This window comes from Leopardus geoffroyi, chromosome E2 (genome assembly GCF_018350155.1).
Source record: "Leopardus geoffroyi isolate Oge1 chromosome E2, O.geoffroyi_Oge1_pat1.0, whole genome shotgun sequence".
Lineage (NCBI taxonomy): Eukaryota > Metazoa > Chordata > Mammalia > Carnivora > Felidae > Leopardus > Leopardus geoffroyi.
Genome location: NC_059335.1, coordinates 5,948,022 through 6,051,737, shown reverse-complemented (window position 1 = coordinate 6,051,737; position 103,716 = coordinate 5,948,022). Strand labels below are relative to the sequence as shown.

Genomic DNA, 103,716 nt, shown 5'->3' with positions numbered 1-103,716 from the left:
TGGGTTACTGGAGATGATATACGTGGTAGAGAAAATGGAGGGTGATGATGGTCTCTCCCTCTTTGAAAGGTAATAGTTATATATCATGGATGAATAAAAATTAGTCTTATTTTTGGAAACTGAAAAGTTATAGAGGACATTTTAATCAGAAGAACCAAGGTATGGGTGACTGGGTGGCTCAGTGTGTTGAGTGTCTGGCTTGATTTTGGCTCAGGGTCATGTGATCAACCTCTCTGTTGGGCTCTCTGCTGAGCGTGGAGCCTTAGGATTCTCTCTCTCTCTTTGCCCCTCTTGCCTACTTGTGCTCTCTCTAAAAACAAAACAAAACAAAAACAAACCCAAAAGTAGTATGCTTGTGAAGGATTCAAATTTGACCACTGAAATTGCATTTTGATACTATTTGATTTAGGATACCCTATTTCTCATATCTAAGTAACTAAAATGTAAGCTTTTGTGTAGCCTTAAATGAATCATGTGACTGTTATTAGCCCATGTGCATCCCACCTCCTTGGGGCATTTCATAATGAACACTAATAATACATCCTTTGGCTCTGTAGGTTGAATATCATCCATAACAATTTTTTTCCATGTTAGATTCAGATGTGCAGTTCAGGAAATATATATTCATAAGTTGAATTTGAGAGTTCAAATTCATAGTATATCTCAGTATATCTCAAAGTTCATAGTATATGTCAGATTATTTTTGTCGCCGTAATGAAAATAACCATAGTGCAATTTCAAACTCTCACCCTCTAAAACCTACCTCCCCATTCATGAATATACTCCATATGATGATATTTATACATACCTTTTATGCTAAAATGAGACTAGTGTGTTGCACCGTTACATTAAATGAAAACAAAAAGTAGGCATATGAAAAGTATTGGGAAGTAAAAGAAAATTTCAGAAGTAAGGATAAAGATACTATAAGAAGACAGAAGAAGTTAAGAAGATACTGTAAGAAGTAAGGATAAAGGTAACACAACATTTTGTGCCGGTGTGCTCAGGGAAATAATTTGAAAAGGTAAACGTTCATGAATTTACTCTCAAGAGTGAACATACACAATGGGAATCTTTTTTGATAATGAGAAGTCTCACATATTTACCCTCTAAAACATTTTTTGCTCATTTGCACTTGTGCTTACTCCACTGGAACAGGATGTTTGGATGTCAAGAATGATGACTCTATTCACTCAAGTGTTCGGAGAATATTTATTACATAAAGATGCTTTCTCGGGAGAGCAGGGTAGACTTCTCAAGTTCTGAAAATGGCTAGAGAAAGAAGCTAATGGTGGCTACTTTGTTATGATGCATACTGTGCGGGGCCGGGGTGATGGTACTCATTTACACTGTGAATTTATAACTATGGCCAAGGGAAGGGCCTCTCAGGAGTCATTATTAGCTTTTCCTGTCCAGATGGGCAGAATAGTAAGAGGTTGTAATGACGCTTCACAGGTATCATTAGTTGGGCATCAAAAGTAGAGTCAGACTCTTTAGTATAAAACTGAATGTTTCTCCTAACTGACTTCGTTGGGAAAGACCACAATCTTCCTCATGCTAACTACTGCCTTCTCTTTCCTGATGCACACATAGACCCCACCACACAATATGATTATGGAAACTGGTTGTGAACTACAGTTGAGCTAAACTACCGAAGACATTTTTAGACCATGTCATGATTCTTTTTCTAGTAAGTTATAGTCTAATATTAATATACATTCAGAAGTGATAGAACATTTCCCCACTATAAGCCTTTTGTAGATCTCTCGCTTTAAAGGAGAATGGAATGAACGGAATCTCAAAATCAGTCCTTCCAGTTTTCTACCAAGATACTAGAATCAGGGAATGCCTGGGTGGCTCAGGCAATTATGCATCCAACTCTTGATTTTGTCTCAGGTCATGATCTCATGGTTCGTGGGATTGAGCCTCAGGTTGGGCTCCACACTGAGCATGGAAAAATAAACAAACTTTAAAAAACTTTTCAAAAAGGTACTAGAATTAGAATATCTGTATTGAAACTTGGCAAATTAGTTTTAAATTCATGTAAATAAAATTAATAAATTTCAAAGGAAATCTGTAAATTAGAAGACACCAAGGATTAGTAATTTTTGACACATTTTTAACACCTCTCAGACTGCTGGTGGGTTGCACGCAACATTATACTCTCTGAACAAAGTCCACTGACAAAATCTGTTTCATTCTACAGTTATCCTTGACTACCTTGTCATTTAATATTAATAAGGGGTATATTTAAACCTGGTCTGCAAAATGTTTTCTTTACCATCTTTTTATCTTCTGTTGTTGAGGCATGAATATGACATTTGAAAATTCCCCAGTATCCTTATTGTATTTAATTAAGTAATTTATTTTTGAGAGAGTGCACACAAGTAGGGAACAGTGGGAGAGGGAGAGGGAGAGAATCAGGCTCCACGCTCGGTGCAGAGCTGACACGGGGTTCAATCCCACTACCCTGGCATCGTGGCCTGGGCCCAAATCAAGAGTCTTGACCCTCAACTAACTGACTGAGCCACCCAACCCCCCACCCATATCTTTATCAAAATTGCATTATTAAAGCATTTTCTTAATGTTTATTTTTGAGAGAGTGAGGGAGTGGGCGAGGGGCAGAGAGAAACGGAGACACAGACTCCAAAGCAAGCTCCCGGCTCTGAGCTGTCACACAGAGCCCACTGCGGGGCTTGAACCCATGAACCAAGAGATCATGACCGGGCCAAAGTCAGCTGCTTAACCAGCTGAACCACCCAGGTGCCCCAAAAATTGCATTATTAAAATATGTAGCTAATTAGGAAAAACCTCCTGGGATTATTTCTGTGTAAATAAGACAAAACCTAATAAAGAAAAGGCCTTTGCCCCTCCCCATTCATCCTTCTTGGTCCTACAGTGGCCATCCTGCTGTAAGGAGAGAGAGTGCTGGGTGCTAAGGGAGGTGGAGCAGGCAGAGAACTGCCCAGGGGACCCGTCCCATCCCAACCTGCATCTCTGGGCTTCCTGTTATGTGAGAATGATAAACCACCTAGTTGTTTCAGCCACTGATTTCCAGGAGGACTGTCACTCACAAATAAAACTGTCCTACCTAACCAATAAGATTAATATTTGTATTGAGAGTAGAATGGAACATTTGAGAGGGAATCCTGAATTTAACATTTTGTAGCTTAGAAAAGCTTTACTAAAACATTCCTTCACTGATGAGATAGAGCTGTTTCGCACATACCTACAACTCAAAATAGGAACAAAATACAGCTTGAGAGTTTATGACAGTTGTTCAGAATGTTAGGATAGAAAGTTACAAGAGTAAGGAATTTGGTGTCACAAATAGAATTACATGTTTCCTTGAGCATTTGAACTATTAGTCTCTGAGCTTATACCCTGCAGTAACTTTCTATCTTGCACAGAAAAACTGCATTCACTCATTCTCTCAGTCAGCAACTATTGTAATCACAGATATTAGCAGGAAACAAAATTCCCGGACTTCAAGTATATACCTATAAGGTAAGTCTATGAGGATAAAAAATGATAGTGGTAAAAGTACCATAAATATGTTCATGTACAATGATACACCACAGGGTTTCCTAATTTAAACAATGTTTTCAGGCAATGCCCACATGATGAGGCAATATTTGAGTAGAAACCACTGAAAATGTATCATGCAAATACAAATGCGGACGGACAAATAGGTGGAGGAAACAAGCAGAAAATTACCCGAATGGGAACATTTTACAGTGGATCCAGAATATCCACAATTGGTGTGTGGCTTGGTGAAATGTGATATTAAGATTCTACTGGAGACGTTTAAACTTTGGGACTTCTGTTCAAAATCCTCTCATGGCTTCTCATTTCCAAAAGGAAAATCAAAGTCACTTCATGGACCAACAGGCCCTGTAAAGTTTGCTGACCCCAACCCTCCTTGCATCTCTGATATCATCTACTCCTGCTCTCTCCCTCTTCCCTGTTTTATGTCTCCCTTTAGTCTTAACGCCTATTTAACATAACAAATGCCTTATTTAGTTAAACATTTTAAATACATAAAATTTGGGACTCCTTGTAGTGAACATTTTTCAAATTTTAATAATAGCTAAAATTATATGGAATAGATCCAAAACCATGACCTATTTGGAGAAGGCACAGACCTATTTCTTTATGGCAGATTTACCACTACCAAGAGAACACAGCAATGGGATGTGCTAATGAATTCATGGAAAGATAGTAAATATCATTTGTTGAAACTATCTAGGGAGCTGATCCCAGGACTTATTAAGATACATACTTTTCCTGTTGTCTACCCCTGTAGCCAGTCAGGAGTGTATTGCTTCTTCCATTTACGAATCTGTATCAAGTAATATTTGGTGGGTCTTTTATACCTCAGTTATGTCTTCAATGTCAGTATCATCAAATTTTTAACATAAGATACTTGAAAATTGAATTGTAACAAAATCACACATTTCATGTTTTCCTCATTAGTACAAGACATAATTCCCAATTATTCCTAGTCTTCCAGTTGAGACCAATATTGTCACCATTGCCTAATATTTAACTACAATATTGACTTTTCAGTATGTTTCATATACCAATTTTATACTAACTCCGGTGTGATGATAATGTGACTCTGCGCGGTCAGCAAACTTTTATGTAAGGAAAATATATAAATATTTTATTCTTTGTAGGCCATACTGTTTCTGTTACCACTCTTCCAGTATGTGCTTATTGGGTCAAAAGTACCTAAATATGAGTGTGGCTGCATTCCAGTTACACTTCACGTAAAAACAGACGGTAGGCTGTACTTGGCTCACGTTCTGTAGGTGGCAGACTCCTGATGTACACAAAGGAATTAAGAGCACTAGAAGTAGTAACTATATGAGTAAATAAAAACTGTCTTTCCTATTTTTAAACCCCTTTAAAATACAGTGGACTGTTTAAGAAACTAATAGTGTAGTATATACATGTACGGTATGTGTAAATGAAACCTATACTAATGGTAGCACAGGGCAGGAGTGGAGAAATAGAAGTCCTTGTGGAAAGGAAAGGTCGGATGCTCTGCATGAAGAAGTATAAATGCACGTGAAGGTATACTGTGGCCATCTGTGTAGGATAACCCCTAAAGCAAATACACAAAAAATAATTACAGGTAACACCACTGAACCAAAGAAAAGGATTTGAAACAAAATCATCTGTAAAAATTGAGTTACATCAAAGAAGACAGAAAGAGAGGGAATAGGGCAAAGGAGACATTATAAAAGCAATAGCAAGATAATGTAAATCTATATAATAATACCTGTAAAAGGAAATAGTCTAAAGGCTCCATTGAAAAGCAAAAATTGTCACTAATTTTTTTTTAGTTTTATTTATTTTGAGAGAGAGAGAAGGAGAGAGAGAAACTGAGCAGACTCTGTGCTGTCAGTGTAGGCCCAACATGGGGCTCCATTTCAAGAGCCATGAGGTCATGACCTGAGCTGAAACCAAGAGTCTTAGAACCTATAAACAGATGAGCCAACCAGGCGCCCCTGACAATTAAAGTTTTTAAAAACAGACAATATATTTCCTGCGGGAAATTCACTTCACAAATTAAGGGCACAAAGTAAAATCTTGGACAAAAGATAACATAAACGTTACTAAAAATAAAGTAGCTATATTAACTATATTTAAAGAGCAAATAACATGATTGGGAATAATGAAATCTATTTCATAATCATAAAGGGGTACATTTACCAGAATGACACGAGAATCCTAATTAATCCCTTGTTTTCACTACACACAAATACACAAATACTCCCCATATCCGAGTCAGACACTAGAATCATTATGGTGGACAACCTTAGTTCACAAACACACACAAATACAGAAACATTACACACAGATGCAAACGTGTGCATATGCGTAACATATACTCAAACGCACAGTCATAACCTCACAAACATGCACTCCATAGAAAACTCACACTCATGCACACACATCAAATACAGGCACACACTCACATTTACACACTCGCCTGTATTCCCACATTCCCAGTTCCATGTATGTAATTACACTCAAAGAGTCTGCATGCACATGTGTGTCTCCACACTGTGCTCACATGTTGGAAGAATACAGGAATCTCCTGACCTTGGATGCCTGAAAATGGGGGGCACTTCCCACCTTTCTTCTTCCATCCCCGCAACAACCCCCACATATGATATTTACCACGTGCAGTACCTTAAACTGCTGTGAGCATTGCCATTGCAGGAGCAGGCGAATGGAGCAGAGTTGGAAGGTTGCAGGCATGTGCAGTGCATAGGCGTAGGCATAGGCAGTGTGCAGAGAGCATGGGACCATAGTGGAACAGATGCAAAACTCTTCAAAGGCATGTGATGCCACACTACTTGGTAAATACAGATATGTACACAAAAGCAAGGGGGGAAAGGCTAAAATGAACCCTGAAGTATGGGATCAGAGTCAGGGACATCAGTATGCACACGGAGGTAGCTGTAGATAAGTAAATAAAACAACAAAGAGAAGGGGCGCCTGGGCGGCGCAGTCGGTTAAGCGTCCGACTTCAGCCAGGTCACGATCTCACGAGAGTTCGAGCCCCGTGTCAGGCTCTGGGCTGATGGCTCACAGCCTGGAGCCTGTTTCCGATTCTGTGTCTCCCTCTCTCTCTGCCCCTCCCCCGTTCATGCTCTGTCTCTCTCTGTCCCAAAAATAAATAAAAAACGTTGAAAAAAAAAATTTAAAACAACAAAGAGAAAACTATAGATCTGTGTGAGGACAGGTAATTCCAGGTCGGTCTACTCAGACTAAGAGCAAAGACATCCCAGTATCAAGGAGAACACTCAGCACCCACATCTTGGTTTCTAACACTATTCTCTAATAAAAGGCTCCTTGGAGTTGTGGCTGATTCTATGGCAGGAGCAGGTAAAATACAAGATGTGCCTGGGGGATCTTGTAGAGGCAGAATGTTAAGAGTAAGGAAGTAATAAAAAAAAAAAATGGGGACATATCAAAGGGCCATAATAGCCAAACCTGAAAGAAATCCTGCCACCTGTCGCCAAATCTCTGATACCAACTGGGTGTCCTTCAATTCAATATAATTCTGACTTTATCTGGTGTTAGTAGAGACCCCACAAGTTAAGGGCAAAGTTGTTCCCCGGACTGCCCCCACTTCAGACACCAGTCATGAGTCAGGCATTCCCAAACCTCCCACGCATCTCCAGCCAGCTAAAAATTTAAGGTTGCCTCCAAGGTTCCCTCTGCTTCAATATTTGCTGGGATGACTCACAGAACTCGGAAACTGCTATATGTATGATAATCGTTGATAATTAATTAATTTCTATATTGGGACCTAAAAAATTGTAGGCCACATTAGTGGCCTGACCCACATCACAAATCTAAACCTAAATCAGCCTGCTCTTATGTGAAACATCCAGCAAGGAAACCAAACATACACCAATCACAGTCCTCCAATGAAACTTCAGGTAGCCGATCTTACCCTGTATTCAGCACCCCCTGGTCTTCCAAGGAAATCCCTGACCTCCTAGCCAATCATGCCCTGTTTCTGCACTGCCTCTTCTAAAAGTCAATCTTGCCCCAAATCCATCAGGAAGAGCACTCCACTCCCTGCATGGGAGGCTCTGTCCTCCCCAAATCAAGGGTTGTCTTCCCTGGAATAAAAGACAGCAAACTCATTACTAAATTGTTTTAGTTTTGTCATTTCACATTTTATTGTAAAGGATAGCAGTAAAGAGCCAGATGAAGGCATCCATAGGGCAGGGTTTGGGAGGACTGCCCATACAGTAGCTTTTGTCCCCCACCACGAAGCTCCCAGGAGCTCCTCCAGGTGTTTAATCAGGGCTTCACTACCTAGACTTGGTTGATTAAATCATTGGCCACATGACTGAACTCAATCCCCAGTCAGCCTCCTTCCTCTCCCTAGGGGTTGTGCTGCTGAGCATTTCCATTCAATCACATAGTTGGTCTTTCAGAGGTGTCCAGTCCCCCATTTTGAAGTTCTGTGGGGAACCCTTGCCCAGAGTTGCCTCCTTAGTGTAATAAGGACACTCCTACCACTTAGGAATTCTTAAAGGTTTCTGAAGCTCTGAGCCAGGAACCTGAGACAAAGACCAGGTGAGTGTGTGTGTGTGTGTGTGTGTGTGTGTGTGTGTGTGTGTTCATGTTTATTTTTGGGAGAAAGAGTGCATGCACGCACACAAGAGTGGGAGGGGCAGAGAGAGAGAGGGAGACACAGAATCCGAAGGAGTCTCCAGGCTCTGATCTATCAAAACAGAGCCCAATGTGGGGCTTGGACCCACAAGCTGTGAGACCATGACCTGAGCTGAAATTGACTGCTTCCCTGATGGAGCCACCCAGGCGCCCCCTGAGTGTACTTTATACCACAGCTTCCAATGACCAAAGCTTGAACAATCTAAGCAACTAAATAATTTGCAGACCATTGAAGTATAACACAAGGTATAAAATAAGTATAAATGAGTTCATGCTGATAGGAGGAACCAACTGAATAAACACATAAATGAAGGAGAAGTGACACAGCTTCCACACAGAAGAATGGCAGATAATAAATGGGGCTACTTAGCCCTCCAGGATGTGGAGCTTAGTTCAATAGCACACCCCTACCCTCAAGTACCATCGTCCCCCACCGCCCCCTCACTTGACTGTGGGCTGTGTTTAGAGTTTCCCAAAGAATAGAGTATGGAAACGCATGCATGGTAATTTTACAGTGGAGGAGTCTGGTGAACATGACCTTAACTAACTGATCACGATTAACATCATCCAAGGTAACTCGTGTTAATTGCATGAAACCTCTCAGACTGTATGCCGTGATGAGATGTGATATTCTTCTCAAGAATCCATAAACCCAGTCTATCCAGGAGAACAACTTCAGGGGCGCTTGGGTGGCTCAGCTGATCGAGCGACTGACTCTTGATTTCAGCTCAGGTCATGATCTCACAGTTAGTGGGATCAAGCCCCAGGTCAGGCTCTGCACTGACCGCGTGGAGCCTGCTCGGGATTCTTTCTTTCCCTCTTTCTGCCCCCCCGTCCTCCTTGTCAAATAAATAAACTTAAGGAAAAGAAAAAGAAAACTTCTGAGAAATTCAACTTTAGAGGCATTCTAAAATGTGAGGGACCCGTATACCTCAAACCTGTCATGAAAAACAAGGAGAGTGTGAGAATGTGCTCCACTGAGCAGAGGACACCAGGGAGACAGGACAGCTACATATAATGTAAAATCTTGGATGGATCCTGATCAGAAAAATGACTGTGTTAAAACCATTGAAATGTAAATAAAGTCTGGAGTTATTTAACTATGACATAGCGATGTAGGTTCCCTAGTTGTGAAAATGAACTATGGTAAGGTTAAGGTGGTAGCATTGGGGGTTCTGGGTGAGAGAGATTTTGGAACTCACAGTGTTATATTTACAAATTTTCTGCAAATCTAAGTTATTCCAAACTAAAATGTTTATTTTGAAAAACTTGCAAATATTTATGATTTAATAACAGTGAATTATGTTAACCTCTTCTTTTTAAGTGTTTTAAATCTTTATTTTTGAGAGTGAGAGAGACAGAGTGTGAGTAGGGGAGGAACACAGTGAGGGTGGACACAGAATCTGAAGCAGTCTCCAGGCTGTAAGCTGTCAGCACAGAGCCTGACATGGGGCTCGAACTCATGAACTGCGAGTTCATAACCTGAGCCAAAGATGGACACCCAACTGTGTGAGCGACCTAGGCGTCCATAAAATCTTTGTTTTTTTTTTAATTTTCTATTTTTAAGTAATCTCTACACCCAATATGGAGCTCAAAGTCACCATCCGTAGATTAAGAGATGCATACTCTACTGACTGAGCCAGCCAGGTGCCTGTAAAATAGTTCTATGTTTCAGTTAATATTTTTTTTTCCTTCAATGGTGTCTATTGCCTTGGTAGTGATTTCAAAAGCGATACTATCCCTTTTTAAACAAAATATGTTCATCTACTCCAGCTTCAAACTGCTACTCATCTCCTGCACCAAGCCTGATGAAATGGTCCTCCATAACCTCAAGTTGGAAAAGCAGAAGTCCATGTTGAAATCTCTTTCTAGCCAACACATCCAACTGCCATCAAGATTTAACACAGAACAGTCTACCTTGTAAGCATCTCAAAAGTCATTCAGTCTTTTCCCACATACGCAGTCTGTTTACTGGCTGCACCTGCACCCTTTCTAAAATTCAGCTGACACCTCTTCCTATGTTCCTCTTTGTCCCCCACAGTTTACTCTTCAAACGTTGACCAGAAAATATTTTCATGCACTCATCTTGCCCCATAAGCATTAGATTTCAAACGTCCACAATTTCTCTTAGATATGAGGCATAACATTCATAGCATATCCTCCAAAGCCAGCAGTAAGTAAACCTAGTTTTCCCTCCACCCTCACCCCAGGCTATGTGCATCATAATCAGGATTTACAATTGCAATCTCAGGTATATCTTGGGAAAATTTAACATCTCAATTTGAAAATTACACATTCAGTGGTATTGCCAGTATGTTCACATTATTTCAGGACTGTTTTCTGGAATCTTAACTTCTCCACTGTTACCATTAAAAAAAATACAACTATTGGGGCGCCTGGGTGGCTCAGTCAGTTGAGCATCCAATTTCAGCTCAGGTCATGATCTCACAGCTTGTGAGTTCGAGCCCCGTATCAGGCTCTGTGCTGACAGCTTGGAGCCTGCAGCCTGCTTCAGATTCTGTGCCTCCCTCTCTCTCTGCCCCAACCCACTCGCATTCTGTCTCTCTCTCAAAAATAAACATCAAAAAAATTTTAAATCAAAAAACTATATAAATATACACATATTAAATACAGATGATTTCATGTACCATGCTCTTTAGTATTTCATATTAAGCTGATGTCAGTGTCTCACTCACCCATCTCTCTGCAATGAAACTGGCTCATTATGGTTCTTAACATTCCTTGAGGTCTCACTGCATCAGTGACTGAACAGGTGGAAGACGATTCCTATTTCCCTGATGAGATGAGGGAATTATGTATTTCTTCCACAGCAGACACAGTACAGTCTGAATATGCTGGGGTCATGATTCATGAGAACAAAAGGGCTAATACCTGGAAAACACGCAGTGATTAGTAAAGTGACATTTACCAGCCACCAACTAGAATTATCAAAGGGAGCCACGTAAACATAAATGATGGACACAACGGCATTAAACGATACAATGGTGGTCACCAAAACAAGGATGCTTTGGGTGGCTCTAGTCTCAGGGGAGGTCTGGGGGAGAGATTGTTCCTATGGATGCTTTGGACCCTCTGCTTGTGACTGTGAAAGAGAAAAACCATGGAGCTGCTGGCCAACGTCATGTGTCCCAAAAACAAAATGTATGGAAAATATCATTGCTGCATCTAATGAGCCTGTGATCTTGTCTCTACACTGTGAAGCACAACAATATCCCAAATCACTTTTTTTGGATAACAGTTTTGTTGTTCCCTTTACCAGCCATATAAATAGGAAAAAACATGTTTACCAACATGCAGAACACCCCCGCATAGGATACTGGAGGGGCCAATGTACTTTGGAGCTTTCGCTTTAAGCTCTGCCCACCTGGAGTTCCCAGGGCTGATCGTGATGGCCTGGAGGACACTCAAGGGGCAGGTGGAACAAAGGGACATACCTCTGGCCACTCCGTGAACATATAAAAGAACGTAGCATCCATAACAAATGGTGAAATGTTTCAGCCCTCGTGCTGCCATGGTCTCTGGGATTCCTCTAGAGAGAATGGGCAAGGAGTTGGCTACACTCAGGTGCCTGAGAACCAACTTTGTGGATCTCGGCTCACATCCTCTGCAGCAAAGGGACATCTAATGATAGAAGAGTGAGAAATTGATCAGGATTCCAATGACTATCTGGGATAGGAACATCACTACTATATTCAAATCCACCGAGGCCATTCTGTCATTGTCCAGAACTCACACATAGAGGATTCTGCATGAAAATAATGAGTTTTGGGCTACACTTTCATGGAAAATAAAATCTTCACTTACCTCTCCCTTTCCCTGAGAATGAACATCTAAACTCTATTGTCTTTTGTTAAGAGGTGTCTAAAGTTACATGTGTGTCTTTTTATAGCACTTACAATGTGTGGGTCACTGTTATTACTGCTTTCCCTATTGCAACTTATATAATATTCACAACCCTATGAGTTAGGAACTAACATTACTCTCATTCTATAGACGAGGAGAATTTAGCCATGGGAAGTTAAGTGACTCATGTAAATAGCAGAGGAATCACGATTTGAACCTTGGTTGCCTAGTTGCAGTGACATGAATGTTTGCTACGGTACTATACTATGCCAGGAACCTCGTTATGGATACACACACACACACACACACACACACACACACACACCTTCTCATATTTTAAATTTATTTTACTTACTAAACCTGGTTTGATCATTTCCCACTTTCATTTAAGTATTCTTTATAACCAATATAACTATGGAGTGAAGATTCAAAGGTCTTAATAAATTATACATGCACTGAGTAATTTTATTGAGCCAGTCTGATTTATTTAATGTAGACAACTGTTAGGATGGCAGCTGAACTCATTTCATTTTTTGCCTGGACCAAAAGGACAATGGCATCCGTAACAGAAATTATTGTGCAGAACTGCACTGTGTGCTAACATATGGGACATGAAACATCACATAGTGATAAAGCATATTAGGGCAGAAAATATTAATCCTCTTTAAAGCTCACATCACTGTATGTTATTTTATAAAAAAAAAAAAAAACCTGAAACTTGAATTGATATTTGATTTCAAAAAGCTATTTAAATACAGCACAAACCTGCCAAATGGAATTTGAGGGCTTGGAATCTTGGGCATTTAATAAATTGAAAAGCAAGAAAGGTGAATCATGAGATGGGAATACTACTGAAATGATTTTAAACCAGAGGAAATATAAGTTAAAAATTTTTTCCTGATGAGATTTTATTTTTAAACTAATTTATTAATTTAAATTAAAATACAAAAATAAATTCCTTAATTTTTTGCTCTTTGAAACCATCGGTTACAATGTTAACTTTTTCATAAAGGCCCTTTCCTAATTTCATGAAGAAGATTACCTCACAGATCAAGAGACTACAGAGATTTGCAGTAGAGACACATTTACTGTCTCCATTAAGCACATCACACTCAAGTTACAGAAGAACAAATCTCAGCAATTCCCATTCAGTCATGCTATTCGTGCTGTGAACCAGGTATTTTAATTAGTTCCATCACACTCATTATCACACACACATGCCTTTAGAGAAATCACATTATTGCTCCTGAAAATGTCTCTGTGACTCTTGCTCACGTTATTGAATGGCAGATTAATTTTGAAATTATAATCTTTTTGTTTAAAATTTTTTTTAATGTTTATTTATTTTAGAGACAGATAGAACACAGTTGGACCTTTCCCAACTAGACAAACTCTTTGTCTTGCTCATAGACGGACACTAGAGATATTCCACTAAGGCCAGAAAACCACACTAAAAAACGTACATGATCACCTGTTCTATTAATTTGTCATTGTATTGGGGGGTTACCCAGGGCCATTTAAAATGGCATAAGAATTAGAAACAAAGATGCAGAACTATGTTTGTATATGATTCAAGTATATGTCCCAAAACACAAAGGAACTGATAGAAAATCCAGTATTAAAAATAATTCAGTAAGCTAATAGGACATAATACTGACATACAAAAACAATAGCCTTTTTGTACATAGGCTAGCATTTTTTATTTTTTTATTAAAAACATTTTTAATGTTTATTTATTTTTGAGAGAGAGAGAGAGAGAGAGAGAGAGAGAGAGAGAGGCAGATTGAGAGGGAGACACAGAATCCGAAGCAGGCTCCAGGCTCCAAGTTTTCAACACAGAGCCCAATGCGGGGCTTGAACCTACAAACTGTGAGATCATGACCTGAGCCCAAGATGGACGCTTAACCGACTGAGCCAACCAGGCCTCCATGTACACAGGATATGTTTATACAATAGCCTAGGTGCAATAAAGACACATTTATGAGTTATTAAGAAGGCCTGCAATTACAAAAGTGTAACATAAGATGAAATAGGGGCACATGGGTGGCTCAACTGGTTAAGCATCCAACTCTTGATTTCATCTCAGGTTGTAATCCCAGGGTCATGAGATCAAGCCTCCTGTCTGGTGCTGCACTGAGCGTGGAGCTTGCTTGGGATTCTCTCCCTCTCTCTCTCTCTCTCTCTCTCTCTCTTTCTCTCTCCCTCTCTCTCTCTCCACCTGCCTCTATCCCCCACTCTCTCTCTAAAATAAACAAATAAATAAATAGCTTTAAAAAATAAATGAAATAAACTAGCCAGTAATGAAACTAACAAAAATGTGTAAAGCCTATATGGGGGAAAAAATTAAACATTCCTGAAATATATGAAAGTAGAAATAAATGAATATAAATTCATGTCATGTTCTTGGGTAGAAAAAGTCAATGTTATAAAAAGGTCAATTCTCCTTAACCTAATTCATGAATTTAATTTGATCCTGATATAGTTTTTTAAATATATTGACATAGTTTTTCGAACTAGCAATGTTACTGCAAAAATCTTACAGAATAATGAATAAATAAAAATATTCACAAAAACTTAAAAAAATCAGTATGGATATCCTTATGAGATGTTTATTTATAAACAGATTATGAGATCAGTGAAGCTAAAAATTCAGAAGTATGCCAAAGTGCATAAGAAAAGTTAATAACCAGCATAAACTAAAGTGGGGATAACATCATTAATGCTTGGTATTTGGGAAATGGGAATTCCTATCAAAATGACAATAAATGTTCTTTTTTGTTTTTTTAAATTTTTTCTTAAGTTCATTTATTTTTGAGGGAGAGGCAGAGGCAGTGTGTGAGCAGGGGAGGGTCAGAGAGAGAGGGAGACACAGAATCCAAAGCAGGATCCAGGCTCCGAGCTGTCAGCACAGATCCCAACGCAGGGCTCAAACCCAGAAACCATGAGATCATGACCTGAGCCAATGTTGGATGCTTAACCAACTGAGCCACCCAGGTGCCCCGACAATAAATGTTTTTATTCTTCACATCCTACAGCGGGATAAAGGTCAAACAAAAGAGAAGTCTATATGGTAAAAAATAATTAAAAATGATTAAATACCTTCCTAAGACCTGCTTCTCAAGCACCTGACTGTAGCCAACCTCTGGCGCATCATCATTAAAGACGTTGCTCAGCAACACTTTTGGCTTGAAAAATATCTTCGTTGAGTTTTGATGCATATTTGTTTTGTATGTTCCGAGTGGCCACTGGTGTATCCACTGGCATCACCTGCTTCTTGAGTGTCTTCCGGGACATCACGATGGCCCCAGGAACTCCAAGATGATAGAACTTAAAATAAAAGCTCTGTGCACCTCTCTAACAATCAGCTGCTGGATCCTCACTGTGGGGGTAAATACCACTTTATCTCTTCTTGTGACTGACAATGAACAGTGGAAACATCACAAAGAAATTTGACCAGGGGGTGCTGAATAACAAGATCACACAATCACCATTTGCCCTACTTTTAACCTTCCTTCCTGTGGGCCTTTGGGATTCATGACCTGGACCAGCATCTCCATAGTTTTCCACGTCTTAAGATACAAGCAGTGGGTCCAGCACATTCACAGGAACATCTCCAGAATTTCCCCAGAGGTGAGGGCTACCCAAGGCATCCTTGTCTTGATAAGCACCTTTGTATCATTTTAAGCTCTCTCTTCCACCTTTTCATTTCATTTGGCTCTTTCTGAAAATCCCAGTTGGTGGGTGCAGAACCCCTCTACCCTAATCACTCCATGGTTTTTTTTTTAACAATCAGCCCTTCTGTTCTCTGGAGCCCTGACCTTATTGTGTCCAGGGTCGTCTCTGCATGCTACAGAAGCCATACACAACTCTCTAAAATGACAAGATACCTATAAACTATTGTAAACTGTTATAGAATGTGTAGTCATGTGTTCATTCACTCCTTGCAGAGATTTAAGCACTGGAGGGGGCAGTCACTTAATAGAGAGGGTGTGAAAAACAAATCCAGCCAGCACCACCTTCAGGATTTCCACAGGAAAACAGAAGAGGAGCTATTAACTTGCATATTTCCTATTGAAGATTATTAACAGTATATATGATGCTGCTGAAAATGTGAAAACCTAGTTTTACAATTTGCTTGTATTATTGACATAAAGAACAGACATGTCTCTGGAAATATTTCAAAACCACTATTTCATCAGTACTAGGAAAAGTTAAGTATCTCTGAGAGAGTACACCTTTTACAAGCCTCCTCATCTGCACTTGTTACCAAGCATTCAGACACAGAAAACAAAAAGATCTAATTTTCCGGGTGTACCTGGATGACTCAGTGGCTGACCCTCAGACTTGCTTTTGGCTGAGGTCAGGATCTCAGGGTTTGTGAGATCCAGCCCAGAGTTGGGGGGGGGGGGGGGAGCAGGGGAGGGGACAGAGGCCTCTGCTCAGAGCCGGCTTGGGATTGCAGATCTAGCTCACTGCCCCTCCCCACTTGCTCTCCCGCCCGTGCTCTCTCTCAAAATAAATACATTTTTAAAAATCTAGTTTTCAAGGAAAAAAAAAATCCTCCCAAAATAACCGAGAACAAAGATTTAAAAAAATTAAAATTGCAATGAAATTTGGCAATTAAGGGCTTAAGCAAATACAGGTGCCATGTGGTAGGTTTCAAAGACGTTTGGATTTGTAATTCATCTCGAGAGGCGTGGATTCGAATATCAAATCTAAAGAAAAAGACATTAATGAACACTTATAGAGGCAAAAATGTTCCTTTAAAGCAACTTGCCAGCTTTTCGCTCCCACAGCCCAGGGCGGAAAGCAGTCCGGCGAGTAGAGAGAAGTGACAATTCAGTGAAAAGCTCTGATGGGGAGTTAATACCAAACTGCACATTCTCCACAAAACGGTTTTGCATTTCGCAATGTAGCGTCCATCACCGACACTGACCACCCCGGCTTTTGCTGCATTAAACAAAGAGCTGTAACTGTCCCCGTCTCAGTCGACCCACTAGGACCCCCAGCCCCAAGTCCCCGCGCTGCTCCGCCTCCCCAGCTGGAGGCGCGTCTACACTGCTTGCTACAAATGTTTCCCCCGGCATCGTGTTGAATTTGTCAAATACCGCCGCTCCCAACAGAAGCGGCCCACGCTTCCATAACATTGTGCCCAGCCTGGCTCCAAACGACACCAGCGGGATTGGGAGTAATCCAAAAGCAGAACCTGAAACCGCGGGGCAGAAAAGACAAACAGGACTGGCCGACACAAGGAAGCAGACCCTGCGCAGGGGAGGACACCGTACGCCCAGGTCCCGCCTAAACCCGCCGTGTCATAAACACGCCTCGGCCCCGCCCAGCGACTCGCGCTTGCGCACTTTCCTGCAGACCCGGAACTGGATCGCCCGGAGCAGCCAGCGCGCTCGGGTGAGTGAGTCTCCATTTTCCTGGTTTACACCAGGGGCCGTGCTCCTAAAGCCCAGCTTCCACATCCAGGTTTCGGGGTCGCCTGGAAGGTAAAATCCTTGCACTCACTCGTCCCTTTCACCTCTCGCGGCGTGGCTATAAGACGTTCTGATCTCAGTCGCTCGGGGCGGGTCCCGGGCGTCTGCATCGTTTCCGTTTAAAATCGCTCTGAGGCAGGTACGGGCCAAGCCTTTCTGTCTCTGGCCCTTGCAGACCCCGATCGCCCTGACAGTCGGTTTCCTGCTCAGAACCTTTCTCTGACTCCCGAGTCTCCCCACTGCCGTCCACCCCCAACCGCGTCGGGCACAGTCGTCACTAGGGAGGTGGATGCAGGCCCTTCGCCCCGCCGCAGGGAGGTCAGAGTGGGGACAGAGATGGCAGGGAAAGACGCAGAAATCTGCGGAGTTAGAAGGCCATCATAAAGTGTGGGGAGAAAGAACGGCGGGGATTGAAACAGAGGCCGTGATAGAGTGGTGTCAGACTGTTGGAGGAGGAATAGTGAGGCAGGGACACAGAAATGGACAAAAGGACAGAAGAGAAACAAGGACACAGAGACTTACACAGAGAAGAAAACACGTAGTGGTCTCAGACAAAGCACAGGACCCAAACCCAGGTGAGTACTGAATTGATTGGATATGGGGATATTAAGTTGTGAAGTACTGATTTGTGGCTTTATGACCTCATTAATCTAAAATTTGGTGAATTGTTCGTTATACAGAAGAGATTGAGAGTTGTGAACCCTGATGTTTGAGGCATCTGCTGTTTCTAAGCATTGCATCAGAAGATCAATTCCATTTGCAACCCTTACTCATCTAGAGGGCAGAGGACTAGCTCAGTGAGTTAACCAGGGAAGACTTTCTATAACCACATGGTGCTTTTTACAATGGCCATCATTGGGGCGCCTGGGTGGCGCAGTCGGTTAAGCGTCCGACTTCAGCCAGGTCACGATCTCCCGGTCCGTGAGTTCGAGCCCCGCGTCGGGCTCTGGGCTGATGGCTCAGAGCCTGGAGCCTCTTTCCGATTCTGTGTCTCCCTCTCTCTGCCCCTCCCCCGTTCATGCTCTGTCTCTCTCTGTCCCAAAAATAAATAAATGTTGAAAAAAAAAAAAATTACAATGGCCATCATTAACAGTACTGTTTGTCTCTCTCCCTTTTTTCTGTGGCTCATGGTATTCTTTGGTGTATCCTCACACGTGTTTTGGCTTTAATCTCAGAATCCATTGGATATCTTTTTAATTTCCAAATTATTTTCCTTCTGAATTTTATTGTTCAGATTATGAATTTTATATACTTTCTACTCTATCATATGTTGGAACCATTCTTTGATTTCTGGTAAATAACTTTATAATATTTCCTTACACATCCGTTAAGGATGTTGATAATCTTTAACACTCAAAACGTGTTCAGGCAGTTAATTTAATATTCAACAGTTCTCTTTTTCCCTTAAGTGATCTTTTACATTACTGAGTTCCAAGCTGAAGTCTCCAACTAATTAGATTATCCCCTCAAGTCCCCTTTGTCTTTTCTGTACACATGTTGAAGGGTGGTCTGGATTGATGTGGAACTTTGTTCCAGCAGAGCCCATCTCATAATACAGAGATTACTCAGAGCTCATACCCACAGGTGACCCTTTTTCATGTTTTCCAGGACTTGTAACTATTTGTAATTTCATACAGCTTTTCTGGAAAAGAGGAATTAAATGCTTGGGTTCGATCAAACCCATGAAAGAGAAGCCTCTCTTGTTCAGGAATATGAAAGGTAATCTGGAATTAGGACCAACACTTTTTTTTTTTTTTTAATTTACATCCCAGTTAGCATGTAGTGCAATAATGATTTCAGGAGCAAAATCCAGTGATTCATCCCCTACATATAAAACCCAGTGAACATCCCAAGAAGTGTCCTTCTTAACGCCCCTTACCCATTTAGCTCATCCTCCCACCCAGCAGCCTTCCAGCAACCCTCAGTTTGTTCTCTGTATTTAAGAGTCTTTATGTTTTGTCTCCCTCCCTGTTTGTACATTATTTTTGTTTCCCTTCCCCTATGTTCATCTGTTTTGTGTCATAAATTCCACATATGGGTGAAGTCGTATGTTGTATGTGTTACTCTGACTGCTAATTTCACTTAGCATGATACACTCTAGTCCATCCATATTGTTGCAAATGGCAGGATTGCATTCTTTTCGATTGCCAAGTTAATACTCCACTTATATATATACATATAATACTTGTATATACATATATATATACTTATATACATATATACTTGTGTGTGTGTGTGTGTGTGTATATATATATATGTACGTATGTATGTATATATACACATATATATGTATATACCACATCTTCTTTATCCATTATTCAGTCGATGGACATTTGGGCTGTTTTCATTCTTTGGCTATTGTCAGTAGTGCTGCTTTAAACATTGGGGTGCGTGTCCCCCTTTGAAGCAGCACATCTGTATCCCTTGGATAAATACGTAGCACTGCAAGTGCTGGGTCATTGGGTAGTTCTATTTTTAATTTTTTAAGGAACCTCCATACTTTTTCCCGAGTGGCTGCACCCATTTGCATTCCCACCAGCAGTGCAAAAGAGATCCTCTTTCTCCGCATCCTTGCCAACAAGGCAACATCTGTCGTTGCCTGAGTTGTTACTGTTAGCCATTCTGATAGGTGTGAGGTGGTATTTCATTGTGGTTTTGATTTGTATTTCCCTGATGGTGAGTGAAGTTGAGCATTTTTTCATGTGTCGGTTGGCCATTTGGATGTCTTCTTTGGAAAAGTGTCTATTCATGTCTTCATTTCTTCACTGGATTGTTTTTTGGGTGCTGAGTTTGAGAAGTTCTCTATAGATTTTGGATACTAATCCTTTATCTGATATGCCATTTGCAAATATCTTCCCTCATTCCGCTGTTTGCCTTTTAGTTTTGCTGATTGTTTCCTTCGCTGTGCAGAAGCTTTTTATTTTGATGAGGTCCCAATAGTTCATTTTTGTTTTTGTTTTTCTTGCCTCTGGAGACATGTTGAGTAAGAAGTTGCTGTGGCCAGGTCAAAGAGGTTTTGGCCTGCTTTCTCCTCGAGGATGTTGATGGCTTCCTGTCTTACATTTAGGTCTTTCATCCATTTTGAATTTATTTTTGTGTATGGTGTAAGAAAGTGGTCCAGATTTCTTCTGCATGTCACTGTCCAGTTTTCCCAGCTCCACTTGCTGAAGAGACTGTCTTTATTCCATTGGATATTCTTTCCTGCTTTGTCAAAGATTAGTTGGCCATATGTTTGTGGGTCCATTTCTGGGTTCTCTAGTTTGTTCCATTGATCTGTGGGTCTGTTTTTGTGCTAGTTCCATACTGTCTTGCTGATTACAGCTTTGTAACACAGCTTGAAGTCCAGAATTGTGATATTTGCAGCTTTGGTTTTCTTTTTCAGGATTGCTTTGGTTATTTGGGGTCTTTTGTGGTTTCATACAAATTGTAGGATTGTTTTTTCTAGCTCTGTGAAGAATGCTGGTATTATTTTGATAGGGATTGCATTGAATGTGTAGATTGCCTTGGGTAGTATTGACATTTTAACAATATTTGTTCTTCCAATCCATGAGTGTGGAATATTTTTCCTTTTTTTTTTTTTTTTTTGGGTGTCTTCAATTTCTTTCGTAAGCTTTCTATAGTTTTCAGGGTATTGATTTTTCACCTCTTGGGTTAGGTTTATTCCTAGGTATTTTATGGGTTTTGGTGCAGTTGTAAATGGGATCGATTCCTTGATTTCTCTTTCTGCTGCTTCATGATTGGTGTATAGAAATGCAATTAGGGGCACCTGGGTGGCTCAGTCCGTTAAGTGTCTGACTTCAGGTCATGATCTCACTGTTTTTGAGTTTGAGCCCTGCGTCAGGCTCTGTGCTGACAGCTCAGAGCTTGGAGCCTACTTCGGATTCTATGTCTCCCTCTCTCTCTGCCCCTCCCTTCCTCATGCTCTGCCTCTCTCTCTCTGTCTCTAAAATAAACATTAAAAAAAAAAAGAAATGCAATTGATTTCTGTGCATTAATTTTATATCCTGAGACTGCTGAATTCATGGATCAGTTCTAGCAGTTTTTTGGTGGAATCTTTGGGATTTCCATATAAAGTACAAGTCATCTGCAAAGAGTGAAAGTTTGACTTCCTCCTTGCTGATTAGGATGCCAGGACAAGCCCTTTCTGCTTAAAGCTATCCAGGCCATCATTTCAGAATTTACTTACACCCAGTTCTGCTCACTCAACTCAAACTTCTTAAGGGTAACTTGGTAAAATTACTCCCCTTCTGAGCCCCAGTGTACCTACCTGTAACATGGAGATGACAGACCAAAAATTCTGAACCTGAGCTAATAAGATCCCTGAAATGATTTTCAAAGTTGGGTGTGTTTTTGTGTTGGCAGTTTTCTGGATGAGGGTATGCAGTTATCATTAGAGTTTACAATGTGACCCATTTCCAAAAATAATAAAAACCACTTAGAAAGAGGCAGAATAGTCTTAGAGAGAGAGACATGCCTCTGTCAGCTCCACCCTCTCTGTGTGTCTTAGCTATATCTTAAAAATTTGTGTCATCTTTTGACATTAAACCTTCTCATGGCTTCCCATCACCATGAGGACAAAGATCTAAACTCACAGTGTAGTAACCAGGGAGCTTTGGAGCTCAGGTGGCAACTTGTTCCAAATTGATGGCATGGACAGGCTTCTGTGTCCTCCATCAACCATTCATTGGATGCTGGCTTCCTAGGGAGGAGCCAAGAACTTGAATGAGGGATTTCCCTTAGGCTGAGTGCCAGGTAGACAAGACAATGCAGTTTCAGTAGAGTGTGTACGTTTCAGCAGGAGGGGAGGGCTTTCTGAAGAAATGCTTCACAAATGCACTTGTTGGACTCCATATAGGAGTTTATTCTCCCTGCATCTCTTCTGTTGCGGTGGGCAGCAAAGGTCTGTCTTTTTCCATAGTAAGGTGCTCTCTGTATGCATACTCTATATGCATACTGTGGCAGAGGAAGAAGATATCTTGATTCTAAACATTAAACAACATACTTTTTGTCACACAGTATAACCTTACCTGAGAAGGAAGACCAGAAGAAGAGGGGGAAGAAAAAGGAGGAATGGCTCTTTTCCAGGTAAAAGTCATATTTTTCGATGATTGTTCTTCCTAAAATGTCACATTTCGGACTCATTAATCTTCTCCATCTCAGAGTTGTCCTGCCTACAGTGTTTACTCACACCCAGGGCCTTCTCCCAGTCTCCTCTCACCTCCATGCAGATTCCAACTCACTATGACCCAGTGACATGGAACTTGGGAAGAGGCTCCTTTTAGGTGGTTATCCTGTGAAGGAGTTTCTTCGCAGGCAAGAACTAGAGATGGGGGAAGTGGGCTGTCGTGTTCTTGAGGTTGGGCAGTAGGATTCTTCAGAGACTCCTTCTAGATGCGCATTCAGCTCATATAAATAAACCAGGATTAAAGAGATTACACACGTAAGTAATATATTAATGCTCACAAGTACTTGAGAAACCCTGGAAAATAAGACTGACGGGGAAATTTGCTTTGTCTGATTTTACAAATGCCTTTTGACGTTAAACGAGGGAATCAGTGTGCTTCTGACTCCCAAATATTAATACTTTGGAATAGAATGGGAAGTTCAAAGTATGGATAAGGAATAGAGAGTTTTGTTTTGTTAACACAATTAGTTTTAAAATGTAGAATCAACCTACTTTTCTAACAGTAAGTGTTCTTTAAATTATTTATAGCACATCCATCTCATAAAGACCATGTGTGGTGTTCTTTCAGGAACTCTTAATGCCGTAGATATTTTAAATAAAAATGTTTATAACTTAGCCTGGACCAGAACTTTCTGTCATCAGAGAGGCTGGTGCTCAACTTTCATTTTACTAATAATTGTTAAATGTTTTTTTGTATTAAACCCCTCTAGTATATATTTTTCTGGTTCAGTTCCACACAGTGGTACATCTTAGAAACTAATAAGTAAAATAACCATTCCCTCTCACATCTTTCACCATCACGGATTGTCTTCATCAGGAACTGATGTTCTCTTTAGTGCAAATCTTCTAAAAATGTATTTACATATTGTAATGTGATTTTAGAAAATATTCTTCACTACATGTTTTATCATCATGCAAATTGAAATGCAAATGAAATGCAAATTGAAATATTGACATACCATATGTCTCGAAGTTGTTCTCATGTTAGTAAACGTAGAGATAACTGCTTTTTTAGATCCTCATTGGAGCAGTCACTAAATGAAGAAACATGGGTCCTTTACAATTTCTTCCTGTTTCAAAGAATGCCACGGTGGTGGCTTCTCAGCAGGCAGACTTCACTACAGACATCTAAGGGTATCTTAAAATTGTTACGGGGTGCCTGGTTGGCTAGGTCGATAAGATGTCCGACTTGGGCTCAGGTCATGATCTCATGGTTAATGAATAAGAGGTCCACATGGGGCTCTGTGCTGACAGCTCAGAGCCTAGAGCCTACTTCAGATTCTGTGTCTCCCTCTCTCTGCCCCTCCCCTGCTTACATTCTGTCTTTCTCTCAAAAACCAATAAACATTTAAAAAAAAAAAAAGAAAAAAAAAAGATTGTACAGCTTAAGCATGATTACCAGGTTAATGATAGTCTTTCTGAGGAGGCACAGACGTTCCACTTACTAAATAAAGATTTTAAATCAACTGTCTTGAACATCCTCAGCTAAAGGAAAACATGGAAAACATCTAAGAAGTAGGAGAATAATGTTTCAACAAATAGAAAATATCAGTAAAGAGACAGATGAAATAGAAAGTGACGGAATAGTTATTCTGGAGTTAAAAAAGTATAATAGCCAAAATTCAAAATTCACTAGAGGGTGAATGGACAATAGATGGACAATAAGAATAAAGAATCAGTGAACCTAAACATAAGTTAACTGAAATTATCAAGTGTAAGCAGAAGAAAGGGAGAAAAAGAATAAAAGGGAAAAAAAGAAGAAAAATGACTGGAGACTAAGAAATCTTCAAACACTATCAAGAATACTGATATACATGTAATAGGAGTCCTAGAAGGATAAGACAAAGAAAGGGCAGAAAGAATATTTGAAGAAATAAGAGTTGAAAACCTCCCCAATATGTCAAAACAACCTACACCTCCAAAAAACTCAATTAACTTCAAGTATGACAAATGCATGGAGATCCCTGGCAAGCACATAATCAGTCAGCTTTTTATTTTTTTATTAAAAAAAATTTTTTTTAACGTTTATTTATTTTTGAGACAGAGAGAGACAGAGCATGAACAGGGGAGGGTCAGAGAGACAGGGAGGCACAGAATCTGAAACAGGCTCCAGGCTCTGAGCTGTCAGCACAGAGCCCGACCCGGGGCTCGAACTCACGGACCGTGAGATCATGACCTGAGTCGAAGTCGGACGCTTAACTGACTGAGCCACCCAGGTGCCCCAATCAGTCAGCTTTTTAAAAAAAATTTTAATGTTTACTTTATTTTTGGGAGAGAGAGACAGAGCACGAGTGGGAGAGGGGCAGAGAGAGGGGAAGACACAGAATCTGAAGTAGGCTCCAGGTTCTGAGCTGTCAGCACAGAGCCCGATGTGGGGCTCGAACCCACAAACCATGAGATCATGACCTGAGTCAAAGTTGGAAGCTTAACCAACTGAGCCACCCAGGCGCCCCAAGGCTCGCTTTAGATACACAAATAGGTTGAAAGTGGAAGGATGGAAAAAGACATTCCTTGCAGATAGTCATGAAACCTACCTGAGTAGCTGTACACATATCAGACCAAACAGACTTTAAGTTGTAAAATTGCTACTAAAGATGTTGAAGGACATTCTATATTGAAAAATGAGTCAGTCCATCATGAAGATAAAACAACTACAAATGATATGTATATAACAGCAAAGCCCCCAATTTTTTGAAGCAAAAAAAGAGTTCTACTATAACAGAGGGAGACCTCAGTGTTCCCTTTTTAATAATGGACAGAACCACCAGACATCAGTAATAGAGGACTGTGCAACACTAAACCAGCTAAACTCAGCAGACATATATAGAACACTCCACTCACCAAAAACATTGCACTCAAAATTAGGAATAGAAGGGAACCTGATCAGTCCGAAAAAGGATATTATAAAAATTCCATAGCTAACATCATACTCATTGGTGAACAACTGAAAACTTCCCCCTAATATCAAGAACAAAACAAGTATGCCCCATTGTGCCACCACATATCAACACTGTATGGGAAACTTTAATTAGAGAAAATACAGAGGATAAATAAAATGTGTCAGAATTGGAAAAGAAATCAAACGATCTCCATTCATAGTGTACATGATCTTATATTTAGAAATAAGAATCCTCAGAAAGACAGTTACCATATGTTTTCACTCATATGTGGATCCTGAGAAACTTAACAGAGAACCATGGCGGGGGGGGGGGGGAGTTAGAGAGAGGGAGGGAGGCAAACCATGAGACTTAAATACTGAGAACAAACTGAGGGTTGGTGGGGGGTGGGGGAGAGGGGAAAGTGGGTAATGGGCATTGAGGAGGGCACCTTTTGGGATGAGCACTGGGTGTTGTATGGAAACCAAACTGACAATAAATTATATTTCATATAAAAAAAAAGAAATAAGAATCCTCAAACCATTAGAATGAATTCACTGAAGGTTCAGAATACAATATCAACACTCAAAATTCAGGTTGTGTTTCTGTACGGGAGCAATCAACAAATGGACAGTAAGTAAACAGTTCCATTTAGAAGAGCAAGAAAACAAATGGGAATAAATTTAACCAAGGAAATGGAAGATTTACACACACTGAAATTTCACACAAAGTTGTTGAGGAAAATTAAAGAAAACCTAAACAAATGTCAAGATATCCTGTGCTTGTGGCTTAGAAGACCTTAAAATGGCAGTACTCCCCAGAGCAATATAAAGGGTAATGCAGTCCTTAGAACACCCCAACAGCATGTTTTGCCCAAATGGGAAACCTGGTTCTAAAACTCACATAGAATTGGTAAGGACACCAAATAACGAAAATAAATATGAGAAAGAACAATATTGGAGGACTTAGAATTCTTGACATCAAACCTGACTACAATAACTTTGAGTAATCAAAACTATAATTCCAGCAGAGGCTAGAAATACAGATCAAAGTGATAGAATTGAGCGTCCACAAGTAAACCCATACGTCTGCAATCCATTCCCTTTTACAAGTCTGCCAAAAACAGTGGAAAAAAGAATAGTCTCTTTAATGGTACTGGAACAACTGGATATCCTTGTGTCAATGAAACTGAAACTACCTCCTACCATATAAGTAAATAAATTCAGAATTAATCAAAAGACTACAGGTAAGAGCTAAAACTATAAAAGTCTTAGATGAAAACATAGAGGTAAATCTTCATGACCTTAGGGTTGGCAGTGGATTTTTATATAGGATACCAAAAGCAAAAGAGAAAATGACTAAGTAGATAAATTGGTATTCGTCACAATCATGTCTGTGCACTGAGACATTATCACGTGAGTGAAACAGTCTACCAAATGGGAGGAAATAATTTGCAAATCACAAATCTAGTAAGGGTGCAGAACCTAGAAATATATGAAGAACTTCTACAACTCAACAACCAAAATACAAAGAGCCCAATTTGTAAAATAGTCAAAGTATTTTAATAGACATTTCTCCATAGAAGATATACAAATGAAACAAGCACAAGAAGAGGTGTTCAATGAAAGTAGTCATTAGTAAGATGCAAAGTCAAAACCAAATGAGTTATCATTTCATACCCACTAGGATGACTATTGTAAAACAACAACAACAACAAAAAATAAGTGTTGGTAAAGATGTAAAGATTCTAATTAGAATCATGACACATTGCTGTTAAGCTGTTGTAGCTGCTGCAGAAAACAGTGTGGCCAATTCTCAAAATATTAAACCATGTGACCCAGTAATTCCACTCCTAGGTATATAACCAAAAGAACTGAAAACAAATACTCAAACTTACTTGTACTTGAAAGTTCACAGCAACTTATTAACATCAGGCAAAGGTGGTAACAAGCAAATGCCCGTCAGCAGTTGAGTGAATATGGTCTAGTCCTGCTATGGAATACTCTGCAGGCAGAAGAAAAGAAATGTACCACTGATACATACTATATCATGGATGAACCCCAAACATTATCCTAAGTGAAAGAAGGCAGATGCAAATGGTCACATTTTTGATGTCATTCCATTCACATGAAAAGATCCAAAATCAGTAAATCCAGAGACAAAGCATTAGTGGTTGCCAGGGACTGGGCAATAGGAAGTACCTGCTTAATGGGTAAAAGATTTCCTTTGGGGCTGATAAAAATGTTTTCTATCTAGACAGAGGTGAGGTTTATGCAACATTGTGAATGCACTGTCACTGAATGGTACTTTAAAATGGCTAATTTTATGTTAACTCTATCTCTTCAAAATTATTACACAAATCAAAGAATACTCACTCTAGCCAAGTCCATCTTTACACATCTGTGCTTCCCTAATTTTGTGTCAAATAAGAACACTTTCCCTGTCCACTTGCTGAAATGTGTTTTCCTTTCAGGGACGGTTGACATTCAGGGACGTAGCCATAGAGTTCTCTCAGGAGGAGTGGGAGTGCCTGGACCCCGCTCAGAGGGCCTTGTACAGGGACGTGATGTTGGAGAACTACAGGAACCTGGTCTCCCTGGGTGAAGATAACTTCCCTCCAGAAGTCGGTAATTACTTTTTATGTGTTTGCATTTCCTTTTGAGAGTCCCTGACTTGATCATAGGAGTTTCAAATCCCTGTTCTTTAGGGAGTGATTGCAGCCGTTTTGATGGAGAATGGAAAGGCATCATAATGTGGCAAATGGACTCTAACTTCCCTTTCCTTCAGAAGTTCTGCACTCCTGCTTGTTTAGGTGGTTGCAGAACATTAGTCAGAAAACCTTATGGGAGGGAAATGGTGATGACGAGCACTGGGTATTATATGTTATATGAATCACTAAATTCTACTGAAACCCATACTATACTGTTTGTTAACTAACTAGAATTTAAATAACCATCTAGAAGTCTGGGGAATAGGATATAAAAACCCTTAGAGTCTTAGTAAGTCCAATTTCACTGACATCATTAAAGATAAGGCTCAGAGACAATAAAGTTACGTAAAGCTGGGGAAAGAAAAGGAAACCTTATGGTGAATTTTTAAAATATCTGATTCTGTGGTTTTACCCTTGTGCTTTTGGTTCAGTATTTCTTGGAAAGAACCAGATCTCTGCATACATAAAATAATCCTTAAGCATTCAGGCACTCAGTTGACTACTTTTTGAAATATGTTTCTACACCCACATATACTGAATGTCCTTTCTTTGTTAAACAACAAGCTGGGAATGTATTCTGGAAGAGCAAAGCAGATCTGTTTTTCTTTATAAATGGAAATCTCTTCTTGAGCTGAATATCATCTCCATTTTCGAAGCAGGGAAAGAGCCCTGGATTTGGGGAAATCCAGACAGGTGGGAATGTATTGGAGATGTGAGCACAAGTCAGAGCTTAGATGGGCACAGAGTAAACGGCTCCAGTAAATACTGTTTGGGAAGGATCTGTGGGAAAATACAAGTTCATTCCTTATGAGCTTTCAAAGAAAAGCCTCCCTCACCCCCCACCCCCACACTTCTCATTCTCTTATTCAGATGTGTAAATCAAATGTGTACACGTCTAAACTCCCACTGTTAGGACCTACAACGCTGTTACCTGGCCCCTCTGACCATACTGGTGCCATGGTTTGAGAGGGACTGGGATGGCTGTCCCTAAGGAATCTTTTACCTGATCTCTCTTGGTTCTCATTCCATACAGGTCAGAGCTGAGGCCTCTATAGTGCAGACCCCAGGACCTGTTTACTTTCCATTTCTATTTTGTGTCCTAGAGAGAACTTCTCAGGAGACAAACAAAATGTAGTATCTGTCTAATAAAAGTAGAGCTAAAGTTTATCTCTTTCTTTCCTGGGCCATCCTGGCTTCTTAGGGTCGGGCCATTGTGCATTAATTAGGAGGAAGTCATGATGTGGATAATTCCAAAAAGTGAAAAGCCAAAATTAGATGTAGTTGAAATACAGCACAGCTTACTGACATCTCTAGATAGCTTTTCTGTAGGAAAAACATGTATCATTCCACAGATGTTTATTGCATTCCTGATATACGGAAAGCACCATATTAATAAATTTGGGTGGTGTTTTGTTTAGGTTGTTTTAAGAACTAAACAGGCAGCAGCAAGTTTTGATGTTAAGTAATCTCTGCACCCATTGTGGGGTTTGAACTCCCCACCACAAGGTCAAGGGTTGCATGCTCTACCAAGTGAGCCAGCTAGGCATCCCTTTTTTTTTTCTTAACCTTTTGATCCCTTCACCCGTTTCTGCCACTGTCCCCTCAACTTCCTGCCTGTAGTAACCACCAATCTTCTCTGTATCTACTAAGAGAGGTTGTTTTGTTAAGATTCCACATATGAGAGAAATCATACTGTATTCGTCTTTGACTCATTCCTCTTAGCATAATGTTCTCAAGGTCCATCCATGTTGTCACAAATGGCAAGATTCTTTCTTTTTTATGGCTGGATAATATTGTGTTATATATACACAACTTTATCCATTCACCCATCAATGGACACTTAGATTGTATCTGTATCTCAACTACTATAAATAGTGCTGCAGTGAACATCAGAACGCTTCTTTTTGAGTTAGTATTTTTGTTTTCTTCAGATAAATACTCAGAAGTAGAATTGGTGGATCACACAGGAGTTCTCTTGGCTGCACCATTTCATCTCCCACCAACACTGCACAAATTCCCCACCCTGTCCCCAATGCTTGTTATTCTTGTCTTTTTAATAACTGCCATTCTAATAGGTGTGGAATGATACCTCACTGTGGTTTTGATTTGCATTTCCCTGGTGATAAATGACGTTGAGCATCTTCTCATGGTCCTGTTGGCCACCTCTAGGTCTTTGTAAAATGTCTATTCAGCTCTTCTGCCCATTTCTTAAATTGGATCATTTGAGCATTTTTGGGCTGTTTTGGATTATTAGTAGTCCCTTATCAGATACATCATTTGCTAATTTTACATTTTGTTGAAAAAGTGTTTCCTTTGCTGTGCAGACACTTTTTAGTTTGATGTAGTCCCACTTATTTTTGCTCTTGTTTTTTCTTTTGGCGTCAAGAGTCAAAAAAACAAAAAAATTTGCCCAGAGCTATGTCAAGGAGCTTCTTACCCTCTATCTTTTCTTCTAGGAGTTTTATGGTTTCAGGTCTTAGATTTAGTCTTTAATCCATTCTGAGTTAATTTTTGTGTATGGTGTCAGTCAGTGGTCCAGTTTCACGCTTTTGCCTCTGGCTGTCCCATTTTCCCAAACCATCGATTGAAGAGATTGTACTTTCCCCCATTGTACAGTCATGTCTTCTTTGTTGTAAATTAATTGACCATGTGTGTGAGTTTATTTCTAGGCTCTGTTCTGTTCTGGTGATCTGTGTATCTATTTTTATGCTAATACCATACTGTTTTAATTACCACAGCTTTGTAATCAGGGAGTTTGAAATTGGGAATGTGATTCCTCTAGCTTCGTTCTTCTCTCTCAAGATGCTTTAGCATTTGGGTTCTTTTGTGGTTCCATACAAATACAGGATTTTTCTATTTTGTGTGTAGGTTTTTAAGTGGATGTAAATTTTCAACTTATTTTTGTAAATACCAAAGAGTATGACTGCTAGACAACATTTAGTAGTATGTTTAATTCTGTAAGAAACTTGCAGTCTTCCAAAGTGGCATACCATTTTGCATTCCCACCAGCAGTGAATGAGAGTTCTTACTGCTCCATATCCCCACTAGTATTCAGTGTTAGTGTTCTGGATTTTGGCCATTCCCATACATGTGGAGTGACAGTTCATTGTTATAACACACATTGTCCTCAACTAAATCTATGGCATTCTTTAAGCCAAGATTTTATGATACCTTGAGAACATACTTTTTTTGTGGTTTTTTAAAGTTACTGCCTTAGTCACAGAAATATCATGAAATTGATTTGCCATAGCTTTTTATATAATAATACATTATTTTGGGGCACCTGGATGGATCAGTCAGTTTAGCATCTGACTCTGGATTTGGGCTCAGGTCATGATCTCACAGTTCAAGAGTTTGAGCTCTGCACTGGGCTCTGTGCTGACAGTGTGGAGCCTGTTTGGGATTCTCTCTCTCTGCCCCTCCCCCACTCTCCCTCTTACTCTAAGTAAATAAACTTTAAAAAATAATTCTTGTATGTGTCTCCTGAACATGTATATATTAAATAGTTCTCTTGAGTACCTAGAAATGGAATTCATGGGCTATTCAGTTTGATACTTTTCAGAACAAATGCTGAAACAGATGTCAGTCTACAGTCTTCCTATAACACCATACTGTCTCCTTTTTGATATTTTCCACTTTCACCTCATACCAATACTATACATTCTTACAGGATGAGTCCGTATTATGCCTGTTGCTAAATCAGTTCCTTTCACCAAGGTCAGGCGTTTAACTTACAACACAACCATGTTCCCATAGATGTGCAAGCACAAGCACGGTCGCCACATGGCCTGATACTCCTTGGGCTTCACTCTTGCTTTTCTGAATCCAAGTCCTGGCCTTTCCTCAGGTTTTTTATTGAGCTAAGAGAACTATACTGGTATCTCCAGGTATGTTAGTTTTGAGCACCAAAGCACCTAAGTTTCCACATGATATGCTCCTCCCCACAGTGCAGAAGGACCCCTCTTCATACACAGTACAAGTTGCTGAAGACTGCAACTTGATCTGGTGTTTAATAATAATGTGTGTTTAATAATGTATGAGAATATGATGAAAGAAAGAAGATATTTTAAGAAACCTGTATATTACAATCTAAAAATTGGTAGCTCTAGCAGGTTAAGTTAGTGAGTAATCACAATTACACAAAATAATAGTCTCTGGAATTCTGAAGAATTCTTCCTTGAAAACTAAAGACAGAATTTACATTCCATAAGGAACACACAGTAAGAGAAATCAAAGATATGTTGAGAATCACTGAATTAATGAATAACAGCTTGAGATAAATACATTTTTATAAAGATTAGGAATTAAGGAAGATAAACATCTCTATGATTTCATGCACAGTTATATAATAGCCAGTGTATAGGTGAGCTCTGTAATCATGAAGTATCATTTCATTATCCAGTTATATGGCCAAAAAATATGGATAGTGTATAATGTGTGTTTGGAAAAATTACCTTAAAATCAGAGAAATTATTAATATGGAAAAATTTATAAAAAGCAAACTTAAAAACATTATTACAATAGTGTTTGAAGACCATCCTTGAAAAACTTACTGTGTTCAGTATAAAGTATTATTTGGTTGTGTAATTATGTAATTCAGTATAAAATATTTACCTTCCAACTCTCTTTAATAGGAATCCCTTCCGATGGATTTGCAATCAAGGAATTATCACCAACAGAGGATATTAATAAAGGAGAATTTTACCACTTAGTGATATTGGAGAGAAATGGAAGTCATGGAATCAAGGATTTTGATCTCCAGGAAGTCTGGGAAGATATGCATGAGTTTGAAAGTCAGTGGGGATATGATACAAGAAATTATAAAGTGCCTTTGACCCATAACAAAAATTTCATTTGTAGAAAAGACCAGCAACTTAATCAGTCCTCAGTTACTCTTCCTGAAAAGCAGAGTGTTTCTGTAAGAAATAACACATACCAGTATTTCATGGGTGGTGAGCCATTTATAAGGACTTTGTTAAAACTAGACAATAACAGAATTGGTGCTGGAAACCAGTACGTAAACTGCTTGGAAAATAGAATTGGATTAAGTTTGCAGGCACATCAGGCTGAACTGCAGAGATTTCACAGTGAGGAGAAAATGTATGAATGTAATCCAACTGAGAAGTCTGTCAGCAATGGTTCCTCAGTCTCACCACTTCAAGGAATTCCTCCCAGTACGAAAAACATTTGGAATAAATCTAGGAAGATTTTAAAATACCCTTTATTACCTGCACAATACAGGAGAGGTTATGCTAGAGGAAAATCTTACAAGTGTAATGACTGTGGGAAGGCTTTTAGCAAAAGCTCAAATCTCATGAGTCATGAGAGAATTCATTGTGGACAGAGACCTTACAAATGTAATGACTGTGGCAAAGCCTTTACAGACCGTTCAAATCTTACTCGACATAAGAAAATCCATACTGGAGAGAAACCTTACAAATGTAACGAGTGTGGCAAAGCGTTTACCCAATGTGCAAACCTTACTAGGCATCAGAAAATACACACTGGAGAGAAACCACACAAATGTAACGTGTGTGACAAGGCTTTTAACCAAAGTTCAAGCCTTATGGCACATCGGAGAATTCATACGGGAGAAAAACCTTATAAATGTAGTAAGTGTGATAAGGCTTTTATCAAACGTTCAGACCTTTGGGGTCATGAGAGAACTCATACTGGAGAGAAACCTTACAAATGTAGCGAGTGTGGCAAAGCCTTTGCTGAGCGTTCAAATCTTACTCAACATAGAAAAATCCATACTGGAGAGAAACCTTACACATGTAATGAGTGTGGCAAAGCATTTACCCAATTTGCATCCATTACTAGGCATCAGAAAATACACACTGGAGAGAAACCACACAAATGTAATGTGTGTGACAAGGATTTTATCCAAAGTTCAAACCTTATGGCACATCAGAGAATTCATACAGGAGAGAAACCTTATAAATGTAGTAAGTGTGATAAGGCTTTTATCAAACGTTCAGACCTTTGGGGTCATGAGAGAACTCATACTGGAGAGAAACCTTACAAATGTAATGAGTGTGGCAAAGCATTTACCCATTTTGCAACCCTTAATACACACCGGAAAATACACACTGGAGAGAAACCACACAAATGTAATGTGTGTGACAAGGATTTTATCCGACGTTCAAGCCTTACGAGACATCGAAGAATTCATACGAGAGAAAAACCTTATAAATGTAATAAATGTGATAAGGCTTATATCAAACATTCAGACCTTTGGTGTCATGAGAGAATGCATATTGGAGAGAAACAAATGTCATGAGTGTAGCAAAGCCTCTAGTGGAATGATCACATCTTACTCAGCATAAGAAAATCCATACTGGAGAGAAACCTTATAAATGTAATGAGCGTGGCAAAGCTTTTGCCCAATTGCAAAACTTATGAGGCATCAGAAAACACATCATGAAAAGAAACACAGTAAACCTAATATGTGTGGTGGTGCATTTATTCAAAGCTTCAGCTTTGGGGTCATCAAAGAACTCATGGTAGAAAGAAAACTTGCAAATAAAGTGAGCAAGTGTTCAAGCTGTACTCAGCATCACAGATTCCATCAAGGAGAGTTAACATATGAAACTAATGTATGTGGCAAAACTTGTAACCATGGCTCACACCTCACCTGGTATCAGAATATAAACCTCCGAACCATACAAATGGAATGTATGGCAAGGCTTATACAAGGTTATACCTTGGGGAACATAATTTTTTCTAGAGAGAAACCTTACAAATGTAATGAGTGTAATCAGCTTTATAAAAGTGTACAACTTTGGGGTGGAGGGTAAAAATAAGTGAATGGGATTAAGAGGTACAGAGTTCCAATAAAAAAAAAAAAAAAAATGTACAACTTTTGGTCCTGAAAGAATTTACAACAAAGAATTCATACTGGACAGAAACATTACAAATGTAATGAAAGTGATAATTTATTCAGCCAATTCTCTCAGTGGACTACCATAAGAAAATTCATACTAGGGGGAACTAGGTTTATTTTGAGCATTAATCAATCTTAGGTGTTAAATTCCACAGAAAATTAAAATTATTTAAATTCATGAGATGAAGTGTGTCAATGCAACAAGTATATCTGGAAAGACCTAATCATCTTCTGTTTAACTCTCTTTGAAAGATTTTATTTTCTTCTCTACATGCATCATGGGACTCAAACTCACAACCACACAATCAAGAGTCACATGCTTTTCTGACTGAGCCAGCTAGGCACCCCTATAATTTTTTTACTACATTTGCTATTCTTGGGGCACCTCGGTGGTTTTGTCAGTTAAGCGTCTGACTTCAGCTCAGGTCATGATCTCACAGTTCATGGGTTTGAGCCCCGTGTCAGGCTATGTGCTGACAGCTCAGAGCGTGGAACCTGCTTTGGATTCTGGTTCTCCCTCTGTGCCCCTCCGCCACTCATGCTCTCTTTCTCTCTCTCAATTTGATATTCCTTGAGGCTACAGTATTATTGAGGACTTAAAGCCTCCAGTTTGGAGTCCATGGATGTTACACTTTCATTACATGTGTTTCACTTGTCAACCACAGTGGTCTCAGAAAGAAATGGTAAGGTGAAAGGAACCTAATTGATGAGGTAGGTGGTGCTTACTCATACTCTATAACCTGGAAAAACTAGGATGCTAATTTTAAGATACAGTATAAATTTGAGAGCATGGGGAGTGACACGGAATAGATATAAAGCTGTTATCTAAATTGCCATGTTTTCTGTGGTCATAGGCACTTCTCTGGATTCAATGGTATCATTAAGAGCCTTTGTTCATTTTATTACAGGCAAGGATTACTCTATCAGATAGATGGTCATGAAACAGTAGGTCGGGACACTGAATGAGATTTTCATGTGAGAGTGATGGGTTACTAAAGATGGTATATATGGTAGAGAAAATAGAAGAGGAATGATGATCTTTCCCTCTTGTGAAAGGTAACTGCTGTTGTATATCATCGATGAGTAAAAAATTAGTCTTATTTTTGGAAACTGAAAAGTCTAGAGGACCTTTTAATCAAAAGAACCAAAGTAGGGGAGAGAGGAGGGGCCAACATGGAGAAGAAGTAGGGGGATCCATACTTCCTGCATCTCTCAAACAAAGAAGTGCGGAAGTCAAAGGACTTTGAACACTAGAGCCTGGGAGGAAAAGGGACTGAATTTACTAGGAAGAAAATGGGGAAACTGGAAAAAAGATAAGTGAATGACTGTGAACTGGGGGAGATAAAAAAAGGCCACGTGGGCATGCAGAGGAAGGACCCCCTTCTGCGGAGAGACAAAGGGAAGAGAAAGAGCGGCTAAGGAAGTGTAGGTCCATATCTAGACAGGAGAAAGACCTTGGACTGAGACTAATTGGGATCCGATCTCTAACTGTGGGCTTTCTACTGACTAGGGCCGGCTCCCTATTCGTGCACCTGAGGAGGAGGGGAGCCAGGCCTGGGTGCGGTGGTAGGTCATGGGCTCAGTCCCCAGTTGGAGAAAGTGGTTCCCTCCCTGGAGGGCTGCGCAATAGTACAAAGCCTGCCTGCGTCTGCCACCCCTGGGGCTCAGTGGCTGGGCCGAGGGTACAGACTGCAGTAGGAAAAGGCAGCCATCTCCCTGGAGTGCAGTGAGAAAAGACAAAGTCTGCCTGCGTCTGCCACAGCGGGGGTAGCGAGGGCAGCGGCTCAGTCCGCAGGAGAAGGTGGTCCTCCCGGAAGTGCAGCGTCACAGACAAAGCCAGACGGAACCACATACCCCGCGCACTGAGAGGCGCTTCCCCAGTGCCAGAGCACATACAGCAGGACTTTGAATCCTAGTCAAGCGCGGGGTCAGGGGAGTTGGCGGAGTGAGAAGGACCACCCCATCTGCGCCGGGGGCACAGTGAGGACGACTCAAACAGAGTCCACTGGGTCTGGCTCCCTGAGGAAGAGACTGGGGGATCACCATTCCTCCCCACTGCCACCACCACCACCAAGACGGGGCCTCAGGGATCACTCCCCCGCCCATAGGGGAGGTGGGTCCAGACTACACCAAACCACGCCCCTTCTCACTGGGTAACTGCATATCCACCAGAGCCGCACAGGCCCTGTGGACAGCTCCTCCTGACAAGCGCTGTAGCATTGCCTGTATTCACTCTAGGTCAATTCCGGATATATAGAAATATTCTCCCCTCCCCACCCCCACCATTTCTCCTCCTTATCTCTTCCCTCCCCTAGGCTGGTTACTCTGCTTATTGGTTTGTCTAAACAGACATATTTAATCCATTGTCTTGATACATGTTCTACACCTCCTTCTTTACACTCCTTTCTCCTTCTCTGGAATAATCAGGCCAAATAGTTTCTCTGAGTAACTTTATCTTCGGTTCGTTTGCCACCCCTCCTTTATCTTCCTTTCTCTCATGATTAAGCCTTTTAGTCTCTCTGCCTAGTCAATGCTTATTTTTTCTCCTCTCCCCCTCCCACCCTCGCTCCTGTCATTTCTCTCTTTGTATGTGCTCTTCCATCAGCACCGCCTCCACCGTCTTCTTTACTTGTAGTCGGTGTTTTGGGGTTTTTTGTTTTTAGTCTTTAGTTTTTTGTTTGTGCTTTTCGTTTGTGTGTTTGTGTGTTTTTGTCTCCTGTTTGTCTATCTGTTTTCCTTTACAGGGCTACTCCCAGGAACAAATCAAAGCACACCTGGTGGAGGGTCCAAAATATCTCTATGAGTAGGGCAATAAAATAACCAAAGTCACAACAGACAGCAAGTAACAACCTCTGAAAAAACACCGCCTGAAGGGCCAGGCCCTGGGCAGTGTAGGGCCCTACTTTAATACAGCACTGGTCATAGGTGCAGAACACACACCAAGCTTTTAAAATGCATAAGGGACAGAAAACTAGCCAAAATGACAAAATGGGAGAATTCTAAAAAGATATTCCAGGAAGTAGTGCCAGCTAATGAATTGATCAAAAATGATTTAAGAAATATAACTGAACAAGAATTTAGAATAATAGTCATAAAATTAACTGCTGGGCTTGAAAAAAATAATAGAGGACAGCAGAGAATCTATTGCTACAGAGATCAAGGGACTAAAAAATAGCCATGATGAATAAAAAAATGTTGGGGCGCCTGGGTGGCGCAGTTGGTTGAGCTCCGACTTCAGCCAGGTCACGATCTTGCGGTCCGTGAGTTCGGGCCCCGCGTCGGGCTCTGGGCTGATGGCTCAGAGCCTGGAGCCTGTTTCCGATTCTGGGTCTCCCTCTCTCTCTGCCCCTCCCCCGTTCATGCTGTGTCTCTCTCTGTCCCAAAAATAAATAAAACGTTGAAAAAAAAAATTTTTAAAAAAAATGCTATAAATGAGGTGCAAAATAAAATGGAGGTGGCCACAGTGCAGATTGAAGGGAAGAGGGGAGAATAGGTGAATTAGAAGATAAAATTATGAAAAAAGAGGAAGCTAAGAAAAGGAGAGAGAAAAAATCCAGGACTATGAGGGGAGAATTAGAGAACTAAGTGATGCAATCAAATAGAACAATAACTGTATCATAGGAATTCCAGAAGAAGAGAAAGGGGTTGAAGGTGTACTTGAACAAATCATAGCTGAGAACTTCCCCGATTTGGGGAAGGAAACAGGCATTGAAATCCAAGAGGCACAGAGAACTCCCTTCAGATGTAACTTGAATCGATCTTCTGCACAACATATCATAGTGAAACTGGCAAAATACAAGGAAAAACAGAATTCTGAAAGCAGCTAGGGATAAACGGGCCTTAACATACAAAGGCAGACACATAAGGGTAGTAGCAGACCTATCTACTGAAACTTGGCAGGCCAGAAAGGAATGGCAGGAAATCTTCAATGTGATGAACAGGAAACATTTGCAGCCAAGAATCCTTTACTCAGTAAGTCTGTCATTTAGAATAGAAGGAGATATAAAGGTTTTCTCAAACAAACAAAAACTGAAGTAATTCATCACCAATAAACCAGCCCTACAAGAGATCCTAAGGGGGATTCTGTGAGTGAAATGTTGCAAGGACCACAAAGTACCAGACACCGCTACAAGCATGAAACCTACGGACATCACAATGACTAAGCCCGTATCTTTCAATAATAACAGTGAATGTAAATGGACTAAATGCTCCAATCAAAAGACATAGGGTATCAGAATGGATAAAAAAAAACAAGACCCATCTATTTGCTGTCTACAACAGACTCATTTTAGACCTGAGGACACCTACAGAATGAAAGGGAGGGGATGGAGAACTATCTATCATGCTACTGGAAGTCAAAAGAAAGCTGGAGTAGCCATACTTATATCAGACAAACTAGACTTTAAATTAAAGGCTGTAACAAGAGATGGAGAAGGGCATTATATAACTACAGGGTCTATCAGAATGAGCTAACAATTATAAATGTCTATGTACCGAATTCAGGAGCCCCCAAATATACAAAACAATTAACCACAAACATAACCAACCTTATTGATAAGAATGTGGTAACTGCAGGAGACTTTAATACTCCACTTACAGTAATGGATAGATCATCTAGACAGAGAATCAATAAAGAAACAAGTGCCCTGAATGATATATTGGACCAGATGGATTTGACAGATATATTTAGAACTCTGCATCCCAAAGCAACAGAATATACTTTCTTGTTGAGTGCACATGGAACTTTCTCCAAGATAGATCACATACTGGGTCACAAAACAGCCTTTAGTAAGTATAAAAGAATTGAGATCATACCATGCACACTTTCAGACCACAATGCTATGAAACTTTAAATCAACCACGGGAAAAAGTCTGGAAAACCTCCAAAAACATGAAGATTAAAGAACACCCTACTAAAGAATGAATGGGTCAACCAGGCAATTAGAGAAGAAATTTGAAAACATATGGAAACAAATGAAAGTGAAAATACAACAATCCAAACGCTTTGGGGTGCAGTGAAGGCAGTCCTGAGGAGAAAATACATTGCAATCCAGGCCTATCTCAAGCAACAAGAAAAATCCCAAATACAAAACCTAACAGCACACCTAAAGGAACTAGATGCAGAACAGCAAAGACACCCCAAAACCAGCAGAAGAAGAGAAATAATAAAGATCAGAGCAGAAATAAACAATATAGAATCTAAAAAAAACAGTAGAGCAGATCAATGAAACCAAGAGTTGGTTTTTTTGAAAAAATAAACAAAATTGATAAACCTCTAGCCAGGCTTCTCGAAAAGAAAAGAGAGAGGACCCAAACAGATAAAATCATGAATGAAAATGGAAGTATTACAACCAATCCCTCAGAAATACAAGCAATTATCAGGGAATACTATGAAAAATTATATGCCAACAAACTGGACAACCTGGAAGAAATGGACAGATTCCTAAGCAGCCACACACTTCAAAAACTCAAACAGGAAGAAATAGAAAATTTGAACAGAGCCATAACCAGTTAAGAAATTGAATCAGTTATCAAAAATCTCCCAACAAATAAGAGTCCAGGACCAGATGGCTTCCCTGGGGCATTCTCCCAGAAATTTAAAGCAGAGATAATACCTATCCTTCTCAAGCTGTTCCAAAAAATATAAAGTGAAGAAAAAACTTCCAGACTCACTCTGTGAAGCCAGTATTACTTTGATTCCCAAACCAGACAGAGACCTAGCAAAAAAAGAGAACTACAGGCCAATATCCCTGATGAATATGGATGTAAAAATTCTCAATACGATACTAGCAAATCAAATTCAACAGCATATAAAAAGAATTATTCACCATGACCAAATGGGATTCATTCCTATGCTGCAGGGCTGGTTCAATATTCTCACCTCAGTCCATGTGATACATCACATTAATAAAAGATAAGAACCACATGATCCTGTCAATCAATGCAGAAAAAGCATTTGACAAAATTCAGCATCCTTTCTTAATAAAAACCCTCGAGAAAGTCAGGATAGAAGGAACATACTTAAACATCATAAAAGCCATTTATGAAAAGCCCACAGCTAATATCATCTTCAACAGGGAAAAACTGAGAGCGTTCCCCTTGAGATCAGGAACATGATAGGGATGTCCACTCTCACCACTATTGTTTAACATACTGTTGGAAGTTCTAGCATCAGCAATCAGACAACATAATGAAATAAAAGGCAGAAATGAAATCAAATGAAATCAAAATTGGCAGAGATGAAGTCAAGCTTTCACTTTTTGAAGATGACATGATACTACACATGGAAAACCTGATAGACTCCACCAAAAGTCTGCTAGAACTGATACAAGAATTCAGCAAAGTCTCAGGATACAAAATTAATGTACAGAAATCACCTGCATTTTTATACACTAATAATGAAGCAACTGAAAGACAAATAAAGAAATGTATCTCATTCACAACTGCACCAAGAATCATAAATACCTAGGAATAAACCTAATCAAAGATGGAAAAGATCTGTACGCTGAAAACTATAGAAAGCTGATGAAGGAAATTGAAGAAGGTATAAAGAAATGGAAAAACATTCTGTGCTCATGGATTGGAAGAATAAATATTGTTAAAATGTCAATACTACCCAAAGCAATCTACACATTCAACGCAATCCCAATCAAAATTGCACCAGGATTCTTCTTGAAGCTAGAACAAGCTACCCTAAAATTTGAATGGAACCACAAAAGACCCCAAATAGCCAAAGTAATATTGAAGAAGAAGACCAAAGCGGGAGGCATCACAATCCCAGACTTTAGCCTCTACTACAAAGCTGTCATCATCAAGACAGCATGGTATTGGCACAAAAACAGACACATAGACCAATGGAATAGAATAGAAACCCTAGAACTAGACCCACAAACGTATGGCCAACTCATCTTTGACAAAGAAGGAAACAATATCCAATGGAAAAAAGACAGTCTCTTTAACAAATGGTGCTGGGAGAACTGGACACCAACATGCAGAATGAAACTAGACCACTTTCTTACACCATACACAAAAAGAAACTCAGAATGGAAAAAGGACCTGAATGTGAAATAGGAAACCATCAAAACCCTATAGGAGAAAGCAGGAAAAAAACCTCTCTGACCTCAGCCACAGCAATTTCTTACTTGACACATTTCCAAAGGCAAGGGAATTAAAAGCAAAAATGAAGTACTGGGACCTCATCAAGATAAAAAGCTTCTGCACTGCAAAGGAAACAATCACAAAACTAAAAGGCAACCAATGGAATGGGAAAAGATATTTGCAAATGACATATCGCACAAAGGGCTAGTATCCAAAACCTATAAAGAACTCACCAAACTCCACACCCGAAAAACAAATAATCCAGTGAAGAAATGGGCAGAAGACATGAATAGACACTTCTCTAAAGGAGACATCCAGATGGCCAAGAGGCACATGAAAAGATGCTCAACGTCACTCCTCATCAGGGAAATACAAATCAAAACCACAATGAGATACGACCTCACACCAGTAAGAGTTGCTAAAATGAACAAATCAGGAGACTATGGATGCTGGAGAGGATGTGGAGAAATGGGAACCCTCTTGCACTGTTGGTGGAAATGCAAACTGGTGCAGCTGATCTGGAAAACAGTGTGGAAGTTCCTCAAAAAATTAAAAATAGATCTACCCTATGACCCAGCAATAGCACTCCTAGGAATTTACCCAAGGGATACAGGAGTGCTGATGCATAGGTGCACTTGTACCCCAATGTTTATAGCAGCACTCTCAACAATAGCCAAATTATGGAAAGAGCCTAAATGTCCATCAACTGATGAATGGATAAAGAAGATGTGGTTTACATATACAATGGATCCTACTTGGCAAAGAGAAAGGATGAAATCTGGCTATTTGTAGCAACGTGGATGGAACTGGAGAGTATTATGCTAAGTGAAATAAGTCAGGCAGAGAAAGATAACATATGTTTTCACTAATATATGGAGCCTGAGAAACTTACCAGAAGACCAGGGGGGAGGGGAAGGGGGAGAAAAAGTCACAGAGAGGGAAGAAACAAACTATAAGAGACTCTTAAATACTGAGAGTAAACTGAGGGTTGATGGGGAGTGGGAGGGAGGGGAGGGTGTGTGATGGGCATTGAGGAGGAGGGCGCCTGTTGGGATGAGCACTGGGTATTGTATAGAAACCAATTTGGCAGTAAATTACATATTAAAAAACAACAAAACAAAACAAAGAACCAAAGTAGAGGTGCCTGGGTGGCTCAGTATGTTGAGATTCCAACTCAATTTTGGCTCAGGGTCGTGGGATCAATCTTTGTGTTAGGTCCTCCACAGAGTGTGGAGCCTGTTTAAGATTCTGTCTCTCTCCGCCCCTCTCACCTACTTGTGCTCTCAAAAACAAAAGCAAAACAAAAATAAACCCAACAGTATTATACTTGTGAAGTTTTCAAATTTGGCCACAGAAATTGCATATTTATATCATTTTATTTAGGATACCCTGTTTCTCTTATCTAAGTATGTGAAATGTAAGCTTTTGTGTAACCCTAAATGAATCATGTGCCTTTTTTTTTTTTTTTAATGTTTATTTTTTGAGAGGGAGAGAGGGACTGTGAGTGGGGAAGGGGCAGAGAGAGAGGGAGATACAGAATCTGAAATAGGCTCCAGGCTTTAGCTGTCAGCACAAAGCCCAACGCAGGGCTCAAACCCACAAACCATGAGATCATGATCTGAGCCGAAGTTGGACACTTAAACTACTGAGCCACCCAGGCTCCCCCATCTGCCTTTTACTAGCCCAGGTGCATCCTGGCTCACTGGGGCATTTCATATTCTTGGACTCTCCAGGTTGAATATCATCCATTACAATTTTCTTCCATGTTAGATTCAAACCTACAATTTTGGAAATACATATTCATAACCTGAATGTGTTTGAGAGTTATGCACTCCACAGTATATCCCAAATTATTTTTCTGGCTATAATGAAAATACCATAATAACACAATTTCAAACTCTCACCCTCTACAACCTGCCTCGCCATTCATAAATATACACCATATGATTATATTTTGGCATGCCTTTTGTGCGGCAATGAGACCCATGTGTTGCACTGTTATATTAAATGAAAACAGAAAAGTAGTAGGCATATGAAAAGAATTAGGTACTAAAAGAAAATTTCAGAAGCATAAAGATAACACAAACTACATTTTTGCTGGAGCGCTCAGGGAATAATTTGAAAAGATAAGGCTTCATGAGTTTACTCTCAAGAATGAACATACATGGGGAGCCTGGGTGGTTCAATTGGCTGAGCGTCTGACTTCAGCTCAGGTCAAGATCTCATGGTCTGTGAGTTCGAGCCCCACATCGGGCTCCGTGCTGACAGTTCAGAGCCTGGGGCCTGCTTCAGATTCCATGTCTCCCTCTCTCTCTGCCCCTTCCCTGCTTATGCTCTGTCTCTCTCTGTCTCCAAAATAAATAAATTAATTTAAAAAAGAAGAATGAACATACACAATGGCAATTTTGATAACTAGAAATCTCATATTTACCCTCTAAAACATTTATGATCATTTGCATTTGTGCTTACTGCACTGGAACAGGATGTCAGATGTCAAGAATGATGACTGCATGCACTGAAGTGTAAGGAGAATGTTTATTACATAATGATGCTTTCTCGGGAGAGCAGGGTAGGCTTCTCAAGTTCTGAAAATGGGTAGAGAAAGCAGGGAATGGTGACTACTTTTGTTATGACGCATCCTGTGTGGGGCGGGGGTGATGGTACTCACTGACACTGTGACCTTATGACTCCTGCCAAGGGAAGGGCCTCTCGGGCTTCATTATTAGCTTTTCCTGCCCAGATGGGCAGAATGGTAAGAGGTTGTAATGATGCTTCACAAGTATCATTAGTCAGGCATCAAAAGTAGAGTCAGACTCTTTCATATAATTTACTCCTGACTGACTTGGTTGGGAAAGACCACAATCTTCCTCATGCTTCCTTTTGTTCCTGATGCACAAATAGCCCCCACTGCACAGTATGATTGTGGAAACTGGTTGTGAATTACTGTTTAGATCAACTACCTAAGATATTTTTAGATGATGTCCCAATTCTTTTTCTATTAAGTTCTAGTCTATTACTAAAACACATTCAGAAGTGATAGAATATTTCCCAACGACAAGCCTTTTATAGAGCTTTCACTTTAAGGGAGAATGGAATGAATGGAATCTCAAAATCACTCATTCCATTTTTCTACCAAGATACTAGAATCAGAGAGTGCCTGGGTGGCTCAGTCAGTTAAGCGTCCAACTCTTCATTTTGCTGAGGTCATGATCTCATGGTTCATGGGATCAAGCCCCCCGCTGGGGTCCACACTGAGTGTGAAAAAATAGACGAACAAACTCTTAAAAACTTTAAAAAAAGGTATTAGAATCGGAACATCTGTATTGAAACATGGCAAATTATGTGTTGATTCAGATAAATAAAATTAACTTAAAATGAAAGCAATAAATTTCATAGGAAATAAATCTCTAAGTTAGAAAACACTAAGGATTAATAATTTTTGACTCATTTTGAACACATATCAGACTGGTCATGGGTTGCATGCAATATTATACATTCAGGATAAAGAACAAAGTCCACCGAAAAATCTGACTCACCCCAAAGTTATCCTTGACTACCTTGTCAGTTAATATTAATGAAGGGTATTTTTAAATTTGGTCTATGAAATGTTTTCTAAAGCATTGTTTTCTTTTACCTTCTGTTGTTGAGGTGGTGGTAATGTGAAATTTGAAAATTCCTCAATATACGTATTTTATTTTAATTAATTAATTTTAGAAAGGGTGCACACAAGTAAGGGACAGGGCCAGAGGGAGAGGGATAGAATCTTAAGTAGGCTCCATGTTCAGTGTAGAACTCACCTGGGGCTCAATCCCACAACCCAGGGATCATGGCCTGAGCCAAAATCAAGAGTCCTGACAGTCAACTGACTGAGCGACCAAACTGCCCCCCCCCAATATCTTTATCAAAATTGCACTTTTAAAATGTGTAGCTAATTAGGAACAACCCTCTTGGATTACTTCCATGTAAATAAGACAAAACCTAATAACGAAAAGGCTTTGCCCCTCACTATTCATTCTTCTTGGTCATACAGTGGCCATCCTGCAGTAAGAAGAGAGAGAGTGCTGAGTGCTAAGGGAGGTGGAGCAGGCAGAAGACTGCCCAGGGCACCCATCCCATCCCAACCTGCATCTCTGGGCTTCCTGTTATGTGAGAATGATAAACCACCTAGTTGTCTCAGCCACTGATTTCCAGGAGGTCTGTCCCTCACAAATAAGAACTGTCCGACCTGACCAATAAGATTAACATTTGTATTGAGAGTAGAATGGAGCAAGTGAGAGGGAATCTTGAATTTAACATTTTGCAGCTGAGAAGATCTACAAAAGGCATCATCCTTCACAGATGGGTTACAGCTGTTTGGCACGTGCTGCCTAAAACTCACAAGATGAACCAAACAAAATACAGCTTGAGAATTTATGAGGAATGTTCAGAACACTAGGGTACAAAGTTACAGGAGTAAAGAATTTGGTGTCACAAATGGAATTATATGTTTACTTGAGCATGTGACCTATTAGTCTCGTAGCTTTTATGCACTATAGTAACTTTCTGCTTTGTACAGATAAAAGGCATTCGAGGGGCGCCTGGGTGGCTCAGTCGGTTAAGCAGCCGACTTCGGCTCAGGTCATGATCTCGCGGTCCGTGAGTTCAAGCCCCGCTTCGGGCTCTGTGCTGACAGCTCAGAGCCTAGAGCCTGTTTCAGATTCTGTGTCTCCCTCTCTCTGACCCTTCTCCATTCATGCTCTGTCTCTCTCTGTCTCAAAGACAAATAAACGTTAAAAAAAAAATTAAAAAAAAAAAAAAAAAAAAAAAGGCATTCGATCATTCTACCAGTCAGGAACTCTTCTAATCACTGATATTAGCAGGACACAAAATTCCCTGCCTTCAAGTAGCCTATATTCTATAAGGTTAAGTCTGTAAGGATAAAATATGATACTGGTAAGTACCATAAACATGTTCATATACAATGATAGATCACAGGGTTTCCTAATTTAAACAATGTTTTCAGGCAATGCCCACATGATGAGGTCATCTTTGAGCAGAACCACTGAAAGCGTATCATGCAAATACCAATGAGGAAGGGCAAGTGGGTGGAGGAAACAAGCAGAAAATTGGCAGAATGGGAACATATTTACAGTGGATTGGGAATATCCACAATTGTTGTGTGGCTTAAAGAAATGGGATACTAAGTTTCCACTGGAGACATTTAAATTTTGGGAATCCTTGCAGTTAGAATTTTTAAAATTTTAATAAGAAAACTGCCCATAGTGTTTAAGATTATATGTAATAGATCCAAAACCATGACCTATTTGGAGAATGCATGGACCTATTTCTTTATGGCAACCTTACCCCTACTGAGAGAACATAGTGGTGGAGTCGACAAGGACTTAAAGGAAAGACAGTAAATACCATTTGTCAAACTGTCTGAGGGATTTGATCCCAGGACTTGCTAAGATACATACTTTTCGTCTTGTCTACCCCTGTAGCCAGCCAGGGGTATACTGCTACTTAAGAATGTGTATCAAGTATGGGGCGCCTGGGTGGCGCAGTCGGTTGGGCGTCCGACTTCAGCCAGGTCACGATCTCGCGGTCCATGAGTTCGAGCCCCGCGTCGGGCTCTGGGCTGATGGCTCAGAGCCTGGAGCCTGTTTCCGATTCTGTGTCTCCCTCTCTCTCTGCCCCTCCCCCGTTCATGCTCTGTCTCTCTCTGTCCCAAAAATGAATAAACGTTGAAAAAAAAAAATTAAAAAAAAAAAAAAAAGAATGTGTATCAAGTAAAATTTGCTGGGTCTTTTACGCCTCAGTTATATCTTCAATGTCACCGTCAACAAACAAATTTTTTTTTTTTTCAACGTTTATTTATTTTTGGGACAGAGAGAGACAGAGCATGAACGGGGGAGGGGCAGAGAGAGAGAGACACAGAATCGGAAACAGGCTCCAGGCTCCGGGCCATCAGCCCAGAGCCTGACGCGGGGCTCGAACTCACAGACGGCGAGATCGTGACCTGGCTGAAGTCGGATGCCCAACCGGCTGCGCCACCCAGGCGCCCCAACAAACAAATTTTTAACATATAAGATATTGTACTTAAAAATTGAATAGTAACAAAATCACACATTTCATATTTCCTCATTAGTACAAGATCTACTAACCCCCAATTATTCCTAGTCTTATGCTTCCATGTGAGACTTGTGCTTCCATCTTGTGCCTAGTATTTATACAAAGTTGACTTTTCATATGTTTCATATCCTAAATTTTATGCTAACTCAGATGTGATGATAATGTGACTCTATGTGTGAGGCCGGCAAACTTTTATGCAAGGAACATACATTAAATATTTTATTCTTTGTAGGCCATACTGATTCTGTTACCACTCTTCCAGTATGTCCTTACTGGGTCAAAAGTACCTAAATATGAATGTGGCTGCATTCCAGTTACACTGTACTTAAAAATAGTTGTTAGGCTGTATTTGGCTCATGTTCTGTAGGTGGCAGGCTCCTGATCTACACAAAGGAATTAAGAGCACTAGAAGTAGTAACTCTATGGATAAATAAGCAATATCTTTCCTATTTTTTAGCCTCCTTAAAATATGGTGGACTGTTTAATAAACTAACACTCTAGTATATGTGTGTATAGCATATATAAAACAAACCCATACTAATGGTAGCACACGGCAGAAGCAGAGAAATGGAAGTCCATGTGGAAAGGAAGTGTCGGGTGCTCTACATGAGGAAGTATAAACTCACGTGAAGGTAGACTGTGGTAAGCTGTATAGGATAACCCCTGAAACAAACACATAAAAAATAGTTATAGGTAATACCAGTAATCCGAAAAAGAATAAAAACGATTTAAAACAAAATCTTCTGTAAAAATTGAGTTACTTCAAAGGCAGAAAAAGAGGGAACAGAGCAAAGGAGATCTAAAAGCAATAGCAAGACAATTTAAATCTATATAGTAATATCTGTAAAAGGAAACAGTCTAAAAACCCCATTGAAAAGGAAAAATTGTCACTGATTTTTTTTTTTTTTGGTTTTATTTATTTCGAAAGAGAGAAGAGAAGGAGAGAAAGAATCTCAAGCAGGCTCTGTACTGTCAGTACAGAGCCCAGCAAGGGGCTTGATCTCAGGAACCGTGAGAGCACCTGAGCTGAAATCAAGAGTCTTACACCTAACCATGTGAACCAACCAGGCGCTCCTGTCAACTGGATTTTTAAAAAACAGACAACAATGTATTCCCTAGGAGAATCACTTCACAAATTAAAAACACAATGTAAAGTCATGGAAAAAAGATAAACATAAATGCTATTAATGTTATTAAAATAGAGTAGCTATATCAGATCAAAGTTAATTAAAGAGCAAATTCTATGACCAGGGATAATGAAATCTACTTCATAATCATAAAGGGATACATTCCCCCGAATGACATGAGAATCCTAAACCATACACGTGGCAAGAAAACTTCAAAACCCCTGAGAAAACGGACAGGAACGCAATGACAGACCAATCAACAATGACAGTCAGAGATCTCCATGTCCCTTCTCTCCATAATAGAACAAGTAGACAAAATCAGTACCTCGGCGACTGTAACATGACTATCAAGGAAACTGCCCCAATTGACATTTACAGAGCTGTGAGATAAAAGAAAAAGTAGATATTGTTCTCTGCTCCTGGCTCCTACATGGAAACCCTAACGTCCTTGTATTTCCTAAGTGACGAGGGTAACAGCAGCATCTTTTGTTATAATGAGGCCTCTCCTGTGTGGGCTCTTTGGGTGGGGCTGCTCACCGGAAGGATGGTGATTTTGAGCCTTATCCCCTCATCCTCCAGAGAGAGGACAGGGGCTGGAAATGGAGTTAATGACTGCTCATGCATATATGAGGAAGTCTCCTCAAAAGCCCAATGGCTGGAGGTTCAGAGAGATTTCAGGCTGGCGAACACCGCCCCTCCAGGAGGTGACACACCCCAACTCCATGGGGACAGAAGCTTCTTCACTGAGGACCTTCCCAGACCTCATCCCGTGTGTCTCTTCATCTGACTGTCCATCCGTATCCTGTATCATAGCCTGTAATAAACTGGTAAATGTGTTTTCCTGAGTTCTGTGAGGGGCTCTAGCAGGCTAGTCAAAGGCAATGAGGGGGTTGTTGGCACCTCTGATCTAGACCAGTTTGCAGAAGCACGTGAGTCAGCCTGGACTTGCGGGGCGGCTGGAGTGTGTGGAGGGGCATCCAGGGAGAGGGTGTCACAGTTGAGGTGAATGGTAGGAAACCAGCTGGTGTCGGAGACTGCTTGCTGGTGGGGGAAACCCTCCACGTATTTGTGACCAGAAGTGTCAGAAGTGAAGTCTTCTGTGTGAGTAGTGAGAGAGACAGGATAGAAGCACACAGTAGGGGAAAAAACAGATTTTTTTTCCCTACACAGGAGAAATACTGATTTTTTTCATTCATAAGAACACTCCACCTAACCAGGGAATTAAACACAATCTTTAAAAGTGCACACAGTACTTTACCAAGAGAAACCATATTCTGGGCCATCAAACTAGTCTCGCTAAATTTTAAAAGAATTCACATCACACAAAATATGTGTATGACCACCATGGAATTATGATAGAAATCACTATCAATTATGATAGAAAAGCCTCTGGAAAATCCACAAATACTTGGAAAACAATGACCTCCTTGTGACTAACCCTGGGACAAAGAAGATGTAGAGAAAGAAATGAGAACGTAGCCTGAAGTGAATGAAAATGAAAGCAGAACATTCATAATTTGCCACCACAGCGGGAGAAACTGAAGACCACGTCCTTGGAAAAGGGCTAGCCACAGAACACCTAAGCCAAAGACTCTTCCTTTTTGTTTGTTTACTTGTTTGCTTTGGGTGTTTGCCAAGGAGTGTGAACCTCCTCCTAAGTGAGCTCATGCAGTCTGAGGCCTACTTAGGTGAAGCAGGACAGTGAAGAAGGCAAGGTTCTTGAGGTTATTTATAAATATTTCATTATGATAAACCAGTTGAAAATGTTGTAACTGAGAACACATAGTCCATTGAGGGTAGTTAGATTGTAAAGGGCAATATATTTCTAGATGCATTAAAATAAATGGGGGCACCTGGGTGGCAGAGTCGGTTGAACAGAGCGTGGAGCTCCCTTAAATTTCTCTCTCCCTCTCTCTATCTCTGCCCCTACCCCACACATGCATGAGCTCTCTCACGAAATAAAGTTACAAAATTAAAACAATAAAATTAAAAATAAATGGATATTTTAATGGAAGTAGAGAATATAAAATGGCAGATATGAGGGTAGTAATATAGGGAGGGAGTAAGTGAAAACATGATTTCAAAGGTGGTACAATTACTGGAGACAATGACTTTGGGTAGTTAAGATGGGTAAGGAGGAAAGAAAAGGTCACAAAGTACCAGTCAGCTTTCTAGAAGGGTTTTCTATGGTAACAAATATCCCTGAATTCTCTTGGGTTCATCAGAACAAACATTTATTTCTTCCTCATATCACTTCTATCATTAGTCACCTCTTGCTTGGTTCTGTCATTTGAGTCTGAGACTCGGGATAGAACTTCAGTCTATGTGGTTATAACGATCCCTGCGCCAGAGAGAAGAGAAGGAGCAAACAAAGCTTTGAAAGCTTCTGCTTACACTTAAAATATGCCATTCTACTCACACCGCATTAGTCAAGGTGGCTATAAATTGGGAAGGACGTGTAGTCCCCTCAAAAAGAAGAAGGGTTGCCTAAGTCGTGTGGCCAAGCTTGATATCAAAGAGCAGAGACATATAATCTCACAAGAGGGTGATAATTAATTGGAAATATTACAATGTACGATAGTACAACTTCTATCAGGAATCATTTATCCCTTCTTTGTATTTCACACAAAATACACTTAGGTTTGTCCCGAAAGAAAAAATTTCTACCCAAACATGACTACAGTCACATGGGAGGGTCTTGCAACAGTCTCGTGAGATTCCTCTTGGTTGAGAGCCTGACGTGGAGTCCTCACTCCTAACACATTATGGTGGAACAGAAAAAAACTCAATAAACCCTCCCATTCCGAAAAGAAAAGGAAAGGAGGGACCCAGCAGTCTCTGGTCCACAGCAAACAGGGAGGGGCAGGAATGAGGGAGGATCTTTTCTTAGGTTCCTGCTTTTCCCCTGAGAATAGCTTTCCAGTCCTTTGTGTTTCACCGTTCTTGACTTCATGTAGTTACATCTGCTGAAGTGTCAGAAACCCCGTCTTCCTTGCACAACCAGCCGTTTTCCCCAGTGACCTCCTTGCCATCATAATGTACGTCACCAAACGTTACTGCACCATCACAGTTTCCTTCTGGTGCAAACTTGGCGCATCGTGGACAGCACAATATTTTTACATAGCACTTTATGTGATACCAAACAGCTACATCTGTTAGCTACACCCACCATACTTAGCTAGACATGCCATGCTCTTCGTATTTATTTCAGGGTCATTGAGCCTCTCGGGCCCCTCTAATAGAGCCACACCTGTGCTTTCCGTTCACTAAGCCACGCTGTCCAAGAGAAGCAACCCACAGGACCTGCTGTAGTCAACGGCAGGTAACTTCATAGGGAATTAATTAGGGCCATGTCTTTCATGTCGACTTTGCCATGATTTTGAATTTTAACTTGCGCTTGACCTCAAAGGATTTATTAATGGTCAGTTTTACCCGCTAGAGATGAGGCACAGTTACGTCCTTAAATCCTACTTGCAAATCAGGTCATTCACTTCTGACATCAGGGCTTTCTTGGAATACTGTGTTAAATGCAGCTGAGAACAAAGTGGCATGATAGTATCTTTTGTTTTCCTGATCTCTATATTGGTGGAATTGATATACAGGGGGGATAACCATCCCCCACCTCGGGAACATTTGCAAAGTTCTGGGGACATTTTTAATGTCATCACTGTGGTGGTTCTACTGGTATCTAGTGGGTACAGGCCAGCGATGCTGCTAAATATCCCACAATGCACAGTACAGTTTCATACATGAAAGAGTTATCTGAGCCCCAATGTCTACAGAACAGTATAACTTATACCATGTAAACCTCAATCAATAGAAAGCAGGAATGTCTATATTAATACCAGATAGAACAAATTTCAGAGAAAATAAAATTACTGAGGATAGAGGGGGAAATTACATAGTTGACGGGTCAAACAAAGTGACTTTGCAATGCTGAGTGTGTATCCACCAAAGAATAGCTGCAAAATATATTAACCATCAAATGATAGAACTGAAAGGAGAAACAGACAAATTGACAATTACAGCTCGAGACTTCTCTCAATAATTGATAGAATAATGACAGAAAGTCAACAGGACACTGATGAACACTACAACACCATCAAGTCACATGATCTCATCAACATTTTTATAACACCACCCAAACACAGGAGATTACACATTTTTTCCCCCTCAAGAACATATGTCAAGACAGTTCTTCTGCTGGGTCCTAAGGCACCCTTCAACAAATTCAAAAGAATAGAATCCTAGAGTGTGTTCACCGCCCACAATGGAATCCAACTACAAAAACATAAAGTTAACAGGAAAATCTCCAAACACTTGGAAATTAAACAACATACCTTCCAAATAATCCACAGGAAGAAGAGGAAGACTTGAGGGAAATATACGGCTGCATGAAAATGAAAATACAACATGTCATTATCTGTGAGATTCAACTGAAGCAGTACTAAGAGGGACATTGATGCTCAATGCTTATACTAGAAAAGAGGGAAAATATCCAGGAACAATCTAAATTGCAGCAAGAACTCAGAAGGGAAAAAAGAAACACAAATGAAGCAGAAAGAAGGAAATAAAGGCAAGAACAAAAATAAGTAAAACTGAACATAGGAAACAATAGAGAAAATAAAACAAAGAGCTGGCTCACTGAAAAAAATCAAGTTCATGATTCGCTAGCAAAACTACCAAAAAATATAAGAGAAAATATAAATGACTCATAACAAATTAAACAGGGAATATTACTCCAGAACCTACAAACATCAAAAAGATAGTAAGGGACTAATACGAAACACACGTATACTTGGAAACTTAGGGGAAATGAACCAATTCCTCTAAACGTACACCTTACCACAAATCACCCATGTGAAAGGAATGGTAGGAATCCTTTGAACTGCAGAGTAAGTCTGCAATCTGAAAATTCCCTCCCGAAAAAGAAACCTGCAGGCACACAGAGTGAGTGTTGAGTGTTCCTCAGCATCCATTCTGTGTAGCCAGGTGGAATGGACTGTAGGGACCTCGAAATGATAACCAGCCCTTCCCTTGAACACATACCCTAGATAACAGCCCATGGAGACAGAAGCAAACGTGATTTCCTGACAGGACTTTCCCAATCTTCCCTATGATAAGCATTCTTCCCCATCTCCCAGGGTCTTCCCCTTGTCCCCTTTTGATAATACCGCCCCACACACCTCCAAAAGCTTACCGAAACCCTACTCTGTTTGGTTTGAATTGACCATTGTGGCCTTAGCCCAGAACCCCAAGGCATTCCATTGAGGGACCCTAATAAAGGCATTCACCCTTGGTCCTGCCCTAAGATCTCTGCCTGCACCCTGTCTTAATCTCCTCACACGACCCCCATGGGTGTGCAGAATAGCTCCCCCACGATCTGTGAGTAATTAACTTCTCTACTTCACTTTCCCTTACAATCTCTTGTTGAACCGTGGCTCACCATCTGACATCTAGGACTCTACTTAACAAATATTAGTACAACAAAGTCACAACACCAACACTAGACAATTCTATCAAACCTACAAAGAATTAACAGGAATTCTACACAATGTCTCTCAGAAAATAGAAGAGTGAATACTTTACCCAACTAACCGTATGAGGCCGGTATTAGCGTAATACCAAAACTACACAAAAACATTAAGGGGGCAGGGGGAGATAACTACCAAAGAAATCCCAAATGAAGGTGCAAAAATTCTTAGCAAACTGTTAACACTGGAAGTCAGCAATACACAGAAAGAATTGTACACCATGACCAAATGGGTTTATTTGGGGGACAGAGAGCAGTTTCAAATTCCAGCAGTATGAGCCATCATGTTAACAGGCTCGACAGGAAAAATCACAGGATCCTGTCAATTGATACAGAGGAGGATTTGCCAAAATTCAACACCTATTTATGATCTAAACTTTCAGAAAACTAGGAACAGAGGGAAATTTCCTACACTCGGTAAAGAACACCTGCAAAAAACTTACAGCAAACTTTACCCCTAATGGTGAAAGACTGGATGCTTTTCCTCAGAGACTGGAAACAAGGCAAGGATGTCCACTCTCCACACTGATATTTGACATGTTAGAAGTTCTAGTCAGTGACAGAAGAGGAGTAAACAAAAATGATAACGAGAGAAAAGGAAGATAAAATAGTAGCTACTTGCAGAAGCCATCATGGTTGTGTTAGGCTGGATAACACACCCATCCCAAAGGATGGCCATGTCCTTGTGCCTATCACACGGGAGTGTTACTGTAAATGTCGTAAGGGAGTCTGCAGATGTGCTCTGGTGAAGATCATGAGGCGGGCGATTATCCTGGATGATCTGGTAAATGCGATATGGTCCCGAGGGACTTATAAGAAGGCTGCAGGTAGAGTTACTTATGTAAAGGTTGGTGAAGTGATGACAGAGGTAAACAAGTTTGAAGATGCTATCCTGCTGGCTTCAAAGAGGGAGGAAGGGGACCACCATGAGGCAGAGGATATAAGTGGCCTCCAGACATGGGAAGGTAAGGAAACAAAATCTGACCTGGCACATCCAGACGGAGCACGGCGCTATGGATCCATTTTACACATTTCGCCTCCAGAACTGTAAGAGAATAAATGTGTTAAAGTCATTCAGGCTGTGGTAATTTGTCACAGCATCAACAGGAATATTTTTGAAGTGGTATGTATAGAAAATACAAAGGAATGTACAAAAATTTTCTAGAAGAATGAAAATTTACAAAGTGTTAGAACACAGAAGCATGCAAAAATCCACTGCATTTCTATATACTAGCAATTTACACCTTGAACCTGAAATTAAAAGTACAATACAGGGGTGCCTGGGTGGCTCAGTTGGTTAGGTGTCTGACTTTTGACCTCAGCTCAGGTCTTGATTTCAGGGTCAGGAGTTCAAGCCGTCCATTGGGCTCTGAGCTGGGCATGAAACCTACTTAAAAACAATCCATGTATGATTGCTTAGAAAAGAAAAAGTAAAAGAAATATGAGCCCACGTTCCAGTGCAGGAACCTGTGGCTCTGAAGACAAGAATCAGTCACTGGGAAATGGCAGAATGGCCTCCAGGCAACTGAGGCCATCATCTCCTTGTCAGACACCAGGGTTGGAATCGCAGGGACTCTATCTTATTCATCATTTTCATTTTTTATTTACTTTTTCATTTACTTCACTGTGTGCTCGTTAACCTCCACACACTTGGTTTCCAAGCACCAGACCACAGCCAACTACTACAGTTAAGATGTTTCAAGTTATTTCACTCAAGACCTGAAGGAACTCTTCAGATTTAGCACCTACTTTGTACCTGTCACCATCTCATATGCATTTTTCATGTGAGTCTCCCAACAACCCACTGACTTATGTATCCCTTGGTGTAAACTGGGAAAAAAAATGTAAATGAAACATATAATCTGGGTCACAACGTGTGGAAAGAAAAGATAATGGCAAGGGAAAATTGTATAAAAAAAAGAAGTTTGACTACAGTTGAAAATGAGCCATGGAATGAATTGTTCAAGACCAAACTTTGAAATTCACATTTTAAAATCCTCTGGAAAACTGTTCTAATAAAATTGTTTAGTAACATTTATGATGTAATAAACATTTCCAAACATCTTCATTAAGCTAGCATAAAAATATCTTAAGGCAATTTATCTAAATAGTATTCTATAAGCATATCAACAAGCACATCATACAATGGAATCTAGGTGTACAGAAGGAAAAGGAATGTAACAAATTAGCATGAAGAAAAGTTTGTCTTTCCCAACCAAGAAATCAGGAGTTTCAAGAGTACATATTCAGTGTATTACTAAAGAGTATCCATTTTTTGGTGGCTGATGACTGACACCTTTTAAGCCTCACCACCACATCTATTCTGCCCACCTGCCCAAGCTGAGAGAAAAGCCTGGTGCTCCTTCCTTCGGTATCAGCCCAAAGTTCAACCACAGAAGGCATCCTCCCCCCAGCTCCACCCAGTCACCACCCAAAACACACCAAACCACTCACCATTTCCTGTTCCCTCAAGCCTTTTTTTTTTTTTTTTTTTTTTTTTTTTTTGACCAGCTTGGAAGTCTGTGCTCTCCCTAGAAATCTTAATTACAGTATGTGTTCTCATCACACTTTTAGTGCATGGCACCACCAGTCTCAATATCCAAACCCAACTTTGGTTAGGGTTCCATCTGTTCCAGTGGACGGCCACAAGTGGAAGTTAACAAAAAATGTGTTAGACAATGAATATGTGAAATTTCTAGTTTAACTATGAAACAAATGCTCCCATTGTATACTGTTCATTCTAAATTACTTCTTTGGTGCTCCAAGCGAAAAACGATTATTTTTAGCCTTATTTCTGAAATTTTATTTCTGAATTTTTCATGTGTACTATGTTCCTATTTTCACTTTATTTAAACCATGTTAGAAACCATGGGTTTTATTGGGGCACAAAACACATGAAGAAAGAGAATCATATGGTGCAGATTCTTGAATGGGGGGCAGGTTTTAGGGAATCAGAGTCTTGAACTTGCACTGCTGTGGCATTTTTATTATAGCCACATAAATATCCTGGCGCAAAGTGTGGAGAGAACAACTCAAATGCAAAGTGTTAAGTATATAATCTTCAAACTGTCCATTCTTTAATTCCATCATGGAAGGAAATTATTATAGATTCTTTCAACCTTGAGAGCCTAATGGCACCTTGTTACTATGTGTTACAAAGTACTCTATAGAGATGGGATAAAACTATGTTGGAAAAAGAACATGACTCCTTCAGGGTTATGGAGAAAAATTATTTAAATTTCATTAATGAAAACATGAGACTTGTGATACATTCCAAAGTAAACAGTAGCAAAATGTAATGGCAGGGGTTAAGTATGAATCATGCATATACTGTTCTGGTTCTTTTGATTCAACTGCCCTCTCAGATAACTGCTCTCTTCATTTTCCAAGAAATGGGAAATGGCATTAATGATCCATCAGTTTGTCATTGATAGTATAGCACAGCTATTACTATCTTCCCCTGCATTGTTTCTACCACATAATCCGTCCCTAGCAAACAAACTATCACCATCATCTCATGAAAAGGTCAGTCCCTGTAACTCATCTAAAGAAGCGTCTAACTAGAGAAGAATGCCTTGAACATAACAAGCAGGATGACTTCTATGGTGGTTTTGCATTATTCTCTGCCCCTCCCCAATGCAAATTCACACAAAATTGAATCTGACAACTCCATGTCCTTGTAGTTTAGGGAACATGGATATGAATGGGTCACACCCAAGGAAGTAGGCCCCTTCATCTTATGACTGCTCCTCAGAGACTGTCAGGAAAGGCCTGTAAGATCAACAGATTTCAAACTTGAGGGTGAAACTCATAAACAGTAATGTAGCCTTTTCAAGAAAACTCAAATATCTTATACACAGAAAATCATGAGCTACTTCCACACGTCCTTGTTCCCGTGATATAGATGTTTTAACATTTTGTGACATAATTATTCTGCAGTGTGTAACATTTCACATTAATCACTGAGACCTACAGACTTAGTTATTCCAGCTGGATCCAGTTATTCCTGGATTTTCTAATGTGTGGTCTGTTCTGTGAATTGGTCAAAATATTTACCAAAGTTGTAAGGATTTGCAAGGATTCTCACCAGTACAAATTTGTTGTCAAATCCTGAGGACACACGGTTTTTTAAAGGTATTTCCACATTCAGCATATTTGGTATAGTTTCCCCTGAATAAATTCTCTCATTACTCTAAAGGCATGACAATTTATTGAAATTTTATGATATTCTTTACATTTGTAAGGTGGCTCTCCAATATAAATCCTCTGACATTCCACAGTTTTGACCTTGAGGCAAAAGACTTAGCATGCACATTAGTTTTGTGTGGTTTCTCTGAAAGGTATATATTCTAATCTCATTGTAAGGCATGGAAAATGGCTCCGCCACAAACATTTACATGGTTTCCCTTCAACATGGACTCTTGTTGCAAAATACTTGGAACTCAAGCTAAGAGCTTTGCCACACTCATTGCATTTATAAGGTATATGGTCTAGTATGTTCCTGCAATTTTGATCTTTGGGTAAAATCCTTTCCACACACATTACACGTGTGTGGTTTCTCTCCAGGAGATTTACTCATATCTAGTGAAGAGTACTAATTTAAAACTTTGCTACATTTGTTGCATTTGTAAATATGAACGATTTGGTGAACAATGAGTTTAAGGCAATACCTAAAAGCCTTGCCACATTCAGTACATTTATAAGGCTCTCTCCAGTATGGATTATCTGATGACTGGTGAGGGGTGAGCCTCGAGTAAAGGCTTTGCCACACTCATGGCACTTGTAAGGTTTCTCTCTAGGATGAATTCTTTGGTAAATCCTGAGGTCAGACCATTGTCTAAAAGCCTTGCCACATTCAATACATTTGTATGGCTTTTCTCCAGTATGAATTTTCTCATGAAGTCAAAGGTGTAAATCCCTGCTAAAAGCCTTGCCACACTAATTACATTTGTTAAGACCTCTCATCTTATAAAAGTAACTTCTGAGTCTACTATAAAACATGCAATATTCAGTGCATCTAACAGCACTAATTTGCTTTTAAATAATTCAGCTAAATTAGCAGCATTTTTCCAACCCTGTGAGTAGACTCACAGAGTTTATATATACAAGGATGCCTGCTCTATTTCTATAAAACGTACTACTAGAAGTCCTAGCCGTAACAGATAGCCGCCCCTGCAAAAAGAGGAAGAGAGATAAAAGGTATTCAAATATAAAAAAGCAGAAGCAAAATTACCTCTGTTCACAGCCAGCATGATATTATATGTAGAAAATCCTGTGTATTACACACACAGACACAGACACAAAACATATAACTGCTAGAACTGAAGAATGAATCTAGAAAAATTGCAAGAGAGAAAACCAACATGCAAAAATTAATTGTGTTGCTACACATTATCCATGAACAATCCAAAAAGGCAATTGAGACAACATTTCCATTTACAATAGCATCAAAACGGATAAAATAATTAAGCTTAAATTTAGCCTAGGAGGAAAGATTTGTACACTCTTACTAAAAACACTGCTGAAGAAATTTGGGGAGAAGACACAAATAAATGCAAAGATATTCCAAGTTCATGTATTGGAAGACTTAGTATTGCCAAGATGTCAATACTCTTCAAAGCAATCAACAGATTCAATACAATCCCTAATAAAATCTTTTGATGAAGTACATGATCCTATCCTAAGATTCATATGGAATCTCAAGGAACACTGCATAGCAACAACTTAACAAGAACCACGTTGAAGGTCTCACACTTCCTTATTTCAAATTTATTAAAAGCTAAAGGAATCAAAACAGTGTAGTACTGGCATAAAGAAAGACAGAGACCAGCGAAATGGAATACAGATGTCAGAAATTTTTCTGTATATAGTAAATGATGTTCCACCAGGGTATTAAGAGCACTCAGTGGAGGAAAGGCAGTCTGTTCAATGAAAGATCTGAAAAAACTGGATATCCACAGGAAAAAAAAAATGTAGTTGGTTCATTATTTTACACCATACACAAAAATTAGCTCAAAATGGATTAGACACCTAAACTCATGAGTCATAAAACTGTAAAATTCCCAGAGGGAGTAGTCAAGATGGTGGAGAAGTAGGGGGACCGGGATTTCCCTCCTCCCTCAAACACAGTTGTATTGAAGTCAGAACACTTAGAACACCCAGGAAATCAGTTGGTGGAGTGACAGAATAATCTCCACAGGTGGACTGAGACAGCTCAGGAGGACAGAGGTGTGTGTTTGCGAATTGGGATAGATAAAGCTGTGGGCAGCATAGGCACAGGAGGGGAGGGGACGCCTTCTGTAGAGAGACAAAAGGAAGAGAGACTGTGGAAGTGTGAGATTGTACTTGGACAAGAGAAAAACCTCTCCGCACGAGGGGCAGGAGAACCAAAAGTTGGGAGAAACCAGTTTCTATTTTGCAAACAGCCTTAAAGCTAAAGATGAGAGTTATCAGGCATGCACGACTTTCTCTGGACCACAGCTGCTGCTGTGAGCGCCTGGGATGAAGGGCAGCCGGCCCAAGGTGCAGCAGGGATTTTGGGAGAACACTGGGAGAGAGCAGTCCCTTCCCTCGAGTACTGTGGGAAGAGGGTTTATTGCCCCCAAGGACAAAAGACCCTGCCAGTGTCAGCCACCGGCCCTTTGCCGGCTGCGCAGAGTGGCTCTGCCTCAAAACCAGATCTGTGGGGTGCTGGATTCTTTAAGACGTTGGGTTTTCAATCCCAGCACAGCACCCAGGAGGCACGGGAAACTGTGAAGCAGGACAGGCAGACCATCTACTTTACTCTGTGAGGGCTCTTTTGGGATTTTGAACTGTGTTTTACCCATTTCCATATTACTGGCACCTGGCAGGTAGTAGGTCCTCCATGGATATAAACATAAGACAGTAATAACGCGCGTGGCGGGGGGTGGGGGAATGCATTCTTCCTAGCATGGAATATTTTAGTGCTCACATTTCATTAATTTCCCATTGGAATAAATATAACATATAACTTGTATAGAAAGTAACGTTATTTTTGTGCCCCATTACATCAAATTCATGAAAAACAAACAAAAACCACTGAACAGTGTGGTCTGAGACACCTGGTCCAGGGAGGAGAGACTGGGGTGTTATCATTTATCCCCCTATCACTAACACGGTGAGGCTTCAGGGAACAAGACAGAGCCCCCAGTGGAGGCAGGACCTGCTTACACCAAACCCCGCCCCTCTGTGGCTGGTAACTGCTTATCTACTGGAATGAGACTAACATTGAACAAGCAAGATGGACTCTCCTCCAGACCTGCAAAGCCATCAGTCCCAGGCACTGACAGACAACTGGCCTGTGGTTTTGTACATCAGTCTGTTTATTTTTTGAGTTTTTAATTATTTTTTCTCTTTTTTTTCCTTCCCTTCTCTTCTCTCTTCTTTTTCTTTCTACTGTCCTCTTTTTTTCTCCCTTTGGATTCAGGTTCACAGTTTCTGATGTGCGTGTATATATATATATATATATATATATATATATATATATATAACACACACACACACACACACACACACACACACAAACACACACACGTACACATACACACATACGTATATAGTCTTTTTTTCCCCTTTCTTTCTCTGTTCTGGTTGTTTGATGAGGTATTTTTATTCTATTCTCTTTCACCTTTTCTATATCTCCTTCTTTACTTTCTTCTCTCTCTCTCTGGATTAAGTCTTATATTTTCTTTGATTCTCTGCCTGGTCTTTTTTTTCTTGCCCCTTTGATTTCTCTCTCTGTACAGGGTAAGGTTCCCCCCCCTTCCCCCCTTTTTTTCCAAATCAAAGCACACCTAGTGGAAGGTCCAAACAATCCACCACTATGAGCAGTGGGATTGAACAGCCAAAGCCGCAACAACAGAGTGCACACAACACACTCTAAAAACACTTCCTGAAGTGCCAGATCCTGGAGAGTGTATGACCCCTTTTTATATTTATTTTTAAATTAAAAAAAGTTTTTAAATGTTTATCTTTAAGAGGGAGAGACAGAGCATGAGCAGAGGAGGAGCAGAGAGAGAGGGAGACACAGACTCCAAAGCAGGCTCCAGGCTTTGAGCTGTCAGCACAGAGCCCGACGCAGGGCTCGAACCCACAAACCATGAGATCATGACCTGAGCTGAAGTCGCTTAACCAACTGAGCTACCCAGGCGCCCCATGACCCCTTTTTAATATAGTAGTACTCACAGGTGCAGAACACACAACAAGCTATTAAAACACATAAAAGACAAAAACCTAGCCAAAATGATGAAATGGAAGAATTCTCCTGAAAACAAATTCCAGGAAGAAATGACAACAAAAGAATTGCTCAAAACAGATTTAACAATTTATCTGAACAAGAATTTAGAATAGTCATAAGACTAATAGCTGGGCTTGAAAAGAGCATAGAAGCCAGCAGAGAATCTATTGCTGCAGAGATCAAAGACTTAAGAAATAGTCATGATGAATTAAGAAATGCTTTAAATGAGATGCAAAAGAAGATACAGTGACAGCAAGGATGGAAGAAGCAGAGGAGAGAATAGGTGAGATAGAAGATAAAATTATGGAAAATGATGAAGCTGAGAAAAAGAGGGAAAAGAAATTACTAGGCCACGAGGGGAGAATTAGAGGCCTAAGTGATTCAATGAAACAAAATAATATCTGTATCATAGGAGTTCCAGAATGAAGAGCAGGGGGGGGGGGGGGGGGCGGAATGCTTATTTGAACAAATTATAGCTGAGACCTTCCCTAATCTTTGGAAGGAAATGGACATCCAAGTCCAGGAGGCACAGAGAACTCCACTGAAAATCAACAAAAGCAAGCCAACAACACAACATATCATAGTGAAACCAGCAAAATACAAAGAGAAAGTTCTGAAAGCAGCTAGGGACAAATGGGCCTTAACCTACAAGGGTAGACACAGAAGGGTAGTAGTAGACCTGTCCACTGGCACTTGGCAGGCCAGAAGGGAGTGGCAGGAAATATTCAATGTGCTGAATAGGAAAAACATGCAGCCAAGAATCCTTTACTTTGCTAGGCTGTCATTCAGAAGAGAAGAGATAAAGGCTTTCCCAGACAAATAAAAACTAAAGGAGTTTATGACCACTAAACCAGCCCTACAGGAGATCCTAAGGGGGACTCTGTGAGTGAAAAGCAGCAGACACTACAAAGACCAGAGCCATCATCACAAGCACGAAACCTATAGATAACACAATGAAACTAAATCCATATATTTCAATAATCACTCTAAATATAAATGCACTAAATACCCCAATCAAAAGACACAGGGTATCAGAATGGATAAAAAAAAAAAAAAAAGATCCATCTATATGCTGCCTACAAGAGACTCATCTTAGACCTGAGGATACTTGCAGATTGAAAGTGAGGGGATGGAGACCATCTATCATGCTAATGGATGTGAAAAGAAAGCCAGAGTCGCCATACTTATAACAGACAAACTAGATTTTAAAACAAGGACTGTAACAAGAGATGAAAAAGGCATTATATCATCGAGAGATCTATCCATCAAGAAGAGCTGACAATTGTAATTATTTATGCCCCCAACCTGAGGGCCCTCAAATATATAAATGAATTAAACACGAACATAAATAAATGTATAAATACTAAAACTGTGATTGTAGGGGACTTTAATACTCCACTGTGCTGCAATGGACAGATCACCTAGGCAGAAAATCAATAAGGAAACAATGGCTCTGAATGACACACTGGACCAGATGGACTTAACATATATATTCAGAACTTTTCATCCAAAAGCAGCAGAATACATACTCTTCTCAAGGGTACATGGAACATTCTCTAAAATAGATCACATATTGGGTCAAAAACAGCCTTCATCAAGTACAGAACAGTCCTCAACAAGTATAAAAGGACTGAGATCATACCATGAATATTTTCAGATCATATGAAACTTGAAATCAAAGACAAGTAAAAAATTGAAAAGCCCCCAAATATATGGAGGTTAAAGAACATCCTAATAAAAGATAAACAGATTAACCAGGAAATTAAAGAAGAAATTTTTTTAAATATAGAAACAAAAAAATATATATATAGAAGTAAAAGAAAATGAATGCACGACAGTCCAAACACTTTGGGATGCAAAGGCCATCCTAAAGGAAAATACACTGCAATCCAGGTCTATCTCAAGAAGCAAGAAAGGTTGCAAATACAGGACCTAACCTTACACCTAAAGGAACTAGAAAGACAGCAGCAAAAAAAAAAAAAAAAAAAAAAAAAAAAAAAAAAAAAAAAGCCCAAAGCCAGCAGAAGAAATGAAATAAAAAAGATTAGAGCAGAAATAAACAATATAGAATCCAAAAAATTAGGAGAGCAGATCAATGAATCTAAGAGCTGATTTCTTGAAAGAATAAACAAAATTGATAAACCCTTGGCCAGACTTCTCAAAAAGAAGAGAGAGGACCCCAATAAATAAAATCATAAATGAAAGAGTAGAGATTACAACCAACATCACAGAAATGCAATTACTAGAGAATACTATAAAAAATTATATGCCCAAAACTGGACAATCTGGAAGAAATGGACAAATTCCTAGACAACCATAAGCTACCAAAACACAAAAGGGAAGAAATAGAAAATTTGAACAGATCCATAACAGGCAAAGACACTGAATCAGCTATCAAAAATCTAACAAATAAGAGTCCTGGACCAGAAGGCTTCCCAGGAGGAATTCTACCAGACATTTAAAAAGAGTTAATACCTATGCTTCTCAAGCTGTTCCAAAATATAAAAATGGAAGGAAAGCTTCCAGACTCAATCTAGGAAGCCAACATTACCTTGATCCTCAAACCAGACAAAGACCCCACTAAAAAGGAGAATTACAGGCCAATATCCCTGATCAACATGGATGCAAAAATCCTCAACAAGATACTAGCAAATTGAATTCAACAGTACATTAAAAGAATTATTCACCATGATCAAGTGGGATTCCTTCCTGGGCTGCAAGCCTGGTTCATTATTCACAAATCAATCAGTGTGATATATCATATTAATAGAAGAAAGGATAAGAACCCTATGATCCAGTCTATAGATGCAGAAAAAGCATTTGACAAAATACAGCATCCTTTCTTAATAAAAAGCCTCAATAAATTTGGGATAGAAGGAACATACCTTAACATCATAAAAGCTATATATGAAAGGCCCACAACTAGTATCAATCTCAGGAAAAACTGAGAGCTTTCCCCCTGGGATCAGGAATACAACAGGGATGTCCACTCTCACCACTGTTGTTTAACACAGTGTTGGAAGTCCCAGCATCAGCAATCAGACAACATAATGAAATGAAAGGCATCCAAATTACCAAAGAAGTCAAACTTTCTCTCTTCACGGATGAGATGACACTCTACATGGAAAACCCAAACACTCCACCAAAAAACTGCTACAACTGATACATGAAATCAGCAAAGTACCAGGATATAAATCAATGTACAGAAATTGGTTGCATTTCTCTACACCAATAATGAAGCAACAGAAAAGGATATCAAGGCATTGATTCCATTTATAATTGCACCAAGAACTATAAATATCTAGGAATAAACTTAACCAAAGAGATAAAATACCTGTATGCTGAAAACCATAGAAAGCTCATGAAAGAAACTGAAGAAGACACAAAGAAATAGAAAAACATTCCAGGCTCATGGATCAGAAAGAACAAATATTGTCAAAATGTCTATACTACCCAAAGCAAGCTTCACATTCAATGCAAACCCTATCAAAACAGCACCAAGTATTCATCACAGAGCTAGAAAAAAAAGTCCTAAAATTTGTACAGAACCACAAAAGACCCCAAATAAGCAAAGTAATGCTGAAAAAGACATCAAAGCCAGAGGCATCACAATCCTGGATTTTAGTCCATCTTACAAAGCTGTAATCATCAAGACAGTATGGTATTGGCACAAAAACAGACACACAGACCAATGGAATAGAAGAGAGAACCCAGAAATTGACCCACAAAAGTATGGCCAACCAATCTTCGACAAAGCAGGAAAGAGTATCCAATGGAAAAAAGACAGTCTCTGTAGCAAATGGTGCTGGGAGAACTAGACAGAAACATGCAGAAGAATGAAACTGGACCACTTTCCTATACCATACACAAAAATAAATTCAAAATAGACGAAAGACCTGTGAGACAGGAAACCATTAACATCCTACAGGAGAAAACAGGCAACCTCTTTGACCTCAGCTGCAGCAACTTCTTACTTGACATGTCTCCTAAGACAAGGGAAATAAAAACAAAGATGAGCCACTGGGACCTCAACAAGATAAAAAGTGTCTGCAAAGCAAAAGAAAGCAATCCACAAAACAAAAAGGCAACCAAAAGAATGGGAGAAGATATTTGCAAATGTCATACTGGATAATGGGTTAGTATAAAAAATCTATAAAGAACTTACCAAACTCAACACCTGAAAAACAAATAATCTAGTGAAGAATTGGGCAGAAGAGATATATAGATAGTTTTCCAAAGAAGACACCCTTCCATGTCCGGAGTCTGCTTATATTCTCTGCTTGTGGTCCCTTTCCTCCCTCTTCAAAGCCAGCAAGACAGCATCTTCCATCTTGTTTACCTGTCATCACTTCACCAACCTTTACATGAATAACTCTACCTGCATTTTTCTTATAAAGACCCTCGGGACCATATCGCATTTACCAGATCATCCAGGATAACCACCCACCTCATGATCTTCACCAGAGCACATCTGCAGACTCCCTTACATTACAGTAACACTCCCGTGTGATAGGCACGAGGACATGGCCATACTTTGGAATGAGGGTGTTATCCAGCCTACCACAACCAAGATGTCTTCTGCAAGTAGCTACACTATTTTATCTTTTCTCTCTTTACCACTTTTGTTTGCACCTCTTCCCTTACTTCACTGGCTAGAACTTATAAAAACATGCCAAATATCAGTGGTGATAGTGGACATCCTTGTCTTGATCTCAGTCTCTGGGGAAAAACATCCCATCTTTCACCAGTAAGTATGAAGTTTGCTATAAGATTTTCACAGGTGTTCTTTACTGAGTTGAGGAAATTTTCCTCTCTTCCTAGCTTTCTGAAAGTTTATAGCACTGAACTGTAACAAATGCTTTTCTGTATCAATTGACAGGATCCTGTGGTTTTTCCTGCCCAGCCTATTAACATTATGGCTTATATTGACTGGAATTTGAAACTGCCTTCTGTCCCTCAAATAAACCTATCTAGTCATGGTGTACAATTCTTTCTGTGTATTGCTGACTTCTGTTAATATTTTGCTAAGAATTTTTGCACCTTCATTTGGGATTTGGTTGGTAGTTATCTTCCCCACCCCCACCCCACCCTTAATGTTTATGTGTGGTTTTGGAATTATGCTAATACCGGCCTCATATATTTAGTTGGGAAAAGCATTCACTCTTCTATTTTTTGAAATAAATTGTGGAGAATTTGTTAATTCTTTATAGGTTTGACAGAATTGTCTAGTGTTGCTGTTGTGACTTTGTTGTACTAGTATTTATTAGGTAGAGTCCTAGATGTCAGATGGTGAGCCATGGTTAAACAGATTATAAGGGAAAGTACAGAAGTTTATTACTCACAGATCGTGGGGGAGCTCTTCTGCACACCTATGGGGGTTGTGTGAGAAGATTAAGGCAGGGTGCAGGCAGAGATCCTAGGGCAGGACCAAGGGCGCATGCCTTTATTAGGGTCCCTCAAAAGGAATGCTTTGGGGTTCTAAGCTCAGGCCGCATTGGTCAATTCAAACCAAACAGAGCACGGTTTTGGCAAGCTTTTGGAGGTGGGTGGGGAGGGTCTTGTCTACAGGGCACAAGGGGAAGGCCTTGGGAGATGGGGAAGAATTCGGGGTCCCTCGTTTCCATGTCTTTTCTGAATGGGAAGGTTTATTGAGTTTTTTTCTATTCCACCATGTTAGGAATGAGGACTCTACATAAGGGTCTCAACCAAGAGGAATCTCATGAGACTGTTACAAGACCCTCATGTGTGACCATAGTCACATTTGGGTAGTATTTTGTTTTTCTTTTGGGACAAAAGTATTTTGTGTGAAATACAAAGAAGGGACAAATGATTTCTGATAGAAGTTGTACTATCATACATTTTAATATTTCCAATTAATTATCACCCTCTTGTGAGAGTATATGTCTCTGCTCTTTGATATCAAGCTTGGTCACTTGACTTAGGCAACCCTTCCTTCTTGTTGAAGGGATTACACTTTCTTCCCAATTAATAGACAGCTTGACCAATGTGAGTAGACCAATGTGAGCAGATTGACACATGTTAATTGTAAATGGAAACTTTAAAACCTTTGTTTGGTTCTTCCAACCCTCTCTTCTCCCTGGTGCAAGAATGGTTATGTCCCACATAGACTTAAGTTCTACTGTGAATCCCAGACTCAATGACAGAACGAAGGAAGAGGTGAATAATGATAGCTGTGATAGGAGGAAGAAATAAATGTTTGTTCTTATAAACCCATGAGAATTCAAGGATACTTGCAGAAAAGCTTCTGCAAAACTGACTAGTTCTTTCAGTCACTAGGTATTGATTTTGTCTACTTGTACTATTATGGTGAGAAGCCTGAGAGGCCCTTCCCTAGGCAGTAGTTGTAAGTTCACACTGTAAATTACTATCACCCCAGCCCCACACAGTATGCATCATAACAAAGTAGCCACCATTCCTGTTTTTCTCTAGCCATTTTCAGAACTTGAGAAGTCTACTCTGCTCTCCTGAGAAAGCATCTTTATGTAATAAACATTCTGTGAACACTTAATTGTAGGGAGTCATCATTCTTTACATCCAAACATCCTGTTCCAGTGGAGTAAGCACAAGTGCAACTAGCAAAAAACGTCTTAGAGGGTAAATATGTGAGATTTCCAGTCACCAAAAGATTCCCATTGTGTGTCCATTCTTGACAGAAAACTCATGAAGATTTATATTTTCACATTATTTCCCTGAGCACTCCAGCACAAAATATAGATTGTGTTACCTTTATCCTTACCTCTGAAATACTCTTCCAGTTCCTAATACTTTTCATATGCCTATGACTTTTATATTTTCATTTATTGTAAAGGTACAACACACGGGTCTCATTTCAGCACAAAAGGCATGTAGAAATATAATCATACAGGGTATATTCGTGAAAGGGAAGGCACGTTGTAGGGGGGTGAGTTTGAAATTGCATTGCTATGGTATTTTCATTAGAGCCAAAAAAATCATCTGGGATATACTATTGAGTGCATAACTCTCAAATTCAACTTATGGATATTTATTTCCAAAACTGTAGGTTTGAATCTAACATGGAACAGAATTGTTATGGATCACATTCAACCTAGAGATCCCAAGGATGTATTATTAGTATTCATTATGAAATGCCCCAATGAGTTGGGATGCACTTGGGCTAAGAGAAGGCACATGATTCATTCAGCATTACACAAAAGCTTTCACTCACTAAGCAACACAGGGTATCCTAAATACAATAGTATCAAAATGGAATTTCAGTGGCCAAATTTGAATCTTTCACAAGCACACTACCTTTAGGTTTTTGTTTTGTTTTTTTCAGAGAGAGCATGAATAGGTGAGAAGGGCAGAGAGAGACGATCTTAAGCAGGTCCCACATTCAGCAGAGAGCCTAACAATGCGGTTTATCCCACAACCCTGAGCCGAAATCCAACCGGACTCTCAACATACTGACCCACCCAGGCGCCCCTACTTTGCTTCTTTTGATTAAAATCTCCTCTAGAACTTTCTCTTCAGTTTCCAAACATGAGACTGATTTTTACTCATCCATGATACACAATAGCTATCACCTTTCAAAAGAGGGAAGACCATCATTCTCCATCCATTTTTTCTACCACACATGCCATCCCTAGTAACCTATCATTCTCATGTGAAAATCTCATTCTCTCAGTGTGCCAACCTACTGTTTCATGATCATCTGACAGAGAATCCTTCCCTGTAATAAAATCAACAAAGCCTCTCAATCATACCAACGAATCTAGAAAAGGGGCTGTGACCACAGAAAACATGGCAATTTAGATAATAGTTTTACATCTATTTCCGGCCACTCCTCATGCTCTCAAATTTATACTAAAACTTATCTTAAAATTAGCATCCTAGTTCTTCCAGGGTATATACTATTACTGAACTCGACCTAATCAAACAGGCTCCTTTCACCTGACTGATCCAGGATTCTCTGAGACCACCACAGTGGACAAGTGAAATGCATGTAATTAAAGTATAACATCAGAGGATTCCAAACTTAAGGTTTTAAGTCATCAATAATAATCTAGTCTCAAGGACAATCAAACGATTTAGAAAAAAAGTTATAGGGGTGCCTGGCTGGCTCAGTCGGAAGAGCATGCGACTCTGGATCTCAGAGTTGGGAGTTTTAGCCCCTTGATGGGTGTTGAGTGGAAAATAAAATCTTTAAAAAAGATTTAAACAGAAGATGATTAGGTCCTTCCACAGATATACTTGTCCCACTGAAACACTTCATCTCATGAATTTACATAATTCTAATTTTCTGTGGAATTTAACATCTAAGATTGGTTAATGCTGTAAATAAACCTAGTTCCCCCCCTAGTATGAATTTTCTTACTGTAGTCCTTTCAAAGGATCGGGTAAACAAATTATCACCTTCATTACATTTGTAATGTTTCTCTCCAGTATGAAATCTTTGGTGTTTCCTGAGGTAAAGACCATGACACACTGGTATGGGTTCCATTGTATGTGAATTCTTGCAACCACAAAGTTGTACATTTATCACTGGAAGTCTGTACCTCTTAATCCCATTCACTTATTTTTATCCCCTTCCCCAAAGTTGTACAATTTTATAAGTTGATCATACTCATTACATTTGTAAGGTTTTTCTCTAGCAAGAATTATGGTCGGCAAGCTATGAGCTTTGGATAAGCCTTGCCATACATTCCATTTGTGTGCTTTCTTTCAGACATTTATATTCTGATACCGGGTGTGGTGTGAACCCTGGTTGCAAACTTTGCCACATACGTTAGTTTCATATGGTTCCTCTCCATGATGGAATCTCTGATGTTGGGTAAGGCCTGAACACTTGCTCATTTTATTTGCAAGGTTTCTTTCTCCTATGAGTTCTTTGATGATCCCCAAAGCTTGAGTTTTGAATAAAAGCACTGCCACACATATCAGGTTTACACTGTTTCTTTTCACTATGTATTTTCTGAAACCTAGTAAGTTTTGCAAATTGACTAAAAGCTGTGCCACACTCATTACATTTATAAGGTTTCTCTCCAATATGGATTTTCTTATGCTGAGCAAGGTGTGAATGCTCCGTAAAGGCTTTGCCACACTCATTACATCTGTTTCTCTCCAGTAGGAGTTCTCTCGTGACTCTAAAGGTCTGAATGTTTGATATAAGCCTTATTATATTTATTACATTTATAAGATTTTTCTCCTGTATGAGTTCTCTGATGTCTCCTAAGGCTTGAACTTCGGATAAAATCCTTGTCACACACATTACATTTGTGTGGTTTCTCTCCAGTATGTATTTTCTTATGTGTACTAAGGGTTGCAAAATGGGAAAAAGCTTTGGCACACTCATTACATTTGTAAGGTTTCTCACCAGCATGAGATCTCTCATGACCCCAAAGGTCTGAACGTTTGATAAAAGCCTTATCACATTTATTACATTTATAAGGTTTTTGTCCTGTATGGATTCTTCTATGTTGAGTAAGATTCGAACGCTCAGCAAAGGCTTTGCCACACTCACTACATTTGTAAGGTTTCTCCCCAGTATGAGTTCTCTCATGACACCAAAGGTCTGAACGTTTGATAAAAGCCTTATCACACTTATTACATTTATAAGGCTTTTCCCCTGTATGAATTCTCCGATGTGCCATAAGGCTCGAACTTTGGTTAAAAGCCTTGTCACACACGTTACATTTGTGTGGTTTCTCTCCAGTGTGTATTATCTGATGCCTAGTAAGGTTTGCACATTGGGTAAATGTTTTGCCACACTCGTTACATTTGTAAGGTTTCTCTCCAGTATGGATTTTCTGATGTCGAGTAAGATTTGAACGGTATGTAAAGGCTTTATCACAGTCATTACATTTGTAAGGTCTCTGTCCACAATGAATTCTCTCATGACTTATGAGGTTTGAGCTTTTGCTAAAAGTCTTCCCACAGTCATTGCATTTGTAATATTTTCCTCTAGTGTATGCTGTCTTGTATTGTGCAGGTAACAAAGGATAGTTAAAAATCTTCCTAGATTTATTCCAAATGTTTTTGGAACTGGGAGGAACTCTTTGAAGTGGTGAGACTGAGGAACCATTGCTGACAGACTTCTCAGTTGGATTACATTCATACATTTTCTCCTCACTGTGAAATCTCTGGAGTTCAGCCTGATGTGCCTGCAAACTTAATCCAATTCTATTTTCCACGCAGTTTATGTACTGGTTTCCAGAACCACTTCTGTTACCATCCCATTTTAACAAAGTCCTTGTAAGTGGCTCATCATCCACGAGATACTGGTATGTATTATTTCTTACAGAAACACTCTGCTTTTCAGGAAGAGTAACTGAGGACTGATTAAGTTGCTGGTCTTTTCTACAAGTGAGCTTTTTGTCCTGGGTCAAAGGCACTACTTTGTAATTTCTTGCATCATACTCCCACTGACCCTCTAACTCGTGCATATTTTCCCAGACTTCCTTGAGATCAAAATCCTTGATGCCATGACTTTCATTTCTTTCCAGTATTATTAAGTGGTAAAATTCTCCTTTATTAATGTTCTCTACTGGTGATAATTCCTTGACTGTAAATCCAGCAGAAGGGCTTCCTATCAAATAGAATTGGAAGGTAAATATTTTCTACTAAATTACACCATTACACACCAAAATAGCACTTTATAATGACCATAGGAAGTTTCTCAAGCATGGTCGTCAAACACTACTGTAGTATAAAACATTTTTAAGTTTTCTTTTTATAAGTTTTTCCATATTAATAGTTTCTCTGATCTTAACGTCATCTTTCCAAGCATACAGTATACACTATCCATATTTTTTGGCCATATAACTGTATAATGAAATACTTCATGATTAAAGAGCTCATCTATAAACCGGCTATTTTACAACTGTGCATACAGTCATAAAGATTTCTATCTTCCGTAATTCTTAATCTTTAAAAAATGTGTGTTCACCTCAAGCTGATATTTCATAATTTAGTGAATCTCAACATGTTTCATTTCTCTTATTGTGTGTTCCTTATGGAATGTAAATTGTCTTTAGTTCTCAAGGAAGAATTCTTTAGAATTCCAGAGACTATTATTTTGTGTAATTGTGATTACTCACTAACTTAACCTGCTAGAGCTACCAATTTTTAGATTGTAATATACAGGTTTCTTAAAATATCTTCTTTCTTTCATCATATTCTCATACATTATTAAACACACATTATTATTAAACACCAGATCAAGTTGCAGTCTTCAGCAACTTGTACTGTGTATGAAGAGGGGTCCTTCTGCACTGTGGGGAGGAGCATATCATGTGGAAACTTAGGTGCTTTGGTGCTCAAAACTAACATACCTGGAGATACCAGTATAGTTCTCTTAGCTCAATAAAAAACCTGAGGAAAGGCCAGGACTTGGATTCAGAAAAGCAAGAGTGAAGCCCAAGGAGTATCAGGCCATGTGGCGACCGTGCTTGTGCTTGCACATCTATGGGAACATGGTTGTGTTGTAAGTTAAACGCCTGACCTTGGTGAAAGGAACTGATTTAGCAACAGGCATAATACGGACTCATCCTGTAAGAATGTATAGTATTGGTATGAGGTGAAAGTGGAAAATATCAAAAAGGAGACAGTATGGTGTTATAGGAAGACTGTAGACTGACCTCTGTTTCAGCATTTGTTCTGAAAAGTATCAAACTGAATAGCCCATGAATTCCATTTCTAGGTACTCAAGAGAACTATTTAATATATACATGTTCAGGAGACACATACAAGAATTATTTTTTAAAGTTTATTTACTTAGAGTAAGAGGGAGAGTGGGGGAGGGGCAGAGAGAGAGAATCCCAAACAGGCTCCACACTGTCAGCACAGAGCCCAGTGCAGAGCTCAAACTCTTGAACTGTGAGATCATGACCTGGGCCCAAATCGAGTCAGATGCTAAACTGACTGATCCATCCAGGTGCCCCAAAATAATGTATTATTATATAAAAAGCTATGGCAAATCAATTTCATGATATTTCTGTGACTAAGGCAGTAACTTTAAAAAACCACAAAAAAAAGTATGTTCTCAAGATATCATAAATTCTCAGTTTAAAGAATGCCATAGATTTAGTTGAGGACAATGTGTGTTATAACAATGAACTGTCACTCCACATGTATGGGAATGGCCAAAATCCAGAACACTAACACTGAATACTAGTGGGGATATGGAGCAGTAAGAACTCTCATTCACTGCTGGTGGGAATGCAAAATGGTACGCCACTTTGTTAGACTGTTTGCAGCTTCTTAGAGAATTAAACATACTCTTAAATATGATCTAGCAATCATACTCCTTGGTATTTACACAAATAAGTTGAAAATTTGTCGACATAAAAACCTACACACAAAACAGAAAAATCTAAAATTTTATGCAACCACAAAAGACCCCAAATGGCCAAAGCAGCCTGAGAAAGAAGAACAAAGCATCACATTTCCAATTTCAAACTCCCTGATTACAAAGCTGTGGTAATTAAAACGGTATGGTATTAGCATAAAAATAGACACATAGATCGACAGAACTGAATAGAGTGCAGAAATAAATTCACAGACATGGTCAATTAATTTACAACATAGAAGACATAACTATACAATGGGTAAAGTACAATCTCTTCAATAGATTCTTTGGGATAACTGGACAGCTACAGGCAAAAGCATGAAAACTGGACCACTGTCTGATACCATACACAAAACTTAACTCAGAATGGATTAAAGACTTAAATCTAAGACCTGAAACTGTAAAACTTCTAAAAGAAAAGAAAGGGTCTAATGAGGTCTTTGACACAGGTCTGCAATGATTTTTTTTTTTTTTTTTTGACTCTCGACACCAAAAGAAAAATGCACAAAAGCAAAAATAAGAGGGACTACATCAAACTAAAAGGTATCTGCACAGCAAAGGAAACACTTTTTCAACAAAAAGGCAACCTACTGAATGAGAGAAATATTAGCAAATCATGTATCTGATAAGGGGCTAATGGTCCAAACATAGCCAAAAAAAAGCTCAAATGATCCATTTGAAGAAATGGGCAGAATATCTGAATAGACACTTCCCAAAGACCTAGAGATGACTAACAGGACCATAAAAAGACACTCAACATCAGTCATCATCAGGGAAATGCAAGTCAAAACCACAGTGAGCTATCACTTCACACCTATTAGAATGGCAGTTATCAAAGACAAGAAATAACCAGTGTTGGTGACAAGGTGGACAATTTGTGCACTGTTGGTGGGAGCCAAACTTGGTGCAGCCAGGAGAACTCCTGTGTGATCCACCAATTCTACTTCTGAGTATTTATCTGAAGAAAACAAAAATACTAACTTAAAAAGACAGAAGCGTTCTGATATTCACCATAGTGCTATTTACAATAGCTGAGATACAGAAACAGTCCAAATGTCCATTGACGGGTGAAAGAATAAAGATGCATATATGCAACAAAATATTATACAGCCATAAAAAAGAACAGAATTTTGCCATTTGTGACAACATGGATGGATCCTGAGGACATTATGCTATAAGGAAGAAGTCAAAGACCAATACAGTATGATTTCTCTTGTATGTGGAGTCTAAAAAAATCAAAACAACCCCTTTTAGATACAGAGAACATATTTGTGGCACAAGTTGAGGACAGTGGCAGAAATGGGTGAAAGTAATTAAAATGTTAAAAAAAAAAAAAAAAAAAGAGGGATGCCTGGCTAGCTCTGTCTGTAGAGCATGCAACCCTTGACCTGGGGGCTGTGAGTTCAAACTCCATGCTGGATGCAGAGATTACTTAAAATCAAAACTTGCTGCTGCCTCTTGAGTGCTTAAAGCAACCAAAACCAAAGCCAACAAAACAAAAACCACAATCCAAAATTTATCAATATGTTGACTTTCCATATACCAGGAATGCAATAAACATCTGTGGAATGATACATGTTTTTCCTATAGAAAAGCTAACTAGAGATGTCAGTAAGCTGTGCTATATTTCAACTACATCTACTTTTGGATTTTCACTTTTTGGAATTATCCACATCATGACTTCCTCCTAATTAATGCACAATGGCCCGACCCTAAGAAGCCAGGATGGTCCAGGAAAGAAAGAGATAAACTTTAGCTCTACTTTATTAGACAGATACTACATTTTGTTTGTCTCCTGAGAAGTTCTCCCAGGGAAACAAAATGGAAATGGAAAGTGAACAGGTCCTGGGGTCTGCACTACAGAGGCCTCACCTCTGACCTGTATGGAATGAGAACCAAGAGGGATCAGGGAAAAGACTCCTTAGGGACAGCCATCCCAGTTCCTCTCAAACCACGGCACCAGTATGGTCAGAGGGGCCAGGTAACAGTGTTGTAGGTCATAACAGTGGGAGTTTAGACATGTACACATTTGATATATACATTTGAATAACAAAGACAAGTGTGTGTGGGTGAGGAAGGATTTCCTTTGAAAGCTCACAAGAAATAAACTTGTATTTTTCCACAAGTCGTTCCCAAACAGTATTTACTGGAGCAGCTTACTCTCTGTGCACCTGAGCTCTGACTTGTGCTCATACCCCAATACATTCCCACCTGTCTGGATGTTCCCCTATCTTCACTTCACTTTCCACAGTCCAGTGCTCTTTCCCTTCTTCCAAAATGGAGATGATATTCAGGTCAAGAAGAGATTTCCGTTTATAATGAAAAACAGAACATGATCTGCTTTGCTCTTCCAGAACACATTCCCAGCTCTTTGTTCAGCAAACAAGGACGGACATTCAGTATATGTGGGTGTAGAAACATATTTCAAAACTTAGTCAACTACCTACCTAAATGCTTAATGGGTATTTTAGGTATGCAGAGATCTGGTCCTCTTGCAAGAACTACTAAACCAAAAGCACAAGGGTAAGACCACAGAATCAGATATTTTAAAAAATTCGCCATAAGGTTTCCTTTTTTTCCCCAACTTCATTGTCTCTGAGCCGTATCTTTAAAGATGTCCGTGAAATTTGACTTTACTAAGAATTTTCAGGGTTTAAATTTTTTTTAATGTTTTTTATTTTTTAGAGAGACAGAGAGAGAGAGAGAGAGAGAGAGAGAGAGAGAGAAGGCATGGGCAGGGGAGGGGCAGAAAGACAGAGAGGGAGACACAGAATCTGAAACAGGCTCTAGGCTCTGAGCTGGCAGCACAGAACTCAATGCAGGGCTCAAACCTGGGAACAGTGAGATCATGACCTGAGCTGAAGTCAGACACTTAACTGAGTGAGCCATCCAGGTGCTCCAAGAATTTAAGGGTTTTAAATCCCATTCCCGACTCCCAGATTTTTATTTAAATTCTAGTTAGTTAACATGTGTAATATTGGTTTCAGGAGCAGAATTTCGTGATCCATCACTTATGTATAACACCCAATGTTCCTTATCACCAGTTCCCTCCCTTAAGGTTTTCTGACTGCTAATGTTCTGCAACTACCTAAATAAGCAGGAATGCAGAACTTCTGAAGAAAAGGGAAGTTAGAGTCCATTTGCTACATTATGAACCTTTCCATTCTCAATAAAAACAGCTGCAATCATTCTCTTAAGAATAGGGATTTGAGGGGCGCCTGGGTGGCGCAGTCGGTTAAGCGTCCGACTTCAGCCAGGTTACGATCTCGCGGTCCGTGAGTTCGAGCCCCACGTCGGGCTCTGGGCTGATGGCTCGGAGCCTGGAGCCTGTTTCTGATTCTGTGTCTCCCTCTCTCTCTGCCCCTCCCCCGTTCATGCTCTGTCTCTCTCTGTCCCAAAAATAAATAAACGTTGAAAAAAAAAAAAAATTAAAAAAAAAAAAAAAAAAGAATAGGGATTTGAAACTCCTATGATCACATCAGGGGCTCTCAATAGAAAATGCAAAGACATAAAAAGTTAATTACCAACTTCTGGAGAGAAGTTATCCTCACCCAGGGAGACCAGGTTCCTGTAGTTCTCCAACATCACATCCCTGTACAAGGCCCTCTGAGCGGGGTCCAGGCACTCCCACTCCTCCTGAGAGAATTCTATGGCCACATCCCTGAATGTTAACCATCCCTGAAATAAAAACACATTTCACCAAGTAGACAGACACAAAATTAGAGAAGCAGAGACGTGTAAAGACCGACTTGGCTGGAGTGAGTGCCCTTTGATCCGTGCAAGATAATTTTGAAGAGCTACAATTAACATAAAATTAGCCATTTTAAAGTACCATTTTGCCATTTTAAAGTACCACTTTGTGGCATTTAGTGCATTCACAGTGTTGCACAAACATCACCTGTCTAGATCAAAAACATTTTTATCATCCCCAAATGAAATCCTTTACCCATTAACAGGTGCTTCCTATTCCCCAGTCCCTGGCAACCACTAATGCTTTGTCTCTATGGATTTACCGATTTTGGGTCTTTTCATGTAAGTGGAATGGTATCAAAAATGTGACTGTTTGCATCTGTCTTCTTTCATGTAGAATAATGTTTAGGGTTCATCCATAATATAGTATGTATCAGTGGTACATTTCCTTTCCTCGGCCTGTAGAGTATTCCATAGGACTGACCATATTCACTCAACTACTGATGGGCATTTGGTTGTTACCACATTTGGCTGATGTTAATAAGTTGCTATGAACTTTCAAGTGCAGTAAGTTTGGATATCTGTTTTCACTTCTTTGGGATATACACCTAGGAGTGGAATTACTGGGTCACATGGTTTAATACTTTGAGAATCGGCCACACTCTTTTTCACAGCAGCTGCAACAGTTTAACAGCAATGTGCTGTGATTCTAATTTCTCCACATCTTTACCAACATTTATTTTTTGTTGTTGTTGTCTTACAACAGGCATCCTAGTGGGTGTGAAATGATAACTCATTTGGTTTTGACTTTGCATCTTACTAATGACTACTCTCATTGAACACCTCTTCTTGTGCTTGTTTCATTTGTTTATCTTCTATGGAGAAATGTCTATTAAAATACTTTGACTATTTTACAAATTGGGCTCTTTGTATTTTGGTTGTTGAGTTGTAGAAGTTCTTCATATATTTCTAGGTTCTGCACCCTTACTAGATTTGTGATTTGCAATTATTTCCTCCCTTTTGGTAGATTGTTTCACTTATGTGATAATGTCCTTCAGCGCACAGACATGATTGTGATGATGACCTATTTATCTACTTAGTCATTTTCTCTTTTGCTTTTGGTATCATATATAAAAATCCACTGCCAACCCTAAGGTCATGAAGATTTACCTCCATGTTTTCATTTCGGGGCTCAAACTGACGGACCATGAGATCATGACCTGAGCTGAACTCGGACACTTAACCGACTGAGCCACCAGGCGCCCAGAGCTCCAGAATTTCTATTCCATCCCTTTATTATAATTTATATCTCTTTACTGATATTTTCTATTTGTTGAGACATTGTTCTCCTACTTCTTCCACATTTCTTCTCTTCCACATTTCCCTTTAGCTGAGGATGTTCAAGACAGTTGATTTATATCTCTTTACTTATAATTTATTTATATTTATATTTTAAATATAATATATATAATTATAATATAATATATATTATAAATATATAATATATTTATATTTATATAATTTACTTATATAATTTACTTATATATAATTTACTTATAATTTATTTATATCTTATATATAATTTACTTATAATTACTTATAATTTACTTATAATTACTATAATTCCACTTTACTAAGTGGAATGCCTGTGACTCCTCAGAAAGACCATCATTAACCTGGTAATCATGCTTAAGATGTACAATCTTAAAATATCCTTAGATATCTGTAGTGAAGTTGGCCTGCTCAGAAACGGTGACCATGACATTCTTCAAAACAGTAAGAGATTGTAAAGGACCCATGTATCTTCATTTAGAGAATGTTCCAATGAGGGTCTAAAAAAGCGGTTACCTCTATGTTCACTAACAAGAAAACAATTTGAAGACATATGGTATGGGGGCGCCTGGGTGGCGCAGTCGGTTAAGCGTCCGACTTCAGCCAGGTCACGATCTCGCGGTCCGTGAGTTCGAGCCCCGCGTCGGGCTCTGGGCTGATGGCTCAGAGCCTGGAGCCTGTTTCCGATTCTGTGTCTCCCTCTCTCTCTGCCCCTCCCCCGTTCATGCTCTGTCTCTCTCTGTCCCAAAAATAAATAAACGTTGAAAAAAAAAAAATTAAAAAAAAAAAAAAAAAAAGACATATGGTATGTAAATATTTTCAATTTGCAGAATAAAATATCAGGATAAAACATTTACTGAAAAATATTTTCTAAATCACATTACAATACATAAATCCACTTTTACAAGATTTGCAATAAAGAGAACATCTGTTGCCAATGAAGACAATCAGTGATGGTGGAGGATATGACAGGGAAGGGGATATTTTACTACTGACTTTCTAAACTGCATCACTGTGTGGAATTGAAACCAAAAAAACATATACACTAGAGGGGTTTATACCAACAACAACAAAAAAAACACTTAAAAATAATTTGCAAAATGAAATTGAGCAACATTCTCTCTGATGACAGAAAGTTCTGCTCCTATGTCTGGCTAAATTATAAACATTTTTATCTAAAAGATCTGTGGCATAAGGTTCCTAAAAGAACACCATGGTCTTTATGAGATGGATGTGCTATAAATAATTTAAAAAACATTTACTATTAAACAAATTTGTTGAATCTACAGTTTAAATCTATGTTAACAAAACAAAACACCCTCTCTATTCCTTATTCCTAGTTTGAACTTCCCATTCTAGTCCAAAGTACTTATACTTTGGAGTCAGAAGCACACTGACTCCCTTGTTTAACATCAAAAGGCATTTGTAGAAACAAAGGAAATTTCCCCCATCAGTCTTATTTTCCAGCGTTTCTCAGGTACTTGTGCACATTAATACATCACTTATGTATATAATCTCTTTAATTCTGGTTTATATGACCTGAAAGGGCATCTAGAAGGAGTCTCTGAAGAATCCTTACTACCCAAACTCATGGACACCACAGAGCCCACTCCCCATCTCCAGTCCTTGCCTGCATAGAAAGTCCTTTACAGCATGACCGCCTAAAAGGGGCATCTTCCCAAGTTCCACGTCACTGGGTCACAGTGAGATGGAATCCGAATGGAGATGAGAGAAGGCCCTGGGTGTGAGTAACATTGTAGGCCAGATACCTCTGAGACAGAGAATATTAACAAGTCCAAAATGTAACATTTTAGGAAAAAGAACAATCAACAAAATTATGACTTTTACCTGGAAAAGAGCCATTCCTCCTTTTTTCCCTCTTCTGGTCTTCTTTCTCAGGTAAGTTTATACTGTGTGACAAAAAGTATGTTGCTTAATGTTTAGAATCAACATAACCCCTTCCTCTACCACAACATACATTTGGTGAGAGTTGTAATGTAGGAGAAAGACAGTCCTTTGCTGCCCATTGCAACAGGAGGCATGCAGGGATAATAAAGTCCTATACAAATTCCAACAAGTGTATTTTTCACCCATTTCTTCAGGAAGCCCTCCCCTGCTCAAATACACTCCACTGCAACTACATTGTCCTCTGTCTGTCTGGCACTTGACCAAAAGGAATTGCCTCACTCAAGTTCTGGGCTCCTCCCAGCATACAATGACTGGTTGACACAGGGCATAAAAGCCTGTCCATTCCATTAATTTGGAACAACACTTAAGGGCCACCCCAGCTCCAGAATGCCCTGGTAACTACACTCTGAGTTTAGATCTTTGTCCTGATGGTGATGGGAAGCTGTAAGAGGGTTTAATGTCAAAAGATGACACAATCAAATTTTTAAGCTTTAGCTAGGATACACAGAGAGGGTGGGGCTGACAGAAGCAAGCCTCTGTCCCTGAGACTATGCTCCTGCCTCTTTCTTAGTGGTTTTCATTACTTTTGGAACTGGGTCACATTGAAACTCTAATGATAACTGCACACACTCTCCCAAAAAACTGCCAAACACACCCCAATTTTGAAAATCATTCCAAGCATCTTATTAGCTCAGGTTCAGAATTCTTGGTCTATTGTCTCATGTTAAAGGTGAGTAAAATGGGGGCCAGAGAGGGAAATTATTTATGAAGTTACCCTTAACAAGTCTGAGTGGGGTGAGCAGAACTGGGTAAAAGTAAATTCTGAAATGGTGGCCTTGACATGTTTAAGTGGAAAGGGCTTGTCCTAATTCCAGATCATAACCTTTCATATTCCTGAAACAAGAGAAGCTTCTCTTTCATGGGTGTAATCAAACCCAAGCATTTAATTCCTCTTTTCCAGAAAAACTATATGAAATTACAAATAGTTACAAGTCCTGGAAAACATGAAAAAGGGTCACCTGCGGGGATGAGGTCTGAGCAATCTCTGTATTATGAACAGATGGGCTCTGCTGAAACAAAGTTGCACATTAATCCAGACCACCTTTCAACATGTGTACAGAAAAGACAAAGGGGGGACGCCTGCGTGGCTCGGTCAATTAAGCGACCAACTTTGGCTCGGGTCACTATCTCGTGGATCATGACTTCGAGACTCGCGTTGGGCTCGGTGCTGACAGCTTAGAGCCTGGAGCCTGCCTCGGATTCTGTCCTCCCTCTCTCTCTGCACCTCCCCCACCCACACTCTGTGTGTGTGTGTCTCTCTCTCTCTCGCAAAAATTAATAAATATTTTAAAAATGTTTTTTTAAATAAAAAGAAAAAGAAAAGACAAAGGGGACTTGAGGGGAACATCTACCTAGTTGGAGACTTCAGCTCAGAACTAGGAAATTTAAAAGATCACTTAAGGGAAGAAGAGAACTGCTGAATATTAAATTAACTGGCTGAACTAGCTTTGAGTGTTAAAAGATTATCAACATCCTTAACGGATGTGTGATTAAATACTATAAAGTTATTTGCCAGACATCCAGAATACTTCCAATATATGACGGAGTAGAAAGCATGTAAAACTCCATAATCTGAACAATAAAACTGAGGTAAAATAATTTCGAAATTAAAAAGCTATCCAATGGATTCTAAGATTAAAGCCAAAACAAGTGTGGGGATAACATCAAGTTGAGAAAAGAATGCCATGAGCCACAGAAAAAAGGGGGAGAGAAACAGTACTGTTAATAATGGCCACTGTAAAAAGCACCATGTGGTTACAGAAAGTCTTCCCCCATTGACTGACTGAGCTAGGCCTCTGCCCTCTAGATGAGTAGGGGTTGCAAATGGCATTATCTTCTGATGCAATACTTAGAAAGGGCAGATGCCTCAAACACCAGGTGTCACAACTCGCAATCTCTCCTGCAGAACTGGAACAATTCACCACATTTTAGATTAATGAGGTCATAGGGCCACAAATCAGTACGTCACAACGTAACATCCCATACCCAATCAATTCAGTACTCACCAGAGTTTGGGTCCTGTGCTTTGGCCCAGACCACTACGTGTTTTGTTCTCTGTATAAGTCTCTGTGTGTCCTTGTTTTTCTTCTGTCCTTTGGTCCATTTCCGTTTCCCTCCCTCGCTATTCCTCCTTCAACCGTGTGACCCCACTCTGCTGCAGCCTCTGTTTCAATCCCCGCCATTCTTCCCACACTTTCTGACTCCGCAGATTTCTGCGTCTTTCCCCGCCATCTCTGCCCCCACTCTGCCCTCCCTGCGGCGGGGCGAAGGGCCTGCATCCACCTCCCTAGTGACAACTGTGCTCGACGCGGTTGGGGGCGGGGGATGGGGACCGGGGGGAGACTCGGGAGTCAGAGAAAGGTTCTGAGCAGGAAAACGACCGGCAAGGCGACTGGGGTCTGTAAGGGCCAAAAGCAGAAAGGCTGGGCCCGGACCTGCCTCACAGATTTTAACCGGAAACGAACGCAGACGCCCGTGACCCGCACCGACTGACTGGGCTCGGAACGTCTTATGGCCACGCCGCGAGAGGCGAAAGGGACGAACTCCCAGCGAGAACGACGAGTGGGTTCAAGGATTCTACCTTGCCAGGCGACCCCCGAAACCTGGCTGTGAGGAGGGGCCTGAGGAGCGCGAGCCCTGGAACCAACCAGCAAAACGGGAGACTCACTCACCCGAGCGCGCCCCTTCTCTGCTCGATCCGCTTCCGGGTTTGCGGGAAAGCGCTCTTGCGCGTGCGCGGCGGGGCGGGGCCGAGGCGGGTCGAGGGCGTGGCATGTGGGGCGGGGCCGAGGCGCGCTGGATCCCGCCCCGCAGGCCATCCTCCTCCAGGTTTCTGCCCGTGCGCCCTTCTTGCCCGGCGGGTTCGCGTCGTGCTTTTGGATTCCTTCCAATCCTCCTGGTGTCGTTTGGAGCCAGGCTGGGTACAACCTTAGGGGAAGGGTGGGCCGCTTCTGTTGGGAGCGACTGTGTTTGACAAGTTGAGCCCGGTGCGCAGGGAAACATTTGTAACGAGTGGTGGAGACGCATGCCAGCGAGGGAGGCGGAACAGCGCGGGGACCTAGGATCGGGGATCCTCGTGGGGCGAATGAGACCCACCTGACAACTCGTTGTTTAATGTACCAAAATCCGGGGTGGTCAGTGTGGGTGATGGACGCTAGAATGAGACATGCAAAACTCTTCTGTGAGGGTGAGCCTCAGTGGCTCAGTTAGGTTAAGCCTCTACTTAGCTCAGGTCATCATCCCCGGGTTGTGGGGTCAAGCCCACCATTGGACTCTGGGCTGACATCTCAGGGTCTGGAGCCTACCTCGGATCTGTATCTCCCTCTCTCTCTCTCTGCCCCTACCCTGCTCGCACTCTGTCTCACTCTCTCTCAAAAATAAAATAAACATTAAAAAAAAAAAAAAAAAAAACAAAAAAAAAACCACAACTGTTCTGTGGGGAATGTGCAGCTTGGTATTAACTGAGCTTTTCACTGAATTGTCACTTCTGCTCTCCATTCTCTGAACTGCGTTCCCTGGCGTTCCCCTCCAGGCCCTGGGCTGTGGGGGCGGAGGGCTGGCACGGTGCTTTAAAAGAACAAACATTTCTGCCTCTATGGGTGTGCATTAATTTCTCTCTCTCTTTAAATTTGATATTTGAATCCACGCCTCTCGAGATGAATTATAAATCCAAACGCCTTTGAGATCTACCATATGACACCTATATTTTGCTTAAGCCATTAATTACTAAATATCACTGCAATTCCAATTTTAAGGATCCTTGTTCTCAGTTATTTTGGACAACTATTTTTCACTTGAAAATTAAAATTTTAAAAAACGTTTATTTATATTGAGAGCAAGGGAGAGAACGCAAGCAAGGGAGAGGCAGACAGAGAGAGGATCCCAACCAGGCTCTGAGCAGAGCCCCTGCCCCTGCTGGGGCTGGATCTCACAAACTCTGAGATCCTGACATGAGCCACAACCCAGAGTCCGAGGTTTAACCAACTGAGCCACACAGGTGCCCCCAAAATTCACTATTTTAACTGATCTTTTTGTTTTCTGTTTCTGAATACTTGGTACCAAAGGCAGATAACGTATCTTCTAAAAGGTGTACTCTTTCAGAGATATTTAACTTTTCCTAGTAGTGACGAAATACTGGTTTTGAAATAATTCCAGAGACATGTGATAAGGATATCTATTCTATATGTGAATAATACAAGCAAATTGCAAAACTAGGTTTTCACATTTTCAGTAGTATCATATCCACTCTTAATAATGTCTAATAGGAAATATGCAAGTTAATAGCTCCTCTTCTGTTTCCTGTGGAAATTCTGAAGGAAGTGACGGCTGCATTTGCTTTTCACATCCTCTCTATTATGTGACTGCCCCCTCCAGTGCTTAAATCTCTGCAAGGAGTGAATGAATAAATGACTACACATTGTTTAACAGTTTACAATAGTTTATAGGTATCTTGTCATTTTAGAGGGTTGTGTATTCCTTCTGCAGCGTGCAGAGATGACCCTGGACACAATAAGGTCAGGGCTCCAGAGAACAAAAGGGCTGATTGTTAAAAAACCATGGGGTGATTAGGACAGAGGGGTTCAGCACCCACCAACAGGGATTCTCAGAAAGAGCCAAATGAAATGAAAAGGTGGAAAAGAGAGCTTAAAATGATACAAAGGTGCTTATCAAGACAAGCATGCCTTGGGTAACCCTCACCTCCAGGGAAATTCTGGAGATGTTGTTCCTGTGAATGCGCTGGACCACTGTTTATATCTTAAGAGCTTGAACACTATGGAGATGCTGGCCCAGATCATGAATCCTAAATGGCCGACAGGAAGGAAGTTAAAAGTAAGGCAAATGGTGATTGTGTGATCTTGTTATTCAGCAACCCCAGTCAAACTTCTTTGTGATGTTTCCACTGTTCATTCTCAGTCACAAGAAGAGAGAAAGTGGGATTTACCCCCACAGTTGGGATCCAGCCGCTGATTGTTAGAGAGGCGCGCAGAGCTTTTATTTTAAGTTCTAACATCTTGGAGTTTCTGGGACCATCGTGATGTTCTGGAAGACACTCAAGAAGCAGGTGGAACCAATAGATACACCACTGGCAACTCTGAACATACAAAACAATATGCATCAAAACTCATTGAGGACGTTTTTCAACCCAAATCTGTTGCTGAGGGATTTCTTTAAAGACAATGAACCAGGGGCGCCTGGGTGGCTCAGTTGGTTGGGCGTCCGACTTCACTTCAGGTCACGATCTCCCACTCTGTGAGTTCGAGCCCCGCATCGGGCTCTGCTGACAGCTCAGAGCCTGGAGCCTTCTTTGGATTCTGTGTCTCCCTCTCTCTCTGCCCCTCCCCCGCTCATGCTCTGTCCCTCTCTGTCTCAAAATAAATAAATAAATAAATAAATAAATAAATAAATAAATAAAAAACATTTAAAAAAATTTTTTTAAAAGACAATTAACCAGAGGTTGGGCACAGTCAGGTGCTTGAGAAGCAGGTCTTAGGAAGGAATTTGACCATTTTTAATTATTTTTTTACCATATAGACTTCTCTTTTGACTTTTACCCCGCTGTAGGATGTGAAGAATAAGACCATTTATTATCATTTTGATTGGAATTCTCATTTCCCAAATACCAAGCATTAATGATGTTATCCCTACTACAGTTTTTGCTGGTTATTAAGTTTTCTTATGCACTTTGGCATACTTCTGAATTTTTTTTTAAATTTTTTTTTTTGTTTATTTTTGAGACAGAGAGAGACAGAGCATGAACGGGGGAGGGGCAGAGAGAGAGGGAGACACAGAACCGGAAGCAGGCTCCAGGCTCTGAGCCATCAGCCCAAAGCCCGACGCGGGGCTCGAACTCACGGTCGGTGAGATCGTGACCTGAGCTGAAGTGGGACGCTTAACCGACTGAGCCACCCAGGCGCCCCTTCATACTTCTGAATTTTTAACATCACTGATGTAATAGTCTGTTCATAAATAAACATATCATAAAAATAACAATACTCATTTTGGTGTTCTTTACAGTTTTTGTGGCTATTCTTATTTGTTCTTTATTCTGTAAGATCTTTGCAGTAACATTGGTAGTTCAAAAAACTAACTGAGGGTATCTATGTCAGGATCGAATTAAACTCATAAATTAGATGAGGAAGAACTCATCTTTTTATAATACTGGGTTTTTCTACCCAAGAACATGATGTAAATTTACATTCATTTATTTCTACTTTCATATATTACAGGAATGTTTTATTGGTTCCCCCATTTAGGTTTTACACATTTTTGTTAGATTCATTCCTAGTTAATTTCATATTTTAAAGCTATTTATTTATTTAGAGAGAGTGCAAAGGCAGGGGAGAGGGGCAGACAGAGAAAGAGAGAGAATTCCAAGCAGGCTCCATGTTCAGCAAAGCAGGATACCACAACCCTGGGATCACTACCTGAGCTGAAATCAAGAGTCAGGCGTTCAACTGACTGAGCTGCCCACGTGTCCCTATTTCATTTTATGTTACATTTTTTCATTAAACGTTTATTTATTTATTTATTTTTGAGAGAGTGCACACAAGTGGGGGAGGGGCAGAGAGAGAGAGAGGGAGACACAGAATCCAAAGCAAGCTCCGGGCTCTGAGCTGTCAGCACAGAGCCCCCCTCAGGGCTTGAACCCAGGAATCTTGAGACCACGACCTGAGCTGAAGTCGGATGCTCAACCAACTGAGCTACCCATGCGACCCCATTTTACATTACACTTTTGTAATTGCAGGCCCTGCTACTATAACTTGTAAGTGATTATTTGTCATACATAGGCCATTGTATAAAAATATCCTATGTACAGGGGCGCCTGGGTGGCTCAGGCGGTGGAGCTTGCAACTCTTGATCACAGAATCGTGAGATTAAGCCCCATGTTGGGTGTAGAGATTATTTAAAAATAAAATCTTCAAAAAAAATAGCCTATGTACAAAAAGGCTATTGTTTTTGCATATCAGTATTATATCCTATTATCTTACTGAATTATTTCTCATAGTGAATTTTCTATTGTGTTTCTAGAGGTATGCTTGTATCATCTGCAAACATAGTTCTACATCTTTGTTTCTAATTCCTCTGCCATTTTAAATTGCTCTGGCTAAAATTATGGAAAGAGCCTAAATGTCCATCAACTGATGAATGGATACAGAAGATGTGGTTTATATATACAATGGAATACTACTTGGCAATGAGAAAGAATGAAATCCTGCCATTTGCAGCAACATGGATGGAACTGGAAGGTATTATGTTGAGTGAAATAAGTCAGTCAGAGAAAGACAGATATCGTATGTTTTCACTCGTGTATGGATCTTGAGAGACTTAACAGAAGACCATGGGGGAAGAGAAGGGGAAAAATAATAGTTACAAACAGAGGGGGAGGGAAGCAAACCATAAAAGACTCTTAAATACAGAGAACAAACTGATGGGATGGGGAGAGGGGAAAATGGGTGATGGGCATTGAGAAGGGCATTTGCTGGGATGAGCACTGGGTGTTATATGTAAGCAATGAACCAGGGGAATCTACCCCAAAACCCAAGAGCACACTTTACACACTGTATGTTAGCCAAATTTGACAATAAACTATATTTAAAAATAATAATAATAAATAATAAAAATATAAATACACACATACATCAATTGCCCTAGCTAAACCTCTAATATAATGATAAATGAATACAATGGGTGATCATGTACTTTTTTTACTGTGGCTTTTCTGGCCTTAGTGGACTATCTCTAGGGCTTCCCTAAGAGCAAGAACAGGACTTCGTTTTGTCAAGTTGGAAAGATCCTAAAGAAACTCCTAATTTTGAGTATTTTGATTCCACATTCTTCCATGTTGAATTCTTCCAAATAATATTTTTGTAACTATGAGTAAGTTTCTTGATTTATCTTCACAAATATGATGAACTTATATTAATGAACTTCCTAATAGTGAATCATTCTTGAATTCCAGACATAAATTTCACTTGGTCATCATATTTTTAGATTATTTTCAGGGGTTTTGCATATATTTATTTTACATGGTACCATATCTAAGCAGACGTGAGATCTTTCTGTGGCAGTCTTTTTGGTACCAACTTTAGGATGTTTTAGTATCAGAATTTTATTTGACATAAAAAGATAATTTGGAAATTTTATTTCTTCTCTGATGCTCTTGAATTGACTAAGTAGCATTAGCTTATCTGCTATTGAAAAGAATGGAAGAATCTGGGTGCTTTTATTTGTGAGGGACTCTGATAAATGTCTTCCTTTTCTCTATGAATATTAGTCTGTTTGGACTCCTAATCTTACTGAAATCAATTTTGATAAAATGTATCGTCCTAGAGGGGCGCCTGGGTGGCTGAGTCCGTTTAGCAACCCACTTCAGCTCAGGTCATGATCTCATGATTTGTGGGCTCGAGCCCCATGTCAGGCTCTGTGCTGACAACTCAGAGCCTGGAGCCTACTTTGGATTCTGTGTCTCCCTCTCTCTCTCTCTGCCTGCTCCCTGCTCACACTCTGTTTCTCTCTCAAAAATAAATAAGCATTAAAAATTTTTTTTAAATGTATAGTCCTAAAAAATGTCCATTTTTATATAGGCTTTCTAGTTAATTTGTTTTGAGTTGGGGAAGTGGGACAAATATTTTTAAATCTCACATATTGACATCATGTTCTTTATTTGCATTTATTGAAGATTTAAAATGTACTGCCGATATTGAAAAATTTTTAAATAGAAAAATCCTTCTTGAGTCATTTGTAGGATTCTTTCTCTCTCCCCATAAGTTTTAAATGGTGGTGGTACTTGGGTGTGAGGAGTAACAAAGAATTAGACTGGGTTAAAAGAAATTCTCAGGGAAGCACAAAATCCAATGAGGCATGTGTGCTTCTCGGCTGGTCTTTCATGGCTCAGACCTCAGCATTTCCTCCTTCCATGGGACACCCCGTCTGCTTGCAGGAATAATGGAAAAGGAAGAGTCGCTCTCAAACACTCCAACGATCCCTTTGGATACGCTCACTAGAAACTTCTAATAGACCCTGGTAATTAAAGAGTTTTTCAGAACCATTCTCAGTTCCCCAAGTGTTAAATTATCATTGTCACTACAGCTGACATAATGACAGCAATTCTTTGGGGAGGTGAGGTCTCAGAATCACTAACCTGTATCTCAGGGTTTGGCTTCCTCCCTCCCACACATACTTTGCCTGCTACTTTACACCCAGCCTCCAGTCCTGCCAGCAGGAAGGAGTCTGTGAGAATCTTCTAGTTTAGTGTGAGAGCACAGTCTCTAAGGTTGGGAGATGCAGCAGGAATCTGGGTAGGTGAGCATGTCTGGGAAAAGAATCTTCCGGCACAGGCTGAGCTTGTGAGAGAGACTGCTCAATCAGTGCATGACTGCTGCTAACATAATTTAACAAAATCCTCATTGACAGGGTTCTTCATGTTTGATCCAAGTGTGCTCAGAGTCTGAATTTTAAGAGACTTCAAGATTATAATTTCAGGGGGCGCCTGGGTGGCTCAGTCAAGCTTCCAACTCTCGATCCCAGCTCAGGTCTTGATCTCAGGGTCATGAGTTCAAGCCCTGCACTGGGCATGAACGGTCTACTTAAAAAAAAAAAAAAAAAAAAAAAAAAGATTATACTTTAGGAATTTACCTGCTATTCAATCCCATGAGCAAGAGTCACAGAGATATTTTCAGGAGCAATATTGTGAGCCTTGTGAAGGCATGTGCATGTAATAATGAATATGATGGAACTAATTGAAATACCTGATTCTCAGCAGAAACAGTGTGACTGAATGGGAAGTGCTGAAAATTATTCTTCTATAACTTGAGTTTTGTGTGCTTAATGGAGACAGTAAGTGTGTCTCTCCTGAAAATCTCTGTGGACTATTGATCTGCAAGACAATTTTCTTTCCTGAAATTAGGAAAGATACTTTAAGAAAAAGCTAATGTCACCACAGAGGGATTTAAAGAGCAAAAAATTAAGGACTTTGTTTTTATATTTTAATATTTAAATAATAAATTTATTTAAAAATATCTCATCAAGAAAAAAAGACAATTTTAAGCTATATTTCTTCTGGTTTAAAATTATTTCAACAGTATTTCCAGTTCACTAACTCACCTCTCTTGCTTTTCAAGATCCCAAGAGTTGAAGTCTTCAAATTCCACTTTGCATGTTTGCATTGTATTTTAATAGCTTTTCCAAATCAAATATTGGCTGCAGATTCAGTTTGTTCTAAAATAGCAAACAGGGGCGCCTGGGTGGCGCAGTCGGTTAAGCGTCCGACTTCAGCCAGGTCACGATCTCGCGGTCCGTGAGTTCGAGCCCCGCGTCGGGCTCTGGGCTGATGGCTCAGAGCCTGGAGCCTCTTTCCGATTCTGTGTCTCCCTCTCTCTCTGCCCCTCCCCCGTTCATGCTCTGTCTCTCTCTGTCCCAAAAATAAATAAACGTTGAAAAAAAAATTTTTAAATAGCAAACATACAGTGATAGATATTTAAATAGGATTAATTTATTTTCTGCCGTAATATGCTTTATCACTATGTGATGTTTCATGTCCCATATGTTAGCACACAGTGCAGTTCTGCCCAATAATTTCTGTTACGGATGCCATTGTCCTTTTGGTCCAGGCAAAAAATGAAATGAGTTCAGCTGCCATCCTAACAGTTGTCTACATTAAATAAATCAGATTGGCTCAATAAAATTACTCAGTGCATGTATAATTTATTAAGACCTTTGAATCTTCACTCCATAGTTATATTAGTTATGAATACTTAAACAAAAGTGGAAAATGATCAAACCAGGTTTAGTAAGTAAAATAAATTTAAAATATGACAAGGTGTTTGTGTGTGTGTGTGTGTGTATGTGTGTGCGTGTATCCATAATGAGGTTCCTGGCATAGTATAGTACCGTAGCAAACATTCATGTCATTGCAACTAGGCAACCAAGGTTCAAATCGTGATTCCTCTGCTATTTACATGAGTCACTTAACTTCCCATGGTTAAATTCTCCTCGTCTATAGAATGAGAGTAATGTTAGTTCCTAACTCATAAGGTTGTGAATATTATATAAGTTGCAATAGGGAAAGCAGTAATAACAGTGACCCACACATTGTAAGTGCTATAAAAAGACACACATGTAACTTTGGACACCTCTTAACAAAAGACAATAGAGTTTAGATGTTCATTCTCAGGGAAAGGGAGAGGTAAGTGAAGATTTTATTTTCCATGAAAGTGTAGCCCAAAACTCATTATTTTCATGCAGAATCCTCTATGTGTGAGTTCTGGACAATGACAGAATGGCCTCGGTGGATTTGAATATAGTAGTGATCTTCCTATTCCACATAGTCATTGGAATCCTGGGCAGTTTCTCACTCTTCTATCATTAGATATCCCTTTGCTTCAGGGGATGCGAGCCGAGATCCACAAAGTTGGTTCTCAGGCACCTGAGTGTAGCCAACTCCTTGCCCATTCTCTCTAGAGGAATCCCAGAGACGATGGCAGCGCGAGGGCTGAAACATTTCACCATTTATTATGGATGCTACGTTCTTTTATATGTTCACGGAGTGGCCAGAGGTATGTCCCTTTGTTCCACCTGCCCTTGACTGTCTTCCAGGCCATCATGATCAGCCCTGGGAACTCCAGGTGGGCAGAGCTTAAAGCGAAAGCTCCAAAGTACATTGGCGCCTCCAGTATCCTGTGCGGGGTGTTCCACATGCTGGCAAATAAGTTTTTTCCCATTTATATGACTGTAAATGGAACAACAAAACTTTTACCAAAAAAGTGTTTGGGATATTGTTGTGCTTCACGGTGTAGAGACAAGATCACAGGCTCATCATAGGCAGCAATGACATCTTTCCTTGCCATTTTGTGTTTGGGACACATGACGTTGGCCAGCAGCTCCATGGTTTTTCTCTTTCACAGTCACAAGCAGAGGGTCCAATTCATCCATAGGAACAATCTCTCCCCCAGACCTCCCCTGAGACCAGAGCCACCCAAAGCATCCTTGTTTTGGTGACCACCATTGTATCGTTTAATGCCATTTCTTCCATTATTTATGTTTACTTGCCTCTGTTTGATAATTCTAGTTGGTGGCTGGTGAATGTCGCTGTACTAATCATTGTATGTTTTCCAAGTATTAGCTCTTTTGTTCTCATGAACCATGACCCCAGCATATTCAGGCTGTATTGTGTCTCCTGTGGAAGAAATACATAATTCCCTCATCTCATCAGGGATATATGAATTGTCTTCCACCTGTTCGGTCAGGGATGCACTGAAACCTCAAAGAATGTGAAGAACCATAATGAACTAGTTTCATTGCAGGGAAAGGGGTGAACAAGACACATGGACACCAGCCTAATATGAAATACTAAAGAGCATGGTACATGAAATCATCTGTAATTAATATGTGTGTAGTAATATATAGTTTCTATTTTTATTAATGGTAACAGTGGAGAAGTTAAGATTCTACAAAACAGTCCTGAAATAATGTGAACATACTGGATATATCTTTGAATGTGTAACTTTCAAATTGAGATATTAAAATTCCCCAAGATGTACCTGAGATTGCAATTGTGAATCCCGATTTGTGATACAAATGGCCTGGTGTGAAGGCGGAGGGAAAACCAGGCTTACTTACTGCTGACTTTGGAGGCTATGTCGTGAATATTGTGCTTTATATCCTAAGAGAAACTGGGGACATTTGAAATATGGTAATGCTTATGGAGCAAGATGAGTGCATGAAAATGTTTTCTGCTCAACATTTGAAGAGTAAACTGTGGGGGACAAAGAGGAACATAGGAAGAGGTGTCAGGTGAATTTTAGAAAGGGTGCAGGTGAGAGGCAGTCAGTAAACATGGGGTATGTGGGAAAAGACTGAATGTACTTTTGAGATGTTTAGAAGGCAGACTGTTCTGTATTACATCTTGATGGTAGCTGGCATGGTTGGGGAGAAAGAGATTTCAAGATGGACTTCTGCTTTTCAAACTTGAGGATACAAGAGGTTATGGAGGGCCCTTTCATCAAGCTTGGTGCAGGAGATGAGTAGCAATTTGAAGCTGGAGTACACGATGTAGTTTGTTTCAAAAGGAGTAGTATCGCTTTTGAAATCACCACCAAGGCAATATGGACAATTTGAAAGAAAAGGTACAGTTTGCTTCTGACTTCGTGGGCTCTTATTAGGGTATGTGCTCAAGGGAAAGGCTAGTATCAGTTCAAGGTCCCTACAGACCACCTGGCCACACAGAATGGATCCTGAGGCACCAGTATTAGCTAAACTCTCAACACTCACTCTATGTACCTGCAGGTTTCTTTTTGGGGAGGGAATTTCAAGATTTCAACCTTATTCTGCAATTCAAAGCATTCCTATCATTTCTTTCACATGGGTGACTTGTGGTAAGATGTACCTTTAGAGGAATTGATCTATTTCAGCTAAATTTTCAAGTATATCTGTGTAGAGTTTGTATTAATCTCTTACTACCCTCTTGATGTCTCCAGGTTCTGGAGTAATATTCCCTTTTTAAATTTTTTTTTTTTTCAACATTTATTTATTTTTGGGACAGAGAGAGACAGAGCATGAACGGGGGAGGGGCAGAGAGAGGGAGACACAGAATCGGAAACAGGCTCCAGGCTCTGAGCCATCAGCCCAGAGCCCGACGCGGGGCTCGAACTCACGGACCGCGAGATCGTGACCTGGCTGAAGTCGGACGCTTAACCGACTGCGCCACCCAGGCGCCCCATCCCTTTTTAATTTGTTAGGAGGAATTTGTGTTTTCTCTTATATTATTTGGTAGTTTTGCTAGTGAATCATGAACATTATTTTTTTCAGTGAACCATCTCTTTGCTTTATTACCTCTACTGTTTTCCTGTGTTCAGTTTTACTTATTTTTGCTCTTGCCTTTATTATTTCCTTCTTTCTGCTTCGGCTGTGATTCTTTTTTTTTCCTTCTGATTTCTTACTGCCACTTAGATTATTCTTGGATATTTTCCCTCTTTTCTAGTACATTGAGTCCTATCAGTTTCCTTCTCAGTACTGCTTTAGTTGAACCTCACAGAAATGGCAGGTTGTATTTTCATTTTCTTTCAGCCTGTATATTTCGCTTGAGTCTTCCACTTTGAACTGTGGGGTATTTGAAAGTATTTTGTTTAGTTTCCAAATGTTTGGAGATTTTCCAGTTAATTTTTTTGTTTTGTTTTCTTTTTGGATTTGGATTCCATTGTGGGCAGTGAACACACTCTAGGATTCTGTCCTTTTGAATTTGTTGAAGGGTGCCTTAGGACCCAGCAGAAGAACTGTCTTGACATATGTTCTTGAGGGAAAAAAAAATGTGTAATCTCCTGTGTTTGGGTGGTGTTATAAAAATGTTGATGAGATCATGTGACTTGATGGTGTTGTAGTCTTCACCAGTGTCCCGCTGACTTTCTGTCATTATTCTATCAATTATTGAGAGTAGTCTCGAGCTGTAATTGTCAATTTGTCTGTTTCTCCTTTTAGTTCTATCATTTGATGGTTAACATATTTTGCAGCTATTCTTTGGTGGATACACACTCAGCATTGCAAAGTTACCTTGTTTGACCCGTCAGTCATGTAATTTCCCCCTCTATCCGCAGCAATTTTGTTTTCTCTGAAATGTGTTCTATCTGGTATTAATATAGACATTCCTGCTTTCTTTTGATTGAGGTTTACATGGTATAAGTTATACTATTCTGTAGACATTGGGGCTCAGATAACTCTTTCATGTATGAAGCTGTACTGTGCATTGTGGGATATTTAGCAGCATCGCTGGCCTGTACCCACTAGATACCAGTAGAACCACCACAGTGATGACATTAAAAATGTCCCCAGAACTTTGCAAATGCTCCCGAGGTGGGGGATGGTTATCCCCCCTGTATATCAATTCCACCAATATAGAGATCAGGAAAGCAAAAGATACTACCATGCCACTTTGTTCTCAGCTGCATTTAACAAAGTATTCCAAGAAAGACCTGATGTCAGAAGTGAATGACCTGATTTGCAAGTAGGATTTAAGGACGTAACTGTGCCTCATCTCTAGCGGGTAAAACTGACCATTAATAAATCCTTTGAGGTCAAGCGCAAGTTAAAATTCAAAATCATGGCAAAGTCGACATGAAAGACATGGCCCTAATTAATGCCCTATGAAGTTACCTGCCGTTGACTACAGCAGGTCCTGTGGGTTGGTTCTCTTGGACAGCGTGGCTTAGTGAACGGAAAGCACAGGTGTGGCTCTATTAGAGGGGCCCGAGAGGCTCAATGACCCTGAAATATATACGAAGAGCATGGCATGTCTAGCTAAGTATGGTGGGTGTAGCTAACAGATGTAGCTGTTTGGTATCACATAAAGTGCTATGTAAAAATATTGTGCTGTCCACGATGCGCCAAGTTTGCACCAGAAGGAAACTGTGATCATGCAGTAATGTTTGGTGATGTACATTATGATGGCAAGGAGGTCACTGGGGAAAACGGCTGGTTGTGCAAGGAAGACGGGGTTTCTGACACTTCAGCAGATGTAACTACATGAAGTCAAGAACGGTGAAACACAAAGGACTGGAAAGCTATTCTCAGGGGAAAAGCAGGAACCTAAGAAAAGATCCTCCCTCATTCCTGCCCCTCCCTGTTTGCTGTGGACCAGAGACTGCTGGGTCCCTCCTTTCCTTTTCTTTTCGGAATGGGAGGGTTTATTGAGTTTTTTTCTGTTCCACCATAATGTGTTAGGAGTGAGGGCTCCACGTCAGGCTCTCAACCAAGAGGAATCTCACGAGACTGTTGCAAGACCCTCCCATGTGACTGTAGTCATGTTTGGGTAGAAATTTTTTCTTTCGGGACAAACCTAAGTGTATTTTGTGTGAAATACAAAGAAGGGATAAATGATTCCTGATAGAAGTTGTACTATCGTACATTGTAATATTTCCAATTAATTATCACCCTCTTGTGAGATTATATGTCTCTGCTCTTTGATATCAAGCTTGGCCACATGACTTAGGCAACCCTTCTTCTTTTTGAGGGGACTACACGTCCTTCCCAATTTATAGCCACCTTGACTAATGCGGTGTGAGTAGAATGGCATATTTTAAGTGTAAGCAGAAGCTTTCAAAGCTTTGTTTGCTCCTTCTCTTCTCTCTGGCGCAGGGATCGTTATAACCACATAGACTGAAGTTCTATCCTGAATCCCAGACTCAAATGACAGAACCAAGCAAGAGGTGACTAATGATAGAAGTGATATGAGGAAGAAATAAATGTTTGTTCTGATGAACCAAGAGAATTCAGGGATATTTGTTACCATAGAAAACCCTTCTAGAAAGCTGACTGGTACTTTGTGACCTTTTCTTTCCTCCTTACCCATCTTAACTACCCAAAGTCATTGTCTCCAGTAATTGTACCACCTTTGAAATCATGTTTTCAATTACTCCCTCCCTATATTACTACCCTCATATCTGCCATTTTATATTCTCTACTTCCATTAAAATATCCATTTATTTTTATTTTTATTTTTTATTTTTAATATATGAAATTTATTGTCAAATTGGTTTCCATACAACACCCAGTGCTCATCCCAAAAGGTGCCCTCCTCAATACCCATCACCCACCCTCCTCTCCCTCCCACCCCCCATCAACCCTCAGTTTGTTCTCAATTTTTAACAGTCTCTTATGCTTTGGCTCTCTCCCACTCTAACCTCTTTTTTTTTTTTTTTTTCTTCCCCTCCCCCATGGGTTTCTGTTAAGTTTCTCAGGATCCACATAAGAGTGAAACCATATGGTATCTGTCTTTCTCTGTATGGCTTATTTCACTTAGCATCACACTCTCCAGTTCCATCCACGTTGCCACAAAAGGCCATATTTCATTTCTTCTCATTGCCACGTAGTATTCCATTGTGTATATAAACCACGATTTCTTTATCCATTCATCACTGGATGGACATTTAGGCTCTTTCCATACTTTGGCTATTGTTGAGAGCGGTGCTATAAACATTGGGGTACAAGTGCCCCTATGCATCAGTACTCCTGTATCCCTTGGATAAATTCCTAGCAGTGCTATTGCTGGGTCATAGGGTAGGTCTATTTTTAATTTTCTGAGGAACCTCCACACTGCTTTCCAGAGCGGCTGCACCAATTTGCATTCCCACCAACAGTGCAAGAGGGTTCCCGTTTCTCCACATCCTCGCCAGCATCTATAGTCTCCTGATTTGTTCATTTTGGCCACTCTGACTGGCGTGAGGTGATATCTGAGTGTGGTTTTGATTTGTATTTCCCTGATAAGGAGCGACGTTGAACATCTTTTCATGTGCCTGTTGGCCATCCGGATGTCTTCTTTAGAGAAGTGTCTATTCATGTTTTCTGCCCATTTCTTCACTGGGTTCTTTGTTTTTCGGGTGTGGAGTTTGGTGAGCTCTTTATAGATTTTGGATAGTAGCCCTTTATCCGATGTGTCATTTGCAAATATCTTTTCCCATTCCGTTGGTTGCCTTTTAGTTTTGTTGGTTGTTTCCTTTGCTGTGCAGAAGCTTTTTATCTTCATAAGGTCCCAGTAATTCACTTTTGCTTTTAATTCCCTTGCCTTTGGGGATGTGTCGAGTAAGAGATTGCTACGGCTGAGGTCGGAGAGGTCTTTTCCTGCTTTCTCCTCTAAGGTTTTGATGGTTTCCTGTCTCACATTCAGGTCCTTTATCCATTTTGAGTTTATTTTTGTGAATGGTGTGAGAAAGTGGTCTAGTTTCAACCTTCTGCATGTTGCTGTCCAGTTCTCCCAGCACCATTTGTTAAAGAGACTGTCTTTTTTCCATTGGATGTTCTTTCCTGCTTTGTCAAAGATGAGTTGGCCATACGTTTGTGGGTCTAGTTCTAGGGTTTCTATTCTATTCCATTGGTCTATGTGTCTGTTTTTGTGCCAATACCATGCTGTCTTGATGATGACAGCTTTGTAGTAGAGGCTAAAGTCTGGGATTGTGATGCCTCCTGCTTTGGTCTTCTTTTTCAAAATTACTTTGGCTATTTGGGGCCTTTTGTGGTTCCATATGAATTTTAGGATTGCTTGTTCTAGTTTCGAGAAGAATGCTGGTGCAATTCTGATTGGGATTGCATTGAATGTGTAGATAGCTTTGGGTAGTATTGACATTTTGACAATATTTATTCTTCCAATCCATGAGCAGGGAATGTCTTTCCATTTCTTTAAATCTTCTTCAATTACCTTCATAAGCTTTCTATAGTTTTCAGCATACAGATCTTTTACATCTTTGGTTAGATTTATTCCTAGGTATTTTATGCTTCTTGGTGCAATTGTGAATGGGATCAGTTTCTTTATTTGTCTTTCTGTTGCTTCATTGTTAGTGTATAAGAATGCAACTGTGGGGCGCCTGGGTGGCGCAGTCGGTTAAGCGTCCGACTTCAGCCAGGTCACGATCTCGCGGTCCGTGAGTTCGAGCCCCGCGTCGGGCTCTGGGCTGATGGCTCAGAGCCTGGAGCCTGTTTCCGATTCTGTGTCTCCCTCTCTCTCTGCCCCTCCCCCGTTCATGCTCTGTCTCTCTCTGTCCCAAAAATGAATAAATGTTGAAAAAAAAAAAAAAAAAAAGAATGCAACTGATTTCTGTACATTGATTTTGTATCCTGCAACTTTGTTGAATTCATGTATCAGTTCTAGCAGACTTTTGGTGGAGTCTATCGGATTTTCCATGTATAATATCATGTCATCTGCAAAAAGCGAAAGCTTGATTTCATCTTTGCCAATTTTGATGCTTTTGATTTCCTTTTGTTGTCTGATTGCTGATGCTAGAACTTCCAGCACTATGTTAAACAACAGCGGTGAGAGTGGGCATCCCTGTCGTGTTCCTGATCTCAGGGAAAAAGCTCTCAGTTTTTCCCCATTGAGGATGATGTTAGCTGTGGGCTTTTCATAAATGGCTTTTATGATCGTTAAGTATGTTCCTTCTATCCCAACTTTCTCAAGGGTTTTTATTAAGAAAGGGTGCTGGATTTTGTCAAAGGCCTTTTCTGCATCGATTGACAGGATCATATGGTTCTTCTCTTTTTTTTTGTTAATGTGATGTATCACGTTGATTGATTTGCGAATGTTGAACCAGCCCTGCATCCCAGGAATGAATCCCACTTGATCATGGTGAATAATTCTTTTTATATGCCATTGAATTCGATTTGCTAGTATCTTATTGAGAATTTTTGCATCCATATTCATCAGGGATATTGGCCTGTAGTTATCTTTTTTTTACTGGGTCTCTGTCTGGTTTAGGAATCAAAGTAATACTGGCTTCATAGAATGAGTCTGGAAGTTTTCCTTCCCTTTCTATTTCTTGGAATAGCTTGAGAAGGATAGGTATTATCTCTGCTTTAAACGTCTGGTAGAATTCCCCTGGGAAGCCATCTGGTCCTGGACTCTTATTTGTTGGGAGATTTTTGATAACCGATTCAATTTCTTCACTGGTTATGGGTCTGTTCAAGCTTTCTCTTTCCTCCTGATTGAGTTTTGGAAGAGTGTGGGTGTTTAGGAATTTGTCCATTTCTTCCAGGTTGTCCAATTTGTTGGCATATAATTTTTCATAGTATTCCCTGATAATTGTTTGTATCTCTGAGGGATTGGTTGTAATAATTCCATTTTCATTCATGATTTTAACTATTTGGGTCATCTCCCTTTTCTTTTTGAGAAGCCTGGCTAGAGGTTTGTCAATTTTGTTTATTTTTTCAAAAAACCAACTCTTGGTTTCGTTGATCTGCTCTACAGTTTTTTTAGATTCTATATTGTTTATTTCTGCTCTGATATTTATTATTTCTCTTCTTCTGCTGGGTTTAGGCTGCCTTTGCTGTTCTGCTTCTATTTCCTTTAGGTGTGCTGTTAGATTTTGTATTTGGGATTTTTCTTGTTTCTTGAGATAGGCCTGGATTGCAATGTATTTTCCTCTCAGGACTGCCTTTGCTGCGTCCCAAAGCATTTGGATTGTTGTATTTTCATTTTTGTTTGTTTCCATATATTTTTTAATTTCTTCTCTAATTGCCTGGTTGACCCACTCATTCGTTAGTAGGGTGTTCTTTAACCTCCATGCTTTTGGAAGTTTTCCAGACCTTTTCCTGTGGTTGATTTCAAGCTTCATAGCATTGGGGTCTGAAAGTATGCATGGTATTATCTCAGTTCTTGTATGCTTATGAAGGGCTGTTTTGTGACCCAGTATGTGATCTATCTTGGAGAATGTTCCATGTGCACTTGAGAAGAAAGTATATTCTGTTGCTTTGGGATGCAGAGTTCTAAATATATCTGTCAAGTCCATCTGATCCAATGTATCATTCAGGGCCCTTGTTTCTTTATTGACCGTGTGTCTAGACAAGCTATCCATTTCTGTAAGTGGGGTGTTAAAGTGCCCTGCAATTACCACATTCTTATCAATAAGGTTGCTTATGTTTATGAGTAATTGTTTTATATATTTGGGGGCTCCGGTATTCGGCGCATAGACATTTATAATTGTTAGCTCTTCCTGATGGAGAGACCCTGTAATTATTATATGATGCCCTTCTTCATCTCTTGTTACAGCCTTTAATTTAAAGTCTAGTTTGTCTGATATAAGTATGGCTACTCCAGCTTTCTTTTGGCTTCCAGTAGCATGATAAATAGTTCTCCATCCCCTCACTCTCAATCTAAAGGTGTCCTCAGGTCTAAAATGAGTCTCTTGTAGACAGCTAATAGATGGGTCTTGTTTTTTTTATCCATTCTGATACCCTATGTCTTTTGGTTGGCGCATTTAATCCATTTACATTCAGTGTTATTATAGAAAGATACGGGTTTAGAGTCATTGTGATGTCTGTATGTTTTATGCTTCTAGTGATGTCTCTGGTACTTTGTCTCACAGGGTCCCCCTTAGGATCTCTTGTAGGGCTGGTTTAGTGGTGACAAATTCCTTCAGTTTTTGTTTGTTTGGGAAGACCTTTATCTCTCCTTCTATTCTAAATGACAGACTTTTGGATAAAGGATTCTCGGCTGCATATTTTTTCTGTTTAGCACACTGAAGATATTGTGCCAATTCTTTCTGGCCTGCCAAGTTTCAAAAGAGAGATCAGTCACGAGTCTTA

General features: G+C 40.0%; 2 protein-coding genes and 2 pseudogenes across 6 annotated transcripts; 2 read left to right on the top strand and 2 right to left on the bottom strand.

Moving 5' to 3' along the window:
- Positions 1-10,745: 10,745 nt before the first annotated feature.
- LOC123578486 lies at positions 10,746-11,940 on the bottom strand (annotated as a pseudogene).
- Positions 11,941-17,425: 5,485 nt separating this feature from the next.
- Positions 17,426-35,390, top strand: LOC123577994 (zinc finger protein 677-like). Of its 2 annotated transcripts, none has more exons than XM_045440469.1 (4): positions 17,426-17,567; positions 22,572-22,640; positions 28,090-28,243; positions 32,961-35,390. In XM_045440469.1, the coding sequence occupies exons 2-4, from the start codon at positions 22,626-22,628 to the stop codon at positions 34,607-34,609; spliced, it is 1,818 nt and encodes a 605-aa protein (XP_045296425.1). In that variant the 5' UTR covers positions 17,426-17,567; positions 22,572-22,625; the 3' UTR covers positions 34,610-35,390. The 2 variants fall into 2 exon arrangements, with proteins under 2 accessions (XP_045296425.1, XP_045296424.1); XM_045440468.1 differs by having other exon boundaries at positions 17,426-18,130.
- Positions 27,510-85,378, bottom strand: LOC123578000 (zinc finger protein 677-like). 4 transcript variants are annotated; one of them, XM_045440478.1, is made up of 6 exons: positions 82,537-82,598; positions 79,191-79,344; positions 56,067-56,126; positions 53,889-53,938; positions 49,048-49,084; positions 27,510-27,620 (listed from the first exon to the last, which is right to left on the bottom strand). In XM_045440478.1, exons 1-6 carry the CDS (start codon positions 82,549-82,551, stop codon positions 27,547-27,549), a joined length of 390 nt encoding a protein of 129 aa, XP_045296434.1. In that variant the 5' UTR covers positions 82,552-82,598; the 3' UTR covers positions 27,510-27,546. The 4 variants fall into 4 exon arrangements, with proteins under 4 accessions (XP_045296434.1, XP_045296436.1, XP_045296433.1 ...); XM_045440480.1 differs by lacking the exon at positions 27,510-27,620 and adding an exon at positions 44,827-45,561; XM_045440477.1 differs by lacking the exon at positions 27,510-27,620 and adding an exon at positions 85,329-85,378 and having other exon boundaries at positions 48,628-49,084.
- An 8,160-nt stretch (positions 85,379-93,538) lies between these two features.
- LOC123578485 lies at positions 93,539-94,850 on the top strand (annotated as a pseudogene).
- Positions 94,851-103,716: the final 8,866 nt, after the last annotated feature.

Bases quoted from the DNA above. Each gene is read 5' to 3' on its own strand.
- LOC123578000 (XM_045440476.1), bottom strand. The intron at 73,906-79,190 runs GTAATTAACTTT...TCTATTTGATAG, and splicing joins TAACTTCTCTCCAGAAGTTG to GAAGCCCTTCTGCTGGATTT.
- LOC123577994 (XM_045440469.1), top strand. The intron at 28,244-32,960 runs GTAATTACTTTT...TCTCTTTAATAG, and splicing joins TAACTTCCCTCCAGAAGTCG to GAATCCCTTCCGATGGATTT.